This window comes from Centrocercus urophasianus, unplaced genomic scaffold (genome assembly GCF_019232065.1).
Source record: "Centrocercus urophasianus isolate 14NV4802_14NV808 unplaced genomic scaffold, USGS_Curo_1.0 seq_12, whole genome shotgun sequence".
NCBI lineage: Eukaryota > Metazoa > Chordata > Aves > Galliformes > Phasianidae > Centrocercus > Centrocercus urophasianus.
The window spans coordinates 64,350,539-64,494,717 of record NW_024884364.1 but is presented as its reverse complement, the minus strand read 5'-3'; the positions used below and the strand labels follow the sequence as shown (position 1 = coordinate 64,494,717).

Here is a 144,179-nt window from a genome sequence, read left to right as displayed (position 1 = left end):
GCATATACTGAATAATTTTTTCTTTCTCAGCAGATTATATAGTGTTTTTAAGTATAAATTAGCAATAGGACTGGGACTTTCTTTCCAAAATCTATGTGTTCTAAAGGCCTTGTAAGAATAGAATAAATTACATATATCTCTTCATTGCCATAGAGATATCTCAGATAGCAAACTTAATCTAGATACCTACCTTTATGCACATCAGGTGGATGAGATGAACACTGAGTGCTCTTTGTTCATTTTTAGGGTTTTCCAGAAAGTCAGCAAAGTTTATCTAATTGCTTGGGACTTACGGAGAATAGATTTTCTTATAAAGCCTGTATTATGTGGCATTTTTTGTAAAGAAGTCAAAGCTTCAACTTGATTAAATAATGATGTGAAAGTACAAACTTTTTGTGCGCAACATAGAATTATGGAATCATAAAATAGTAAAGGTTGGAAAAGACCTCTAAGAACCTCTAAAGGATGTGAAACGTAACTTGAAGGATTTCTGCAGATGCACTGGTCAGAAGAGACAGCAAAAGAGTGTGTATCCCCTTTGATAAATGAGAAGGGAGAGACAGCAACACTGGATATAAAAAAGGTTGAGGTATTCTATGAGTTCTGTGAATTGTGGAAGGAAGGGATGCCATTCAGAGGAACCTTAACAGATTTGAAAGGTAGGCCCTGGTGAACCTAATGAAGTTCAACACAGCAAAGTGCAACATTTTGCACTCAGGCTGGAGGAATCCCAGGCATTTATACAGACTGGAAGGAGCAGTCCTTGAGAGTAGCCCTGCAGAGAAGGACCTGGGGGTCTTGATGGATGAAAAGCTTAACACGAGCCAGCAGTGTGCTCCTGCAGCTTGGAAAGCAAATGATATCCTGGGCTCCATCAGAAGAAGGGTGGCCAGTAGGGACAGGGAGATGATTGTCCCTCTCTACTCTGCTCCTGTGAGACCCCATCTGGAGTACTGTGTCCTCGTCTGGAGCATCCAAAACAAGACAGAGAGATATTGGAGAAGGTCCAGAGGAGAGCCACAAAGATGATCAGGGGGCTGGAGCACTTCCCTTACGAAGACAGGCTGAGGGAGCTGGGCTTGTTCAGCCTGGAGAAGAGAAGGCTGCGGGGTGACCTCATTGCAGCCTTTCAGTACCTAAAGAGAGCCTATAAACAGGAGGGGAGTAAACTCTTTGAAAGGGTAGATAACAGCAGGACAAGGGAAAATGGTTTTAAGTTGAAGGAGGGAAGATTTAGGTTGCATGTCAGGGGAAAGTTCTTTACAGAGAGAGTGGTGAGGTGCTGGAACAGGCTGCCCAGAGAGGTTGTGGATGCCCCGTCCCTGGAGGTGTGCAAGGACAGGTTGGAAGGGGACTTGGGCAGCCTGGTCTAGTATTAAATGGGGAGGTTGGCAGCTCTGTCTGTGGCAGGGGGGCTAGAGATACATGATCCTTGAGGTTCCTTCCAACCCGGGGCCATTCTGTGATTCTGTGAGTTCCTTATCTTGGACTTCATTGACAATCAGGTTTCTCATACCTCTTGTGTTCTGGAACTTCTAGGTCGGGCCAGGGGAGCAAACTCCTTCCCACTGTAAGAGCAGAGCAAGTACAAGTCTGCCTCATGAGGCTTAGTGTACACAAGTCTATGGAGCCAGATGAAGTGCATCCCATGGTTCTAAAGGAACAGGATGATGAGATTACCAAGCTACTCTCCATCATATTTGAAAAGTAATGGCTGTCAGGGGTCTGGAAAAAAAGTTGACATCATTCCAATTTTTAAGAAAGGAAGACAGGAAAACCCAGAGAACTGAAAGCCAGAGAGCTTCATGTCTCTGCTTTGGAAGATCATGAAGCAGATACTTGTGGAAGTGTTAAGCACATGCAAAATGAGAAGGTAATCCAAGAGGACCAGCATGACTTCACCAGAAGCCTTTCATGCCTGACTAATCTGGTGGCCTTCTATGATGGGAGTAACAGTATTGGTTGACAAAGGAAAGTAAATTGATGTTATTTACCTGGACACATGCAAGGTCTTTGCCACTGTCCTGAACCACAACCTTATCTCCAAATTGGAGAGATATGAATTTGAAGACTGAATGACTACATGGGTTAAGAGTAGGTTGGGTGGTCACAGCCTGAGAATAGATGTTTCCTAATATATAAACTGAACCTCCTTTAGTGCAACTTGAGATCATTCCCTCTAGTCCTACTCCCTCTAGCTCCTGGCCAATCCCCACCTTGCCACAACCTCCTTTCAAGCAGTTGTAGAGAGTGATAAGGCCTCCCTGAGCCTCCTCTTCTCCAGACTAAACAATCCCAGATCCCTCAGCCACTCCTCATAAGACTCGTGCTCCAGATCCTTCACCAGTTTCCTTGTACTCCTTTGGATATGCTCCAGCATCTGAAGGTCTTTCATGTAGTGAGGGGCCAAAAACTGAACACAGTACTCAAAGTGCAGCCTCACCAGTGCCGAGCACAGGGAGAAGATCAATTCCCTAGTCCTATACTATTTCTGATGCAAGCTGGGATACCACTGGCCATCTTGGCCATGTGGCACACTGCTGGCTCATGTACAACAATGTTATCTAGTACGACCTGATACTTTTCCTCCATGCATCTTTCCAGCCACTCTGCCCCAAGCCTGTAACAAAGTGTGGGGTTGCTCAAAGTGCAGGACATGGCACTTAGTCTTGTTGAAGCTTGTACAGCTGGCCTCAGCCCATCAATCCAGTTGGTTCAGATCCCTCTGTAGAGCCTTTCTACCCTCAACACTTCTTCCCAATTTGGTATCGTCTGAAAACTTACTAAGAGTGTACTCAATTGTCCAGATCATCAGTAAGGATATTAAATAGGGCTGTCTCCAATACTGACACTTGAGGAACACCATTGGTGACTGGCCACCGCCTGGATTTAACTACATTCACCCCTACTCTCTGGACACAGATATCCATCCAGTTTTTCAACCAGAAAAGAGCATACCCGTCTAAACTATAAGCTGCTACCTCCTCCTGGAGAATGCTGTGGGAGATCACTTAAAGAAAATAGATTACTTGAAAAAAAAGTCTCTGTGGCAAAATACATCACTATATGTCATATTCTTTGTTAAATGGATGTAAGTATAGGTTTCACAGGACTGTTCAAAGCTAACTTAGAAAGTAAGACTGTAAATTAATTAAATTACTTAATTTAAAATAATTATTTAGAAAGAAATGTTATTCACTGCTGTGTCTTTAAGAGACAGAAATGTATTCTTTATCAGGAACATTAATCAAGGAGCAACGAAGAAAAATGCTGTGAAGACAGTGCCTATTCTACTTTTTTTTTGAAATGTTGTTCTATCTTGTATATATATTGTATCAGTTATAACTGATACTGTGAAGTAAGCAGGAAATTAGGTCACCCTTACTATTTGTAAAATTTATTTCTACCACTAATTAATTCAATTGTACTGCATTTAAGCATCTGGAACTTGATTGTTCATTGTCTTGCCCTTGAGTATAGGTATTGTTTTGAATTCAGTTTGAACAGTGTAATGAAAATGCAAGAAACGAGAGTGTAAAATGTACAGTTACTGCATCCTAAAGCCTGGAATCTGAAACAGTGTCTCTGTAAGCAAACTTCTTACACAAAAATGCAGGACATAAATATTATTAAACAGGCATTGGATTGAAGAATGACTTACAGGTAGAAATTGTACTGCTGGTACTTGTCTGAGGAAAGTTAAAAAAAAAAAAAAGTTGACAGAATTTATCAATTGATGCTAGTTACATCGTTGAGCTGCAGATTATATCTATCTTTACAAATAAAACAGTTATAAAGTTTGTTGGGATCCAAGGAATCATTAACATCCCGGGACCCTTGTTCTGTGAAGAAACACTTCTTATTGCACTTGTCTGGAAAAAGATTCTGCAGAGAAACATCTACACAGTACAGCATTGTAGGCTGCAGATCCTCTGAAAAGGCATGGTGAACTGAATATTAACACCATTTCACACATTCCCAAGATGTATGCAATTACCTCAGGGAGAAGAGCTGGGAATGTGAGGTCTCAAGGGCTTAGATAATGACATAAAATAAATTGCAACGATTACTCGTATATTTTTCCAAGAGACATATTATTTAAAACCTGTCTAGGCTTTTGAGAATGAAAGACAGAGGAATGTCCACTTTATGAAATTGCTATTAATGTGTGACCTAGAGTTGAAGACAAGGTTAATTATGGGTTTTTAACAGAAGTATCATTCTGGTTTAATATCAGTACCCAGGCCTTAAATATTGAAGTAAGTCACATTTTTCAGGGACAATTGCCTTTGAATGAAGAATGGCGGGGCTCTGATCTCTGCTGACCCTTACGGCTCCCACTGTGCAAGCCATAGCAACAGTGTTGCTACAGCAACTGGGGAACACAACGTAAAATAGAATAAAACCATGAAATCTGATGTCATACTTTCATGAGATACAAAATTGCAAATAACTTCCTAAAGTAGATTTATTATGTGTTTAATATATTGTATAAAAATTATATGGGATCAATCTGAATTGAAAAGGGATGGTGTTGCTGTAACACTACCGACAGAACTAGGAGGTAAGCCAATCTTCCAGGATGCATAAATGTCCTTGTCAAATGTTTGGTGCTTAAGGCTCTCAAATCACACATATCTTTTCTCAGTGCTTTCATCCTGTGGAGCTTTTAACCTTAAATACAAAAAGAAAAAAATAAAATACACCATTACACACCTGTGTGATGAACTACCATCAGTTTTTAAATGACTATGTCTTTATCAAATGCACAACAAAACAATATCAGAACAAGTCCTATTTATTGGAAAACATTCTTACTACTCAACACAACATTTGATAATTAATATAGCTTTGCAGTAAGCTTAAGTATGGTCACTGAATGGATGATGGATTCTGCTGTGCATATTATAATAGGCTCAGTAAACTACACAGCACAGTGCAAGAACATTTTTTAGAAGGATCAGAAGGACTTATACTGATTAATTTCATGCAGGTTTTTTTGTTTTGTTTTATTGTTTGTTTGCTTGTTTTTTTGTTTTTTTTCTGTGTATCACAATAATGAAAGCTGGATACTTTAAAAATTAAAAAAAAAAAATAAAATAAAATAAAAAAAAACCTGCAAAAGTAATATTTTATCCAGACATAGATTTCTACCAGAAATCTTTCTTTTTTACCAGACAGGTAAATTTCTGCCAGAACACATATGGTGATCTGCTGAAAATTTCATCTTGTGATGCTATGCTCTATCACACATATTGCGCTGAAGATATTTTGCCTTATTAGAAGACTTCACAAGCAGAGTGGTCCAAAATTTCACTTTGCAAATATCTTCTCTAAAAATTATCTTTAAAAAAAGAAATGCAGGAAGTTTAATGCAGAAAGTTTCAAAAGGAACTTGCACAAATCACAGGTTTGATTAGATTGATTAGATCCTGTTTTACAAGGTCATAAGGGGATCAAAGTAAGGGTTTGTGTATGTTCCTGGAAAGCTGATATATATGATCACTGCAAACCAAGAATGTTATATTTCAATTAGTTTTTGAATATTTTAAGGTTCTTACACGACAAAATGTTATTTTCACAAAAATTAGTCACTTTTTCACCAAATGATCACTCGTTTCTAGAAGAAACTTTGTACAGGTTACTGACAACGAAACCATATGGCATATTTTTTTCAATTAAAAGCTAAAACAATAAATAATAAGTCTCTTAAAAACAATAACAAAAAATCATTTCCACTCAACCAGCTCTAACATTCCTAAAGCTATCTGCAACAAATTCACTGAAAACACAAGCTTATATTTGCAGCCTAATTGAAATGTCAGTAAAGAATTTGATTTTATGGCTGAAATTCTAATTCTGACATCACATTTAAACTGTGAAATCCAACTGCAAACTCAAGGGCACAGCGTTGAATATATATATCTGTGAAAAGAAAAAAGTTAAGAGCTTTGCCCTCCTTTCTGAACTATGCTATTACGTCCAGTTGGTAATACAGGAAAATCTGTAAATTTGTTTAAAGAAAAAAATGAATTTTTCATGTCCATTAGCTGTAATTTTAGTAGGGTCAGTTTTGGAGTTAAAACAGAATCTTCCTGAACAACCTCTTCACTTCAGCTCTATTATTTCTATGAGATCTGGAGTTCTCTTAGGTCAAGTATTGTATTAAACTGGAATTAGGACATTGTTGGAAATACAGGAAGATTCCTCTAGGATTGAGTTGGGTGGGTGTTCTGTTTGTTTTCAACAGAGCTTCACTTTCTGACTTTGCAGCAGAAAGGACAGTGAGTTAGTGCCACAAGTCACTTGTGAAGGACACAGCTGAGTAAAGTGTTTATGTGCATAGCACTCAGTGATGGCTGTTCTAGATCATTTATTGAACAGACTTCCATTTCAAGAAAGCATTTAACTTTCTCGTTTCCTGAACAGAGGTGAGATGTAACAACCCCAAACAACTTTCATTTCCCTGTACAGCATGCAAGTTTGGGATTTCACTTTTCCAGCTCAGCTATCTGCCATTTATTTTATCTGTTTCCCCATACTTCAGATTTTCCTTCCTTTTTGATGAGAACTACTCATCTGTTCCACTTTTTCATATCTCTGGATACACACACATGCACTCATGTAGGAGGTCAAGTGCTGCCCCTCATACTCAGGATCCACAAGCAGCACGAACATCTAAGTAAAGATGCAAGTCCCATCTCCACTCCTTGCAAATACGGGACAAAATCTGAAGATGTACCACTACATGTACTTTCTGTAATCAGTAACTCATAAACTTCATTCTCTTTAACTGAAACAAAATCAGTCACATGTCCCTTAAGGATAAAAATATTTTCAGTGATACAGTTTATTTTGTGGATGACATTTTTGTCTTCACCATTTTTTCCATTCTCACAGAGGTCCCCTTCCCTGTTGTGAGTGTTATGCTGTGTGAAAAGTGAGCAAACCTAATTGTTTCATTCACGTTTCCTGTGCCACTGGATCAGGAGGAACTTTGACATTAAGCTCAGAGATTGTTGGATCCAGCCCTAAACAGGCTCAGGTACTGTAATAACATCGTTTCCTCTTGTTTTCAACAATATAGCTTGTTCTTTCTATTAATGTCCATCCAACACATCAAAGAATGAGCAAGTCAAGGCAGGTTAAATCTAAAAAGAACGTAATCCCCATCAACAATGTTTAAGGCTAAAGCTATGACCTATTTTGACTAATAAACAAAATGGGCTTCACAGGTGTCAGAATTTCACTGCAACCAATAATCTTTGTTTTGCAAGAGTGAAATAAAAACAAAAGGTATTTATCTGTAAAATAACAAGTTGACTCTTTCCAGGTTCATGCTAAAACAGGAGATTTCTGAAGGTATTTTCAAACGTATTTTTAATCATGAACTTTTAATTCTTCACATATGTGATGTAGGGAGGGAATATTGGTATTATTTGATTTTTTAAAATCTACTTTCCAGGCTTCATTATTTAATCATCTGAAAAGATGGAAAATATACTTTTGACTAAATAGCTTTATGTGTATTGTTCATTTTATTTTTTAGCTAGTCTCCATGATACCATTGCAATTCTGATAATATTGATAGAGCAGGAAAGAGCTGGAAACTTTTACATTAAGTTACCTAATAATACTATTCATTGAAAGATATTGTCATATATAAAAACCAATTGACAATAAGCTGGCATAATAAACATATTTCATAATGCACAGTTCTAATATATCCTAATCTTTCTATTTATCTGTTCTAACTTTTCATAGTTTTGCATAGTTTCAAGCATTGAGTAGAACAAATCTTAATAAAATCTGATTTATATTAAACTGTCAGCTCTCTAGAGCAAATATTATTGTTTTTATCTGTGTGGAAAGATGTATGGGAACACTTGTGTTGGCACCAGGAATAAATAAAGACCATCTTCATTTTCTTTGTATTTTACTATTTTGTAACTTGTTATCAAATAGACTTACAAAATAAGAGAGAGCCTTTACCTTGCATGTTCCATAGGTAAGTTTGATTTTTTGCAAGCAATTTTTGTGGCAATTAAATTTTGATGGTCTGTCAGACATCTGCAGTGAGTAACATAATTGGCTCTAATTTAAAAAAATAATATTTCTTTTCTGTACAAGTAGCCAAAGAAAACAAAGAAAGGGGACAAAGGGTTAAAATCTCAGCCAACTGCCTTTCCTCAGGAAAAGCCTGTCGTTGAGACAAGGGGAAATCATATATGAGAATCATTTTCCCACTCTACATATAAATAAAGAGAAACTTTACTGTGAAAATATTAGCCATGATGTTATTTCTGACAGATGTGCTTACATCTTGACTCCATCACAGCCCAATGTAATGTTTTTGAACTCTACCTCAATTCAATACATATTTACTCAGAGAGAGTGGAGAAAGACAAGAAAATATAATATTCAGAGTACAGGATATGCAGATAGCCATCATCCAAATCATTATCCAATAGGGCCAGGCAGGTAACACTCACAACATTTACTATGTGCACAAATGGTTTCCATTAAAATTTGTTAGACTGTATAGTACCTCCCACTCAAAGGAGAAGGAAGGGAAAGGGTAATAAAAAGATGTGGAGTGAACTGTAAACTATTATGCCTGTATTTGCTCCTGATTGCTCCTGCATATTTGCAGAAATTCAGCCCTTCTTCAGTAGCCTGCTCTGTCTTATGACAGCGTGTAGTAGAAGAGATGGTCACCAATACCACATGAAGCAGCTAGATTTTTGTTCATCCCCATTTCTTTGTTGCAGTGCATATGGTCTTCTTTATTCCTTATTTTAGTGCATCCCTTATACGCTGGTTTCAAGTGGATAAACGCTGACTGATAAGGTTTATTCACTCCAGCTGGAGTTTTCCCTGAAAATGATGTGTATCAATTAACACACATCTCCATGACTTGAGCAGCATTTTATCACACGCCTCAAAAAATCATGAATTCTTCATATTTGCCCCTCAACTGGGGCACTCAGAGCCAGAGTTGCTGTTCTGCATCTCCTGCAACTGAAACATCTCACTGTTCAGGCAACCATCGCTGGCAATCCTTAACAGGAGCCGATGCTGTTGACCTTTCTTGTCCTCTCCATCAGTGCAACACCTTACAATGGAGATTTGGCTGTTACTACAGTTACTGCAAAAAGAGGGTTTTTGACATTTCCAATTGAGCTCTTACCTTCACCAGGAAGAAATCTCTTCTCCACACTGCAGAGGGACTTTTGAATCCTCGGGATCCATGGAGATGATGGTTGTGTTCCCCATATCTGTGGTTTATTAATTGCAGGATACCCTTAAATACATGCTTTTTCTGAATAGATCTTCTCTGTAATTGTTCAGTTGTTGTTCTTTTTTTTTTCTTCTTTTTAAAATGAAGATAAAAATACGATCATAAATGTGACATTCAAGAATATATATATAATATATAAATCTTAAATCTTGTCATGTGAAAAAACAGGGGAAAAAAGGATCAGAAAATCTACTATTGTTTGTTTGTTTCAGAAGAATCTCATGGAAAGGACCAACTTCACCTAGCAATTGCAAAGTCAGGTTAATAATTTTAAAAAAAGGAAAAGAAAAATCAATCTGTTTCATAGTCAGCTCTGTATGTTTATGAAAATCCTCACTCACCAGAAACTTGTTTAATATCTGTGAAACAGAACTTAAGGAAACACCATTGTTTAACATGATACAGGCTGATGCAACAATCTTCATTTCCTTTAAGTGTAATAAGATCATTATTTCAGATATTCAGTAAGGGTCTGGAGGAAAGAAAATGAAGAGGCGCTGAAGATCTAGATTTATATCTCCAGAGATTCCCTGGACACCCTGTTAGGCTTTCTGAGATGTGAAGAACTTTCTTCAGCCCTTCAAAATACAATAACCAGAAAGGTTGACCAGAAGGTCAGGATGAAGTTACTATTGAGGTTTGGTTACCCAAAGGGATTTGCAAAACATCCAAGAAAATAGAAATATCTCTGTCAGCCTCATAATGAAGAAAGTCAGAAAGGCCCCTGCAAAACAGGAGGTAATGTAATTTCAAACATGCCCTTTAGAACACTTATACTTCCACTACATTCAACAGAGTGTGAGATTTTTATTGTTCTATCTTTGAACAGCCATGCTCGGTTAAGAAGTTTTTTAGAGGACAGATCTTAGGCATTCAAAAGCACTAAGTCAAAAACCTGTTTTCTGAAACATACAGCAGTACCTTGAAGAAAATGAAGTTCTGCCATCAGTTATCTTAGACTGCTTCCTAATTATCTCTCTTCCTAGGATATGGCTGCTCAGAATTGAGTTCCCTAAAGCACAAAGCTATCTGAACTAACTTAACCTAGTTAGCTCAGACATCATTACTACTCCAGTGGCAGCAGTCTGAGCTAATTTCGCCTCCTCATCAGAGCAAATTGCTCTATCTTCAGCAGCAGTAGGCTTGGAATAAGAAATTGCCAGTTTATATAGACATGGTGTACAACCTCTTCTTAAAGTTAGCTTTTCATGTGGGCACAGTAAATCATCATTAGCATTTGTACAATGCACCAGAGATTTTTGAGGTGGTGACAGATTTTCAGCTACACAGTAAAACTTTTTTTTTTTTTTTGCCCATGAAGGGATGAAATACTGAAGCAAAACTGAACATTTACAAATGTTATCATTCATGGTACTGAAAGATCAAGTAGCAGAACTAAAGAGACAAGCAGATGCACTCAGAAAAAATCAATGCATATATTTTTTTTATGACACATGCCTGGTTTTAAACTCCAAAGAGGTGACAGGGGAAGGAGATCAGCTGCAGGGATGGAAAAGATGAGTGAAATAGAGATAAGGCACAAGAGAAACAGGATAATACGGAAGATAACGACTGAGTAATTGTGAAGAAAGATATTAAGAGAGGAAGGAAGCGTGACAAAAGCAGTGAATGAAGTAACAGTGTCTAGCATATCAAGTATTGGATTTCATAGATGCTGAATCAGGAGTTCAAATATAATACTGGAAATACATCAGAAATGAGGTGACAAAACAATGTAATCTGCATGACTATATTTCTTACTAGTGGCAAAATCAAAGCAGGGAAGGTAAGTAATAGTGGGAAAGGGGGCGTTTTGACCTTCACTTCTTCGCAAAAGGAAAAATATGGAAGAAAAACACTGAATTTTTTTCTTTAATTGAAAATCTTCTTTCTTCTTTTGTCTAAATCATCACTAGTTGCTGATTATTACTAAATTTTACTTTCACTGCTGCATTGCTTTCTCGTTGTTGTTTTTGTAAAGCTGTGCCCAGTTAATAGATGCTTTTGTTTCACAGAGTGTTGCTAGGAAGCATTTCGTAAAAGCTACCTTTGTTAGCAGGTGCTGCTGGTACCAAATCTACCCTTCAGATACTGGCCTCCTGTGGGTATGCAGGACTCCACACCCTCAGCCAGGGACAAGTCTGACCACGTAAACACTGCTCTATGTGACACACAATTCCTAATGAGGCACCAAGACACAGAACACTTGCATGATGGATTTGTGCCCCAAAAGTGACAGGAGAGGTATTCAAGAGCATTACATATAAGCCACACCAGGTAGGAGGGCCTGTTTCACAAAGCTGTAGCCAGGAAATAAGTCTTCTAGAGGGAATCCTTTTCTCACAGAGCCTGATGAGAAGATACCCTCCATCTGTATTTGCACCCAACACCTCTAAACTTCATTGTCTTCAGGGCCACAGCACAACTCCTCTGATATCATTGAACTAGCTACAGATTGAAGTTACTGAACAGATTGCTCAAAACTGAGAGCTGAAAGGTGCACCAAGATTTTTTTTTCCATTATTCTTCTTAGTGTAATGTCTTACAGATTCTTAGTCCAAGAATAAAAAACCATTAAGATCAATATGGATGTGATCAGCCTTGCACTATGGGGAAGGAGGGTTTCTTATAAGTTCTGCTTAATGTCTAATACAAGTCCTGGTTTGTCACAGGTAATGATGTCATTATGCAAAAAGCTGTAATTAAAATAGATCAGAAATCATGACTTGCAACATAGAATTAAATAAAAAATATCATATTGCCCATTACTGAATCTTAGCAAATTTCAAATTGAAATACAGAGCAGAAAATATCAAAATTTGAGAATTTTTTTTTTTTCAGCTAAGAATTTAATTATTTGAAAGTAATACAAAAGACAAGTAGAAAAAAAGAAAGTTTGAGTGATGGGGGCTTTTTTTCTTTTTCCTTTCTTTCTTATGTGTGTGTGTGTGTGTGTGTATATATATATATATATAAAACAATATTTTACAGTTGTAATCCAAAATAGATCTACTATTGAGTTCTTCATATATGAAGATGGGAAAGCAAGCAGTGAAATTAACTCATTATTTTTCATATCTTTATTATAAAAACTTTTTTACTATCTCCTTTCCACCATTAATTCAGCTGTATACCATATAAAAATGCAAAAGTCAAATCAATGTTTCTGAAAGTTCTAAAATATTTCAGCGTACAGCAAATACTGAAATTACTGGATATTTTGGTCCCCCACACCATTCTGAAGCTCTGTAAGCTACTGGTTTGTCTTCCATACAAATAAAGCTGAAGCATCATATTACCATGGGATTCACTCATTGTTACTTGCATTTATAGGAAAGGAAACAGAAAGCTTAAATTGCTTGAAACAACAACCAAAGCTGCAAGTTTTCCAGCTAAAGGGAACTTTATCTTAATAGCTGAAACTCACACCTATTCAGAGGACCATACCAGGCCCTTAAAATGAATTTAATTCCTTATAATATTGCCATAAATTTAAGCAATAAGTTAACACATGAGTCTTGCTCTAGTCTGAAGAGTGAATTTCACCTGTGGTGAGGGTTGTGTGAAAGGAAAAAAAGATGCACAAGAAAGACTCGCAGGACTAAGTAAACTGATAAGTTAAGTAAGAAGACTGGCAAAAAGCTTGCTATGAATTGCTCATATTGGATAAACAAAGTGAGAAAAGTAGTCTGAGATATTTTAAAAGCCATCCTAAACCTTTACGTAGAAACAGAAGAGAGATGGACTATGCTTTCTTTGTGTTAGCCAAGAATAAGGGGTGAAGATATATTTGTTCCATTCATGCCTTTGCTGAGGCTCTAAATTTTCAAACACACTGAATTAAAGCCAGAGGAAAATCTGAGCTTTAGAGATACAAAATAAACTTTTGATGAAGAAAAAGACTGTATCAGGATAACTATTAAATGCTATTTTCCACCAATTAATATCATAACAGGTACAGCTCTAACAGGATTAGAAAATGTAGTTTGATGTGGCGTCTCTGGAATAGAATACAGAAAAAAGGGCTGTGCTGAAGAAAAGCAAATTGCTGGGTTTCATGACCCAGCCAAATAGATTAATATGTATAAAACCTACAGATATTTTAATTCAGGCAGGGATTTATCTACTTGCATAACACAACTTCTTATGTCTTTATGCCCCAACCACACAAACTATGTGTCCAAATGGAGGTTGAATATCCATCTTCAAGCTTTTAGTAAAGGTCAAGTGAATTATCATATTTATCTGTGAACTGCAGGTGCAAGTTAGCACTGTGCTTATAGAAGTGCATATTTCAAAGTAAAAGATTAAGGGTTTCCTATGTAAGGAAATCAATGAATTCATTTGTCAAGTCTGATTATATAGATATTTTCACCTTAAAAGTCAAGATATAGGTAGCACACTTGTTAAGTCCTCTGGGAAACTCTGGAATGTTGAAGGCTTTCACTGAAACTTCTTTTTTTTGTGTGTGTGAGAGATAAGTAATTTAAATTAATAAGGCAATGCATATACTTTCGAATGACCTCCCTTTCATTTTACAGTGACAACAGATATTCTGATATAAGACCAGAGCCAAATAGAATAGAAAAAAGATAGGAAATCTTGGTAGAATGGCAGCTGACTTTGGAACATAGATTCATATTTGCAGGCACTTAAACATGGATTTTACTTCAGGAAAAACAGTATGTAATTACAATACAACTGTCTAAATATTACTCCCGCATGGCAACCATATTTCAGTCTCCTATTATGTACGATTTCTGAGATAAGTTGTGTTCCCGAAATGACTTAATTCCAAGTCACTTTATGTTGGATATTACTGAATATAATAAGAACCAGTTACTGATGAATATGAAATGGCTGTTTTTCATGTATCTGTTGTGATAGTAACAAGCTTGGGGTTAACCAAATTAAAACTTAGTGTGTGATGTAAAAAACAACAACAACAAAAAAAAACCCTTTAACAAATTAATTATTTAAACTTATATACCTTCTGTAGTGTTAACAAAATGCCTTTCCTCACATCTATAGGGATCTATAGGGATCAATCCTATTGCTTAGATTAAAAGCATTTTGAGGATACAATTATAATAGTGTTCTATAGGCAGAATCGGAATTGTCCTTCATCCTCCTGTACCTGAGCAAAGCTTGTAAAAATGAGCTCTAACTAGAAAAAGCGTTGCAACCCGTCACAGAATAAATGTACAGACCTTCTGCTGGTGTGAATGCATAACATGAAAAAAAATTATAAGCTACCTGATTTTACTTGTTTCTGAAATATTCTGCATACTCTTTAATCTGCATACTCCATAAATTGCTATTGTTCTGAAAAGGAGCAGTTACAAAAAAATTGTCCTCCTCTTTTCCTAGATATTAATTTAATGAGTTTTAATTAAAAATGAGCATTTCAAGATTACACAAGTGTGGACATGGGAGCACGTACTGTGCCACATACATGTGTACACATCATTTGTAAGTGAGTTTCACTACCCCTCCACATCAATGATAATGCCTAATTTGAGAGTTCTAATTTTCATCTAATGTGACGCTAAAACAATAAGTGAACATAATTTGAGGTAAAATTAAATGCATCTTTCCTGGATTAAGCTGTCCTTTCCTCCCCAACAAATCATAATGATCCACAGGAACAACAATAGTTAACTCTTTCAGCTGTGTGCAATGGATAAAAATGGTTGAATTAATATTTCTTAATGTTAGTGTTTAATTTGATTGCAAAATATACCAGAGGAGCTTACTGGATTTAATTATCACTTTATCCTAGAATAATTTAAGGTTTAAAATTTTCAGAGCAAAACTTTCCAGAGCTTTCCTAAGGGGATCCCATTTTCATTATTATTGTTTTTTGACAAGCCACTGTTGAAGACTTAGCATTTCATTACTTCAGGACATTAAACTGCTCAGCAGACTGAGCTCATTCCCTCTCAGTACCTTGAGTCATCCAGCTTCTATGCAGGGTTTGCAAAATTCCTTTATCTCAGCTAACCTCTGTGACCCACTCCAGTGACTGATTGGCACCTTCCCTGTGTGGGGTTAGGATACCTTCAGGCTCTTTGAGGAGTTTTTCTAAATTGTTCTTTTAGAAGATTAACAAGGCCTTCACAGTTATGAAGTAATCCAGGAACCTCTTCTACCTTTATAAATTGTTGCACAAGAGCCTGGCGTCAATGAACCCATGTGCCTAAATGAGCTCGATGACAAAAAGAGATAAAGATTACAGTTGTAGTGTTTAAACTGACCTGTGATTAGCTAAATTGAATCTGACATGGATTTACTCCATGCTAAAAGATGCAGTGACCACTGTCAGATTACTAAACTCTGGCAGCTCAACAAATATTTTCATTTTAATCATATAAGAATGATGATCCTGTTCAAATCTTCCCATTTTTATCATCTGAGTTGGAAACATTGGTTGAGAATGCTGTCAGTCAAATAAGCTGTCCTAGCATTAAAACTGATAGCCCCAGGCTACGATGGCTTCTTTCATTTAGCATTTTACGTTGCACAGTTGCCCATGCATAAACTGACACTCAATGAGCTAAATTAGATGAGACTGAACAGCCGAATATGTGAGAAAAGATTGTATTCATCCTAACCAATGTGCAAAAACAAACGGAAACAAACTGTATTCTGTGGATTAGGAACTGGGTGCCCTAATGGACAACAGCTTGTCTGTCAGCCAGCAGTGTGCCCTGGAGGCCAAGAAGGCCAATGGTATCTTGGGGTCCATTAAAAAGATCACAGACAGTAGGCTGAGGGCGTGATTCTCCCCTTCAGCTCAACTCTGCTCTGCTAAAGCCATATCTGGAGCACTGTGTTCAGTTCTGGGCTTCTCAGTTCAAGAAAGACAGGGAACTACTGGAGAGAGTCCAGTGAAGAACCACAAAGATGAATAGGCGCCTGGAGCATTTCTCATAAGAGGAAAGGGTGAGAAACCTGGGACTGTTCAGTCTGGAGAAGAGAAGGCTGAGAGGGGATCTTACCAATGCTTACAAATATCTAATGGATGGGAATCAAGTGGGTGGGGTCAGGTTCTTTTTGGTGGTGCCCAGTGACCAGACAAGGGGCAATGGACACAGGCTGGAGCACAGGAAGTTCCATTAGAACTCCATCAGGAGTCTCCTTCTCTGGAGGTATTCAAAATCCACCTGAACGCTTTCCTGTGTGATCTGTTCCAGGGAACCCGCTTTCAGTAGAGAGTTGGACTCAATTATCTCCAGAGACCTCTTCCAATCCTTCCAGTTCTGTGATTCTGTGAAATGGTAGGATTTTTTTATTATTATTATTTTTTATTTTTTTAAATAAACAGCAGTATAACAATTTGCATAATTGTTCTGCCTCAGGGAGTGGATACATGTAAAAAGGTGGGGACTTGATTAGTTTGGACTTGAATTTTTTTTTTAAATAAGTGCTCAAATACAAGTCTAAGGAGGGAAAAATAATATATAATCATCTAATTTTTGGCTGTGCATGAAAGATACAAGTTTAAAGTGTGAGACATACATGTAATTACTTATTTTCAATCTATTCTTTCATTTAAATCTTTTTGAAGTTGCACAATATTTTAGAGTGTAAGCACACCTAAAAAATAAAAAGAAAGGGAAGTTAGTGGTTAACAGCCTGTCCACATTAGTTGCATATTGCCTTAAGAAAAATAGCAGATACTGCACAAACTTAACAAAAAACAGCAGTCGTAATTCTCCTGTAAGAGGAAAGTAATGTAAGCCTACAGTGACAAAGCACTGAAGGACTTTTAGATTACACAATTATCCTTGTGGTAGCATGCATATGTTTCCTTGATACAAGACAACACTAATAGAAACTACTCTGACATTTGCAGTGCCAGAAAAATAAAATATCTTCAGAAAATACAATGCAAAAGATGTAATTAAGCAACAAAAAAGAAACAAAACATTAATCTGTTCTATATCTTACTCATATGGCATTACAAAATAAATATGGTATCAAATATAGCCAATAGACTAAGATTACCTTCTGCCTTCCCAGCACCCCTGTTAGTGGCCCAAGGACTCAGATATTTCTGATTAGCAAAAAACCAGTTTCTAGTATCTCCATGCCACACCCTGCAAACAGTCCTGACAATTTCAAATTGCCTGTGCAAAGGAATAAGTAGATAAGTGGACAAAAAGTGGATTTCTACAGAATCTTGTTCCCTGCTTACCTGTATTTCCCTCTGCATTTGGTCTTAATAATGGTGCCTTCACTTACCAAATCCTGCATGACAGCCGGAATTCCTCCTGAAGTGCAGAGTACCTCTGCATTCCCAGCTCTTCAAATTCCTGATTAAACTGTTATCTGCTAGAGCACTGCACTATGATAACTGATGAAATAGATGCCAGGACTGACAGTTTTTCTGGATTCTGTTTCCTCTCCTGAGGCAAGTATTAGATTCAAAATTGAGGTGATTATCAAGACATTTCTTATAGTCTAAAAATATTTTTTTCAGGGGTGAAATTAATCAAAATATATATTTTACACATAATTTCATTGTGAAAGAGGTTGGTTTTCTTGTTTTGTTTCTTTGTTTGCTTTGCTGTTGTTGTTTTTCAAGTGGCCAGCAAAGGTGCAATTTGAACATTAACATCTTTTGCTGTTCAAGAGCCTTTTGGGATGGTATTTCCAAGATACATGTATACTTAAAATGGTTTTTCATTATAAAATCATAGAATCACCAACGTCAGAAAAGACCTCCAAGATCATCCAGACTAACCAACCATGCACCACCAATATTTCTCACTAAACCATGTTCCTCAGTACAACTAAACATTTCTTGAGCCCCTCCAGGGATGGTGACTTCAGTACCTACCTGGAAGATATTGCAGCACCCGACCATTTTCAAAGAAGTCTTTCTTAATGTCCAACCTGAATCTCCCCTGGCACAACTTGAGGCCATTCCTTCTACTCCTATTGCTAGTTACATGGGAAAAGAAGTTGACTTCCAGCTCACCACAACTTCCCTTCAGGCAGTTGCAGAAAGTGATACAGCCTCTCCTGAGTATCCTCTTCTGCAGACTAAACAATCCCAGTTTTCCTCAGACAGTCCCTATAAGACTTGTGCTCTAGACCGCTCATCATCATCATTGCCCTTCTCTGAACACACTCCAATGTCTTTCTTGCAGCGAGAGGGCCAAAACTGAACACCATACTCAAGGTGTGGCCTCACCAGTGCTGAGTGCAAAGGGATGAGCACTTCCCTGCTCCTGCTGACAATACTATTTTCAATACAATCCTGGATGTCGTTGATCTTCTTAGCCACCTGAGCACACTGCTTGCTCACATTCAGCCAAATACCAACCCCAGGTCCATTTCCTGTACACAGTCTTTGCAACGCTCTGTCCCAAGCCTGTAACACTGCCTTTGGTTGTTGTGGTCAAAGCGCAGGACCTTGCACGTAGTCTTGTTGAACTTCATCCCTTTGGCCTTGGCCCAGCGATATTATTTTTCATTCATCTTGATACTCCTGGCATTTTCCTCATGAACATTCTTTTCTTAATGTTTGCTCTAAGGTAGCCAAGTATGCAAGCTCCCTTTTATTTCTTTATTCCAAAAAGGAATATGGAAAGTGCCTGCTCTGCTTTTCTATTAATGCATACCTTACAGTGGAGATAATCCACATGATCCAAGGAGCAAAACCACCCACTTCATGCAGGTGTGTGGGCATCGCTGAGTTTCATTCTGATGCCAGAAATCTAACACAAGCCTTGAGATGTATACTCACTGGATAAATTTGCAGTCCTTTAAATGATTTTGCATCCAATACATCACTAATAATTTATAAAAATAAATAAGCAAGCAAAAAGCTAGCACTTGCAATCCTTCCTTTTCCTTTTTTTTTTTTTTTAAATTGTTATTTTTTTTAGCCCAGTGTCAAAAAGAATTCTTCACAGACTTTCACACAAATCTCTAAGAAGCTATCTAGAATTTGCAGGAGTTTTCTATCAGGGTTCCTCTTCCTTCTGCTTGTGATTCTATTTGTATCTGCTCTTATGCATTAATATGAAGAACCATTATAGAACAAATAGAAATTTAATTGAAAGCATATGAATTTGCTGATGTGATGGTATATCAAACACACTGGCTGCTAGTGAAGGCTTTAAAGAAAACCCACAACATTCTGTAATAACTCAAAGCCATGCTGGAAGACATACATGTCTCATTGCATCTCAGAAAGAAAATAATTTCCTAATATAACAAGAGAATTAAAATGAAATATATTCACACAAAACTTGAGTAATAACTGCTTCTATCCTGACCTGACCTCGTTCCTGGCCAGTATTGCCTCTTTAGTAGCTCCTAGGCCCCTGTCATGTTATTTGCTCAGGTGCAGTATGTGAGCACAGGGAGCCAGCACAAGCCACAGGATACTGTAGCTTTCTTTCACCTGGACCAGCATCCTGCCTAGTAAGACCCCTTATAACTAGAACTGTCAGAGCAAGTGAGTATTAACTTTGGGTAAAGGTTGTTCAAACTGAGCTCTTGGTATTCACATCACTTGGTACATGATCTGAAAAGCATGGCCAGGTCAATGTTGCTCCTGTGGAGTCATGCATCACGGTTGTACTCATAGTTGACTGTATGAAATCAAAGTTTCTTTTCACTAGAATTGACCCTGTGTGTGAGTGGTACATGGGAGGAAGGAGAAAATGGTGATTGTCAGCAGTTTGTATAGTTAATGGAGACCTTATCTCCTTTATCTCTGGATCCACAAAGCAATGTGGTAGTCTTTTGACACTGCTCTCTCATCTTCAAATGAAAGTGTTGGACAGACAACTTTTACTTATTCATTCTAATACATTTTAATTTTATACAGTAGTTTGCTACACTTATCTAAATTCCCTCTACAAGTGCTCCTACTGATATTATTAAAATGTCAGTACGCACTGATCAGGCTACTTTGAGTATCTTTCCTGAAAAAAAAAAAAAAAAAAAAAAAAGTGAAGAACTTCACCTGTATAAATGTTATCAACTCATACAGATAAAAAAGCCTCTCCAAACAAATGCCCAGTAGAACACGTATCATAAGAAATTATGTGGAAAAATTATTCTGTTAACTTTTTATTGTTACATTCTCCCACTTCTAAACCTTCACATATTAAGACAGACAAATGTTTTTCTCCCCTAAACAAACATCAGATAATCTTCACATTTATAAAGTTCTAAAGTAATGATTCTCACAATACAATAAGAGCTGCAAACAATGCTTAGAACAGAGAGCTTTTGCTTTCAATAGAAGTGAGTATCCAAACATCACAAGGAAAGCCTGCAAAATAAAAGGCCTCAGTAGGACATAGAGTGATGTTTGGGGGCATGTAAAATCACAGGGAAAAGGTTTTTATATTTAACATCTGTGAATTGTACATAAGTGCATGATGTTTTAGGAAATTCTTCCATCTTCTATTCCATTCCTCCATTGCTATATCACATTTCTCATCGGATGCAATACTTCTGAGAGAGGGCTTACATCTAGCTGAGCCACCCCTAAGGCACCTAAGATGCTATGGAAGCACATATTTCTAATCCTTACTTCTCCCTACTCATTCTCATCTCTGTTTATTAACTGCCACTCTTTAGAAATCCTAGTCTTAAAGATTTGCCACTTCCCTATTTCTCTGTTGCTATATGCTGCTTTCAATTTCAGCAACTAAATTAAGTCAATGGCACCCAGCTTCTTCTCTCTCCAGGCTTTCACCTGCTGCTTCAAGGCAGGAAAAAAAAAAAAAAAAAAAAGAAAAAAAAAAAGAGCAGTTCTCCCCAGTCTGCAGCTGTAGGCTAATTATCTCTCCCGTCTGTCAGCAGAAAATTTAAAGAAACACACACTTTTACTCTTTTTTCTTTTCTCTCAAGTAACCCACAGGCCAAGTATTTTCCATTTAATTTTTGATTTAACTCCTCTGACTTCAGAGCCTGCTTATAACAGCAGAATTTAGTTGGGCAGATTATCACTCACTCATTTCTCCCCAGGCACTAGATGGGGAATTCAGGCACCATATTTGTATTCTGCCACAAAAGACAGACACCTAAAATGTAGGTTTGAGCATTGCCATACCTACAACTCTCTGCACGTGGGACACCCCGACCTACATCAGCTGTGCCTAAGGCTGCTTTTCCCTCCCACATCCCTTCAGCTGTGGTTAACTGGCCTGCATTCACAAATAAATGGTGAAGGATATTAAAGATGCAGAATCTCTGTTTTAGATTATAAGTGTTAAAGCTGGAGTCTGTGTTTTAGGGGTGGAAAAAGAAAGTCAGTTTTTTGGGGGTTTTTTTTGGTTGGTTTTTTTTTTGTTGTTGTTTTTTTTTTTTTTTTATAGGAGGCATAGGGATTTTTCTGAAAGTAGGAGTTAGGTAAGATCTTTAGATATTCAGATTGGATATTAGGAAGAATTGCTTTTCAGAAGGAGTGGTGAGACATTTGAATGTGCTGCTCAGGGAAGTGGTGAAATCACAGTCCCTGGGAGAGTTTAAGGCAAAAGTAGATGGTTTTGTGGGACAACAGGGATTTAGGGATATGGTTTAGTGGGTAATATTGGAAGTAGGTGGGTGGCAAACTATATGATCTTAGAAGCCTTTTCTAACCTAAATGATTCTATCATTCTATATGTTAGCAATTTTCAAGCTTATTATTTCTCTTTACATTATCAGGAAGAAATTAAAACAGAAAAATAGTTCAGTAGGTGATAGCTTCCTTTAATGTCCTAGTTAAATATGAAAAAAAAAAAAATGTGACCTGAAGTTTACACCAATTCTGTGTGTTTTGTCTGAACAGAACTCAAGACAGCATATAAAACAATTCTGAATTCTGTCCTCAGCTAACAGTAATTTTATTCATGTTGCCATGGGAAATGCATTCTCATTAATTAGTTTAAGCATCCTTAATATTTTTTGCAATAGCTTGTAAACAGGCTTTTTAAAGTAAAATCAATCATATGTCAAGGATCTGATGGGTTGGCCATGTCCTTGTTGGAGAAAATGGTCAACACTTGATTGAGGAAACTAAAAATTATCATCTCTGTTAATGGAAGAGAGAGAGGAATATGTGTAAATCTTCTGGAATTAATTCTAAAAAAACAAGGCACACCAGAGAGGCTTTCATACGTTTATTTTCCACCTCATAGCGGAGAACCAAAAGTGGTTATAGACACCTAAGCAACCGAAGCTGATGGGAAAGACATATGGCATTGGATACATCATGTGTTTGCCTGAATGCAAAATACTGAAGACATCTGAAAATGTCATCTGTGAGTCTTGAATATTGGTGGGAACATCTCTCACCCAGAGATAATCTTTTTGAAGTGCGAGGCCTCAGCTGTTTCCTCAGCACTTCCTGCTGACATCGTCTTTGATGCCAGCTCTGGCACTGCTGCTTTTAGCATAAAGTGTCTTTAACATGAGGCTAGATTTTATTCATTGAACCTTAAACAACATTTTTCTCTTGTTCTGTTTTTCTAACCATATGTAGATGTCATTTGCTTTAATGCAATTCAGGCTGTGACTATTAGAATATCAAGTCCCCAAAATGCTAAAATGGGATAATATTTTTTCTAGTTATCGTATACTCTGCTTATCTGCATAATTGTCCCTTCTTCCAAACCATTAATTACAAGCCAGCAAGTTTTGGCTCTTAGTGGTTGAAAACATACAAGAAAATAGAATTCATAAGATAAATTTACAGAAGTCTTCCTTTCTGACTTTCTTCTCGTTGAGAAAATGAAGGCTATTGGTTTCCTATTATGTATTTTCTGCTGTTCATAGTTTAAGATGTTCATAGTTACAAACTCAGAGGATCTAAAACTGCAGTGCTGAAAGAGTTAAGCAGACTTTTAAGCAAAGAAAATGTGTGTCCAGACTTACTGAAGCGTTCAAAACGCCATCTAAAAATCAGTGTATAGGAGTCAGTACAGGCTCAGCCGCAGCACAGAATGTAGTACTTTGAGAAGAGCTCTTTGTGTTCAAGTACTTTAAAAGTGTATTTTTAAACATCTGGAGATGTGAAAACTGTACGACTGAGACTGTTTGTTACGGGAAGAGGCAAGGGATGGCAAGCAGCTGTGAGATCAACATTGTAACACCTGGTTTCTGTCCTGGAGTGACTAAGAAACTGAAGATCTCATCATTGGCAGCCGCAGCCTTGCAACATGATCTATCCTCTGATATATTTGTCTAATGCTCTTTTTTAGGCCTCCTGTAGGCTGTAGCTGCAGAAAACAATCCCTCTGAGTTCTTTTTTTTCTTCTTTTTTTTTTTTTTTTTTTTTTTTTTTTTTTTTTTTTTTAGAAATTGACAAAGAGATAAGAAACAAAGTAGGAAAGATAGCAAATGGATCTTGGGGGAGGGTGATGTAGGGGGAGCCCTTCTCCACATTTAAAGAAAAGCCTGTTCCTACAATACAGAAATTCAAGTTCTGACTTTCAAATCTCCAGGCATCTCCTAGACCTCATGGATTTCCTAATTTTTTTTCTGTTTCTACTTTTAGCATTCACACTTCCTGTTGCAAGGGACTAACTGCATCAAAATGTTTTTAATCTGCCAGAAGGTTAACTTATAAGTGCTGTAGATTCATTTCAGTCCTACGCACATCTGTACGTTTTTTGGTGCAGACGTGTACAAAGTTAGTGGGAAATATGCCTGTGTATGCCACAGCTGAATATGGCCCTAGATTTACTGTGTCATCAAGCATTTGCAACACAATAGCATTTGTCAAAATGCCTGCGTGAAATGCAAGTGGGTTTCAAACAGCTGTAGTACTGACATATGCTGCCCTTTGGTTAAGCCACGACCTAAAGTTCAGCTTTCCATTTAGAACAAAAATTGACAGATTCCTCTTTTCCAGATCTTCAGAAGCAGTCAGGCTCTCAGCTGTGCCTTTACTCATCTAAATCATTCAGATGGGCACTACCAACACCCCCTACTCCTATTGAAACAAGTAGGTACCTTGATTGCTGAAAAAAAACTCCTGATAGAGCTCACTCTCCAACGTCAGTGATGTGTTTGGGATCTCAGCTCAAGCCAAAAGCTCAGAGACCTTGCAAATATGTGCACTTCCAATAAGATATATACTGCCACTTATATACTGAATTGGTATAATGGAATATATATAATGGATTATTTGCAGTCTCTGCTGTGATGTGAGCTTTGTCTTCTATATAGAAAGGTATTTCCCTAAATGTCAGGTTTTGAGTTGTTTTCTCTTACCAAAGAGCAACAGGACGATGCCACTACCTATAAATCATGAGGCTGGATGAGCAGGTAAGGATCTCACTCCCTAGATCACTGCTTAATAAACTGCTGTTAGAGACTTTGTGCCCTCCCTGGCTGTTCAGCTATCAAAAGTGTTGATAATCCAACAGAAAAGAGAGAGAAACTCAAAAGACTTGATACGGCACTTACGTGAAATCCTATACTTATATCTCTGCTCTGAATCATACTGGCCATGTAAGTAAATGCAGGACTCCTGCATCCCTGTTGGATAAACTAAAATGGAAGGCAAACGAGTGTTTTTAGAGGCATAGGAGATGGTAGCATTGTGGCAGTGACACATAGTACCTATGAAAGTATCCAGCCTTTGCTTCAAGCATGATCTGTCTGCAAAAGATGGATTGAGGAGTAAGACAAATTGTTGATGTGTGGATGATTCACTTGGTTTGTGAGGAAGGAAACGGATTAAAGCGGATATTTGAAAAAGGAGTTTTATGCATCAAGTTGAACTATACAATGACAGAGTATAGAGAGAAACATTTCCAACCAATGTATTGTGAAAGAAATCCTGATTTTGTTATAGAGAAACGCAGGTAGAAAACCTTTAAATCTTTTTTTGACTGCAGTCAAAAATATAATCCTCTCTGGATAAGATGCATAAGAGGTGCTGAGTAGTTTCAAATCCGGCTACTATTAAGGCAAGCTGAAAGTGCTTATCGCCAAGCAAGATACAGATGTTTTACAGGAACAGTCTGCCACAGTGCTGTGGACAAAATAATTGGTTATGATGGCACCCAAACTGTTTCATATGCAGTTCTTACTCAGCCAGTCTAAGATTGCTCTATCAGAAAAAGCCATGTAATCTCAAGTAGGAAACTATATATTCTTGGTGTCTTTGCTTTGTACGGATATGGCAGAAAGTAAGATTTCAAAGTACAGAGTGAAAAATAGTTTAGGGCATGCAAAAATCCATAAATGCAAGTAGATTGAGAAAAAAAAAAGAGTAGTATCAGAATGAGAATGAGATGAATGAACTGTCAAAAAAAAAAAAAAAGTCTAGATATGCTAAGAAGTGATAGAATTTAGGAGTTTTCCCTGTCTCAGAAGACGCTAATAGAGTTTAAGTACATTAAAGGCGGAATGCTAAAAACTGATAAAAAAAATGTTCTTCTGCATGATGAGTGACTGAACGAGAAAACTCAGCTCCACAGAAAGCCACTAGGCATAGGATTTAGTAAGATTTAAAAAATCCGAATTCAAACACTGATTAAGAACACTCAAGAGTCCTGACTTTCACTGTTTTTGGAGAAAAGAACTTCCTACACTCACATTCACCTTAAAATAGAGGGTGACAGAAGTTTTACAAGAGTCGTATTTGTAAGAAAACAAGGGCCTGAACCATTCATGCTACTGAAATCCGTCAATGGCATGGGTGAGAAATTCTGCTTCACATTCAAGAAATCCCTTTGGCTCCAACACTGTTCCAGGAGCCAGCAGCGCATGGAGTTTGTTCATGCTGAGTACCAGTCCTCCCTGCATCACCCAGCAGCATGCTGTCCTGAGAAGCCGGTGCCCACCCCCAGGTCTGTGAAGGCCTCGCTGTGACATTGACATCTGCTCCTTCCTGCCTCGGTGGTTTGCACCACGCAGGCTGGTTCTGAGCTGTTAGTCAAGCCAGTTCCTCCTCGTTTATTATTTCTGGCAAAATAAAGCTTGGAAAGAGGTACAGAGGGAGAAGTCAGATGAACTACGCATGCTGAAAGCCCTCCATCAGCCCCCACCTGCACTCCTTAGATGATCAGTCACTCTGAGGGATCTTTTGATTTCCAAGTGGTCCCTTTGTCACTGTCATCTGCAGGAAGCTGAACTGCTTGTCACCACTGCTCGGCCTCGCACTTATCTCTGCTCAGTGCAACCACCAGTGCTGTCTGTGCAACACAGAGCAGCTCTTTGCTTTGAGAAAGAGCCATCAAAGCGCTCAGCACTGAGGCCTCCCTACCTCCTATCTGCCTCCATACAATAGCCCAGGCAACCCAGTGCAGTCCCTTATTGAGAAAATAAGATCAGTCCTTACAATGCCTGCAGGCCTAGACAAGGCCCTTCGGCACCAAGCTGTATTTGTGCTTCAATCTGTCAGTGATGTGGCACAAGTGTAATGTGGCAGTCATGTGACAGTAAGAGATTTCCCAAAGCCTTGATATAAAATTAGCACAAAAATACGTTATCTTGAGTCTCATTTACATATTCGTAAGCTCTGCTCTATTAACAGTGACTTCACTGAAGGGATGCTGTGAAAACATTGCAATCATCAGTCAGCTACAGAGAAAAACAAAAGTGTTATATAACTTGATGAATATAGTCCTACCTTTAAAGTATTGAGGCTGGGGGAAAAATCTGTTTGCTGCTTTAAAACGCATTAGGAAAGGACGGACGGAGGGGAACGGCAAAAGAGATTTATGTTTCTCCTGCAGAAACAGTGTATTTGTATAAATCTCTTGTATTGTGTGTAATCACATAGGTTACACCTACTGGTGGCCAAAGCATCCAGACTTTAATTTCACCACTGCTCATCATAAGAGACTTAAAAGCTACATAAATAAGCCCCAAGGTGGATGCCACCAAGCTGTTGAACAGACAGTAAAACCAGCAGTGCTTTCTGCTTTCCTGTATGCTCAGAAATAAAATAAAGCAAAATACTGTCTATTGGCAAAAGTCATTACATCTTTGTAACATCTTCACTCGTTTCTGAGCAGCACATCAATCACCATTTCTTAATTCTGCTCAAATAATTTCCATAGCAAACTGCTTACACTTTTCTGGGGAAAAAAAAAAAAAAAAGATTTTTAAAAACTTAACATTTTATTTAAAATCATTTAGAAGAAATATAGGAAAATATAACCTGAAATATTGTATCATAATATATCAATGAATGGAAATGTAAAACCAACCAGACTGAAATGCACTATATTTGAATTGCATTTAGGAATTTCGCTGTACGCTATTTTCCTTAAGATGCAATTGAATAAATACAAAAGGAAGATACAAAGCCACATAAAAATTCAAACCAAAGCTGATTGGAAAATAAGGGGCTTAGCAGAAAACACACTCTTTGTACAAGAACTGTTTTCCATCAGAATGTTTTCTTTACAAAAATGTTACCAGCCGAAGTCCAGACCCGGTTACATAAAGGAAGAAAAGTCTAGGGTAACATTTGAAAAGAATCTTTCATAGTGAGCAACAAAAGCTTTGTCCAGAAGTGAAACCTTATCTTGGAAGATAAAGGGCTTTGAAACTGACAGGGCTGGTATACTGAGCAGGTGATCAGGGCATGGCATCAGGGTGCGTGATACAAGCTTAAAGGCTAAAGGAATGCAGCTACCATTTTCTGTCTTGGAAAGTCAGTAGAAGACCTCCAGAGTTCGCAGTATGAATTTTACCACCTGAAGCCAGTTTTGCAATCTGGAAAACTCACATCACAAGAAGGATATGTAGCACATAATGCAGAGAATGTGAAACAAAGACAGCCCATATAATTTTTTTTTTTTTTTTCATTTGTGTTGTCATCATTTGGATTTCTTCAAACTTTTGAGATTTTTTTCAGACTGACACACAGGGAGACATTTTGCATCATATTCTGACTTCTGACCCTTCTGGCCTCACAGAGGATCATAGAATCATTTGAGTTCTAAGGGACCCTTATGGGTTGTCTAGGCCCTGCCATGAACAGGGACATATACAACTCAGTCAGATTGCTCAGAGCCTTGTCCAGCCTGACCTTGAATGCCTCCAGGGATGGGGCATCCATCACCTCTCTGGGCAAACTGTTCCACATCCTTTAGTGTTCTTCACTGTGACAAAGGCTGAAATGCTATTTCTTCTGAATAATTACTGAATTGTTCACGTCTTTCAACATGTCAAATTCCAACAGTCAAATTTAAAGAAAACCAACTTTCAGTATTTGCAGCTAATTGTGAGACTTGGAAATACTGGGACAATGGTGTGTGCAGATGAATAGAAAACCTAAAAACAGCAGACAGCTGACCTGCCATTTATGTTTATGGAATAGGACTGAATGCAGGAGTAGGAAGGAATGAGTTTAAAAATTGCAAGGGAGGACAAAAAGGCACATTAAAATGTGAACTGTTTTTTATTACGTATTTGATAGTAATCCAACCTATTTTTAATGAACAGATACAACAAAATTGCTGATGATGTTCAATACTGTACAAATTACAATAGCTATAGAAGTATCTTAGAAAAGCATGTCATTGTTGATATGTTTTTTAGAACAGCCTTTATAATATTCAAGATGACACTCTTGTAAAGCACTTTCTCATAGTGTAAGAGGTATAATAAAATCTGTATGAGTATTGCTTATGCATGTGCACTTCTGAACTATGATAAGTAGGATCAGATACCAAACTGAACGATGCTAATTTATATCCACGGAAGGCCTGATCTAGAAGCAATCAGTTTTCCTACCCTCAATGGATTCTTCATATTATTAAATTTATGACTCCTCTTTAATGACTCCTCAACGTACTTATGAAAATACTGATTTTTTTCCACAGGTTTCAAGAGCTATGCACAATGTTCTCTGCTGTTCAGACTTTTTTTTTTTTTTTTTGCAGACCTTTGATCCCCTTTCTCAGGATCCCAGCTTGCAAACAACATCGAGTTCTGGTGTAGCATCTTTGTCCTTCAGTGTGTAGCAGAGCAACCTGGTCTGGTCTCCTCACATTTTCATAACAACAGCCAACACAAGAAATTACTGTGTTTATTTGCCTTTCCTCTAATATTTTTCTTCTACTTGCTGTTACCTGTTCTCCACTGAACCCTCTATCAGAGCTGTGAAGACATTGTCTCTCTTCCTCCTTCCACAGCTGAGCTTGTCTTCTTGATCTGATTTTTGCCCAGGGATTTGTAATTACAGATGTCCCCAGACCTCTTCCCTGGGCAGCTGCTGCTAGCTCACTGGCCTTCTCTCTCCTCTCCTACTTTCTCTGCTCTGCATGAAGCCTTTCTCCAGGAAGAGCCACCTGCAGCTTCTCCCCATCCTCACCAAGTGTTGGCAGGCTCTTGCCCATAAGTTGTAAAACTTGCCAGTCCCCATTTAGAATCACAGATTCCTTAAAGTTGGAAGGAGCATTTAAAGGCCATCTAGTCTGACTCCTCTGAAATGAACAAAGACATCCACAGCTAGATCAGGCTGCCCAGGGCCTGATCCATCCTCACTTTAAAGTCTCCAGGGATGAGGCATCCACCACATCTCTGGGCAACATGTTCTAGTGCCTCACCACCTCACTGTGAAAGACTTTTTCCTTGTATCTAACCACAATCTAACCTCTTGAAGCTTGAAACCATTTCCCCTTTTTCTATCACAGCAGACACTGCTAACGTCCACCCTCTTCTTTCTTGTAGCTCCCCTTTAGATTCTGAGAGGTGGCTGTCAGGTCACCTCAGAGTCTTCTCTTCAACAAGCATTTGCCACAACCTCATCTCTTATTGCAAGATCCAAGCACAGGCAAGGATCTCATCTGTACACTACACTTCCAATGGTAACTCTAGTTCCCCCATGAGTCCTGCAGTTTTATGTGTTGCATTATGCTTTAATTAAGCATCAAAGTATGTCTGTGAGTCATGTGAAAAACAGATATTATTTTATTTCATAGATTATAGCTCAGTCAGCTGAATCTGGCACCATACGAATTATGAATGGCACAACTATGAATACACTGTGGTATATTCTTCAACCTTCTTCTTTTTCCAAAACAAATATTACTTGATTTTTGATCTGATGCTTCATGTAATGACATGCCAACTACATAATGAGTACATTTGGTGTTTTTAAAAGCCTGGGCTTTTTCTCACTACAATTTTTATTTTGGCTACAAAGGTGAAGAATGTCTCTGAGAAAAAATGAGTTTTTGTCTTATTTTGCTAACCACTACACAATTTTAAACTTTTCTGCAAAAAGGAAATTTACAGTGCACACAGAACAGAATGAGCATGCTGCTGACTGAGCAAGCATTTGATCAATGCATCACAGCACAGCTAAAGAAAGAGGTACAACATTTTAAACACAGGTAGTAACTCTGTTATGCTTACATTGTAAAGCAATTTTTTATGTAATAGAATCTTATTCCACTCTAGATGGATAACAACTGTGAATTATAATTTTATTTTCCACTTAGCAAAGCCTATTGACGTGGACTAGTTCTTGCCAGGGAGCCAGTTTCATAATAAAGGCAGTAAATTCTGATTTTGTGCTTGTTTGATAATTAATAGTGCAGTGTCAGCAGCAGTGCAAAATGCAACCATGATGTTCTTCTTCCTCTGCAAGTTATTAAAGACAGGTTATAAGTTAATAGCTTTATGCTATTTACTAAATAGCATTGACTATCATTAACTACGATGAGTTTAACGGAGTCAGTGGGGGCTCAGTTTTATGTGTGAATGTGTGTGCAAGGCCCTTCCATTAACACAGCATCCTTTTCCCCAAGTGTATCTATACAGTTGCACCACCAAGCATTCATTCCCCATTTACAACAAAACTCCTTTGCCTTATTGCTAAAACAGTGACAAAAATAGGTGTGTGGGGGTGTCAGTATACATGCTAGCTAAAAATATTATAATTATATAATAATGTTTATCATGCATGGAGAAAAGAGGCACAGAAATGAAAATGACGTGTAAGCTTGACTCAATCAAATTAATTTTATCACTTTTCTCTGGGTGTTTACCAAGGCCTAAAATAAAAGCACTCAATCTAAACCTTAAATAAGCTAGGTAGTTGCTGTTCTAACAGACAAGCTGTATTAGAAAAGCTTTTAGTGTGGATCACAGCATTAATGAGAGCCACACAGCCACTATTGACATGGCAACTCTTACCACAAGCCACCAAGATGAGCAAGTGAAATTCCCCATGTGCAGGCACAAAGCAGGGAGTCTTGATCCATCTAAGTATTTCTATACCTCTGATTACACAGGAATATTTCCTTTGAGGTAACCCATGGCCATAAATGCAGCATTAGGCCCAAGCGAATTACATTAGAAATCAGCAGATGCTCACACGTTCCACCAGGGCACAGCTTTCTGCTGGACAAAGGAATTCCCCCAGCGTCATATACAGCAGAGGCAGGAGGGGAACCTGAATGTGAATTGCCCTCCAAGATCAACGTCCAGCACTGATTCTGTGAGCTAGGTTGATAAAACGAGCTCCACCAGCAAGAGGCCATGCTAGCCCAACTATTAGTAGTCTCTAGGGCTTGCATAAACCTGCTTTGAGAACACTTGTGCTACTGCAACACATACAATGCCTCAAAGTTTACCTTTGCAGTCAGTCACTTTTTCCCTGACTAGTCATAAAAAAAATAATTTGACAAATGGGAATTGCAGGAGCGATACCATAATAACTTGCTGCCTTTCTTCAATGAAAAATGTGCATCAGTTGTTACAGTGATGAATGCATCTTTCCCCTCTGCTGATCTTTCCCACCTGTTAGTCCGTGAATGATCCTGCCGTTTATGCACTGCTAGCATGCTAAAGACGGTTCCTTCACTTTCAAGGTGATTGGACTTTCCCAGAAATTAATGTATTTGTTAAATGCAAGGACTGATTAACCAAGTGAAAATTAGAGCAACGCAACCGTAAAATTTGTGTTAGGGATTGTGTCACCCGTGTATGTTGGCACCAAACTTCTTTAGCTTGGCTTTGACAACGGGTGACTTCAGAGTGCCCTATTCACAACAGTGAAGCAGGGACAGGACATTGCATGGCCCCACTGGAAGACACATGCTCAGATGTTTTGACATCATGCTCTTTTTAATTCTTCACCATTCCTCCCAGCTTATTCCATCTCCTTCTCCTTCTTACTCAGCCCCAATGTCCCTCCTCTTCATGAGCAGCAGCAACAGCACCCAGAAGTGTCCACGTCTGGTTTTCTTTTCTTTTCCTCTGGCTCTTTCCACAATATAAATCCTCCCCATAATTTCTAGGAATTATTTGTGTGTGTTTATAATCTCACCTCCCATATGATCCAGGCAAGCTGTTTACTGTACCTGCTACAAACTCACTGACTTCTGTGTGTTTTAAATCCATTGATATGTGTAAGCAAAAGTCTGGAAAATAAGGAGGTTAACAGAAGTCAGTATGCTATAAGGAGCTTGTTTGTTTATGAACCAGGTGAAACCAGGATAGAGAGATGGGGGAGGAGAGACAGGAAAGGAAGGAGGGGCCAGCAGAGGTATGCTTGATGGCTTTCTTACTTAAATATACGACAAAAATAAAAGGAAGAACATACTTAGAAGGCAAGGTTTCCATAGGAAAAAAATATTTTATTTTTTTAAGAACAAATTCAGTTTGAAACAGACGTGGAATGTGATTTTTCATAATTTTCATTTTCTGGGAGCTAACTGCAGTGTGGAACTAAAGCAGATTTCAAACTTATTACCGGCTATTTTAAAAACAGAACAACAACAACAAAAACAAAAAAAAAAACAAAACAAACAAACAAACAGCAACAACAAAAAAAAGAAAAACGAAACAAAAAAAGAGAAGAAATTATTTATAACTCAAGCATAATACTGTGTTACTTACAAACTGGACAAAGAAATTCTTAAATAAATATTCATGGTACACAATTTCAGCACAAATATGCGGCAATTTGGCAATCTTTTATACCATTTTTTTCCTCAATACAGTGCAAAGGGGAATGACACTGCCTTTAAACAAGCTGTAGCTAAATACATTGCAAAATTCAAATTTTATACAAAACATCTTGCTCAGACTTTATAAAAAACCAACATTGCTTTATATACACAATCTGGTTAAGAAAAGCCATTTTTTCTTGTTTTCACGTGTTTTTTTTTTTTTTTTTTTTTTAATTGAGATTTATTTAAAAAGGCGAATAAGGCTACTGTAACACCCCAAATCCATATACAGTAAATCTGAACCTATTTACAGCATCTTCACTTAGACATGATGGTGCAAATTTCAGGTCGGGTGACTAGGGATGATCATACAAGCAAGGCATTTACAGTAATTTTCAAAGCTGAACCAACGTCAGATAAAGGAACAGTTGGTAGATTGTCATAATTCTGCACCAGACACAAAGCAGACACACAGTACACTTTTTTTTTTTCAATTGGTTGCAGGTTGCTCTTCAGCAATTCATCCGATTTATTTTTTTTCACAGTTTAGTACATAACTAGAATGTAGCCAGCTGATAAAGCATAGGTTCAATCTGATAAAAATCAGGATCAGCAAACCCACCCCTTCCTCCCCCTCCCCCAAAATAAAATCTTAATGACTTACAAGAGAACCTTGTATGGATGGATTCACAGAAAGGAAGGGTTGTTGAAAAGAATTACATATGTAGTGTAGTTAGTCACCATGGTAACCTTCCACAGATCCATGGGTTGGGATTTTTTGTTTTGTTTCTCTCATTTGGACCAACATCTCAACGTCATTTTCAGGTCCAAGAAACAGAGAGTGATAATTTCTATGACAGATTTTTTTTTTCTTTTCTTGCAGGTGCTCAACGGAGATCTAAGAACCCCAAAATGCTGTTGCTACATTTTCTTTCCAAATCAGAAAGCAAAGTGTTACCATAGTAACATGACTATGTTAGAAATGTCTATTTGCATAGCACATATAAAAGTAGAGTTTTCTTATTTCCTCCCCAGGGTGGGAGACATAGGGGAACAGACATGCTAAAGAGAAAACTTTAACCTGAACCCCTCCCCGCCTACAAATCTCAATGAAATCTACAGAACACTTCAGTCCATAAGGCAAGAGAAAACACAACACAGAATATATATATGCCGGCACACTTTGTTGTTGTTACCTATGTGTCTTCACAACTATTTCCCAATTTTCTCTAACATGATGCCATTAAAGGACTTTGGATTTATTTTTTTTTTAATACGTTCTGATTACCATTTTTTTGGGATAGTGGTCATTTTCCCCAGAATTGGTTTCTTCTTTATAATGTATGTGTATACATGCATACATAAATATATATATGTACATGTATACACACACATACGTAAGTAGAATGATGACAAGTTAAGACTATGTAATTGCCGCACATGAAATTCACATCTTCTGGTGTAGATTCTGTGCAATCTCAAAACACGTATTAGTAAAAACAAAACAAAACAAAAAAGTAAGAAAGAAAGAAAAACTCTCACTTTGTATCCCTTGTGTTCTATACACCTATTATAAATAAGACATATCTTCCTTCTCCATCTCAGTGTCATAATTTATTTTATTCTTATGGACTGCAGGAGGTTTGCCATATGTGCTTTAACTTTGCCACAGAGCACCAACTAACTGCTGTGCCCATTACAGTACCTACAGGCACTGTGCAGGCACAGCACTAGGATAAACCAAAGTGTCAAAAGGCTCAGTCAGAAAAATATTCTGTTTTACTCTTAGAGATGAGAAAGGTTTGGTTTGTTTTTTTCCCCAAAACTTTACCAGTGATAGCATTACAGCTCATTTGACCCGTTGGCTTATAATCACCTTGGTTAGATTTGGCTCTCTGCTATTTTCTTAAATGCTTTCCCTGTGTTTAGTATAATGTGACAGTATAGCAGCTGAGTCTGCTTAAAAGTCTTCCAAAGCAGACTACGTTTTTGCTACAGCTTCGAAGCTGTATAATTTATTGCCAGTACCGCAACAGCCCTGCCCTAATATATCCTTGCTCTTGTCTTGTCCCCTCCAAGCTTGTTCACTTCCTAACAATACCCCTTTGTTCTACTGTATTGAAGGTACTATTTTTTTTCTGCACACTGGTATTTGATAACCGTGAATTCCTTCAAACACAGCTCTAAGTCACTGCAACGTATTATTGTGTCTCCTACTTGCCTCTTAAAACGTAGCATACCAAAGTGCTGTGCTACCTAAATGATTTTTTTCTTCCCAGCTTCTATTTTTAGGCAGCAGCATTCAATCACAACCACAGTCAGTCCTTCCCTCCACCACCCAGTCCTACTCTTGACTTGTTGACAGCCTAACTTTTTGGCTGGAAGGCTCCTTGCTATCAGACACAATTTCTAAAAATGCATTGCCCATTCAAGTGAGGCTGCTGTAGCAGATGGATGGAGCACGCATCTCTAAACATTAATGTTCCATTAGTGATTCAGGAGGTGGAGTGAAAGCAAATCTTATGTGAAGGATGGCAGAGCCCTGAATAACAAAAATAAATGGAACAGAGACGGACTAAAGCAAGAGAACTTTAGCAAGTGTTACTTAGACACCAAGGTTTGTGTGACAAATCTAGTATGCACTGAGAGAGACACACAAAAGTCAGAAGATTGTATTTCAAGCTTGATATCCTACAGCACCTTCCCAGGATGCCTAGAGCTATTAACATCCACAGATCACTCCATCTTCCCTTGGCTTTTGTACATGCCTGAAGGCCTGCAGCACATGGCTTTGAGGATGATGAATGTAACAAGAGTACAGCAATCAGAATGGGCATCTTCTACATAAAAGTCTTCCAGCTTTTAGTGAATATCAATTCACTGAGATAGGAATTCTACAGACTAGGTTAGCTGTCCAGCTCGGGTTGGCTCTCATAGAAATAGCTGTTGCCTTCTTCCCTCTGTGCTTGAGTCAATGCTAGCGCACAAGGCGTCATCACAAACCCCAACAGAAAGCGTTTGACCAGTGAGTGTCCTCTAGGCCTCAACTGTACCACAGAATCAGTGGAGTGTTTTTCAGACCTTGTAGTAAATGTTTGCTGGACTCTGAGGAGGCATCTCTTGAACTATGTACACTGGATGTCCATAGTCGCCGCTGACCTTTTCATAGTGGGGGCAAAAAACACTGTCTGCAGTCCTTAGAGGAATGATAATGTCACTGGGCTCAGAACCATTGTTGTTGCCACTGCGTTTTGGGGTGGCTAATGTACTAAGTGAGAGAGTCGTGGTGTGCTGTGGGGAATGCTTCCTGTGTCTTCTGCGGTACTTCAATAATAGAACCACCAAAGTGATGATGATGACGATGAAAATGATGCACCCTGATGCAATTCCTGCAAATAAGGCCACTTCTGAACCCAGTATACTGGAATGCCCAGCCTTACTGCCATCTGTGCTAGATCCTGGAAAGAATGGAAATACAACAGACAAAAGTTATTGCCATCCTGTGACCTGTTTACGCTGCTTAAAAATGTGTAGAGTAAGCAAAGCTAGAAGAATTAACTGACAGCTATACTTTGACAAACCAATTACCCTGTTAGATAGCTAAATGCAAACAGCCGAAGTCAGCAATCAATATTAAACAAGACTTTGTGTCTGTTGGTCTCACTTTTGTGCTGTTCCCAAGCCACCCTGTTTCATACATCATCATCCATCAGCAGTGAGGACTGGCACTGACAAGGCAGCCTTTGATGCACACAGCATCTTTTAACAGATGCTGGCCAGCTCATGGCAGCAGAAAGGGGTGGGATAGGACTGCAAGGGAAAATTAACGCAGTGAAACAGTAATTCTCAAAACAACTGGTACTGTTTAGTGTCACACAATTCTGCTATTTTATTCTTCTGATATTGATTTAACTGTCCTTAGTGTCTCTTTATGTGGACTCCTCATGCTTACAAATGAAACAAAAGAGCTTGAGACAGTGTGAAAGATGGGCAAAATGGTTATGGACTATATTTGTTTATATTATGTATCTTACATTTATTTAAAAGAAAATAACAGCACATATTAGGTAGTCAGGAAAGGCTCAATTGCTGAATAGCGAGTTGAATATTGTCACATTATTTGTCACAGAAATTAAATCAACATTTACTTGAGACCTTCCCACTTGAAAATCTGAACTGACTTCCCTCTCTTGATGCTGTCTTACATGTAGAACAATGCTGCAGATACTATGTCCTCATAACATCTGGAACCTCAGCAGGAAATGTCTGAAACCTGCCCAGGAACTGTCATATCAATGATATCAAGTGATGGAGCTAGCAAGGAAAATATGTAGCCATTTTTGGGAACCCCAAAATCAACTATCAGCAAATTTTGCTTTGTAACATTTCCAGTTCACCGAACTTTCTTCCAGAGAACTTGTGTTTTTAAAGTTATTCAATTTCTTGCCTATAATACGTGAAATGCATCCTCAAGATTTTTGTTTTGAACCACCCCATCTGTTTATCTTGGATTTTTTTTTTGTTTGTTTGCTTATTTGTTTTTTAATCTTTAAATTTAGTGAAAGACCGGTCAATCATATGTAGACTTTATATGGTCAATTAAAAGATCAGGATATGAATTATAGATGTCTTGAAATAAACTTTATAAATGGCTGTCGAGAACCACTTGATAATGTATTATACGGGAAGAGAAAGACAGAAAGACTCGTTCATCTGCCAGAGTACTAAATGTAAGGCAGCATTTACCATCGTAAAGCTTCTTAGAGAATGCCCTATCCAAAAACTTTCCTGTAAATGAGTGATACTCTTACAAGATGTAATTAACTTCTACTGCAGAAAGAGGGGAAAGAGCAGCTGTTGCAAAAAAACAGAAGCTCCAAAGTTCTACCCACCAGAGCATCAGAACTGGCTTTTGTGTCATCTCAGTGTGAAAACATTTGCTTTTCCAACATTTTAATGCTTAAAAAACCCCATATTTGGGAACAAAGGTGAATATGCTAGAGCCTTTCTGTTCCAACGGAAAACCTCATAGTACCTACCTGAGTGGTCCTTCACAAAGGGACTCGTGGTGGAGCTCTTCCCATTTGTACCAGCTTCCTGTTCAGGGCGCTTGGTTGGGTCTGTGCTCCGAGGTAACCCTGCAGAATTGGGATCTGTGGGAGAGAAAAACGACTCACTGCAGCTTAGGCGCCCGAAGATATTAAGTTTTATAAGCCGGCTATAGGTATCTTGTGAGACACGAATAGCTTTGAACAGAAGAATCTTTATGCAAAGGACTAGGAGAAACAAGAATGTAATTTTCCTTTTAAAGCAAAATGGTTATATTAGTTATTTCAGAGGTTTAAATTGTGAGGCCATCTGCAGAAACTATAGGGACTCCTGTAATTGGCAAGAAAAGCTTTGCAGATGACATTTCATTTTAACTGAGGAAGTTGATTGACTACTAAACCAACTTCTGCTTAGAAGAATAATTCTTTCTTTCTGCACAATAGGTTATCTATATATGAAAAGAGACAATGAACAAAAACCTCTCTGTAATCAGAATTCATAACAAGCAAACTATAGAAATATTAGCTTCTCTCCTTTCATGTATTTTAAATAATTTTGAACAGCGCAGTTGTGGCTTTTGTTTTTAAAATGAAAATAAAAATGACTGAAACACGTAATTCCCAGGTGACCTTTCCTCCTAGGGAGCTCTCCAGTGAAGAGATCTTATTACACCAACCCTCCTCCTGCAGAAATCTGTCAGTAGCTGAGGAGCAGAAAATAGGCTTTGCTTTCAGACTGTAAGGGAGGAACAACCATGCTAGACTCAGCTGGCTCACTGCTCTACGCTTGCAAAAGAAGCCTGAAAACTAAAAGGACACTGAGACTGATCAAAGTGGTTTCATGAAACAGCAGATGGTCTTTACCTTGTCCAACTTTCATGAGGATCTTCATGGTTTTTGTCTGGCACACCCCTCCCTCCTGGTTATTCAGGCCCTCCAAAGACCCATTTGATGTTGCTGATTAAAAAAAAATAAAATAAATAAAATAAAAATAAAATCAGGAAATCAACAGGCAAAGTAATGTGAACATGAGTGTCTGAAAGCAGAAATCTTTCAGTCTACCAAGATCTGTCCTTCTTGCTCAGGCTGACCTATGGAAAGTTGTGAAATGTTGAAAGCCAAAGGAATGAATACATTGGTAAGCTGTACAATACATACAAATGGAGGAATGTGTTATCAAGGTTTCAAATTTACCCAGCAAGTTTTTTTCTGCACACAATTGACTGGCTGACTTGGACGAAAACACAGCACCTGCTAAAAGGTAATGCAGTCAGCTGAAAGGGAAGCCCTGGCAGTCTCAAAGGAGCAAAGCATTGGAAATTCACCCTGTTGGTGTTTTTTTGTTTTTTTTTCCAACAATATCTTTATAATCACCACGTTACACCTGCTTCCTCTATTACAAATCTCCTGCTGGAAGAAGCGAAGGCGTACAAAAGACCCAGGTGAAAGCTGAGATTCTGAACTGATTGGAAAACCATTTAATATTTGAAAGTACAATCTCACTTTTCTCAGCATTGAGGAGCCTTCCTTGTTGGGGCAGGCTGGTGTGGGGACACACATTCCCTTCTCACAAAAACCTTCCGTCTCATGCAAACAAGCGGGTGCTTTCCCCTGTATTTATATTGTTCTCTCTTATCTCCACACTTGCTGGGACTGCACACCCCCACGTAATCCTGTCACTACAAGCTGACGTGTGTGCAAAACACAGCTTCCGGGGAGAGTCCAACGGTTTGAGTCACCACCACCACCACAATGAGGACTGCACATCTTGTCAGCTGCCAGAAAACCCTTTGGCAGCTCCTGGACACTGGGCACCACTGCCACCACAACCCATGCCAAGGCCCAGATGCCACCAGCGTGTGCTGATGCCCAGCCATGATGCTGGCACAGCAAGCCTCAGTGGGGTGGCTCCAGAGAGACTGGGCCAGGCTCACACAATGGGGACACCTCATATGAGCCAGGCAGGGAAACAGCCCCTCAGTGACCCCCACCAACAGATCCCAAAACCATGTGTTCTCCTGCACTCTTGTCATTTCTTGGACCTATGTATGCAAGGCCCCAAATGCGCAAGCAAGCAGACACATGCTCACGCACTGATACCAGGCCACCAACTGGAGAAAACAAATGGAAAATGAGAGAGCAGAGCTTGCTGTGGTTCTGGCAAACAGCTTAAGCAGCACTTTTCTATGTGTGCCTCCCTCTTTTCAGCTAGGGATCTGATTCAACAAGGGCTTCAAACTGCTCAGATCTTTGTTTTTAATTCTCACTCCTTCTCTTTCTGCTTCCTTGGGGATTTTCTTTCAACGTATATTTCCTTATTCCTTCACAATGTCTTCCTAGCCCCATGGCAGTATTTTTCTTGCTCTTAATCTTCTCTCTAGCTGTAAAGATATAAACCCCATACTGCTGAACCCTGCTTCCTAGCCTTTGATCTACTTCTTGGTTTTGTTCCACTCCTGCCTCTTTTGTCACTAACTCAAATTACAGCCACCATACAAACTTCCCAAACCATGCTTTCTTCTCCTAAAATTCCTGTTTCCCTGTATACAGGCCTTCCCAGTTCCTCTTATTTCCCCCCCCCCCCCCTCTCCCCTTGCCCTCAAATCATGGCAAGGGAAGTAAGTTAAACTACTGATTTTTTCAGACTTGGGAAGACTTCTAAAATATAAAATAGCACAATGAGTAATTTAAGATAAAAACAGATCTGAAATGTGCCACTGTATTGCCAGGCTCAAAAAATAATGGAGACATATAGTTTTGTTTTCTTTTGTTTTTTTCCAGAGGGAAAAAAAAAATCAATACTAAGAACCAGTTCTGGACATAAATCAAATGTGTCTTTGCTGAAAGTGTTTTTTATGACCTATTTGCCAGTGTACCAGAGCACAAGGACAAGGGAAAAAAGCAGTAAATAGAAATACCAAAGCTGAGCGTCAACTGAAAGTACAACTAATAAACACTGACTTTGTCTTCCTTTTTTGTAATTCTTCATTTGCTTTTTAATCTAGGCTATGGGGGTTCACAGCTCTTTAACCACCTTTTTCTTGATTTTAATTGAATAGAGTGCTGCTTCTTCTGAACATCAATGTCTTTTTATTCTTTAAAGGCCCATCCATTTAACCTACAGAGCAGGAGATCTCAATAAGATGCAGAGGATGCAGTCTGACCTCAGTACAAAAATAAGAAAGTAAGACAGCAAAAAGAATGCAAAATTACTTCAAATACAGTCTCCAAATGAGAGAGACCAAACATACAATGAGTCTGGTTGTGTGCTTGTGAGAGTTCAATCTGCCTCACTTGCTTGCTAAAAGAATGCTTTCATAGCTTTGATGTCAGATGAATGAATTTGCAGAAGTATTCGCTTTTTCCACAGTTCTTCAAGGGGTTTTCTGAAAGCCTATGTTATAGCTCAGAGTAGAGAGCGCTACATCCTGAGGAACAGAGAATTTTCAAAGAGGAGTATTTCAGTGACAAAGCAAAGTTTCCATCTCAGCTTTTCCCTGTAATTAAACTGACAATTACCCAAGGCCACTGGAGGAAATTATTTTTCAAAATTCATTAAGACTATCGAAACATAACCTCACATATCCCTAGCGTACCAGGAAGAATGTGGGTAGTTTTAAACACATACTTCTAAGCTTTGAAAAATTACACAGAGAGGGAGAAGTAATCTGGGACATCAGAGAAAACAGTTTCACACTGCTAATACCCCTTGACAGTATAGTGCGCAAAAGTCAAACAAGGGAACAAGTACAAAATATTCCTCAAATGCTTGCCACTGTCCTTTTATATTGATCTTCAAGTGAAAATTATACTTGCTACCATCCAAACGCCTCCATTACACTCACAGTTCTGCAGAAAAGTAATGCTGTACCTGGATCTCTGCTTGTACTGATGTGGTATTAAAAAAAGAGAAAGAAAAGTGTCTGTGATACAGATTTGGGTATGAACACAGAAACATAACACAAGATCCTTATGTTATGTTAAGAGGGAAAGGCTACTCTCCAATTGTTTACACGATCAAATTTTAGAACCCCCTTGCAGTTTATTTTTACATACATGTGTATAAATAAAAGAGCATTTTTTAAACTTTTAGGTCCAAATACGGATATATTTAGAGAAATTTACTCACATTCACATGACCTTGTGCTAAGACTAGATACTACTTAAATGTTAACATTAATAAGAATAATTAATAATTACTATGAAGTTTCTCATGAGTATTAAATTTTCTCAGGATCCCACACTTTATTTTACATTAATACAGAAACTAAAAGAAAATTAATACATATGAAACTAAAACTAAGTATTAGTAACAAAATATTTTTAATCTTTTGATGGATAGCTACCTCCAATTTTCTGAGACCTGTTCTGTTCCATTGGTGTCAACTGCAAAACTAATCACTATCAAAAGCACAATACATTACTCTTATTTACAGTCTAACCACACCTACAAATAAATCCATGTAATTGCCCTACAATTTTTGACAAAATCATAATTTTTAGTTGATATTTTTTCATTAGTAAGTAAAAAATGATGCTTGAGATCTACATGAACCCCATGTATCTGCGTTCCTTGAATACAACTTCAACTGTCATTTTGTAAGGAATACAAGCATAGGCTTTCAACTATAAGAGAAAATGAATTCATATGAAATTATGGCTAAGAGTCTGTCGACGCAGTCTCTTACTTTAGAGAAGAAACTGTACATTTTCTGTTTCACGAAGCTCTTTCTTAATATATAATCTCATTTAACACAAGCAGAAATAAATTCATTTGGACCAAAGAATTTCATACCAGCTCGGCTTTCCCTTCTTTGAAATACCTATATTATATATATATATATATATGTGTGTGTGTGTGTGTGTGTGTTTGTGTGTGTGTTTGTGTGTCATAATATATATATATACACATTTGTTGTTAAGAAAGGAACTCATGTAAATCAATGACTGATGCTTTACATTCATTTGCTTTTAAAACTTCACAAGCTCTGATTGTTGTATGAAATGCATTAGTCATAAATGCAGGGGCAGAGAAACAGTGAGCAAAACAGAATCAGCTGACAAGAATAGTTCCTGGCTATGATTCTTATACAGTCCCCGTGGAGAGGAAGTAATATTACATTTTAATATGTCTTCATTTGATTGTTATTACACTGCCTCCCAGGAGGCTAAGCCACTGCACAGATCTTGGCTGTTTTCGACCTATCGGGTTGGTAACATTGCTCTAATCAGATGGAGAATTAAGCTGCTGGATTTGTGCCTGTATAGCTTTTCATTCACAAAGAGATTAGAAATGAAGGCACAGTAACAAAAATTCATCCTCCCTCACTCTTAAAAATACAGATTACAAAATTAAAAAACACCATCACAATTACTTAACAGGAAACACCAGTAAACTAAAACCTCAACCACTTAATTCTGTCACAATTATATGTACTTCTACGCTTTAGGACAGTGAAAAACATTACCCACTTGCCAAATTAAATGTCACATCCTTTAAACCAACAACTTCATAACACATGTATTTCTGCACCATGGATATGAAATGAACTACATGCCTGAGGAGGGAAATTTGGACCATCATAAATAATTTGTGAAAATTAAACAAACCTTAAGCCACAGACTATAGGAAAGAATAAGTGATCTCAGCTTGTGGGCTAGGGCAAAACTGGTTTAATGTGTGTGGACAACATAAGCCATTCAGCAGCGCATCAAAATAAGAAATAATTGTTGCTGGTGTGGATCTGTTAAGAGGGAAGGAGAGAATCACAGGTTTCTTTGGGTTAGATCAGTACTGTTTTAATAGTAGTGACTGTCAACATCCTTTATCTTAGATTCTCCTTAAAGCCAGCATCAGAAAATAGGTTTCTCAAAAGCAGAGCTAAGTAAAACATAAAAACTCTATCCATCTACACTCATTCTCAGCTGTGCTGTTTCCGTGCTTAGAATGGAAAAGCCTACACGTTGCAGGAACAAAAAGTCACAGAAGCTATAGATCCAACAGTAGTAGGAAGTTATTCTTAATACAAAGCTACACTTGATCTAATGTACAGTCACAGGATTTTTAAGAACATGTAAAGCTTTTGAGGTTTTGTTTTGTTTTTTTTTTTTTTTTTATTGTATTAAGTAATAGTACACTATTTTGGCCAGGCATCATGTATTCATGCTCTGACTGCTTTCATCTGCTTTCAGTTCTTTTAATGACTTTCTTAGTAAAGCACAGAATAAATAATTCTTCTTTCCCATAAATTATCTAAATTTATGGGACAGGTTTAAGAACACAAGAAATCACACACTGAGAAACCACAAATCACAGATCACAACACAGAGGTTGTTTCTAGACTAGCCAGGGATGAAGAACAAGGCATCTGAGGTAATAGAGTGTTTTAATTAAATGAAATTATTTTTTTTTTTCTTTCTCTCTCTTTTCACTTAGTAGCAATGCCAGATTTGCACAGAGATCTGAGACAGCCATACAAAAAATTGTTCAGGCCACTCACCAAAGAACAGGTAGTTTGGCAAATACATGGTGTTGGATGAGCTGCATAAAGTTTAAAGAGAAAAAACAGATAAGTACGCAAATTTAAACCACTAGTAACTAACGGTCTACCCTTGTTTCTAGTTACAAAAGTTCACACTGACAATGAAACTTTCATTTCTTGCTTTAGAATGAAAATGTCTCCCAGTATGTAACTACGAGCGGTCTGAAACATGGACAATGTTACCGTAAGCGGTAACACTTCAATGCATTAGGAGCACTTGCACAGACTACTGTGAGCATGTTGCCTACCTTTCTATCTGCAGGCTGGAGACTTCTTCTGTTTAACTCCTTGTGCTTGAACAACACAATTGCGTCCTACTTTTACTACTGATCTTACAGCAACAAAGAGAAGATCTTTAAATAAATTGAAACAAGCAAACGAACAAACAAAAAAACTAAAACAAAACAAAAAAAACCAACCTAGCTGGATTTGCTCAATTAATATTTCCTACTATAGGATACCAAAACAATCATTAAACATCTATAATCAAAATACACTTTACCAGTCATCTTTCATTATATTTTTAACACCTCTGTTTTTCGTTCGTCCTCCTTGCAAAGTCAAAGTGGCAGCAGAATTTCATGAGGACTTTCTCAACCTAAAGACCATCCAGAAACTCCCACTGGTTCAATTTTATTCTATATATTTTTTTTTTCAAATTAACATACAATTTCTCTTAAACTAAATATTATGGAGTGTTCTAAATACTCTTGCAGCCAGCCTTTTTTCCCGCTCTCCACATGAGGCAAAACTGCTACATGAATGAAGGACAAGAAGAATTTTCCCTTCTTTTTCATATCTCATCATTTCTTAAATTATGTCCTACGTTGCATCTGTCCAAATTGCTATCTAAAATGGATCCACAAACTGTACTCTGCACAGCAAGTAAGCAGCAATGCCCATCTCATTCAAATAAAGCCAGACAAAATGAAGTAAAATAAAAAACAGGCCTCTTCTTGCCTGGAAGAAGGCAAAGGCTCCACAGTGGAATTCGGTGATTCACTTCCCTAACTACTACTCTGAAATGTATCTTGTCCAAATGCAAATGGTGTGACTGGTTGTAATTTGAACGGACTTGTGGATAATAGGGTTCTCTATAAAATTTTCCCTAAAATTCTCCACTTATATTCATATGACAAGAGCGGGGTAGATTTTTTTACTGTTCAATTCTCTGAGGGTGAAGTGTAGGGGACACAACTAAGACAGAGCCAACCGGTTTGTACTGTACAACGTACTTTAAAATGCCTTTTTATTTACCTTGTAAATGACAACTGTTTAATTAAAGGAACATCTCTGGAAATCTGTAGATTCTCCTTACTGAGTCTCACATTGCCTGACTGAAAAAAAGAACTCCCAAATATCAAAGAATTAAGCACAAAATAAGGAGAGAGTACTTGCACAGTTTCCCTCCTTTCCTATACTCAGAATGACTCTACTAATTCCATGTGGACATGGCATCACACAGCAAGAGTACAGGTACAGGAAGAATACAATCATTTCATTTCATTTCATTTTTTAAACAAAGTCTTTCCATTAAGGGAAAAAGAGACAATGAGCAACTTGCACCAAAGAAGCTGTGAGCTCTAACTGGTTTCTGCTGCCTATCATTTTAAAAACAGCACCACATTATCTCTTGGTTAAGGAACACCACAACTTAAGAGTACTAAACTGTACACTATATGCTGCATTATTATCCAATACAGAAGGTCACAGCATCCACCCATCCACAGCAAAAGCCTACTTGTTTCACTGCTGTCGTGTCCCTTTTCTTTCAGAAAGATTTACAGATGATGAAAAAAAAATAAAAGCATCTCAACATTGTACCACTATGAATGACAATTTGTCTTTGATTACAGCTAAGCATTTCTGAAAGTATTTCAGTTGTACATTCACATACTCTGAGAAATGTTTTCAGATAATGATCTACTGTACACATGGTTGATTCTAGTTTACATAAACAAATTATATATTTGTGAGCACTGAAGAAACTGTGGCAGATGTAAGCCCACTAATTATGATATATTCAGTGTATATCAGAATGCATACATCTAAAGCAGATTACTAGCTAGTTAATTTCACAAGCCATGAGCAGTGTTTTTTATACAGTTTATTCTTTCTCCCAGCACACTGCTGGCAAAAGGCTCCCATGGATGAGAATGCCTTCTCACTACCACAGTGAGCTCTGCTTCAGCTGAACAGAACCAACACAATTAGCTACCATTCAAGTTACACTGATTGTCACTAATGACGAGCGGCCTTGCACGAAACAAAATCAGAGGGTTTAATATTAAATGAGGATCTATATTCTATATCATATGAACTCTACCCATTACTCTTCGAAGATGCTCATCTGCCTTGCAAATCTCACGTTTCGGTCTGCAGTACTTGGATAAGAAAGGGTTATAGTGAAAGTTCATATTAAATAAATAAGAAACCTCTTGCTCGTTCTACTGTCACTAATTGCATGCAATGATATTAATGACCCAGTAATTGCTATACGAGTAGCACTGAAGTGGAAAACATCATTCTGAGGCAGAGTTCATCTCTAGGTGGTAGGACTTCACCACTGACTGAGTTAATGCCAAGTGACAGTTCAGAATATAACACTATGGATGAGAAAATGCATCGGTCTCATGGTTATAACAGTTTAGATGGACATGACGTTATTTGCTTTGACCACACAGAGTCCAGCAGTAACCTCAATAAAATGCCACAGTCAGAGTTTGCCCTATAGATGAACCTCATTCCTTTCAGGGGAGATGCTCTGTACTATAACAATCTAGAGCAATTTTCCACATGTTTGCTCCAATAAAAGAATACCTTCATCTCCCACTTTTACATCAAGCACAACAAAAGTGTGCTTTATTGCAAAACACAAAAAGCTATTTACATCATCTAACTATCCTTCAGCAACACAGAGTTTGGCACCTCAGTACTGAGATCAATTATGATACTATTGGATGACTGCACTCTTGGCAAAGATGATCAGAAGTTAAGCAATGTTTTGATTGCTGCATGATTGTTTGTGCACAGAACTTTTAAAAAACTTCTGAATAACTTAATGAGGGAACATTGCTGAAAAAAGCAATATGAATTTTCAAGGTGCTACAGGATATTTAGCTCTTTTCTTTAACAACACTAATGTCTTGATTCTTCTACTATTTCTGCTATGGCAGACTCTGGAATACAGGTGGAATCATAGAGCTGCAGCACAAGCTGAGGTAACCACCTGGGAAGAAGCTCTCCAGAAAAGGCCTTGGGGGTTCTGGTGGACGCCAAATCAATCACAAGCCAGCAATGCACCCTTGCAGCAAAGATGGCCAACAACCCCGTAAGGCTGCACTAGGCAGAGTGCTGTTATTAGGTCTAGGGAGGTGATCCCTTGCAAGTATTCAATCCTGTTGAGACATATGGAGAGCTGCAGCTGGGCCTGGGCTTCCCACTGTGGAAAGGATAGAAAGTTGCAGAGAAAATCCAGCAAGTGACTGTAGAGATGATGAAGGGACTGAAGAAGAGGGTGAGGACCCAGGATTATTCAGCCTGGAGAAGGAGAGGCTCAAGGGGATATTATACATGTGTGTACCTGCTGTGGAGAGTAAGAAATAAAGGTTGAAGCTGCTTTCAGTACCATCAGGATAAGAGGCAATGCGCACCAACTGAAATACTGGGAATGCTATTTGAACTTAAGAAAACATTTTTAGCTGTGAGCCTCAAACAGGTTGTCCCGGCAGGCTCCAGAGTCTCCATCATTGGACATGATCCTGAACAGCCTGCTGTAGCTGATCCTACTTGGGGAGATGCCATTCAAATCCAACCATTCTGTGATTCTGTGAACAACTGCACCATAGCAGTCTAATGCATTTACTTGCTAACACGGAATATTTGAAAAACAATTCCTTCTCAGTTTCCCTGTCAGGATTCAGTTTCAAAGTTGTTTCTCTTACAGAACATCAGTGAGCATAAAGACAAGTCTGCTGCTGCAGTTTAGTTATTTTTTCTGTCGTCTAATCAACTAATTCTGCTAACAAAGGCCTGAACATGCTTTTAAAACCAGGCTTATCAGCTTAGTAGAAACTGTTCTCCAAGTACTACTAAGACAACCTGAAGCTTAATCCTGGTTTTACTCACAAAAAAATATTTGCAAGATTTCTTTGAGACTGAAAAAAAGCAACTGGAAGACTGCCCTTTAGGGCTCAGTTTTATAGTTGGACTTATCAGAAATTAATCCTGAAATACTCTTCCTCCAAAGTTTTCAGGACTGGGTAAAATCAGGAAAGAAAATATAAACTGACATTTAACCCTTTTTTCAGCCATTTCAATCCTGTGCTTTGGCTAATTCAATGCTCAGACAAAAATACATTTCCCATCAGTTCAACTATGTAAAGACTTCAAAGAGAAAAATGATCTCAAATATTTAAAACAGTTTCATTAAAGCCTTAATAAATGCTTACATTTTCCTGGTCTTTTATTTCAGGCATTAAAATACTGTAACAAAGATATGTTGTAAGCAACAGCATACAAGAAAGACTGATCACTCTTTGACACATGCATGCTCATCACATAACTTAAGTGAAAGTTAAATGAGTTTCAGTATGCTGGTGTATTTCTCAGTTTCAGATCACAGTACTTTCCTCATAGCATTGCGTATTTCTTCACAGTACATCCCCACTATTTAAACAGTTACTTATAGTCTGAATAGAAAGCATATAAACCACATGTTCATCCCTACCATCTCCTGCTGCAGATAGTCCTAACAAAGATATATATGTAAATGTAAGAATATATACAACTGTTGAGGACCAGGGCTTAAATTGTTGGTTTTTTTTTTTTGCAAAGTATTGTAATACTGTACTGTGTGTACTATGCATACATATAAAGACTTCTAAATGAGAATATTGTGCTTTTCTTTGTTAATGTACTGTATTTTCAGTATGTATAAATTGTTTATAGGAAACCAATAAAATCAGCAAAGTGACTAAAAATATTAAACAGCTTCCTATGAAATTTTAAATCCTGTTTAATTCTTGAGTACTTCCTGAATAATTCTTCCTCACAAATAATTATTCTTCATTTTCATCTGATTCAGAATACCTGGGGGATGTGGAGGAAGAATAAATGTATTTTTTCATAACATACCATCAATTAACACACTGAGCATTCCTATCTTTCATTTCCCTCCCTAAGGAATAAAGAAATAACAGATTTTCTGCTCAACTATCTCTGTCTACTTTAAAGGAGATAAACGGTCGGTATTGCCTAGGTAATGGCACTAAATATGAACAAAGTCCATCAATCTAAAATTGCCTTATTCTCTTACAAGAAGATCTGTGTGGTCTGGGACAAAACCCCAGAGGGCCATGATTCCATTAATCCTGTAGGTCTTAGACACTGTTAGAAATCTGAAGCTGCACAGACACTGATTTTCTTCTCCAATAATATTATTTGTATGAGCTGTATTTATATTTAATTCAACAAGAGCTAAGTGGCATTGCTGATATATCCCTTAAAAGACTCTCAGCAAAGTCAGCGACTGACCTCTGGATATCATTTTACACTAAGGAATCATTTATCTAATTTGCTGAAGGAGGAGGAAGAGAAAGGAAAGAAAAAAATGGATCTTTGTGCAACTGAAATCAGGGTGGCTATTATCACACAGGCTTTCCTTAATACTATAAGCCCCACCAAAAAATAAATAACATTTGACTGCTGAGCTATACTGTCTGTTTTTAAAAAAGCATCTGTAATGTCTGTACTGCAAAAGAAATAAAATTGAAACTTTAACTGTTTTTGTCCCAGTTTTAGCTAGTTGAGAATTAACCTCAAAACAAAGGAAAATTTACTGTTTTCTTTAGGGTACCTCTTGCTGGGTGTTTGCAGCAATGGAAATGAAGAGTGAATCCTATCTCAAAGAGGTGTCAGAATGTCCAGCCAGGCAGATTAGCTGGTGTTTGGTCAGAATACTAAAATAGCATTTTAATGTAAATCTATTTGGCCAATGCAAAGACATTTATTCTTCCCAACTGGGCTGTATTTCAGGGTGCAATCTATATTGTCCTTTAATGTGTTCTTCCTCAGACAGTTATTGCCCTTTAATTGTAACAGAATGACAAAGTGAAAACATAAAAGCTTTGTGAATTTTTAAACCCAGCTAATGCTAAAGTTTTAGAACAACTGTTTCCATTTTAAAAACCACCACGCTATTAAAAGAATTTATCCAAAACAAAGCACTGCTAGGCAGTATAGCCCTTTAAATCAGTCAGAAGTTGAATACATATATTTTTTAATTTAAGCCAGAGGCCATTTATGTATGTGGGTCATTTGAAAAAAAAAAAAATGACAAAAAAACGTTTAAGGAAAGCTGTATATTGCATTTTGCCAGTGTCAAAGCCAATGAACATCACTAGCTCAGAAAGCTTGGCTAATGAAGTTGCAGGCAGAGCAAGCACTTTAGAGAAACCTTTTGCAGGACCATTCTGCAGCCCTTCCCTGAATCCCAAATATTCTTCACTGACCAAAAAAATCCACAATTTCAGTGAACAAATTTTGAGCAGGTAAAATTTCATTTCATTTTAAGCAATGTATGATTTTTTTTTACACTGACGGTGCTGGCATATAACCCTCATTTTATATAGAAGAGATGAAGTGAGAAGAGGACGGGCTTGCTTGGTCAAAGTAGTCTGAAGGCAAGAGGCAGCACAGCACTCCTTTCCCTCAGGCTGTGCGGTTTCTTGCAGGGTTCCCTGAGGCACCCCATCATTGCAAACTCAGCGTACTGCAGCTCTCCCCATACCCTGTGACTAGGGCCAAGTTTGTCAGGAAGAGATCAGGACAATTCCTATGCACCATAACAAAATATCTTTGGCACAGTGCATATGCCTGTACTGCTCTACCACATCTTCTACCCATAGAAGAAATGCTGCAGCTGAGTGGCACAGAAGCAATTACACAATAACCCAAACTTACAGAGCCATCTCCTACAATCGAGGAAGTCCCCATTCATTCTGAGCAATCTACACAGCAGAAAACTATAATTCATTCCTAAAGCACGCAAAGACATAAAAGGATTTTTTGATGCAAACATTAGAATTTCAAATCTACATACCCTTGTTCCGCTTAACTTTGCCCTTTGCACAGGTATTTATGTTGTTTGGCATGGTGTATCTTCATGCATTTGATTAAGGATTTCCTTAGAGACTTATGATATGTTGGCTAAATGGTTGAATATTTTAAGATAATCTAACATTAATATATCCATGATCTCAAGGGCATTTGACCTTCTGCTGAAAAGAGATCATGTAGCTATTGGAAAATGAATCTATTAGTTTCCCAGGAACCAAAAACTGATGATGGTAAAGAAGTGAAAAGAAAGGACATTCTGTTACATCACTTATTCCCTTACACAATACTATTCAGTATCATCTTTCTAAGTACCACAATTCACAGAATTAACTCTTTGAATACTGGAACCTGTATACTGAGAAGTATATTGCCCTGCTGTTGTTGCAAGAAATTGATTAGATTTAGCTTATTTTGGGACTAAAATACCATTAAATATGAAAAGAAGTATCTGAAACTTACAATCATTTCTACTTTTTAAAAAAAAAAAAAAAAAAAAGTGAAATGGGGAATGAGAAAAGTTACATCTTTTATATGCTTAGACCCAGGGAAGAAGTGAGTAGAAAAGTTCTTCTACTATATCTGTCATGAATACATCTAAGTGATATATAAATTTATGGCTTGAAGAATTCATGTACAATCACATTTCCCTAAAGGCACACAGGGCTCAGGAAGCTTTTTATCCTGTGTTATAACTCCTCTGCTTTGTTACTTAAAGGCTCCCAAAATGACTAACACCTTAACGTAAATAGAGATTTTACTGTATAATACAGCTTCACAAACCACATATAATTAGATTAAAAAAAAAAGAAAAAACAACAACAACAAAAAACATACCATGGTTTCAAATAATGGCAAGATGATAAGGGTACATGACAATGCAGAGAACTTAAGGGCTGACAGCAGCATGCCTGCATAAGCAGCATAAGACATAGCCACAGCCAGTGCTGAACCAATGCTGGACTCAGTAAACTGGCATCTCAGGCTGTTTGATGCCCTTACTCAGGGGAATACAAGATCCAAGAGTACCTCAAAATCAAAAGCTGGCGTATAAAATGCACTGATGTATTCGCTTCAAAGCAATCCCCCTCACCTCCAAATACTCCAAACATCAACAATAAAACCAACAAAATTCCCAAACAAACAGAAAGGAAAGAGAAGAAAGGGGAGCAATGTTTGTGCTTCTGAGTCAGTGGGAGGGAGATGGGGTGCACTTCTCATTCGGGTCTGAGCACAGCTGGTGATTTACAGGTCTGGTAATAAGGACTTACACAAATGATTTATGGGCTAATTTGCATACATGATTAAGATGCATTGTATTACTTAAAAAAAGACAGTAAACAACCTGACTATCAGAACTTGTACCTGACAAGGCTGTATGTACTAGGTCATAAGCTTCTGAACACAAACTGTTAAAATGCTGTCTAGTCCTAGTGTCTCTGTAGTGTCCTAGCTGAGACACAGCCTAGTTTCCTGCCCCTCGTCATGTTTTTGAGGGCATTTTGATTACGTTGCTTTCTTCCATGAAAAACAAACAAACAAAAAAAAAGCCCAGAGAGTTTTAGTTTAAGGATGGTTGGATTACCATGGCTGTTTTTTTCAACCTATTGAAATGTAGGGGTATTCTGCTTCAGATGAGTTAGTAGGCTAGCAATACATGATAAATCAGTAATTTGTTTATGCCAAATTGGGCAAAGAAGGTAATATTCTAAGGCAGTCCAGTTTTATTGCAAGGCCAGTGTGACTTTTGAGGTATTAGACTGAAGTCTCAGCAAATTCTATCAACCAAACTCTCGCTTCAGAAAGCGCAACGTCTATTATGTCTTCTTGCTGTAATGAAATAATTATACAAAATTAATGAAAATGACTCGTACTTGATAATTCTGTGGGTAAATCCATGACATGGATAAGACAGAACTGACAGTGTGACAGAAAGCCCTGTTTGTGCCCACAGTTTTCAAGCAATAACTGTAACAGTGCAATTCACTCCATTATAGCTGGTTTGTTGTGAGTTTTCTAAAAACTAGAACTCAATAATGTATTTCACCATCAAAACCAATGATTTGAGAATGGCCATTTTTATGCTGCACACTCTCTGTGGCATTTCAGACAACTATCTCTCAGCATCTAATCTTACTCCAGTAAATCCAACTGGATTTCAGTGGGAACTTTGACAAAGCTAAATGCTATGTAAGCAGCATCAGGTTTTTATTTACTCCCTGACTAAACTGAGTTAAGTGATCGCTTTGTCAAACCTTAAAAAGCAAGCAGTGTTTTATATCTCCCATGTTTGTTATTTAGTAAAATATGTTATTTCTATATATATTAAATACCATGAATTCTTACTTTGTTTCTATGACACACAACTTATATTCCACATAATGACACAGCATGTTCCATTATGACTGCAACTAGAATTAATTTATATTTAAAGCATTTCCATTCCCATTTTTGAAGTACTTACTTAGTGCACTGGTAAAATTACCAATAATTTAAACTAAGAAAAGAAGAAATATATAATGTTGCAGACATTACATGAAATAGTTATCAGCCTATTTGAACAATCCAATTTCAAGAAAATGGGAGAAATAAGACATACTAGTAGGTGACTTCATTGTAAATGCAAATCAGCCAATGCATAGTATCACAGAAAGGCTTAGCTTGGAAAAGACCTCAGAAACCAACCAGTTCCAACCTCCCTGTCATGGGCAGGGTTGCCTTTCACCAGATCAGAATATCCAGGTTCCCATTCAACCTGGCCTTGAACACCTCCAGGGATGGGGAATCTACAGTTTCTGAGGGCAAACTGTTCCAGTGCCTCACCACCCTCTGAATAAAGAATTTCTACCTAACATATAACTAAATCTCCCCTCTTCTGGCTTTAAAACATTCCACCTTGTACTGTCACTATAAGACCATATAAAAAGTCTCTCTCCAGCTTTAAAAGCTGCGCACAACTTTCCAGTGTGAATACAGGACATGATATTGTGCGCAAAAGGAGCAGCTCTTTGCAGGCACAGAAGTACAGTCTGATTTGATTTGCACAAATCAAGGAAAAAAAAGACAGAGGCCCTATGAAACTTAGCAGTAATATCAAAACATGTTGCCAAGAAAATATTTTCAGGTAAAAAAATACAAACCCATTTGGAGTCTTCTTGGTTTGCTTATAGCAAATGAGACAAAATACAAAGGAACAAACAATGATAATATAAAGAATGAATGACTGTTATTTTGAACTTACATATGACGTAATAATCTTTGTTCTTCTGAAATTCCAGGCCCCAGAGATTAGGGCTGAATTCTTGAAATTTGATGGTAAACTTAACATCTTGATCTGGCTTGGCACAGTTGAGTAGAGGTGTATTGTCCTTTCTAATAGCACAGCTATCTGCTTGGTCTTTATCAACCATGTAGACCTTATAATATTCATACTGGCCAACAGTTTTAGAGTCCACCTTTGGGCATATAATATCCAGTTTGTCTCCTATCTGTGGATATAGTACCAATCCTTGTCCGGGAAGGAATCTAAAAAGAGAAAAAGAAAAAAAGAGAAAGAAAAAAAGGAAAATGTGAAACACTTGACAAATTCACATTCAGAAAACTAGCAATTAAAATGGACAGAAAGGAACAAATACACAGTTTCCAAAACCAAAATGACAGTGTAAACAAACTAGATCTTAATAGTCTGGGCCTGACTCAATATCAGCAAGATGTTTATTTAGATCTTTGAAATTACGGATGCATTGAGTTTTATAGCCAAAGTTCTCTGTTTTGGGAACTCTAGAAGGTTCTGTATCTGGGGCAGCACCACAGTTTCTTCCACATTTGGCCACTTGCAGCAGCCATTGCAGGCTACAATCCTGTCTTTCCACGTTGGTAACATTTCTAATATTCTTGCACATATTTTGCTAATTTTGGATATGGGAGAATGACAAGAATGATTGCTCATTTGGAGCAGCCACATGGGAAAGGAAGCAACTTAGACTTTCAGACTTAACATATTGAAACGTTGATTAATGTTACTGGTATAGCACAAAAGAACATCAGTCACTCATCAGGATGATTTTTACAGATCTAGGATGGACTGGAGATCTACTTGAGCCAAGGACAGCACATGCTTCCAATAAAACACTCTTTCAAGATGGTGTGATTGCTACACTACAGTGATTTCTCTGTAAACTCATCATTATCTTTTTTTTTTTTTTTTCCTTGTGCTATAAATGAAATACAGGCTTGCTTTTGCGTTTGTATACATGGAGACTTCTCACATAGACTGGCAGAAAGCTTTAGTGTTTGGGGTCAGACTTCATATGTTATCTTTTTCATCATTATTAGTTACCAGGCAAATCTCACTACTTCTTCACTAATGAAAAATATAAATAATTACATATAGTACTGTTTTATCCACAAGTCAAGAAGCCTCCTTCTCACAAGTACAAAAGCCACAGCAGGTTCGTTTGTTCATTTCTTTTCTCCTTAAGATATATTTGCTCAATTAATGCCAGGAAGCATAGTTTTAGAACTACAGCCAATGATACAATGTCCTCTAATGCACAGACCTAAAAGTCTGACTCTCTTTTCTCTTTCTCCTGTCTGCCAGCCTTTTCCAAAGAGCTTCCTTAATGGGGAATCAGCCTGAAAAACTGACTGAAACAATTGCTGCCTAATGAACACCCTTCTACAAGAGCTAGCGCTAAACAGCACACATAGTAAATCTAGCTTATTCACAGGCAGCCTTCCTGGAAACTTATTAGAATATTAAGGCTCAGGAACAAAACTGTAGGCGTAGATTACTCCCAGCCTTTTGCTTTGCTAAAGGAGCCCACCAGCAAGCAGCACTACTGGAAGAGAACCTACAAAATGAGGAAAAAAAGTAGGATGCAATGCCCCAAATTTCAAACACATCATTTGCAACTGCTTGCTCCCATACAATGAGAGTTTATGATCTGTGCTAATTGAGTGGGATTATTTTCACTCACAAAGCCTATGTAAGAATTATATTTGTTGTGAAGCAGCAAGTAGAAGGACAAAGACATGTAATTACAGATTTAGGGGAAAAGAACAATGAAATGTTGTGGCAAGAAGAGAGACTGTTGATGCATAAATCACTGTGCTCCTTTGTGTCGTGCAGTCTAATTTCCAGACTATAGAAACCAGGCTTGGCCACGACTGTGCGAATACACGTACACTGGAGACAGGACGAAGCTGCACCACCTCCTTCAGTTCCCAGACACAACATAAGAATGCAGTGACTACCACATCCCTCAAACTGAAATGGCACCAGAAATGCAAAGGTGGAAATACATCCTCCTTGGAGTCGCCAGCCCTGTGAGGAGCTACCAAGGGAGTGTCTGGCTCTGCAAGGGCACATCAGAAATGCGGAAAGAACTACCGCAGCAGGCAATGTTTCCAAGAGAGTAGCATGGATTCTGACTCAGCCCTTCCTGTGGGAACAATTCTGGCCAGGCAAAGGCAAAGCAACAACATTTCTGGGCTAACCCAGGTCACTGACAGCTGTTATCATCTTGTCTGACCACAACCCAAACTAATGCTGCAGGAGATGAACATTACCCTGTTTCCATCCACCTGCATGCCAGGACAAATGCAATCCTCCTGCTGTTAGTTCTTCATATCATGGAAACGTTTAAGGTTTTTTCAAGGAAGGCCCTTTGCTTTTTAACTGACTAATTTAGATTTGTGTTCTTAACAAATGCAAAATTCATAAGGTTAGAAACATGCACCTGTCTGTCAATATCAATTAAAATGACCTAAAAAACTGCTGTCAAAGAACAAAAAAAGCTAAAATCTAACCTTGGATTTCATATATAGATTTGTATGATCAACTAGCAGCAATGTATGTTCTCCGTGAAAATTCTGAGCACAATCAGGACAAGTTCAGGGATAGCAGGGAAGCAATTCTCAGAAACAGCCATCAGACGGAAAGCACACTCATGTACCCTGGTTAAGCAGCCAGGAATTGCCCCATAAAAAGCAAAGGACAAAACCACCCCCAGCAGACAGCTAAAGCACATTTTACAAGAGCTTTAACCCAGGAACTCGTTAGACTTTATGGCAGGGGAATACTCTCACTATGCGCCTGCAGTCTGTACAGTTTCAGCATTAAACTCAGTAAATCTGCTTCCACTTCAGTTTCTCAACTTTTAGGATCTAACGCTGATAGGATTAGGAAAGAAAAAAGGCTGAAATTGAAAGGATTAATCAGAGAACTTGATCATACTGCGTTTTTATTTTCGACAGCTTGTAGTTTTGACTGTGACCTTTACAAGAAAGATAATTTTGCTATCCTTAGTATAACTCAGTAAAACTAGTTTTACTTTCCTTACTTCCTTACAACAATAAAGCACAAATGTGGATGGAGAGAATAAAAAAGCTTCACCTCATGCATTTCAGTTTGACCACAACAACTCAGTGACCACTCCTAACCAGACGACACTGCTACCCCTCTCTGTTTGCACAGTACTTGAGCTACTGTATTTTCACAAAGACTTAAAGTAAATTATTTGCTGGGTAACAAGCATTTCCTGAAACTGCTTAATGACAAGGAACAAGATTAAGACAACTATTTTATGACACTACTCCAACAACTTTACATCCCAGAAAAATAAAAGGGGGTTGGGGGGGGCTTGTTAATATATACTTGGCCTTGGTAGAGGCCAATAAAAAATTCAGTGAGGCTGAATTCATCCTAAATCTTTATTTCTGCAAGTGTTGGTGTAGCCTTAAGTATTCTAGGATATAAACACACTTGTAGGGCTGCATCTGTAAAAAATAAAGTTGATTAATTGGGTTTATATTTGAAGTGGGCATGCGCCTTCAGTGACTAAAAAAATTTTTTTTTTATCCAAACAGAAATATATTAAGGATGGATCAAGAGGTTTCCAGAGTCCTGCAGATGACTCTCAGGGAGGCTGCATTACATCCATGGTTGCTTAGGATACTTACATGGCTCTTTGAGCAGTCAGGAGCAGTGACAGCGCCAGAGCCATTGCTTTCTGTAAAAAGCTAACTTCCTAACTTTCTGCTTCTCAAATATAAATTCTCACTACTGGGAAAGTTACATACCAATGCAGGTTCCTGTACCCCAACAGAAACGTAAAAAAAAAAACAAAAACTCAGCTAGTTTCCTGACTCATTTGTTCTAGTAGCCAGATAAAATGACAGGGGCATTTGAACAATCTTATCCACAATTAGTAATAGCATTTTCTGTGAGAAAGCACAGGAAAGTAAAAGAAGTACAGTAAAAATGCTGTATGATGAAATTAATCCACTTTCTGTCTGGGAGTTTTGGATACAGAGGACATTTTTGCTGGCAGCCCCAAATTGGTGTATTGTGGGTGACACATGACATCTGTGCAAAGCCCATGGATGTGAAACCCTCCCACACACATCCAGCTAGTCATGCAGCTTAGTGAAAAACAGCAAAATACAGAGTTCTCAAAGCTTTTTAAAAATAAGTTATGCTTAGCTCAAAAAATCACATGCTGCAGTAAGTGGGAAAAAAATAACAGAAAAAAAGGAGCACTCTCTTCCTCACTCCCATCAGTGCTATAGTAATTTTCAGCACTTTACTTTTTTTAAGGTCCTACAGTTCCTGGGCATTAATGTGTCCTAAGTGGTTCAAGTCCTAGAAAAGTTAAATTTGATTTTTTTTATTTAATTAAAAAATACAGTTTCAAACAGCTTTCTTAAGGACAGCACTTTCGTTGGATTCACAGCACATTCTCACAGGCTAAATATTAATGGAACTTTCCTTAATGATAACCATTCAAACCTGCCTAATTACATAATAGCAAATTCTTAATAAAATTAGAACTCTATCTGCCAAAAGATTTTTTTCACTGAGAATATTTGACTGTTCCTCACTAGACAACCATTTCCGAAGCTGCAAAAGTGTCAACAGATTTTTTTTTCAAAGAAATAAATTTTAGAAAGATTTTTTAAATAAACAGTGATGTAAAAAATATGTTGGCATACTCTTCATAACTTGTAAAATTTTATATATATATATATACACACACACACATGCAAGACACTTATCTTTAACTATGCCCTAGTAATTATTAAATAAATGCAGTTTTAGAGAGCATGTTACTACTTGTTGAGAGTCTCTTATATTTAACTGGGGAAACAGTGCCAAAATTCTGTTCTTGAATACCTTACCTGAACTAATCAGTGTAGGCGGTTAGTTTTAAATTAATATAACAAAAACAACCCTAGAAATGTGAACAATCAAGAGGCTTCTTAAAATACAGCCTGAAACCTTCTGTTGGGGAATCCTACCCACTTAGCTTTATGAAGTTTAAATACCAGTCTGACTTTAAAATTATTCATTGAAAAGTTTTATTCAGGAAATGTCATGAACACTAATAGCACAGTGTTAGTCCGTTAGTCCGTTACTTGTGCAAGTGCAAATGGAATACAGAATAGCATGTCACACACTGGTCTTTATTGTTTAAAAAGAATGGTTATTAATAGTTTGTGTATTCATCATCTGGCTTTTGAGAAAAAAAAAAATAAATTAGATCTTGAACATCATTTTGTCTACAGGAAAAGAATTAAGCAAAGCAAAGCTCCTAACAGAGCTTCATGCAAAGCACATAAAAAGTTCTAGGAAAGGGTCCTAGTAATTTTAGTGATGTAGCAGTGCCTAACCATAGCCTGCTGAATGAGCTGAAAATGTGTACTGATTCCTAAAGATTTGAACTGAAAAAAAATCCAAAAACACAGACCAAAGTCCTCTATAAAATGAGTCTTTTGCTTCTTGCAGAGCTTTCATATTAGTTTCTGTCATATCCAGTATTACACATAAAGACACACCATGTGGATATAAGATATACACCCAGTTATAAACCCCAAATGCTTTTTTTCCAGATTCAAGTGATTGTATAGGACTGATCTCATGCCAGTTTAAATGGATTAAGCGAACAAGAATTCAATGAAAACAGGATCAGTAACTGCTATGGAACAGACAGAAAAACAGGCTTCATCAAAAAAGATTAATGTGGAGTCTTTGTCTCAAAACGAGTAAGGAACTCAGTTAAAAAGAAAGGCACAACTCTTACATGAACTCTGCAAGAAAAATTACCATAGACTTAACACAGTAAAATGATAGATCTGGCTTTATACAGAGACTAACAAATGAAACTTTGAAAACACAAGAGGAGACACATCTAATACTATTAACATTCTTTTAAGTGAGTTTTGGAAGCTGCTTTTCTTTGCTAGTGCATATTATTAAATTATTTTAATACTATAAAAAGGCTTTTACAGAATATATTAAATAGGTATGTTGTTGAATTTCAATAAAATTTAAGAAGTTTGATCTGCTAAACTTTGTTTATATGCAACATTTTTCCAGGCAGTTAATGAAACTAAACCAATGGTTACTTGCATAAAAAGGAATTGAAGAATGGTAAACAAATATATTCACATCCTTTAGAATCTTTAATGTTAAGCACCACATTACACAAAGCCAAATTATGAAATACAGTAGCACAGGTTTCTGAAGCTCCGGCTCTTGTGTTTCTCATTTCCATTGGAATGGAAGAGTCTCTACAGGGGGCTCAGCAGCTTCTGTAGTTAACCCCTGCAGAAAGCCCATAAATACACTGAAACAGTTCACTGAAACTGTAACTCGGCTCTATTCTGGGTTTTGCCATACACCATTTTGCCCTTCCCCTTTTTTCACCTCCTCATGGCCCATCTTTTTTTACCTCCCCAGTAGCCCATCTTCTTTCAGGCCTCCTGAGAGAAAGCCTTGCAGTGCACTGAAAGAGGGAACACTCACGGATTTATTTTCTTTTAAACACCACCCTGGAGACAAAATGGTGGAAAAAAAAAAAAAAAAAAAAAAAAAAAAGTGCCACCATTTTGTCTCTCAAGTAGCCACACAAATTGATGCCGCTCTCTGTGCCTTTTCCTGAACCCTCATTGAAGTCAGTTGCAAAACATCCACTGACTCCACTAGGGCATGCTCATGTAACACACTCACAAATGAATGCTTAGCTTCCTGTACAAAAAGGAGTATTTAATGTGTTTACTCAAAATTCTAAACAGACAGAGAACAAAGCATGCATGAAATTTTAGTTGTTTCATTTAGCAATTCGTTATTCAACCCTTTGTAAAATACCACAGGAAAGCATTCAAAATACAGCAAATAATTTTTTATAGGCATAAGAATTTGCTGAGAGTGCATACACTTTTCTCCAAATAAGACTTTTTTTTTGCATGGATCTGCAAGATTTGACAGTCAAATTGTACCATCACATCACAGTCCTTAAGGCGCAGAGCTTGCAGTGTATAGTGGAACACCCACAGACACAATGACTCTTCAAACACATTGGGAAATGCCTCCTTGAACGATGTGTCATGATAACCAAATAACTCCTGTGACTATTGCTGCTGCAGACATATATATGCTCACTTCTACTTTCCATTCAGTGTAAGAGTCACAAATCTAAAGCAGCCTTGCACTTGACAGAGCCCAATACCTGCAACAGTGGCAAGTCTGGTAATAACCATACCTACTTCTTCATTTCCCTATAGATGGAAGGTCACCTGGAGCCTGACACAAGATACATCGTTTTGGAGACTCTTCCATGCCTAGGGCCTTGCTGTACAGCTGAATTCCTGCTGTTCCTGCTGCCAGAAATGGGCTAGCTTTGCTGGAAAAACACCCTTTTCCTTGCCGCTTGGTTCTCACACACAAAGCAAAGCAAAAAAATAAAAATAAAAACCACCTAGTTATATAAATAAAATCTTCAGATCATCTTGAGCTTTGCCTATCCCTTGACATAAACCCAGGCTGTAAAATTAATGTGCAGTTTTCCTCCTGTAAAAGGAAAGCACATTTTCCTCAGCCTTAAAAACTTCTCTGAGAGCAAACATCTATCTAGGCTTTTTTTGTTTGTTTCTAGATTCTTTGGTTTTTTGTTTGTTTATTTTGTTGTTGTTGTTGCCTGTGGAACAGTCAGTCTATATCAAAGGGAAACAAGATCTGGATTTTTTTCACAAAGCAGTGCATACGTTAAGGCTTGTAACACTGAAAATTTATGCAATTTGATATTTTATCAATGATGGTGAAGGATTTTTTATTAGGTTTTATATTTAACTTTTCTACTTGATCTTCACATAAAGCACTATTATTACCAATTAACTTTTTGTATTACTGTGCATAAAGCAGTTACTGCTTTGCTAGAAGCACATACAGTACTACAGAATTGTGATCTACTTACTAAATCAATGCTGGTTATCATCAAAGAACCCTAATGTGCTTCAGAACAGGCTGCTAATTAAGAGGAGAAAAAAAAAGAAGAAAAAAAAAAAAAAAGATGGATAAGACCAACATTTAACTTGTAAGTGTATTAAGTGTGTTGTAATATAATTTCATCAGCATTTACAAAAATATGAACCATCACAACAGTGCTGGACTTATTTAACTTCAACAAAGAGGGAATTACTCCTCAAATTGTTGCCTGCTATCTCTCACGTACAAGCATGCAGACACACAAACACACTCTCTCTTTTACTGCAGCTCAGCAGAAACATGCTTTCTACGGGAGTTTAAAAACTGCAAGTGGCTGCACTGGAGAGCAGAAGCCACTCTGTATAAATGGCTTATTCTGAGGAATTTCTGAAAGAGAAAACACTCAGTAGGTGCATTGTAATTAGTTGCTCTTTCTAGTTACCTCTTGACAAATGATGCATGTGGGTCTGGATGGGAGCCCAACTCTTGACCCATGCCACCACTACACACTTCAGTACTTCAAGCAGAAACCTCTAGCCTCAGCACTCTTTTCATTTTGTTTTTCCAGAAAGGCAGCATTGGTAGTGCACAAAATGAGAACTAGACATGATTAGCAATGTTGGAATTCTTTCAGAAATGCTTCATATAGCTATGCCCTAAATATATCTGAGGGCAGCCTTCCGCCTTCAATTCCTTCCAAATATGTAGCATGTTTCAGGATTAGGTTAAAGGACAGAACATGGACACATAAACTCCGAGCACTGTTCCCACAATGCTTACAGACACACTTTTGCTATATTTGCGAGCTTTTCAAACAGAAGATATTCATATGATCATTATTCTAGATATAGAAGATTATAAGCCCGTTGAGAAATACAACTTTTAGCACAAAAAAAAGCACCTTTTAAAAAATAAACATTTTTTGGATAGCACTTTACTGCCCCCTTTTGCACTTTAACATTAGAACAGGTTTCAACATATGCATGCTTTTATGAAACACTGTTAAGAAATAGGTTAAGACAACGGCACAGTGTTTATACAGTAAGAGATTATCAGGCACTGCTCTGGGGACATTGTCTACTTACCTGAACTGTAAACAAGTGAAACATCTAGCTTTCATTGTCCCTAATTTTCCATAGAAGACATCGGTAAAGGGTGGTTTAAATGACCATTTTCCATTTCAATCTGCATGTACATAGGAAACGGAGAAAGAACTAGTGTTCATTAACACTAGTTGTCCTTCTGTCACAATTTTCTAAAGCACAGATCATCTGCAACTTGAATTTGGTTTTATTCAACAGGAAGAAAAGAATGACAAAGGGCTTTCTAGTCCGAGGCCATTCATGTGTTAGCAATCTCTTAACTGAAAGGATGGGTGTATCCTTCAGAAGAAAACTTCACAAACTGGCAGGCAAGGATATTTTCATGAAAGGTGAAGACAAGAAGCCTAGACATTCAAATACCCTGCAAGCCTACAGGCATAAACCCGTTCTGCAACTCCACACTGCAATTACAGTCAGTGCAGAATTCATGTGTGTCTGTGTGTGTCCACATATATCTACAAAAGATAATAAATCTATAGTCTAGTGGCCAGTTATTTACAAAATACTAATTCATTATGACAGAGCCAGAGGGGGACTCGTCCTACCCTCACCCTCAGCTTCCACTTGACAAAGTCCATGTGCTGCTGCGTACGCTTGTATTTAAACTTAATCCATTTTCCTCTGTCATCCTACAATTACAATACAAGTCACAATAATATTAAATTTCACTGCCTACAGCATTGCACAATTGAACCATTACTGTAATGAAAACTGACTCCCTTTGATATTAACACTGGTGTTTTCTCTCATTTGCTAGCCATGAAATACAGGAAGAGACCAATGTTGTTTTAATTAAAGAATTGTTGTTCAAAATACGCTACTGGGAATATTAAAGTAGTTCTTTACTCTCTCAGCAAAGATAATCAGGTATTTATATGGTTTGGGTTTTTGAAAAAAATAAAAGAAGTCTGTGCCATGGATTCAGCGTAACACAAAACCACTGCTCTACTTGTGCTCACAGAAGCAGGGCATGCCAAACCTAAGAATCATGGCGCTTTGTTGAAAAGATGCAGAGCGGTAGTTAGCATGGAACACAAAGTCAAACCAAACCATGTGTGCTTCTTACAGAAGTCACTGAAGTCTTTGCTGTTAGAAATCTAACAGAGACCAGCTGGCATTTGCCAAAAAAACACTTTTCAAGAAGAGCACTGTAAATCACAGGCTATGGATGGGAGAAATAAACAATGAAAACAGATTGTTCTATTGCTGCGCTGTTCTGCACTCTTCTCCACCATTTTTATTACAGAAACAAATCTTATGTCAGCCACAACACAGGGAAACAAACCAAGGTTTTTGGTCTTCCTCCTCTTGACTACAATTTGTTCACACCTGTACAGTCTTGTCCCAAGACATGCTTCAAGCAAAGTCTATAAAAGAGGGCAGGGACTGTCTTGTTTCTTGATGAGACATTAATTATCAGTGATGATATCTCAAATTCAAAGAAAAAAAAATTCAGCTGCTTTGCAGTTGTTAGAAAAGATATTACTGCATACCATTTGCCTGCATAAGGAAACAGTGGAAGCGGAACAAGTTGTTAAGCCGCAACATTCAGGAAAAGCTAGGCCAAATCAACTACACCATCATAAGACAAAACAAATGCATTTTGGCAAACCTTTGCTTCGCAAAGATTTTCACAATTTAGCTACAACTCTCTTTATCTCCTATATTGCATTCTTTTCCTATTTATTAAAAAAATACAGGTCTGGATGGGAAAAAATGACCTTGAGCAAAAAAAAAAAAAAACAACAAATGAAACACCTGTACCTCACATTAAGCCAGTGTAGGGATCCTATGTTAAATACCAACTTTTTTGAAGTTTGATTTGCAGAAGCAGAACAAAATATATTTGCTGCTGCCACTTCCAAGACAGCAGTAACATCTGAACTACTAAAAATCAGCTTTTGGATTGCAGTGGTGAGCCTCTCAAATTAAGATAAACTGACTGTAGAATGGTTTATACACTCCTGCAAAGGTCCAGAGGTGTACTCATCACTAGACTGGAAATCCCTACCCAGCTGGAAAAGGGGTTCACCAAGCAGCTGGAGACTGCAGGAGCCTCAGCCACTCCATTTGACTCCACTCACTGCTCTGCATTTGGCAAAGTTTTGTCTCAGCCTCTAGCACAGGCAGGTTCAGAATAGCCATTTAGGAACCAATGGGTTACCTTTCAGGGGGTACACCTATACTGGTTTGGGGATCAGCAGATTTGTTCACAGCAAACAGTTGTCTGTAAAATGCATTAGCATCACACTGAATTGCAAGCAAAAAGGACATAAAACTTGGTACTGGCAGAGCTACTGGTGCAGATACAGACCTGCTCAAGCTGTCCCAGAGAGCAAGAAGGATCACCACCGGCACGGCTGCCCTGACAGCTGGCAAGCTACATGGAAATTAAGAGTCATTCCAAGTGCAGACAGAGCTGTAGCTTCTGACATCACTTTCTGATAGAAAGAAATGTAATGAAGCTTCAGAGAGATGTGTATTTGTTCAACCCCAAAAAACCTTTTCACACTGGCTTTGGTTCAAGACAGCTCATGCTTAAATTCGTCCCGCTTCAGCAAAAATATTCAGCATTCAGCACATGCTCAACATGAGCTCTTCTGAATGAGGACAGTTTTGTGAGTCAAGCTCTAGGAGCACAGCTCAATCTTATTCACCTTGCTGTCATGCACTGAGAAGATTACAGTGAGCAATAAATTTGTAAGATCTTTTGTTTCTCTCCAAAAACAATGCGAAAACTGTCTGATAAAATAAAAACAAAAGGATCGATGACTACCACCAAAAATCACATATTTTAGAATATTTATCATGCAGACCAGGAATCTTGTCTTCCAACATGACCTGTTCAGCTAACCCATACATCTTAGAAACACAGAGGTAAAAAAAAAAAAAAAAAAAAGAATTGAAAAAGCTAACAGCCAAGTGTTGTGCGGTGATTAAACTAAACTGCTTCTGAACTAAATTGAAATTAATTAAAAAAAACAACTTAATACGGACAGTGAATGCTATGAGACTGCAAAACCTCCAAAGAAGTCAAGATGTGCCTCACTTCAAATCTACACTTTCATCCCACCAGGTATAGAAACCAACCACTGTTCAGGCAGCAGGAAAGCAGATGGAAACGACCAGCAAAAACGAAAATGCAAAACGATGCACCTCTTGAAGAGTATGAACTGTAGTTATGTGTGCTTTCACCAGCACTTGGTGCATAGGTTCCTTAAACAAACTGCTTCAAACTTGCAGAACATCAAAAGCCAGATGGGCCTTCCTGAATGAATCCACAGGCAAGGAGCCAGGATTCCCGTCTACTGCAGAAATAGGCCTGGACTTGATTTGAGTCTTCTCAGTTCTGACAGCCTGTGTCTGGCAGATCTCCCAGTTCAAAATAAAATAGCTTTCAATTGCAACTAGGCTTTAACTAATAATAATAATAAATTTTAAATCCCTCTTATTAGCTTTAACATGCACTTCCCTTTACAGAGCATTGTTCACTTTTCCCACCACTGTTTTTGGTATGGGTACCTAAGTAAATACACTGTTCAAATGAAAGCTAACAAAATAGTGAGAAGTAATTTACAGCACCACAGATTTTTCAGGCTAACATATCATTCCAGTATCTAAACTATCCTCCTGTGCAAGGTAAACCATATAATTTCTTGTTTTCATTGATGCGCAAAACTTGTTTATTCTTCGAAGAGTACACAGTTCCAAATGCTACTACAGAGAGTTTTGGAAATTCTATTTTAGCCAATAATTGAGACATTTTTTAAAAAAAAAACTACAGGCAAAAAAGAAACTTATGCATATGCTCTACATCAGGAATGATTCACCTAGCAACATAATCCTCTATCAGCCTTTATCTTTTTTGGCTTGGGACCCGTGTTTAATACCAGAAGAAAGCACAGACTATTACATCAAAGTTTAAATCAGCTGCATTATAATTATCATGCTGATACCGCAATAAACAGTGGGTGTTGGCTGGCCAGGATTGCCAAAAAAGATAGAGGTCCTGCCCTTATTCGCTGTATTTGACAATGTATATAATCACATCAAAGGAAAGTTCTCTGCATCAGAGCTGGCAGAAAAAAAGGAACCTGGATGTTCTCTTCTTCAAGCAAAACGATAGATTTTGCTTGTTGCATGAGAATTCAAAATTTTGCCTATAATAATAATAGTAATTTTAAAAACCCAAACAATTATACTGTAGAGCCCTTGAAGGCAAATGTAATTCCGAAGTCACTGGAAATATTTTCATGGAGTTGAACAGGAGCTAGACAGAAGCCTTAAACATGCTTATCAGCTTAAAAGTGAAAATACAAAATCCTTAAAGACATATTCAAATATGGAATTTAAAATTATTGATTGTTATCCTGTATTTAAGACTGCTTGAAGATTTTTGAGTATCTGGCTAGCCCTGAACATGTATTTATAACAAAAATAACAAAACCATCAACTAATTCAGGCTGAGACTGCAGACATTATTATTTTAAGGAATTTCTATGTGTGCTTTCGCAGTTCAGTTTTGAAGACCTAGTTTACTTGATGGCAAAGGAGCAGTGGCAAAACTGTTTTTTGTTCTGCTTCTTGATTTTCATACTTGGCGTTCAGAAATAGACTGAATGCAAATATGCTTGTTTTTTTACTGCCTCAATGCTTTTTTTACCCCCTCAATTAGGGAAACGAAGTGCAAGTTGCAAAACCTCCGTGTTTTAAGTGCATCTCTGAATTGACGTACAATAGAATAGTGAAAACTGGTTCAGGAAAGTGAAACCTGCAGATTGTTTAGGACACAGCTCAGGCACCCCCAGCACAGGAGGCCCTCCACAAAGGATTACCTACTTCTTTCTGCGCCTTGCCGAACGGACTGAGTCTTATCTTGCACATTTCTGAAATGTGACATGACAGGCAGGTTCGAAAGCTAAATGTTGGATAATGGTTGGCAAACAAAGGACATCGGTTTTTGCATTATTTCTTTAATTACTTTAACCCTTGTTCTAACAGAAAGCATAAGGCCAGAGTAATTCAGCTTCTCTCTTTGTCATTTGCCTGCCATAAATATGCACCAGTCTGCATTTGAAAAGCTGAAGGAGGCCGCAAGCTTGCTGGACATTTATCATGCTCTGTTCCCTGTTAACAAGCAAATACTTTAGCTGAATGGCCCATTAGCAATCATTGTCAAATGCAGAATGCAAGGTGCTTGGATGTGACCGGCCTGTAAATTAGATGAGGGTGCCCCTGCGCTTTGGATAATTTCAGCAAATGAATTGGATCTTTTGATACAGATTTCTGAAGGTTAAGCTGCAAAAGAGGAAACATATCTGAGTACTTCAGACTTACGCCAATCTGTTCGGCTCCCTATATGCACTTGTTTATTTTTCGTTTGCTAAATCACATCGACATCAGCAGCTTGACAGTTTGGATTCTGGAGTTCCCTTTCCAGGCAGAATTGTGAAGCATTTCAGCTTACTATAGGGTAGGATAAGAATGATAAATTCATGCATGTAATTAACATCTTCATTTAAAAAAAAAAAAAACAACAAAAACCAAAAAACAAAAAAACCTGAAAAAGTATCCAAGCCACTGCCAAACAAACAGCATGAATCCCATTTTGCCTAGCTCATCCGAGGCTCATTCTCACTAAAGAAAGACACAACTGTTATTGTAGGCTTGGTGCTTTTTTTCCCTTATGTCTAGACTGCCTAACAAATGCAGAGTACTTTCTTTTTCCCCTCAGTAGACAAATGAGCAGGCAATAAAGTAAATATTTCTCTTTCGAATGGTAACCCCGATTTGCAATGTAATGCTGACTTGAAGTTCTGGGCGTTTATGGTTGCTATTTGGGTAGAAAAGCAAGCCTTAACTACTTGGAAGGCACTTTATGAGAAAAGGCAAGAAAAAAAAACACACAAGCAGCTGCATGGGAGAGGTATTTTACTACCTTTGCAGCTGCAGATCGCTTAAAATAAATGACAAAGCAATGGCTATATTCTGCAGGCTGAACCAAGAAGCTGACAGCAAACTCATCCCAATGACTGGGGATGGGGGGGGGGGGGGTGGAGATGCTTATCTCTGTTCATTTCTAGATTTCAGGCAGCCTTTCAGGAGTAAACACCACCTAGAGACTAAGCCAATCAATTCGGTTATCTGCAAGCTTTCCTGATAAATAGGAAAGAATGCTGTTTTTGGCTTTGGCTTCTATTTTTCCTACTACTTTTTTATTTTTGCACAAGAAATGCCTTCATATTACCCGGCTGAGGCAAGGACAACGCAGAGTGTTTGTGCTGCTCTCACGGAGTTTGGGATTGACAGCAAGGCCCAAAACACATCCGAAATCACAAGGTCTCTGTTTTTACGGGCAGATAACCCTAGCCCCACCTGTCCATGTGCAAGTGAACGAAGGCAGGCACATGGCTGCTGCCAGGCCAGGCCTCAAGGAACAAGGCTTTCCAAGCCTCATCACCGCAGCCTGCCGCTTCAGCCAGCCCCTTCTCCAGATGGAGCAGCAAAATGAAATCTATCTTTACCATATTATACACCACCAATGAGCAAGAACTGAGCAGCTTTTCTTCGCTGCTTTACCCAGCCCGAGCCACAAGTAGGGCTTTCATACCTCCTAATCCCGCTCCCAAGTTCTGTGCGGCTCTCACATAATGCCCCGCAGCCCCGAGCAAGGCCCTTAGTCTCCAGCACCCCTTTCAGAGACGTGTCATTTCTAACATCAAGCTAATCTATATGTTGCCATGGCATCACCCTTTATCTGCCTTTGCATCTTATGAACTGCATGGATTTACCACATTATTTTTATCTGAAAGACAGAAAATGGTGGTTTTATTGCCATACAATCAGATTACTGCTGCTAGTTTCTCTATGCCTTTTTACCATACTTCAATCAAAAGGGATCAGTTTCTTTATACTCTGCCCTTGATTTACATTACATCTGTAAAGACCTAGTCTGGGTTGTAATCCCCTTATTAACTATGACCAGGGTTGATTTGCCTAAAAATAAAAGCAAATTGTGTCAGACCTTTTCACTTTGTTTTTGATTCGGAACTACAAAATGGATTACACTAAAGAAATCTTCAGAGTTCACACGGCCGGTATAGTGCTGAATTTAAAATGGGAATTAAACAAGTTAAACATGGGAGCTGTGTCAACGGTTTACATTTTCCATCATGGGAGAAAGGCTGAGCTGCGTTTGTCTTTGTGTTCCCCAGCTTTAAGGAGACAATGAAGCCACAGGAGTTTTTCCAAGCTCTTCTGACACCGTGGTCCCTTTGCCATCCTCCCTTCCTCTGCTTTCCAGGCAGCTCCCTCCCAAACTCCGCTCCCCCGCCACTCCCTTCCCCCCTCCGCCCCCAGAACCGTGCTCTGCTTGAAAGTTTATAGTTTCATGGCACTGCATATTTTAATCAAAATATTTCAAGCAGTGTAACATTCCTATTTAAGTTTCCACAATGCCTCACAAAGAATGAGCTCATAAGCAAATCCATGTAGATTGTATGATAAATGACCTGAAAAACAGGTTCCTTTATGTCAGCAGTCAAGGCAGGCAGACATTAGGCTCACATGAATAACATTTTAATCACTACTTTTTTTTTTTTTTCCTCCTCAGAAGAACACTTTCTTCTCATTTGCAATACGCAATTTCAAGTACTGCAGGTTGTGCGACAGAGGCAGACCAGATCCTTGAAGAAGCTGCTGTGCAGGCCTGCAAGGCCAGTATCTGTGCCAGAACATCACCACCATCACTTCAGGCCCTCCACCACCTTCCCACTGCAGGAATCTCGGATGAATCTGAGACCATCCTAAGTATCACACCTCAAGCAATGAAATCAGGAAGGAGGAAGGGAAGAAAAAAAAAAGAGGGAAGGAGGTGTTCTTGTGTGTGGGAAGACAGAACTTTGTGATTCTAGCTTGACTTTTAGTCACTGACTTTCTAAAGGCAATTACTTCATTAAACAAAGTGAAACAATACAGCACAGCTTACAGATAACATACTTTACAATAATTGCTATAAGTCATATAGCAATTATACTGCACATATGAAAGGCTGGAGAAAATAACCAAGTGAAAAAATTCGGCTGCCAGCTCATTCTAAATTCATTTTGCTAACTCACTTGTCTTAATACCTGGCTACAAACACCAGAGATATCAAATGGACTGGAGGCCACCACTCACTGCTTGTATTAGCGTGCCAAGTGTCAACAGCTATGTTTTGGGTACAATTTAGAAGCATGTGTTTAAATCGTTTTAGCCTTCCACTCCTGTTTCTTCAGCTTGAAGCTGCAATTGTTGAGGTTAGAAAGTGCACTCCCATGACATTCGACTCCCAAATAAATTCTTGTCTAGCAAGAGACTACCAAACATGTTGTGAGATATCGTTTTAGCAAGCTCTTTGTGCTTCGCCGGGCTCACTTGTCCTGTGGAACAAGGACTGTCCATTACCTACAGTTTATCATCCTGACAAAATGTGAGGAATGTGGATGTGAAAGCACTAACAATTCCACCCCTGGTGCTTTCTCCTTTTTTCTCTCTATATTAAAACCGACAAGATTAACCCAAATGCAGACTGCAGAGCATAGTTCAAGGGGCTATTCAATCGGTAGTGAATGTGCATTTGTTTACCTACAAAAATAAGAATTTCAGATACAATGAGAAGCAGACTAGTCTATATGCCGCTGAACAGACCATTTAACAGGGTCATCAATTGTAGTTTATTTTATTGGTTTCTGACATCTGAGCATACATTCAGAGATGGACTGTGAAATATCCCATATATAATTGGTTATCAGAGATAGAGAAAAATAGCTATGTAATCTAACTTAATCAGTGTCAAATGCAGCAGTTCTGAGGATAAGTACCACATGTTACCAAGGAGAACTGCTTCGCTCACCAACCTACGGCACGAAAGGCATAGCAACACTGAGACAGAAACAATGGGTTCTGAATGAGATTTCTCTGAGGTTTGAGTGAAATGCACTCCACAGTGCTATGCTCCATCATACATTTCAGAGGCAGCACTCAGCGCCTGGGAGGTGTAACGGAGGAAATCTATACACATTGTTTATCTTGGCAGAAACGGCAAAGGCAGAAAGTCCCCAATTAAAAACTACCAACAGGAATTAAATGTACAGAATGTTTTTTCACTGTTCTTTCAATATCATGAAATCTACTGTTGTTCAAATGAGAAGTCTGTAACACCTACAAACGCATCTGTAACAATGACACTTAGCCTCCCAAGCTACCCAAGTCACAGGTATAATTATCTTGTGTGTGTCACTTAAATACACCTCCTGTGATTGGGCTGAGGCAGTGAAAGCAGAGCTCTGGGAAGGGAGAAAAGCAGGAGAGCAGGGCAGGGAAGTCTGTGTTCAAACAGCTACCGCATGCTCTCAATCCCTGCCACCTGCTAGAAATTACAACCTCTAAACTTCAGTGCAAAACCAATTCAGTTTGTATGTTCACCTTAACCTAAAATTTATTATTTCTTACTTTATATTAACCTGACTAATAACTTCTCCCAGCATTTAATTGCCTACCTGTTCGGCAGATTTATGCACTGAGGCTTTCAATGGAGTTAAATGCATAGCTTCTCTGAATAAATTAACCAGCACTAAAGATAGTTATTATTTTGAGCCTGGAAAGGAGCTTTATTATGCTATGCTGAGATCCATTCAGCAGCTTACTTCTCAAGCAGCTTGAATTCCCAGTGAAGACAACCTGTCTAAGGAGAAATTATTCAGTATCCTTCAGGCAAACAATTGTGACAAGAATTAGTAAGAAATCCTGCTCCAAGAAGTGGAGCTGTCTCACCGGCAGCAATATCGGTAATGCATTTGTAAGCTTCCTCAAAGTAGAGGCCTCCGAGTGGCCTATAAATCACTAGCCCCAGCAATTGAAAAGACTAATTTTAATAGTGTACTTCTTCACTGTGGTGATTAAGCCTCAATGAATCACTCAAGAAAACTCAATTACATCAACAGCAGAACCTATTTTTAAGCATGCGTTTAAGTTGAAAAAGTAATTAGATATTATCATTAGATCTACCGTTAACAACATTCAAGCCTTTAAAAAAAAATAAATAAATCAAACATCTTAGAATCCTCCAAATGGAAACACAACTCATATGTGATAAAGGAAACGTATCCCCTGGCTCTGTAAGGCGGGTTGAGTTCAGCTGGTTTGGATATTTTCATTTCACTGGTGGCCGATAAAAGCTACCACGGTAAGTTGGAAGGAGAAAATAAAAAAAAAAAAAAAAAAAAAAAAAAAAAAAAAAGAAAGCAGGTTGGAAACGGAACAGCTGCAAAGGCCGGAGCTGCGGCTGTTCTGTATTGGAAGAGTGACCTCTGTAGGAAAACACCGCGTACAGGGTTGAGGAAGCACAGCCTCCCCCTTCCTGCCGGGCTGCGCCCTGAGCACAGCAGGCCCACTCGTGCAGCGCAGCCCGGCCCACAGCAGCCACCATAGCGAGCTCAAAGTGCATGGTAAAGCCCGCCGCAAGCCGGGCGGTTGGCTTTATTCTCAGGTGCCCTGCCATATCTTTCCTCAAGCCAAATAAATGCTTTGGCTGCACGCAGCATGGAAGTGCAGAGTCAGAGACCAGAGCTAAACTTTGTTATCTTAACAGGCTTCCCACCTGGTGTATATGTGATGTGGTCATTTGTCACACAGTACTGGGAGTAAGAATGTAGCTGTGGGTAGTCTGCAGTGTTCCTGTCAGTCTCCCTTTTTTTTTTTTTTTTTTTTTAAAAAAAAAAAAAAAAAAAAAGGAAAGATCAGAAAACTTATCTGGAAAGAAGTCTCAGCAAATATTTTACTTACTGCTGATCTCTGCCAGTGTTTTTCAATGATTTTTTTTCCTCCAATAGTGATGGGGAATGATGACAGCAAAGTGAGCCTACTTGGTCAACATAGGCTGCCACTTTGAGCCCAAACTTGGAAACCTTCCCCAAGTTTTCAGAGTCTGCCACCCACGCAGGATTAAACCCCAAATCCAGGAAATTCTCCTTTCTTTTCATTTCTGCACAACATTTCCTCAAAAAAAGTCCCTCGGGAATACAGACGTGTACTCACTGGATTTAATGGGAAATTTAAAATTCAATTAATTCAGTGCATACGGTTTGCTTTTAAATACATATATCATTAAAGATGCAGTATGAGTTAGATGAAATTACTCCAACTCACTTCTGGTGAGAAGCTTCCTATTTCATTACAGACTTTCTCCCTAGCATGGAAAAACGTTGCTAAGGTGCTGCTCATCACCCAAGTTCAAAGGGATTCACCGCTGGAGAAAGCCAACTTTTACTTTGCATACGTCAAAAATGAAAGGGACAAAAGTTCTCTCATCCTGTAGACTCCTCCTCAGAAGAACGGCCCACTTTCCAAAAAGTTCCTGTTCCTCAAAGCATTCATTATTTCTTATGCTTAAGCTCTTGAAGGACATGCTCCTATTTTAAGGGTGTGCTTTGATAGCAAAGCTCTGGGAGCGCATGTATTTTTTTGCCTGGGTTTGTTAATGAAGAATGACACTAAATGGTTGTGTGATGGGTAATGCTTAGTTCATTACTCACTGCCATGTGCCTTGATACCATCAACTCCACAACCAAATTTAGCCCTGCTATAAGCAGATGGAGCTTCGCTGGGCTCAGCGGGCTGAGCGTGCATCTGCAGACGGAGAAGTTGAAGAGGATCACCCCGCAAGAAGAGGTTCCCTCCCACACCCCGGACAGGGGGGGACGGCCCCGCACGGTTCGGCTCAGGGCCACCGCCCCTCCCAGGTTCCCTCAGCCCCTCCTGGCAGAGCCAGACGACGGGGGTACCCCTCAACCCCGCTCCCTCCCGGCAGGGCCGAGCCCCCGTACCCCGTCCCCGGGCTGCGGAGGAGGGCTGCTACTTACTTGGGGTTGGAGGAATTCCAATAGATGGGGTCTAAAACGATGGACTTGGCCAGCGCAGTTCTCCATAAAACCATGAGGGCTCCCCAGCAGTACTTGCAGGCGGAGGCGTCGCGCCGCCGCGCTGCCATGGTGCCGACGGGCGGCCCCGAGTCCCCCGCCCGGCTCCCCCGCACCTGGCGGCGGGGGCTGCCGCTGTCCCCGGCCGCCGGGACGGGGCGAAAAGGCGAAAAGGACGCGCTGCGGCGGTTTGTCGGAGGCTGGGCGAGAATCGGCACCGATCTACTGAGTCATGTATGCCAGGCGCGTGTGGGCACTCCTTCCGCGGGGTAAAGATCCAGGCCACCTCCGGAGCGACGACGGCAGGAACGAGCAGCACCTCAGTCCTTCCTCCTGCTCGGGATTCCCCGACTGCCTCGGAAGATGCCACTCACACTGCCAACTCCCATTTGGATCCAGTGCGCGGTACACATTCACAGTGTCTAAGGCTCGCGTGAAACGGAGTAGAAATAATAATAATAATAATAAAAACAGTAATAAAAAGGCGGTGGGAGAAATCAAGAGGTTAGAGCACTGCCACGACTGAGGCTCCTCCCGCGGATCTCTCTCAGCACTCCCCGCAGCGTGAGGTCCACACGGGTACCGGCCCGCGCTGCTCCGGGCGGCTCGGACGCAGCCGCGAGTCCATAAATCCACTCCTGGAGACGGCACCCGTGCTGCCGGGCAGGCGTATCCGCAACGCTCCGACCCCCGGGGGCTCCGCTGCTGTCCTTGGCGCCAGCACGGACCCCAGAGCAGGGCAAAGGACGATAGCAATAATTAAAAAACAACAAAAAATAATTAGAAGAAGAGGGGGTCGCGGCGTCAAAACCTCCTTTGCTCTCTCCCTTCCCAAGATCCGCAGTGCGCGCCGCGGCGGCGAGAGGAGAGCCGTACGCGTAGCTCAGCGCGGAGAAGGCGGAAAAGAAGAAGCTGCGCCCGCCGCCGCCGTTACCACCACGGCGCCTTCAGCCGCGCCGCCGCCGCTGCGAGCGCTCCACTGCCACCGCGGCTAAGTCCCCGGCGCAGGAGCGCGGCCGGCGGCACAGCGCCGCCGTAGCCATATAAGCGCGGCCCCGCCGCCCCGTCGCCGCCGCTCATAGGGCCGCCGCCGGGCCGCCGCGCTGGTTGGGCGCCGCGCGTGTCACTTAGCGGCGGGGCTGCGGCGGGCGGGGCCGCGACGGGCCGGGCTCAGCGGGCAGGTAACACCCCCCCGGCCCAGCGGGCGGCCGACGGGGAAGGGGAGCCGCCGAGAAGCGAAAAAAAGAGCTTAAAAAAAAAAAAAAAAAAAAAAAAAAAAAAAGCACTAAAACTCATTGCTAAAATTGAGCTCTTTGGAAACACGCGTCTGTCTGGAGCCGGGGATGGGACAGGGGCTCTCCTTGTCCGCTGCCGGCCGCCCGCTCCCACACGTGGGCTTCCCAAGTCTCTCCGGTTGCGCGGCGACCCGGCGGCCCGGCGGCCCGGCACTCAGTGGGAATGGGGCCGGAACCGGAGGAACCGGCGGTGACATTCAGAGCTCCGCGCCGGGTTCATGCCCCCGCTGTTTCATGCCCGCCGCTTTCTGCCCTTCCACACTGACAGGGACTGCATTTTCGGATCCGACTTTTTTTCAGCCTCTCGCACATCCCACTAGGTCCTGTTATCTCATGTCACCATTCACTTTACTGATTTTTAAGCCCGGACAGCGCTGGATGCACTCGCCCGGTGGCGGCGGGGGACCTAGGGAGGGACACCGCCGCTGCCCTGGCTGCGTCCCTGCCTCTCTCGACCCGGCGCCGCTTGCACGGCCCCACAGCTCCCACTAGCGGCAATAGGCGGCCCCTCGGCTGCGCCCCTCGGCCGTGCCCTGGCCGCGAGCCCACGCGGTTCCCCCTGAAAGGAGCCGCGAACTGCGGGTGGCGGTCTCCCATCTAAGCTGAAACCGAACGGACTGCGTTCAGAGCCGTGCGGCGGTGAATAGCCGCTAAGTAGAAGGCCAGAGGGGTTGCAGAATTTCTTCCGGCAGGGATTTCATGCCAAAACAGTATCTACAGAAAGGCTTAAAAGTTAAATCCCAGAAAATAACGGCGCCGCTCCCTCAGTCGTTTCCCTACCGTTTAGTTCAAGTGAGCAAAGAGTGCGCAACAAAGGACTGCAAATAAAGAACCAAATTCGTGTAGTTTTATTCTCAGAGGAAAATCGGCATTCATTTAAAAATCGGCGGGCGAACGTCGCGCAGACGGGCAGGGAGAACGGCTGCAGTTTGCTTTTCGTACCAAACATCGAACGCGTTCTAAGTAAACTGCTTAATTCAATTTGAATTCGCAGGCGGGACGGAATTGCAGAGCCGGAGACGCGCTTTGGTGGGAAAAAGATCCGCTCCCCAGGGCTTAGCGCCCGAGTGGGAGGCACAGATTGCGCGTCGGGGGCCGCCGCGGAGCGAAGCGCTTCGTTATCCGACTGTGAGCAAACGCGCGGCGCGGAGCCCGGCGGGAACCAAGGTAAACACGGAGCCCGATAGTCGCTCCCAACACCACCGAGGTGTAAAGTGGGTTTGCTTCGATTTTGTCACGCTGCCGCTTCTGTTTGTTTGGAAGCAAAAGGTGATGGGCGGTGTTTGGTGAAAGCTGCGAGTAAACGGTGACCTCTAACTCGCCGTATCCTTCCCGTAAGTAAACCGGAGGAAATGAAGAGCGCTGGTATTGTCTGAAAATATCCTCCTGCGGCTAAATATATCACTTGACTCCTATTGTCCAGCGGCTAATCATTCTGCGTAAATACAGCTGTTTTCGTCCTCACCGTGCTCACTATAACCCACAATAACAAAACCATCTTGACTTGGGAACCCGGCGAAAAATGGGAACTTATTTCTGGGATATCCTAAGCAGAAACGGTTAAAAAACCCAAAGCGACGCGGCTTCGGGTCCTGCCAGCGGGGCCGAGCTGCGGGTCGGAGAAGGGGAGTGGGAAGCGGGCGGTGCTCGGCTGCCGAGGGCCCGGCGCTCTGCTCCCCGCGGCCCCGCTGCTTCCAAGGGCATAGCCTCGGACAAGGAGACGTGGGAATATGAGACGGGAAGGGGATAAAATAATAACTGAAAAATAAATTATAAGGAGGCTTTTTTTTTTTTTTTTTAACGCGGGAGGTGATTTCAGAAGTCGAGGAGAAGCGCATTTTGGGATTCGTGGGGAACGTGGTTTCCTGACAGACTAACTAGAAAGGGACAGGCTTTTGGGGGAGGAAATCCTGTCGGTGCCTTGGGGAGCGATGCCCCACATCCCCTCTAAACCCCGACTGCCCATGCCGGTCGGTAGGACGCCACGGGCAAGGACCGATAGGCGAGCAAGTGAGAGCCGCCGAGTGTGGGTGACCTTCAGGGAAAAAGTAACGATAAAAATCAGGGCTCTGTTGTTTGCACTGCTTAAACCTCTATTTCCTTTAGTTCAGCCAGCCTCACGGAAAAGTCGGGTTTATCCCGGAATAATTTGTTTTGGCTTCTTTTTGGCACTGAGGAGGGCGATGCATAAATATTTGCCTTAATCCTAAGAAATCTGTGACAAAATTTGCAGCTAATTTGAACCGGAGCAAGATTGGGCCCGTACCCTGCATTCGCTTTTTTAAGCACATATCAGAAATAACAGCTCATCATTTCCCTGCCCGTGGCAGGGGGATTGAAACTAGATGATCATTACAGTCCTTTTCAACCCAGGCCATTCTGTGATTCTATGAAATAAGAATACAGGGGGCAAGAAATTTTTAATGGAAATTTTGAAATTTTGCTTTTCCACAAAAGCCCACCCTCATTTGTAATTACTCAAAAAAATTACCAAAAGAAAAGTGGAAAAGATCTAACAAGTATTGCCACATTTAATAGAGATAAATGATTGGGCCATTGCTGCTTCTTCAAAGCTATTTAAACACAGCGTTTATTGGTTGTACAAAAGGCCAAGCGTGCTAGATACTTGAAGAAGCTCCTAAAATACCATTAACACCATAACAATGTATCTTCTGTATTTATGGTAGAGTTAATGTACATCCAGATGTTTCAGTACTTCTCCATGCCTGTTTTATAACTGCAATTTTGGTTAACCATAGCTTTTTAGAAAATGAGCTTGGCTCTTCCTAAATATAGCCATAGAATTGACGCAGCCTTGTAATAAAAATCGGAAAAGAACGTGGTACGTTCTAACCATGTGCTTCAGTTCTCTGATTTATTTTTATATGGACCCTCACTGCCATTTAGTGAAAGTAAGAATTCTTATTTATTTGTGGTCCATAGAGAGACAGGGTGGGAAAGAAACAGGGACTAAACCTTTACTACGCTACTCCTCTTTTTGTAAGGGTTTATGTTTCCCTTTCCACAGCTGACCACTGAGCCAACACAGCCTAAATGTCAGTGCAGGAAAGATGATAGGAAACATTAGCTTGTTTAGTATGGAAATGTCAGGAGAGATGCAGTACTCCCCAGCTGGCTAACGAAGCGATGGGATGGCAAGAGAGAGAATACCCCTGACATGCATGCATTTGGTGGCACTAGCATGAAAATGAAACAGAGATGTGTGAAAAAATCGTGATTCAGCTCCACTCAGTTCACTCACGGTCCAAAACTATTCGAGCCTGGGCACTGCTACCATATATGTATCGGAGTCTTTGGCAATAAAAAAATCACCTGTGCAGTGCAAACTGAACAGTATTTATCAAACCTGAATTTGACTTGAACTTGCACTTAAGACTCTACAAGAGCACAGCTAATCATTTCACTGCCGCTTGCCAAAGTACACAGCCCCAAATACTCTGAGAACACTTAACAAGACGTTTTGTGCAGTTGGAAGCGAATCACAAACAACTCTGAGAGCGGATCTCTCCGCATTTGGGGTACACTTAAAGAGCAGCAGAGAAATACTCAGAGAGCACATTAACAGCATCAGAAAGACGGGTGTACGATCCTCCAGACAGCAAAGATGTACACTTCTGTTTTAAAACAAGAGAACGGGTGAAATATTGATACTTTAAGCTAGTACTGGCATATTTTCCTATACGCAGTATGCAGTCGGCAGCTTAAGAGGTATGAGCAACTGAAGTCTCTGACTTGTGAAGCTTCTAGGACTCCAGCTCTCCAGTACACCTCACAGCACTCAGCCTTCCACGTTTTTACAAAAATAATAATAAATGAACACAGGAAGCCCAATGGGCAGTTTAACCTCCAAAGCAACTTCTTTCCGCTATGAAATAGAGCATGGACTATGATACCTTCTGCTGTTTCCTGCATCTGCCAGAAGGATACATTGCCTGATATTAAAATAATTCTCCAGGACCTTTATGATGGTAGGTGAAAAAAAAGTAAAATCTCCTCTAGAATCAAGTATGGAAAATGAATACTGTTCAAGGCAGCAACTACTGAAAATGGCTTACTTGCCTCCCTGGAGATGAGAAGGAAAAAAAAAAAAAAAAAAACACAAAAAAAACACAACAAAGCTGCTCTAGTAGCCAAAAAATGGAAGTTTTAACTCCAAACTGTAATATAACAAATAATCACCTGATACAATTTCTAGCAGCAACTTCAGCAAGTTTTCCAGGTAAGTTAATATCTTAATGGAGACTGACACCCACTCAGGTTAATCATTAGCTAAATATGAGTCTGCATATTAACGGACTTTATATCAGATGTGTATCAAAGGAAAACAAATATATCTGAAGTTCTTATCAAATGTCAATTAACCATCCCCAAACTGCACCCCTCATATTTCCCTAGAAATCAAAAGCAGCCCTGAAGTCCTACAGTAACTAAAAAACAAAAACGAACACCCTCACCAGAACAATGCAAATATGTAGCTTATCTGTGCCACGTCTACAGGACACTAACACCTAGAACATTTCCCACCACCTGTACTTCTGTCCACCCCCCAAAACTATCTGTTTGTACCTTTTTTTTTTGTTTGTTTGGTTGTTTGTTTTTAGTTGAGTACAAAGAAACACAGGTAGGAAGTTGTGGAATGGATTAGTTCTAACTAAAACATTTTGTCCACACAGTAGTCCTAGAAGTGTGAACAGAAATAACCTTTCAAAGTTTATGTCTACATGATTTTAAGCAAAAAGAACAAATACTACTTTTTAATGGAAAACCATAGACTTAAAACAAAAATTCCTAACAGCACAGCTGCATGTATAACAATGTAGCTTCTTGCTTTTAGAAGAGGAAACAAAAATGCATAGGTCTGTTTGAGTATCCACTTTTAATAGCTTGTTTCTCTTAAGGGAACAGGGGTTGTTTTGTTTTAGAAATACAGGTATCAGTTGAGCTTTAAATACAGCCTGCTCCTGCCAACAGGTCACGTACATGATTTATTTGGTTTCAGCCTTTGTTTTTATGCATTAAGAAACCTTCAACCTCCTTTTGTAATACAATATATAGAGACAAATTTAAGTACAGTTAAAGTGTAGATATTTTACTGTCTTTGCATTTTTCTTGACATAATGGACAAAGCAATACACATCCATCTGCCCCCAAGCCCAGGTTTCATACAAAGCATGTTGAATGCTGCTGTCAGTGACACACTCAACTTGCTTTACATTTCATTTGGCAAGTCTACAGAAACAGATCCGTAGAGAATATCAGGAATTATTTCCACCTTTATCCAGCAATGCTCAAATGCAGGCAACTACTGATTTCTTTCATTTTATGTATACTACAGATATTGCATACTGGTAGGAGAGAAGTTTCAGAGGTGGACAAGCTATAGTAATTCAGGTTCTGGTAGAAGACTTGTATACAAAAAGGGGATTTTTTAATATAATTTTCAATCTACTGTTTCATTTTTCAAAATACTGGATAACATTCAAGATCTTGTATATGAGCTTGCATTTGCAGTCTGCTAAAACAATTTATTTAAACAGAATCTTAGTTTCTGCTTTCCTTTTGGGGAAAAAAAAACCCTTCAATTTCTAAATCCTTTAGGATCTGATTCATTATACGGTAATGATATTAACTTATAGCAGTATACTATATTATGAGGTAAACTGAAGGGGATTCAATATTTAGGTATTGGTGTAGGTGCAGTAAGCCATACAGCTGTTTAAACATGATAATACAGCTGAAATAAGTATCTGTCAGAAGGAAGAAACACAACAAAACCAACGTTCATGAAAACAGCAGCAGCCATCAAAAACATTCACAACTGCAGGGATTTTTTTACTGTGTGTAATTTTGCACTGTAAGTAGGAGAAGCCACAATAGTTTAAAGCAAAATTAAAAATATATCACTATAGTCTTGCATTTAATAACGTGAATTGTCATTCTTATAGCTGTTTATAGAAGTGTACTAAAAAAATTTACTTAAACATATGAATTTAAGACTTTCACTTTATTCAGCAAATTGGTTTATTTACACAATGGGAACGCTGGTTGAATGCTGTCAATGTAATAAAAACAAATCTAACAGAGACAATACTGAACTCTCCCTATGTATTCATAGCAGAAATGACAAACTATTTCCTTACCTGTATCAGGAACATCAAGCGCAACAATGGGACAGTATCATAGGACACTGATTTAACAATAAGCCACAGAGGTCAAGTAATACCATGGCAATTTACTCATGTATTCACTGACTTTTAAAAAAAATAATTAAGAGTCAGCAATACCCAGTATAAAGTCCAGTCAATTATCAGAGTCAAACTCTGATCAGTAGGTCCGTAAAACCTTACCAGATCATTCGCAATTCACAGTGACCTGATGTGCTTCAGACCACTAATACAGAAACAAACATGAGAACAGTTCTCTAAAAGGCAACAATGATCTGATAAGGGTTTACCTTAATGGAGTTTTTAAAAAAAATTAAGAATTGCAGAGCACAGCCCCTATTAGAACAAGCTAACTTTCCAGATTTCAAAAAAAAAAAAAAAAGACAAAAAAAATTGAGAGAAAAAAAACAAACACTTCAACATGAAGCTACCATACAAAGTTTTTTTTGTTGGTGGTGTTTTTTTGTTGTTGTTTTGTTTGTTTAAATGTTTTTTTTTTCTTCTTGTAAGAGTTCAGAGTAGCATTTTAATCTTGGCTCTTTAGTGAGAAGGACAGTTTTGGCCTAGACTTTCCTTTGCCCAAGATAATTTTTTGCTCTTCCTTTTGCTGACGTTGCCTCTCTTGTTCTAGTTTCATCCTCTCCTCATGAATCTTTCTTTGTTCTTCAACAATTTTCAATTGTTCTTCAGCCTATGTATGAAAATGGCAGAATTTAGGCCAACATATTTAGCAGTCATAAAAGCAATTTAAAAGCCTGCAACCAATTCCACATATTGGTGCAAGCATCTACCTGAGCTAGATGCCAGTCAGTTTCAACGAACTATTTAAAAAATGATGACATTAAACAAATGCAGAAGAGCCAAAATCTTTTTTTTTTTTAAAACAGATTTACAGCTAGCATAACAGAATCTTAAATGCTTACTCAAAATATTTTTCAGCACTGTTTTGCAAACAACGTATTACATGTTAATTAAGGAAGTCAGTGTATAGAGAAATTTGCTTGACACGTCACATCAGATAAAGTATATAATGAAATGTTGAGACCTTCAACAAAGATCTCTCACCTCCAAGGCCCTCCTAATTCAAAGCAATTTCTACTTGATTTTTAACAGACTTTTAACAAGTCTGTCCTTACACTGACTTACAATCCTTACAACTCTTCCTATGGTCTCCTAAGAGGTGCTTATTTTGTTCGTTGCACCATTTAACAACTTAAATTTTATCATGAGGTGATTAGAAACAGCTAAGCTACTCTGAACATTATCACGAGGCAAGAACTCATTTAAAATCAGTTTGCATATCAACATAATTGACTTTTATAACTTTCAATTCTTAAACTTCTACTCAAAGTCCCGCTCAACAACTGTGCATCAATATTATAAAAGTCTCAAATCCAGTTTACACCTGTCCCGCTCAGTGAGAAAAACTAAGTCATTTCTTTTGTAAGTGGAATGTCTTTGCTAACTTACTTCATCTTTTCCTGTGAGATACAAAAACATATTTAATTCTAAAGGAAGCAATTCTGCTCTAAATTAACAAAGCACGAGAACAATTTTTTCAGACTCCTGCTACTGCTAAAAATCTGGTTAGTTATGCTTGAGGGAAGGAGAGCAACGGTACTGCTGACATAACCAGCAACAGGCAAGCTAAATTCTAAAAAGCATTGATTTGCTTATTTTAATACTGTTGCAAATCAGGCAGAAGGACCTGTATTCCCCTACAAAACTGTTAACTACATCTTTACATACCAGTTTAGCTTGTGCTTCCGCAATTTTTCGATTATTCTCTTCTAGTATTCGCTCTAGTTCCTCACGCTTTGCACGCTCTTCTTCCTAAAGGGGAGGACAGGGTAAGATGTTAGTAAAGTAAAACATTCATCTCTGCACTTTCACTAATCTTTCTCAGAATTCTTTTGTGAACTGACTTAAAGTGGTAGCTTTACAGCCACCTATTTTGTCTCACAACGGTAAATTGTGCAGCCACTAAAAATCGGTCTCATCTCTAATACTAAATTTATATCATCCCGCCCAGTCCAAACAGCAACCAACTAAACCCTCCCTAATCACAGAATCCTGACAATTTATTACTACAACTTTAATATCACACAAATCAACAAGGACAACTACAAAAACTGGAAAGTATTTACCAAATTAAAAGTAATATATAAAATATAAATAAAGTGAATAGTTTGTCTCACCAATTAAGTATACCTACGTATTCTTTACCTATACTCCTTTAATCAGCATTAAAAGTTGAATATTTACTGTCTTGTCCAGTGTCCTGCAGAGTGTGCTCCTCGGCTGCCATACGCGCCAGCTTCCTCTTTAAAATGATTTGTACTGTTAGCTTGGCAATACCTGCATCAGCAGCTCAACCATTTATAAAGAAACAACATACAAGGAAGGCTGAGCTGAGGAATGCAGATGTTTATGATAGGAAGGAACAAAAATATGTAAATCATTCCTAAGGCAAACAATTAATAAGAAAAATACATTTACTGTTAGTGGAAAATACAAATGGTAATCCAATACTTCGTGGAGCTATGGGCTTCCTTCATAGGGAGAATGGACTTTACATTCAGTATTTTGACAATTTTAAGACAGTTGAAACTGTCATTAGCAGTCTGAACTTGGAATTCTGGAATCCAGGGAAGGCAAGATCAGGAAATAAAGCCTTGTAACTGTTGTTTTCTTGGTGAATTTTATGGAACTCTGTTATGCAACCCATAAATATGAAGACTGCGTGAAAGATTTTGAGGTGTTTCAGTTCACATAATATATATTCAAATTATTTTAATATTTGGAAGACTTAAAGTAAGCCAGAGGTTTGTGTCTGTGTAAGAAAAAAAAGTTAATATGAACAAAGCAAGCATACGAAGAGAAAACTTCTTACTATGACTAGTAACCAGCTACTAGCTAGCACACTCCACTCCAGGCATAGACGTTTATTCTGCACTGCAAAGAACTGACGGGGCTTCTCTGCATCACGTTGAATGTAACAAAAATACTTTTTTAAAAAGTCATAAATACGATTAAATAAAAACCTATACAAAGCATTTGCTGAGCATACACATCTAAATTCAACTTCAATTCCTTTATAGGTAAGGTCTGGATTCACAGAACAAGTATAATTTAATATCCCTAGTACTTGTTATAACTCAGACATTTTTTAAATTTTAAAGATGCTTGTGACAGACAAGTCATATTTAGTATGAAGGTAAAACTTCAACACCACTGCATTTCCTTTTTTAAGCCAATCAAAGTATTAATTTAAGATAAACAGTAAAGAAGGTGCAAAGGGAAAAAAGATTTGATACTCATGACTGCTTAGCGCAAATTTTCTTCAAAATTTAAAATTTGTCCTAACATTTCTGGATCCTGGAATGATTGGTGCAGGCAGGCAAAGCCCTTAGTAGCAAATTACTGTCTCACAGAAAGACATTTTCAGCTTCTGCTCCAGCTGCTGATTCAAAAAAAAAACAACAAAAAAAAAACAAAAAAAAAAAAAAAAAACCCACCAAAAAAAAAAAAAAAACCCAAGTCACATGTTCAGCTTGACTTGACTTCAGACAAGGGCAATCTGCTCTTTCATTAACTTCTAGGGAAAAAAGGAATTGTTAGTAGTTATTAAAAGTGGATATAATGATTTGGACATAGATCCTTCATGAAGACGTGGATGGGCTTATGCTCCAAGTCCCAGCATTAGTCCAATGTACGCTCAAAGAAAATGTCTCAAAAGAAGAGTAAGAAACCTATTTGTTAAAGACAGGTACTGCAGCTCAGTGCTGGACCCTGCTCTTTGCCTGACTGAAGGCAAAAGCCTCTTACAGTCTAGGTAAACAAAATGAAACAAATGAAGGATACACAATTACAGATTTTTTAATACCCTTCCCCAGAAAAGAAAGGACCGTTGATAAATCCTGCAGCCATGGCAAAAGTTTCAAACAATACTGAAATATGTAGGTCAGTTCCATTAAAAATCAAGTATCCTTGTTCAGGTTTTAGGAGAATAACTGTTTAAGTATCAGTGAGCTCCTCTGAATAGGCTAAAAATTAAGTTTCACAGCAATGCAAGTTTATACGAGAAGGGAATTAGATTTGTTGTATTCCATCTCTTTCTGAACCGAACAGGAGGCACAAACCGACACTGAAAGTTTTGCCATGGACTGTCTCTACTTTCCAAACGACCGAGCGTTACCTCTCTGGCTTTTTGTGCTGCAAGTTCAGCTTGTCGCTGTCGCTCGAGTTCTTCGAGCAACTGTTTTTCCATGATGCGCTTAGCCTCCTCCACCCTGCGGAGAACCTCCCGCTCAATCTCATCCTTCCGTTTCTCCAACTCTTCTTCCACTCTTTTAGCCACAAGCTCTTCCACTCTTCGAGCAGTTTCTTCCTCTATGAGTTTCTCTTCTATTTCTTGTTGACGACTAGAAAATGCAAATGTGAAGATAAACTTTAAAATCAATAAAAATGGTTGCACCAATTCATACACACAAAGCACCAACCACACTACTGAATCAACTTTTAATAGTTTTATGCTACACACACAGCTACGTGTATAGGCCAGATATTTCAGTAATTTCAACCTACACTGAAAGGCGCACTGAAATGAACATTCAGACAACCATAAGGACTGGCAAGACCACATCGTAGTTAGCATCTCTTTGTATCTCAAGACATTAAGCTTCTCTCAGCTTAATCAAGTACTTCTGAACGCGAAAAAGCATCATTTCACACACACACACACACACACACACACACACACACAAAAAGTCACCTCTCATCAAAGCTTGGTCAATCCTTCACCCTTAGTTTTATACAAAGTAAGGCAATCTGACCCTGGGAAGACTTGTCTCCAAACCACTATCAAACAAAACAGACTAGTTTGGCAACAAACTAAACAGAAGCAATACAAGTTATAAATCTAATATTTTAGTAAGAATTTATGGTGTTCAACACCAATTTAACATCAAATTCAACACCAGTAACATCAACATTTAACATCAAATTTCAAATTCTTTAGCTCTCCTTTGCTTCCCACCATAACTATCAAAAACACTGTATGCCAAATACGGCCCCATCTGAGGTACTGCATCCAAGCCTGAGCCCGCAGCACAAGAAAGACACGGAGCTTGTTGAACAGGGCCAGAGGAGGACCGCTAAGATGATCAGAGGGCTGGAGCACCTCTCCTATGGGGAAACATTGAGGGAACTGGGCTTGTTTAGCTTGGAGAAGAGAAGACTCCAGGGAGACATCATTGTGGCCTTCCAGTACTTGAAAGAAACATATAAACAGGAGTGGAACAGCAGTTTACAAGGGTGGATAGAGACAGGACAAGGGGGAATAGTCTTAAACTGAGGCATGAGAGGTTTAGGTTAGATATTAGGAGGAAGTTGTTCACCCAGAGAGTGGTGGGTGACGCACTGGAACATGTTGTCCAAGGAGGTTGTGGATGCTCCATCCCTGGAGGCATTCAAGGCCAGGCTGGATGTGGCTCTGGGCAGCCTGGTCTGGAGGTTGGTGACCCTGCACAGAGCAGGGGGTTGAAACTAGATTGATCATTGTGATCCTTTTCAACTCAGGTAATTCTATGAGATAAATTCTTATAGCTGTTACAGATTTTTGGAAGTATTTTCAAATGTCACCTTTTACTTCTGTTTGGAGGCAGCATTATTACTTAGCTTGAACAGTATTTAAGTTTTCATTAAAAAAAGTTTAAAAAACAAAAACAAAACAAAAAAAAAAACATCAAAATGATTAAGTCAATTCCCAGGTTTATTACCAAATGATGATAGAAAACCTTCTAGGTAGTAACCAATTGCGTATGATAATTAGATACCCAAGAGTTAACTACACTATTTTTTTTTGTTCTAATACAAAGTGAATATTGTCTAGCCATACTTTATACAGTGTTATTTCTTTAGGATTCTTACAGTCTTTAAGAAAAGGCTAGTTTTGTTTTGTTTTTTTTTTTTTTTTTTTTTACCTTGAAACTGAACTTCCATTTTAAGTACTCCATGTAAAAAAACACACAAACTTATCTTCTGGTCTGACAGCACCAGAAAGCCATCGTTCAGAATAACATCAAATTGTTTTAACATTGTAATACCCTCTAATTTTTGTAATGCTAACATTTTCCTACCTTATTTATTCACGGAATATCTAGAGTTGGAAGGGACTCATAAGGACCATGAGGCCCAACTCCTATCTTCACACAGGATCACCCAAAACCTGACACACACAAAATTGTAATCTAGATACTCATCTAAAATATCAAGTTCAAAAGCAACCAGATTCCCCTGGCTCACGTATCCTCTTAACAGAAGTATTCTGAATGAAGTATATTAAAAAGTTCAGGAAACTACAACTTAGACATTCAGACCCAGAATACAAGATTTCTTCTTCCTTTTTTCCAGTGACAAATCAGGTCAGCATTAGCTTTTTCAAAAGCAGTACAAAATTTCACGAGGTGATTTATTTTAAAAAGTAAATAAATAAATGAGGAAAAAAAAAAAATAAAAACTCTGCATAAATATACAGAAAAATGCACCAACACCATTTTGTTAATACTTCTACTCCAACTTACAGTCCCTTTTTCTTGGATAAAAGTTGGAGAAAGGCTCAAAAGTTTCACTTTTTTTTTTTTTTTTTAATACTCTTTATATACTAAATAATGCTTTATTTTTTCAATCTTTCATTCCCTCTTTGGACTATTTTTTCTATAATGAATCTTATAACGACACACAAGAGGCTCTATTCTACAGAAATTCATTTTTCAGAAAGCTCACATTCAAGTGCTTTATTCAACTATTTTAGCTTTACTTTTAACGTTAGGGAAATCTACAACGAAAGTTACCTAACTGAATAAAGACAGTATACAGCTATAGGAAAACCCCCCGATTCATGCCTGAAACAAGTTTTCAAATGTCCTCAGAAACTGATGATGTACACAAACACCATACACACATTTTATCCTTATCGCCTCCATGGATCCCATTTGTATTCCATTAAGCTAAGCTTAAATACATCTTCTAACATAGGCATCTTTCCATGAGCACAGGCAATAATAGGGTTATACATTTATAATAATTGTTCTGTATACGTGACCAGATTTCTTCAAACTCTGGAAGCAGAAAGAAGTAAAGCAGAATAAAGTCAAAATTTATTCCCATCATTTGTTTAGTAGGAGACTGCCTTGTGCCTACTGATAATTATATCCAATCATTGATTGGATATCTCAGGGAAGGCGAATTAAAAACACGGATGTAAACCTCAATCTAGTTGACATTAACTATTTTTTTTTTTTTTTTTTAAATCACAAGTGCTTATAGTATTTTACATACAAATGTCACTCTGAGCAATAACTCCACATAAACAGAAAAGTCATTCAAGTGAAAATAATTTTAGTATCTTCCATTTATTTCCTGAAGACCAGTTCTAGCAAATATGCAAAATATGCTTAGCAATAGACAGACTTCTAAGGGTGGGGGGAGAGGCAGAGGGACAACCCACCAATTATACATGGCTGCCATTTTTTTTATTAAATAGAAAACTGGAATGATATTAAAAGCAAAAGTCATGGTACGTATTAAGATTTGAATAGACACAAAAAGTCATTTTCCACATATGATCTAGACACCAAAAGTCATTTTCCACATATGATCTTTCCACTAGTTAATTCGGTCAGCAAGTATTTTTTCTTCCCAAACATGACTATGTAAAATACAGATTAGGGATGTCTTACACAAATAACATAGGTTTATGCCACGTTGACATTTACTGCTTGATCTTTTTGAAACATGAAGTGTGTTCTGGAAGCATCAACCGTCTAATATTTTCCAACACTTCTTCTTGCTCACAAGTTTATTATTCTGTTGTCTGTACCAACCAAACATCACATTCTTCCTACATGGAGTTCAGGAATATCTTCAAATTACAAAGTTTCCTAACTCGCACAGATAATTTAGTGCAGAAAAAAAAAAAAGACTTGACATGCATGTTGCTACATCAAATTTTACTCAATGAGCTACAGATTGGGCTGCTTTCAGTGAGTGCGATCCACACAAAAGTCAAATATTTTAAATATGTTTTTAAAAATATTATTAATACTTCATTTTCAACTACTTGAACTGATTCTCTCTTTCACCTTCTGAATTCTGGACACTGATTGACAGTAAACTTAATAACCAAGACTAACACTGTTTAATATTTTAAGTTAGACAGCATTTATTTTGTCATTTATTTAGTAGTCTTTGAAACTATTTAAATAATATTTTTAAAGCAATTTATTTAAAAGAACACATATGAAATAAGATATGTCCATGAAATAAGGCGCATCTAAAGGAATACCAAGATATATTATTCACTGTATTCCCAAATAATGACGTGCATGCCAATTCTTCATTCCAGAGGTGCAGAAAATGCCTGTTATTAACTTAGGTACCAAAGAAAATTCTGAACTGCAAAGGTAGGGTCAACAACTCAAAGAGCCCTTAACATTTCTACACGCCTGCATGACACCATTGCCAAATTCTGAAGTAAACGAAGATGAAAAATGAAATTGAAGGTGACAACTCTGACCTTCTGAATTACAAAATAAGTTTCATCAGAACAACACAGTTGAACAGAAACTTAAAGCTTCACCTAAGAATTATCAGAACTTGCTGGCCTCACACGTACAAACAAATGCTACCTCAGTTGAGCCCTTTGACTAGTGAGGGTAGCATCCAAAGCTGAATAACTTCAGCATAACTGCTACATCCCCTTGCTGAAGAAAGGCCTCTTTTCTAACTTAAGAAGGTTGCTAGACATCTTAAGATAATACAACGTTACTAAAATGAATCCTCTTTCTATCTGCAGACTCTACCCACACCTGCATTTCCCACAACAAAAACTTTAAAAGGAAGACCTTCATTTGAAGCAACTCTCCAGATTTCGCGCTCTCCCTTGTTGATACACAGTACAACAAAATCCAAAGTTACCATAGTGACTGCTCAGCATTTCTTCAGACCCAGAGATAGGCCACCCCGAATGCTTCCTCTCGACGCACAACAAGCGCCACGCCGAGGGGAGGGGCACAGAGCGTGGCAGCGCAGCACAAAGCCTCCGGGCGCTGAGGCCTCACCGTAGGACGAAGTTTAAGAGCAGCGCAGCAGCACGACAGACAACATGCGTTGCTGGGTGACCGGGAGGCTGCGTACAGCAGGCCCTGCTCGGAGCGGGAGGCCTCAACGCACCCGAGAGAACAAACCTTTCGGGAAGGATGGCGGGAAACAGGCAGCAGCAGGCCTCAGCAAGGCCTCAGCGCCTTCTTGCCAAGAACAGACGGCTCCAGCTTAGGGGAGGAAGGCACTGCAGCACGGACCATCCCCTTCCTTCCCTCACTCCCCCCCCCCACCTCACACCCCGCAGCCCCCAGCCCAGGCCCGGCACTCACATTTTCCGTTGCCGCTCGAACTCTGCTTTTTTCTCCTCCTCCTCCCGCTTCTGCTTCTCGTCCAAGCTGCTGCGCTTGCTCACCGTGCGCCCGAAGATATCGATGCGGTCCGGCGGGGACGAGGCGCGCTCGCGTTCGCGCTCCCGATCGCGGCGGGAGGAGGGGGCCGTGTTGGAGCGGGAGCGGGACCGGGACTCACGGCGCCGGTTGCGTTTGCTCTCCCGTGACTTGGAGCGCTTCCGCGCCCGCTCTTTCTCCCGAGAACGGGACCGCGAGCGGCTCCGATTCTTCTTGTTGTGCTTTGAGCTCTTGGTGTGCTTGGAACGGGACGAGCTCCGGCTGCGGGACCGACCCATCCCGGCCGAGAGGAAAGGCCGCGCCGGAGACCGCCCGGCTACTCCCGCCCCTTCTACTAGCGGCGCCCGAGGGAAGAGCGAGGAGACCCCGCACGCATCAGCACCGCCCGGCCTTACGCCGCGTCCTCACTCTCTCTACCGCTTCACGCGACGAGGAGAACGAGCAGGCCCCGAGAACAGCAGCAGGTCCGGACGCAGACAAGATGGCGGCCCTAACGGAGCGGTGACTCTCTGCTTCCGCCCCACAATGCACCGCGCTGCGCTCCAGCCGTTTGCTCTCCCTCCCCTTCGCCCCCTTCTTCGGCTTTTTTTCCGGAGGTGTACGAAGCCGCTCGGGAATGCTCGGTAGCCAATGGCAGGCGTTGCTAGGAGGAGGAAACGCTGTCAAGTGGCGCTTTTTCTTGCGCAAGCGCACAGCCGCAGGGCTAGTTGTGAAGTCGCCGCGGAGGGTAGGGCTGGCTTTCGTTTCTGGTAGCGTTGCTAGCTGCTTTACACATTCCTTTTATGAGGCTGGCAGCCCTGAGACGAGTCGTCGAGCTGCACCGCTGTAGGGGATGGGGGGCGGCTGCCGCGGGTACCGGCTGCAAAACGCGGAGTGTGCTGAGCCGTGCCTGCGTGTACGGAGCGTTCTGCAGGTGTTGCCCCTGTGTCTCCCGCATGCCTGTAATGCTGCGTGCAGGCGGGTTTCCTTTCTGTGGCCTTCCTGGGAGCTGGGACATGCCTTGACAGCCCCTGCATCCATGGTGAGCTGCTCTGTGGCTGAGGAGTGGCTGTTTCCTTGTTAACCCAGGGTTTCGTCGATCCTTGATTTATAATTATTTATTACTTGTATTATTCCAAAGTAGGAGTCGGATGTCATGTGTCACTACATGTTGTGGAAGTTGTAAAAGCCATTTAAATATCTCTTCCCCCTCAATAAAATTGTGAAAACTAGTCTTTCTGAGTCCTTGCTTGAATTGCATAGTTACTAGGAATCTATTTCATTGTAGCTAAGCTCTACTATGTTACCAGTGAATGTCTGTTTTGACATAAGTTCTCAATACTTCACCTGTAGACATTGTTGTCTTTCATTAACTGTGGGTATGTTGGTAAAAGTAGGTTCAAGTCAGATGGAAAATATGAACTGGTGACTCAGGTAGCATGGGTGTGTAAGGTTCCTTATCCTTGGTCTGCCAGGTAATTGTTAGTTTTTCCACCATAATAAAAGTTGCAACTGATGCTGTCCTTGGTTTCTGGTGAGCTGCAGGTAGATCAACCTCTTAACTTCTGGAGGAAGCCAGCTGCTCTGCATCTTTCAGAATTAAGGCTTTTTCCTAGTAGACCTGTTTTTATTTGGTAATTTCAAAAGTGTACTTTGCAGAACATTATTCATTGAGTAGAGTCAAAAGAGTCTTTTCTTCTACTTCTCTTGTCTGACTAGCTTATTTTTGTCTTTTCCTTGAAGGAAGAGATTTGGGGATCTTAGTCAACAGCAAGTTGAACATGAGTTAGCAGCTTGCCCACGCAGCCAGGAAAACCAACAGTATCCTGGGCTGCCTCAAGTGTGTCATTGCTAGCCAATTGAGAGGAAGGATTCTTCCACTCTGCTGTGCTAGTGCAGCTTCACCTTGAGTACTGCATGCAGTTCTGGGTTCCACTTGGTGGCTACCAAGATGGTGAGGGGTCTAGAGGTGTGAGGAGTGGTTGGGTGTTCCTTGGTTTATTCAGCCCAGAGTGGAGGAGCTGAGGGGAGGCCTCATGGCAGCCTACAGTTCTTCACAAATGGGGGGCAGAGGGGCAGTGCTAATCTCTGTTCTCTGGTGGCAGTGATAGAACCCGAGGGAATGGCATGGAGCTGTCAGGGAGAAAATCGGGTTGGGTGTTAGCAAAAAGTTCTACACCAGAGGGTGATGGGCATGGAACAGGCTGCCCAGGACTGTGGGCACAGCCCCAAGCTGCTGGAGCGCTAGGGATGCTTGAACAGTGCTTTCAGTCACATGGACTGTGGGGTTTGGTTTTTTTGTTTGTTTATTCGTTTGTTTGTTTTGAGTGTTTCTACATGGAGTCAGGAGTTGGAATCAACGATCCTTACGGATCCAACTCAGGATATTCTATGGTTATGCGATTCTAATTTTGGAATTCAGGCTTTCTGCAGTTAGTACAGAAAATAAATAAAATTGAAACATCTTTCTGTCATGCCAGTGGGCAAGTAGCAACAGAGTAACAGATGGATACTGTGAAAGCTGAATGGCAAGGCAGGGATTTGTAGAGCCATAGACCTTGGGAGCATTTGCACATCTCTAGCCCTGGCATAGTTCATGCAGCAGGTTACTAAGGAACTTGACAATTGGATGTTTTAAATCAGGACCAGGCTTGTGAGTTTTCAACTAGTATAATTGCTATAACAACTTTGCTGTGTTCAAGTATTGGAACTTTTAAATTGATGTGAAGCAATAGATTTTGGTTGGAAGTTCTGTTATAATTTTATTAATACTACACTGAGCACTGGATGTACTAGACCATACTTGGAATACTGAAAAAATTGAAAAGCCACTAATTGTTTTACCATTAGTTATGAGTTAAATACAAATTATTGTAAAGGTAATTGCCAAGAGCTTAGGTTTTTTTTTTTCCTTGGTATGGCTCTACTAGTAGCTTCTTTGCTTGGCTTCTTAGTTATTTGAAGAAATACAGATTTGAACTCCAGAATTCTATTCCTATTTAATAGCACTGATTATTTTTTTTTTCTTTTTCATAAGTATGAAATAAATACAATATCTTATCTGAACAGTTCATGATATGTTTGCTTGGAGTTCAGAAATATATAATATGATATAATAAAATAATTTCCCCAAATCACTGTTATATTTTTCCATCTTAGTTTTCATTTAAACTCCTGAGTTAGTAAGAACACAAGTATTTAAATACCTATACTAGAATAGTGTAGCTGGTGCATTTACTTTCATATTTATAAAAACTAGCACTTCTGGAAAAAAAAAAAAAAAAAATCCAAGAACTATGCAGTGCTGTCAAGTTGGAAGACTATTTCTATCTGTGATTTCTGTTTTACTTTGAAGTTTGGTAGTTTTTTATCCTGTAATTTTCCATAGCTTAATAATAATAAAATATTACTACTTCTTGTTTTTTTCCCAGGTGTAGCTACAGTGGATATGAAATTACAGTACATTGGAACATTTTTTTATGAATTCTAAACTTAAGAGTTTTTTTTAATCAAGTATTTTCATTTGTTGTATTAAGTTAACTTAGGAGTAAGATGATTATTTCCTTAGTCAATTCCCTTTCAAACCTTGCAATTTTTTTTAGTAAAATCTTGAAGTTTTATTCTGAATTAAATTGTTAGAATTCTTGAGGGCCTTTTTTTTTTTTTTTTTTTTTCACTTGTAAACAGCAGTATTATTAATTGTTTTCAAGCCATGCTTGATTCCTATGAACCCTTGTGTTTTATCATTTTTCTGCATTTTAATATATTCAGTAGATTAAAGCACGCAATTTGCTTCTTAAAACAGTTGCCTTAGAGTTGGAAAGCACCTTATTTGGTATCCAAATGTTGGCATAATTAAAGCACCTCACCCTTCAGTAACGTGGCTACTATCATCACATGAAATCTCTCAACCTGTAGGCATTTGGCAGTAGCCCTGTGGAGAGAATCTGTATTATGATAATCTGCAGATCATATCTGCTCTCAAGCCACCACTTCTGTAGTAGCTGGGTCAAAGGGAATCTTGGGAGATTGAAGGTGGATTAGTTTGGCTTGTGTTGAGAGTGTAGTACAGCTGGATATAAGATCTTTGTAATAGGTCAGAAGTGGAAGGATTCTGGAGGGTAAGTAGAGATAGAAAGCGGCAGAGCAGGATATAGTAGGATAAAGCATTTGGTGTATAATTTACTATGACCTGGCATAGCCTTGCTTCAGTAAGAGGACAGAATAAGCACAGAGGAGCTAAGGTTTTGTTTTTGGGGGGTGAACAACTGTTGAAATGTCATATCTTTCAAAGTAGTTATTTCAGCTTGGGTTTGTTACAAGGTCAGAACCTGTATTTGCAGGGTTTGTTTTTTAAGTGTGAGTCAGCACTGAGGTTCCTGCCACACTGTGGATTAGAAAAATTATGCAGATGTAGAGGTTGTATTGCTTAATTGCTTTTTTCACACCTGACGCCAAAGTGGCTTATTTTACTGAAGCATTTTCTGTCAGCAGCTTTGTTTCTTTTTAGTAACACTATGGAATTTGGAGCTGCTAAACTACAGAGGTGGGGAGATGAAGCATCTGGGAGGCTCGCAAAACATGAAGAGAGCATTGCAGGAGCATGGAACAGTTGGCAGAAAGGGAAGTAATCTTTTCTAAGGCTTGAGGGAACAAAATTAAAACTGTGGTTGCAAAGGGCTCCTTTGAAAAGGGAAAAGTCTTTAACTGAAAGAAAGAGGAAGTGTTTTACAATGGGAAATTAAATAAATAGAAAGGGCTTTACATTGTATCTATACAAAAAGGCTGTGTAGATAATTAATATAAATATAGCTATTATCTGAATATTCAGAAAAGAGATATTTTAAATGATGATTGTATATTTGGAAAATGAGAGATGTGCAGGATACTTGAAAGTTTTTTGTAATTTGGACGTGGAAAAATGGCACAGCTGGAATAATCAGGACTAATATGTAGATTTATGACAATCAAATTAACACAAAATTGTATCTATCTTAATTTCCAACTAGATTAAATTTTAGAAAATAAATGAAATTACCAAATCGTGATTGACATGGTAATTTTACTGTTAATGTCCAATGACAGTCCACTTAGCACTCTTATAATATTTGAGCTATCTCTCCATGGAAGAAAGGAAGAAGAATATTCACTTACTTGCTTTGCTCACATTGCCTAGTACATTTACCTACTAAATAAAAGTTCTTGAACACTATTAGAGGTGGTGAATGTAAGCTTTGATCACAACTCGAGGCACTGATCAGCAGAGCAAGTATCCATATTCAGTTTTTCTCACAGTGAATATTTCTTAAAATCAATGTTACATAGAATATGCAGATTTAATATCACATATAAGTATTTATATTTGAACCTAAGGCATGGTTCACTGAAGACTGGCAGTAGTAAAAATCCAACCAGCCTTGTTCAGCAGCTGCATAACTGTGGAGATATTTCAGCTCCGTAGGCATATTCTGACTTATCTGGAAGATTTCATAGCATTTGCAGCATTTGGCATGTGTAAGTAGAAACATATGCCAACCAGAAAAGAGTCAAGGTGTCGTCCAAGTTTCATGAGGGACTGATCCAATAGGAATATGTGGATATATATATATATTTTTTTAAGTTAGATTAGCAACAGACACTGTTACTCAAAAATGGGTTGCTTATGACTGGGAGGCTAGTATAGTGGTTAGACTAGTTGAGCAAGTGTGAAAACTGGATTCAGGTGTGTCCTTATTCATATCTACATCATTCCCCTTCCCCCTCTCACCCTTGCCCCATGGCAGTACGTTAATCACCAGGTCACTGTCTTGGCTGGAGGAAAGTGAGAAGAGGGTTAGGAATAAAGTCCTCCCTGCTTAGCTAAAGATAAGTGAATTTCACAAAATATACAGATTCAATGGCAGGAGGTAGCATGGCTACAGCCTAATGATGGTGGTACTCTGGAAGGGGGAAGTAAGTCACCCTGGATTTTGATCCCTATTCACAAGGCTGAATTTTATTAAATAGGCATTGGGAGAGGGAGAGGGATGGGGGGGGGGGGGGGGGGCGGTGGAGAAAAATAGACAATCTTGGAAACTGGAACATAAAACCATAAAACTTGACAGGTCCTGTAACCATTCAGATATTACATAACTACTTCCACGGCAGCTGTGTTTTAAAGTGGGTGAGCCCTGCTCAGTTCTTCAAAGGCTATTGTAGGCACTCCCTCAGGAGAGGGCTCCCAGGTTTTGGCTTCTGAATAGATGAAGGTGCCACCCTTGTGGTGCTGACTCATACACCTTAAAACAGACAGCCACGCCTCTGCATAGAGCATTTCCGCTCGGCTTTGTGACTCCTTATTAGCATGCATATTTCATGAGTAACTACTTCTTGTTTAATTTTGAAAAACTGTTTGGTTGAAGTCTTGGCAATGGAAATCTTGTTTGTAACAAGTTTTTTTTTTTTTCCTGTTTCTTCCCCTCATTTTATTAAGACGCTAATCTGTCTGGCAGCACTGCTTTTCTGTATGAATATGAAAATTCCTGGAACTGATTACCTTCTTGGGGGAATGTAGTCAAGAAGCAGCATGCATATCACAAAAATAGGGAAAAAGCATCCTGTCTGCACTTAAAAATAAAGTGAAGGCTACAGTAATTAACAGGATTTGACCTGGAAGCATATTTGAATGTTCAGCTCTCAGCCATGCTCTTAAAATTTTATCCAAAAAGGTTAGATAAAGCCTTTTTCTTTTATTTTCTTACCATCATGCAAACTGATGAATTTTAAAATGGCAGAAAATTCTAAAGTACTAACTACTACTTTACTAATATGTTCTTAGATGAAATATAAGAAAAACATGATGCATTATATGGGCAAGCCAGTTTAGCAGGAAGTCCTTTGAGTGACAGATTCTGCCTCCTCTATATTCAGAGAAGTAATACTTCATTTTGCAAGTTGAATAATTAATTTATTTGTCTGGCTAAGTAAGCTAAATTTTGAACGAATAAAGCGTTGGAGCAGGACGCAAATATATTTTACGGTGTAGATTTAACAGATTTTCATTTTTTTGCTTTGTGCAAATCTCATTAAAATAGCAAGATTGAGAGACCGTACTTGGAGAGGTCTTTCTGAATGATCTGAAGAGAAACAAAGCGCTAGAAAGAAAAGAGGCATCTTGAGGTCTGCCTTCTTGGAGTTTTCAGTAGTATGTCTCTTCTTTCCACTCTTTTAGGAAGACATCAAGAGTGGTACGTCACATTGTCTGGTTCCATTGTTGTTTGTGTGTGTCCTTTATTCTGAAATACTATCAGTAGTACTTGTCTGCAGATTGTTTGATAATTTTTAAGTCACAATGTTAGTGACTGTGCAGGTCAAACCAAATTGTATTTTGGTGAGGGATCTGACTTTGATGTTGTCTCAGCTGACAATCTGCCATGGAGCCATAATCATGGCTCTTCAGCAATACTGGACAGGGTTGTCTTGAGTGCTCACAAAGCTCAGAGCATTGGGCATCCTCCTCACGCATAGCATCTAGCTCACTGCTTATGTAGTGTTGAGTCACACTATTCTCACCTATGTACTCTGTAGAATTTGTGAACTTGCCATCAGACTGTGAACCGATTTCAAAATGCATTTGGGGCCTGTTTCTTTTGGATCTGCGTCTAAGATGGCAATGTTAGAGCTGGGCAAGCTTCCAAGTGTATGGAGTATCTTAATGCTTATGTGTACCTCTCTAAACGTTGTAGCTGACATCAGTGTGTATATGGTTACTGTTCATTGATAGTGTTTTGTTTTGGTTGGCACGCAAGTTTTGATAAAGTTATTTTCAGATTACTATCACAGATGCTAATTACAGCTGTGTGAATTCTTGGGATATAATCTCAGTAGTGTTGGAAGCAACGTGAATGTGGAAAGGAGTCCCTTTATTTGCATTATTGAAAAGTTTTGGATGAGTGAAGCATATTTTTCTATAGCTTAAAGAGTTGCAACGCAGTGTGGTGGTATATATTTTTTAGACATAACTCTTACTAATTTGTGTTGTGTTTTTGAGATGAGGAAAGTGCCTATAGCATGTTAAGGCTTTTAAAGGAATAATATATTGAATACTACTTTAAAGTCAGAAACTGCTGATAGTGATAGAACATGGATGTAGTAAAACCACCAAACTATGGGTCAACACTAGCATTTTAACTAGGATAAAGAGTTGTATTTTTGCTGTTGAAACAGATCTCTTTACTCCACAATACAGATTGATGTTCATCTTGGAGCAGGTGAACTGAATTCTTTTTGGATAAAATAAAAACTGAAGCACAGGAAGTTTTGAGCATGAAGAAATGCTTCTTTATTCTCAGAGTGATTGAATATTGGTACAAGTTGTCCAGAGAGCTTGTGGACTCTCCATCCTTGGAGATATTCAAAAGCCATCTGGATGTCCTGGGCAACTCTTTCTAGGTGATTGTTCTTGAACCGAGGTGATTGAACCAGGTGACATCTAGAGGTCACTTACAGCCTTCATTATTCTTTGATTCTATGAAATACCTGTCCAGGTTTCAGTTTGCAGGAATAATCTAGAGCTAAAGTAAAGCCAAAGTAAAGCACTTTCCAAAAGTATGTTGCTTGGGCATTTGATTCCCAGCAGTAACTATCTTAGTTCACAGACTTTCAATTGCAAAGTACAACTTGCTGATGCAGACATAGCCTCTAACATCACAGAAAGCTGAGTTAGCAAGTGCTTTCCTTTTGGCTTCTTTGCTCAGAAGCATATAGATATTGCAAAAAAGTCTAGGCCAGAATTGCTTTGGTGTTGGATATATACTGGAATAGCTCCTCAAGTCATTTTTTTGCAGGCTAGAAGGCTGTGTTATTTGACTGCCAGCATCTGATAGATAGGCACCAGGCCAATGTGAGTGTATACAGCATTGGTATATCTAGCCAATCTGAATTTGTAGACTTTCCTGCTAGTCAGTTGATGAGTTAGCACACCCTAGACTCTCTTCATTTAAGCCCTCGTTGGGCAATTACATATGCTTCCTTGCCGAAGGTAAGTAGGAGAAATGAGTGGAGGAAGGTAATACTGAGGATGAATGGAAAAGAAGGCTTGGGAAGAGATGAATGAATTGCACTGTGTGGCAGGGGAGGATATATGTAGCTTAGGGTTGGTACGTTGAAAGTTCCTCTGCAAACTTAAGTCTAAAGCTCCTGCTGTATATATTAGGTAATGAAGTACTGCACTGACATGCTCTGACTGCTCAGAACAAGACTGCCAGGGCAAGATGCCATCCATACTAACTCACCCTGCTGAATAGCATTGTATGCAGTTTTTCTGAAGCTGTTTCTACAGGTATTCAGTCTTGATGGTGCAGAGGGACTTGGAATTGTCTAAAAGAAGATGTACTTCAGGAAGAGGTGACTTTGGTGCATCTGTATAAAGGTGTTGCTGCAAAAAGCAAATAGAAAAAGAAGTCTGGAGCTTCCCTGAGGCTTGAAGCCAAGATTTATTTGATTGTGAGACATCTGTCATCGGTAGGAGTTGCCAGCAGTGAAGCTGGGGGCTACAAATGAGATTGACAGAAGTACATGATGACCTAGTGAAAGAAAAAGAATTTTTAGGATGCAGGGTAGCACAGTGGTTCATGATTAGAAGACAAAATAAGCTGTGTATCTGAAAGAGGAGGGTCGTGTGTGGTGGGAGGATGGGTAGCTCAAAGACTAAAACCACACCAAGGAATAGGATAGAGGACAGTAAAATGCATGTGCCGGCGTGAAAGTATTCAGCATTGTAAGAAAACATGAAGGAAGCGAAGAACAAAAACAGTATAGAAATGAAGAACATGAAACCTCAGAAAATAGTCACTGTATTAAAGAAAGGGAAAAAAAAAGAATGTATTCTTCAATACTGTATTGTATGGTCTGTTGCTAATGTTGCAAGAATGAATGTTAAACACTTTAAATGGACTTGTGTCTGAGATGAATTCTCTTGAGCTGTCTCCTAGGCAAGTTCGTGAGAACTGCTGATCTGTTCATCTTATTCAGATCACATGAATGTGAACACAGGGGAGATTTGATTTGGTGTCCACATCTACAAATACAGAGGGAGAAAAAAATGGAAAGAAAAAGCCTCCCCTGAGAAGAAAGGGAGTGATCCCATTATAAATGAGAGTCATACATCCTTTCTGGAGGCGTGTTGAAATTTCCCATGGGAGGAAGAAGAATAAACAAAGGTTGGTATTACCAATAAAAGAAAAATAGTTGGCAACCAAGGAAACAATAATTATTTGATTGCAGGGTCTGAAAAGCTAGCAACAGAAACAATAGCATTTAAAAACAACAGGCCAAACGCATCTCACTTGCAGCTCTACCTGTCATTACACCAAGAGTGTGTTTGACTTACTGCTCTGAGAGTAGTATTCTGCCAGCAGAATAAATATGCCCTGACTTTCTGCCTTTGCTGCTTCACTCTTCTTATGACCACAATGTTCCTGAGGGTTTATTGTGTTTAACTTCACAACACTATTGTGAAGCAAGGCGTTCCTCCCAACTGAGGAACAGAGCCTGAAGCAGAGCTTTGCTTACAGCCATACAGACTGCTTATGGCAGGCAAGGGAGTTTCCGAATCATAGACTAGTAACTATTTCTTGCTTACTTTCTGAGTGGCAGAAACAGTAATGAACTACTAATACCGGGGAAAAAAAGAAAAAAAGAAAAAAAAAAATCTTGAGCACCGGCTTCTACCTATCATGAGGTAGTTGAACAAAGTTCTTTATTGAGGGGAAAAAAAAAAAAAAAAAATACAAGAAAGCTGCAACCATGGCTTCAAGAATTTCCACAGTTTTGTGACAAAGACATTTGGTCATATAGCAACAGGGCTATTTAAAATTGGCTGCATTTCACTGTAAGTGCAAACTGACAAAGCCTGCCAAGGCCAGGTTATAGTAGGCATTATTATTCCTTAAAGGAAAGGTGTGGGGTGATCTGGCAGTGCTCTTGTCGTGCTTCCAGTCAGTGTGACAATGCACTCACTGCTAGAGTCCTAACTCTGTGCTTCCTCATTGAATGGCACCATCTAGCTTAGCTTTGTCACAGTGCAAACAGCTGTTCTGCCTTTCCAATGATGTTATCTTCACTAACAGTGTACAGCTGAGCTGGGGGAAGATTTGCTCCTAGTTTACTGTGAGTTACTTTTTTCATTTATCTGGGTATATATGCAGAAGGGAATGGATACTCAACAAGCCGGGGTTTGCTGTGAAGGTTTGGACAGCTGTGCTTCCCTCCTTTCACTATGTCTTGTTTGCAATTTGTGTTTCTCCAATAGAGTGCTGCAGCTTTTTTTTCCAGCAGTTCAAATCTATGTGCTAGCTTTGGACAGCAGACAGAAGACCGCGTTATGGCAAACATGACTTTCTCAAGCCTCAAACTCTGCTGAAAGTGACTGAGAAGCAGTGCTCTGGTAAGAATCCAACTGAACTTGGTTCAGAAGAGCTATAATGTGTAAACTATGTCCTCCTTTGGCTAGAGAAGGGAATTGGATATTCCCTCCAAGGTGCCAATTATCACTCACCTATACCAGCTCCATCACATGGTTTTTCACCTACAGGAAGACAATGACATTTGACTAGATCTTTCCTGGTAAATATTATTCTTTCTTTGTTTCAGTGATGACTGTTTCTTACAGTATCTGTTAACTTTAGAGCAGACCTTCAAGATCTTAGAAGTCTCTTGGTGTTCTCAATTTCCATCTCCTTTGCTTTATTTTTACTGCATTTACTGCATTATCTTTGCATTTTTCTTTATCTCCTTTCCATCTACATTTAGCATCACTACCCATTAAATGAGATTGTAATCTCCTTGTTACTTCCTGTTAGTTACTTTGGAGAAGAGAAAGAAAAACATCACTTTGAGTTCTCAAATTTTGTTGTTTATCCTCTTCTCCCCTGGAAACAGATTGTAAAACCAAATACTGGTTATTAAAAAGAGCTATCTTTTAGAACTTAGTTGCAGCATAGGAGCAAAGAATACTGACAGTATAGGTAGTAATTTTTATAGCCTCTATATCTTTCTAGGTATTTTAATATTAAATAATATATTTTCCTTATTGAAAGAAAGAAAACAAAACTTGAAACTAAGTTTATCAACTTAATTCAATAGATGATCATCTTATCTGAAGATTGATAGAGATTGTGTGGGGGCTCTTTCATGTGGCTGTGTATGAAACTGTGTGCTTCATTTTGTAGCAAAGCCCCTGTTAATTTAAGACAGGAATTTATGCTATAAATGAAATCAAGTGCTCTTTTTCTGACATAGCTCTGAGAAGTCAGATAGCATCAGCAGTATTTTTCAATGAGGTTAGAAATATTTATTTCCTTATGCATTTGCATGCAGCTATTTAAAAATGTCAGCCTCTTGAATTAGTATAGAAGCAAGCAGTTCACATATGCTATCTGTTTTAAACAGCGATCTGAAAAATGGCCTGTAAAAGTGAGAATTTCTGAAATATTGTCTTTCCCTTTTCAATGTCTGCCTCATTTGTAAGAAAAATAAAATAAAATAAAGCCACATTTCAGCTTCCTCTTCTGATTTCCTTCTGTGGAAAATGGAGATAACAGTACTTCTCAGACTCTTTACAATTCTTTGAGATATGTAGATGGAAAATGCAATAAAAAGATCCAAATATTTTGTAATAGTGTTATACACAGTTTGTTTTCCTTTGTCCATAAAGTATATTTGAAAATCTATTTTCTTTCCTCTTTCAAGATGGAATAAAGAGTTTTCCCTATGAGTAAGTACTGTGCTGAGCATATTTGAATTGCAAAGACCATTTTCAGAACTCTAAATAGACTCACGGTGGCTGGCAAAAGGATTTGCAGTCATGCTTGTGGATACTGGATGGTGGTCTGCGTGCATTAAAGATGAATGCCAACATGACTGTGTAAATATTACATTAGCATGCCCTACTAAAGACAGTCTGCAAGACACCCTTGGATTGCCCTACTCTAGAATTCAAAAGTGAGTATGACTAAAAAAGGAATAGCTTACATAAGTATGTATTTACATGTCTGCTCAGACTTCTCATTGAAATACTTGGTACACAAAATGCGTGAGCAGTCAGTTAATAGTTAAGGTGCCAGTAGGTGGCATTTGAGAATACATTCCCCAGTTCTATAGGTCTAGTTTTGTAGGATTCAAAATCATGGTGTGGTTGTTTCCACCGACTTCTACCCAAAATTTTTTGCATGGTGTTCTTACTGAAAGTTAAGCCTGTTCTATACGCATAGCTAAAGCAAAGGATAAGGTGCTTGCATTTGGAAACTGTTCCACTATAAAAGTGAATTGCATGGCTTTTTTTCAACTGAAGGTTACCAGCTTTGTTCCTGTTCTCAGCACTTGTTTTACTTGTACAATTTTGATAAAACAAAGGTGATTTAAAATGAATGTCTTCATTTGAATGTATAAAAACCTGAGATGAGAAGAATTGGAATGGTACAATTAGAGGAACCCTGCTTCCCATTCGGAACAAAAGAAGTGTAGACAAAATCTACAGGAGCAGGTCAACCTTTGTTGAACAACATTCAATTTCCTGTTTTATGGGCACCACACTAAATGCAGTCCATTGCCTTTGACATAAATAAATGAACTGTTTGTCAATCCCAGTGGAAGCAGAATTCTTGAATGAGCCTAGATTTTCTTTTTATATGAAAGCAAATAAGCAAGAAAAGTCCTTAGTGACTAGTCTGATGCCCATTATTGCTGGTTTATCAAAATCTCCACCCATTGCATGTGGATAATGGACTTGCTCTGTCCTTAGCATAATTATTCGTCTAGACTGGAGACATGTCAGGCTAATATTTCCACAAAGGGTTTTTCCCTTTTAAAACCGGATGGTGGCTTGAATCATGGCATTAAATCTGGAAAGTGCTCCTAATAAGACCATGACCTTGTCTCACTCTCAAAGATTGTACTGGGAACCACTCCCAGAAAAGTTAAAAACATGAACTAGAAGTAAGCCAGTCAATTCTCTGTGGAAAGCATCCAGTGGAAAAAGTCGTAAGAGTAGAATAAACTAAAAGTATTTTACAGTAGCCATGAATTTCTTGTCATAGTTGGCTTTGTCCTACTCTATAGACATTACTATAGCCAGATATATTATTCATTTCTGGCAATGTCAGATAGCACTTTTTAGTAAACTCTAATGAAAACCGTGTATGATTTGATTAGGTTACTATTTCTCAAACTTGTGTCAGATAGATAATGTGAAACAAATGGCTTCCTTCAGTTTGCCCTGAAAGGAGAAAATAACTTTACAACTTACAAAATAACTTCACATATGTTGGGCATGGAGACCTCTTCAAAGAATGATCTCTTAACAAAAAAAATAAAAAAATAAAAATCTAACCAACCGAAAAACCAACAAGTCACCAAACTAAAAAGTGCGATTTATGCCTTGTTAGCAATTTTTATAAACACCTTCACTCATCACTCTGAAGCAGGACTAATTCCTGCTTCAAAGCTATCCTGGAAAGTCATGAAATTTGCAAGACAGTGATTTCTTTACTTACGTCTGTATTGTACTGCAAAACTGGGAAAGGCTGTCATTCATTTTTTATATACTGAAGCAGAGTTTATCAAAGAAAACTTTAGATTTTTACTGGGTCTGTGAGCATTTGTGTGTCTAGCTAGCACTACTGAAGTTAAAAGTCCATTAGCATTTCCATTATGAACAGCATTTTCAGTGTTTTGTAATAATAACAGTCCCTAAAATTTCTTTCCAAGTGAAAACTTGGCATGTAAATTCTCAGTCCAATTATTTCTGTATAAATGTTGAGACAAATCAGTTTGTTCATTCTTACATTTTATGGGAGATCATAAATTTTTATGGTTCAGACATTTTATTACATTCTTGTAACAGTATAAGAATTCATTAAATAGAATTTCATTGAAAAGGGAGTTTGCAATAATGCATACAGTTAAAACTGAACTGACTATATTTTTTCTTTTTTCTTTTTCTTTTTTTTTTTTTTTTTAATTAGAAAGTAGCTACTGCATACATTATTTAGAATATAATATTATTCCCAGAAACACCTATTGGTAGTGAGGTGCTTGGTAGTCTCACATCAAACGTCTGTTACAAAAAGCTATATTAATTGTTAAGTGTCTGAGAAAGGTCTTCAATTATGCCTGCACTAGAACATGTATTTAAAGATTGGCCTAGCTTAGATCACCATTGCAATATTGTCTATTACAGACCCTTTGGTTATCTAAAATCCATGACTTATTTTTCCTCTTGATTTAGCTAACTGGCATTCACCTGAAGTTTCTGTTACGATTAAACTTGCATAGGTAAGCTAAGTTAAAGAGTATTAACTTGCATCTTAATGCAGGAAAAATTGATGTTAGCTTCTATGAGGTCAGAACAAGTGCTGAGTTATTATTTTTACTTTAGATAAACTCTTCTTTGTAACACAAAGTGATAGCATGTAACAAGTTGCTTTCTTTTCTCTAAACCTCTTGAACTCCCAATTGGTTGTTATGCTTTTAAGGGTATTTCCTGTCAGTCAACACTCATGCCCTATCAAATGCTCGTAAGTAGAAAATACCATACTTGCATATACTTGAACATGTCTGCATTGTACTTGATGACGCTTGGATACCAGACATTTTGAATCATTAGTGAGGTGAAAAGACCTAGAAACTTCTATTCCATGCCTAGAAATTAACAAGTAAAATGGAATATTGTCCTACTTGCTGGCTAAGGTTCTTTGTATAATAAAACCACTTTTAAGTAATAACTCCTCAGCATAAATGCTGGAACAGAACCACCCGGAAGTTAACAATTCACAGAAATAAGCACCCTTCCCTTTATTGTCTGCACATTTGAATTCTCTGACAATCATATTAACTTCCTTGATGGAGAAAAACTTCATCGTTAGGATAATGTCATTTTTATTTATAGAAGCAAATGTATCTAAAATGGCAGATAAGTCTGTAGATATAAAAATGTGTTTAAAGTCAGTCAACTTTTTTCCTGATCAGAATGTGTTCTTTGCCCATCTGATTTCTGTACCTCATTTTATTATGAAGAAGTGATAATGGTAGCAATAATGGCAATGAAAGCAATAATGGATTGCAATGAAAATACAAGGTTTTTATTCACAAAAACATTTGAAATCAAATACATTCAGCAATTGATGCATTCTGTTACTTTATTTCATGATTTGTTTTTTAAATATGCCCCAATTCTCATGTAGTTGACAGGATTCAACACAATAAGAATCCCAGCAAAATAGGTATGATGATTGGCTGATTACCTGATTTTAATAGTTGCCATGGATACAAAGACCATAGGTCTCACAGAGAGCAGTATTTTGAGCGCCCCACTGGGCCGATTCTTACAGAGACCAAAGTTTACCAACTATCTGGTGTGATTCTTCTCTCATCTGATGTTGCAGAAACACTTTAGTAAATTTAATGTCAGCTCTGGCATTACTCCATAAGCTGTTGGGTTGAATGTTCCTGTAGAAATGTAAATGTGTTTTTACTGTTGCCATCATCATCATTATGGAGACTTCAAAATAGGGCCTCAGACTGGGTAATCCTGTACAGTCCAGAGGTGTTGCCAGTGAATGTCTCCTCAGCACCTCCCATCACCCCATTTTCCTTATATATTCAATTAGGTTAGGCTGCCATAGTGTGAAGGATGCCATCTGATTATTTTGCGTCTAGAAAATGCTAAGGCTGTTTTTACTAATTCAGACCAGAATTTTGGGTCTGAATTTTGTATAGTATTTTGTATAGTATTAGATGGATGCACTTGTCCTAGAGATCCAGCACTTCTTTGATCTCTTGTTAAGCTTAGTAAGATTTTCTTTACATAAAATGTTTGTTTTTGTAGTTCTCAGTAGCATCATTATAACATCATCTTAGACATAAATGAGCATCTGTTCTGGACCTCTTCCAGCCCCATGATAAATATATTCTTGAAACCACTCATGACCATTGCATCCTTGCTGCAAATGAAAGGATGAGAGGCTTCATTGTGATTGACATTACGAAGGGATAATCTCCTTGGGGTAGTGCCTGTGGGTGACTCACTGTTAGCCTTCCCTGCTGGACTGTAAATATCTATAATAATAGAGCTCTATCAGGGAAGAGACCTTCTTGTAAAGTGTTACTTGTGTCAAGCCACAGGGGTTTCAGATTTTCTTATGTAACCTTATAGTAGTGTATCTGAACTGGCAAACACTGGTGGAAACAGAATTATTCCAGTGAAAAAAATTGCCTCAGCAGTAAAAAATAAATAAAATGCTGTAGGCATACAGAGTGGCTGGAGAGATTCTGTATTTTATGTAATGATTTCCTTTAATAGCATTTGTAATGTGAAATATGTAACTTAAAAAAAATCTGTGTTAGAATTGTTGTGATGTAATCTGAAGTTGGTTAGGAATAGGAGCACATGAAACATCACAGAGTCACTACACAGAACTTTGTTCTTCGTCATCTATTTTAAGGGAGCTGTTGTTTCAGAAGATGCCATTTTAGAGGTGTTTACTGCAATATAATAGCCCGCACAAGAAATTCAACCTTTCTTTGCCTTGTCTCTGTAGCTGCTATTGCAGTACTGGTGGTAGGGAGATGATGATGAATTATTTTTCTTGAAATCATTTTGATTTTGTAATAATATAAAATTTTAATGATTTCACAATCCTGCCTTAAAATTGAAGATTAATTACTGTTGTTTTTCAATTGAGATATATCTTTATGTGTATACCTCATATGAATAGTTCATGATACTCTAAGTCTTCTTTAAAGAATTTATGCACACAAGAAATTTTTTTTTTCATTTGATAGTTGATTTGTTTTTAATTCTTAATTTAAAATTTGGACTAGAAGGTTTCTTATGTAACTTTAGCGGTCTGTGGGAAGATGGGGACCCGAAAATATTGTATCTTATGGAAATGTATGGTAGTGTAAGAAGTAACCACTGTTCCTGGCAGCTGTCTTTCTTTTGGGTGGTGTGGGATGTCTACACCATTGCCTTGGGCAGGATCCTAAATTGAGAGATGAGTCTCTCTTCAAAATTACAGAAATCAGGAGACTGCTTTAAAAAATAAGACATAAGATTGCCCATGCTGGTAGGTAGGGATTACTTTTGGAGTGATCACTTGACTGATATATTTTGTTCACATTGCGATCAATCATAGTTATTTTTGAGGTGTTTTTTACTGATTATTATTAATCAGTATTATTAACAACAGCAACAACAACAAAAATGAAACAAACAAACAAAAAAAAATGCAGTGAAAGATTACATCCACTGTTACCACCAGTGCTATGGGTCTAGGCTAGGTTAAATTCTACTCACAGGAAACAATCTGAAAAAAACAGATCTTTATTTCAGTGCCTTATCAATACGGCTTTTTATGGTTTCCTTTAGTCTTGTGCAAAGGTATGATAAAAACAGACAGTTTTGCATCTCATTTTATGACTGGATCTGTTAGGGGAGCCTACTGTCTTTTTCTGGATCTATACTACTTCAGGTGATATCAAAATAGTCATTTTCTCCCTGTGGTGGATGTTGTAAACCGAAGCCACAAATGGCCTGAATAGGAGTCCCATGCTGCACGATTTCATATAAGTTGTGCTTTAAGGAAGCCACCAGAGTTAGAACAGATGTGGCACTGCTCTCTGGGATTTTCTTCAGAGTTAAGTGTCTCTAGAGAGGCAACAGTTTGTGAGAGGATTTTCATAGGGGATGTATAATACATCTTATCCTGTAGGTTTTATAAGGGGAAAGAGTAATCCAAGTCCAAATATCCCCACCATTTCTATTTCCATAAATAATCCTAGTTATTGATGACATGGGCCATGAAAATATAGTTGGTAAGGAAAATAAAGTTAAACAGCATAATGGCTCCATAAAATACTACTACTACTACTACTAATAAAAGAGTCAAATAACTGTTATTTGCGTAGTTTTTCTATAAGTTTTGCAATCTGAAGAAAAGTTAGTTTTCAACAAAAACAAGAACAATTAGTGATGGGGAGAAGATAGAAGACCGAAAAGTTTTTTTGTTACTGTTTTATGTATTTCCATATGGAAGATGCAAAGGGCTCAAATAGTAGTGGTTGAGCTGTGTTATTTTTTGTTTATTTTGGGAGATGAAGACAAAACTTCCCTTTAAGATCTTTTTTTCTTATAAATTTACATTGGTAGATTATTATCTTTTTTTTTCCAGTGGGCATCTCTGCTTCCAGGGTCAAAATCATAGAATCACAGAATGGCCTGGGTTGAAAAGGACTACAATGATCACTTCATTTCAACCCCCCTGCCATGGGCAGGGTGAACAACCACTAGACCAGGCTGCCCAGAGCCACATCCAGCCTGGCCTTGAATGTCTCCAGGGATGGAGCATCCACAACCTCCTTGGACAACCTGTTCCATTATGTCATCCACCACTCTCTGGGTGAAAAATTTCCACCTAATATCTAACCTAAACCTCCCCTGCCTCAGTTTAAGACTATTCCCCCCTGTCCTATCACTATCCACCCTTGTATATAGTCACTCCCCTTCCTGTTTATATGCTCCCTTCAAGTACTGGAAGGCCACAACTGGAAGAGTTCTTCCAGTTCTCCCAACTTCTCTTCTCCAAGCTAAACAAGCTCAGTTCCCTCAATGTTTCCCCATAGGAGAGGTGCTCCAGCCCTCTGATCATCTTAGTGGCCCTCCTCTGGATTTATTCCAAGAGCACCATGTCTTTCTTGTGCTGGGGGTTCCAGGCCTGGATGCAGTACTCCAGATGGGGCCTCACAAGAGCTGAGTAGAGGGGGACTTTCACCATCCTCTCCCTGCTGACCACCTTTATTTTAATGCAGCCCAGAACACAGTTGGCCTTCTGGGCTGCAAATGCACACTACTGGCTCATGTCCAGCTTCTCGTCTACGAGGACCCTCAGGTCCTCAGGGCTGCTCTCAAGGAGATCTTCCCCCTGGAGGATCTCACCTGGGATGGTCCCTACCCAAGTGCAGGACCTTGCACTTGGTCTTATTGAACCTCATTAGGTTATCATGGGCCCATTTCTCCAGCCTGTCCAGGTCTGTCCCTCTGATGGCTTCCCTTCCCTCCAATGTATTGTTGTAAGGACCATCAGAGATCATTCAGCTTCAACACCCTGCTGTCAGAAAGGCTGCCACCCTGTAGATCACCCTGCCCAATCCAACCTAGCCTTGAATACCTGCACAGTTAATCTGTGCAACTTGTTCCAACACCTCACCACCTTCTGAGTAAAGAATTTCTTTATAATATCTAAATTAAATCTCCTCTCCTTTAGTTTAAACACATTCCTTCTTGTACTCTCACCATCAGACTGTGTAAAAAGTTGGTCTTTCTCCTGTTTATAAACTTCATTTACGTATTGGAAAGTTGCAATGAGGTTTCCCTGGAGCCTTCTTTTCTACAGGCTGAACAAGCCCAACTCCCTCTGCGCTTCACTGTAGGAGAGGTGCTCCAAACCTTTGATCACCTTTGCAGCTCTCCTCTGGACCTGTTCCAGAAGCTCCACATCTTATTCTGGGAAGATGTTTAGTCTCAACCATTTTGAGTACTGTGATAGCTTCATTTGTCCTGCTTGACTGTTACTTGATTGTATGGAGTTGTGTAAGATGGAAGTGATGGAAGTGAATGCCTTTTGGGAGGCATTCATCATTTCACCAAGCTTGGGTGAAAGCTACACTGGGGATAATGCAGTGGAGGACTGCACTCTTTTGTGTTTTTTGTTTTAGTTGTAGTTGGTTTTTTTTGTTGTGTATGCGAATAGGCTATGTGAGAGTCACAAATACCTAGAAAGTCACTCTGAAAACACAGACCTGTGTTACCATGGGACAGTCTATTGGGCTGGGCAATTCTGAATCAGAAAGTTGAGTGCTACTAACACTTCCCCTTTTCTATGGCATAGAAATTAAATAAAATATATGTATTTATTTGTATTTATCCTCTGTTTGTGTCCAATATGTACTATTCTCCTAGCTGCAGCTTGATACTACCAGATCTCTGATATTTAGGAAAAGCCTTCTTTGGATCACTATCTGTGTATTTCTCTTAGGCAGAAGCTTCTTTCCTCTTTATTTTTTATTTTTTTCCTAAGTAATATATTTTCACTATGCATTTCAAACAGTGGTGAACAATAGCTCTGATTGCTCCACACAGAGTGTGTCCCTCAGAATTTATTATCTCAACGGGGACTCATAGTGAAAAGAAAGCTATTTCCTTGCTTTCTAGCAATAAGTCAATGGTCTCTTAAGAGGACAAGCTTTGCTATAGATGCAATTCTTAGGCTATGAACAAGCAGAAGATAAAAGAGATCAAAAGCTTCAGATTCTGAAGGGGGTGGTGAGGCGGGAAGCTGCTGTTAGCAAGGGGCCAAAAGCTATAGCAACACAACTATTCTCTAAGAAGTGAAAACTTAAAAGGAACTTCTAAAATGTGTATCAAACAAAATCTAATGTATGTTCTTTGTGGACAAAGGAGCATATGCAGGCTCCCTACTTTCTATCTCTCAGTGAAAGGTAAACAAAAATCTTGTTTGATTGGTCTCTTTTGTATTCACTTAGTTACAGAGAAGACAGTGGGGGAAGGAGCAGCTTAGAAGCTCCACAAAACTGTTTTTATTGTTCAGGGTGCTGAGTTTTAACTGCTACCTTGAATTAGTACATAAAATACAACTTTGCAACAACTTATGTTTTATTAGAGGACTATATTCTGTTTGTTCACAGTTCTGTTTTTAAGGACTTACAACTTTAGCTGACCTAAACAGCAACTGAAGCAGAGGGAGACCACTAAATTGTCTCGGGTACTAAAGAGGCATTCAGGCTGTCATTTGAAGTGTCTCATATTTTTTCTTGCTGTACATATAAGCATTTAGTGCAGAGGACTTTGAGGTTTGTTACACTAACAAACAATTTAAGTTTTGAAGATGAAATCCATCTTCCTAAAAACATAAACGTAATTATGTAATTCATTTACATTTAGATATGCAATCATACATAATTTGTGAGTCCTTATAGACTTCTGTGCCTTTTGTACAAAAGCAGGTTGTCATTACATATACCCAGGGGATGCAGTTCTCATCAGTGGAATATATGCTGGAATTCAGAGATACCACTTCTCATACCGTTCTTGTTGATAGCATTAAGAATAAAACCTTTTCACTGCAGTGACATTTTTTTTCTTCCAGATTTTAGTTTAAGCGTCATTTTCTCTGGTCGCAATATGGCAAGGTCATTTTCCATTATAGGCAAAGAAACTGTGGAAACTGCTGTGCCTCTGATGTCCTAAATTTGGAGGAAAAATTCTAACTAATTAACTGCTTTTTCTCATTAAGGGAAAATGCTTTTCTGATCATTGCAGAGCCTAGGCAATGGTAGCTGCTTGTGGAAAGAGATAGTCTCCAAGGCAGATATTTGAGAATGTTACCAGAGGTTTCACAAAGACTCCTTCATGTTGTACACAGAGTTTGAGAGAGAGTAAGCTATAAAATATTGATTAGGACTCCAAAGCCATTATGCTGCTTTTATTTTTTCTTTTCTCCATTTGAACTAGGTTAGGTAATGCTGCAAATCTTTACACCTTCTTTCTCTTGAGAACAGAAAAGATTTTACAGCTATCTATCTTCTGAAAGACCTGTAAAGCCTGTTGCCTGTACTAATGCACCACAAGTCTAAGTAGGAAAATATATGCAAGATGTGTTCATCTTAATGAAATGGCACTATTTGATGAGAATCGAGTAAGATCACAATACATTTTGCTGGTGAGTTTCAGCATTAAATGAATGAAAAAGACTAATCCTTTTTCTTTTCTTTTCTTTTTTTTTTTCTCTTTAAGCCTTCATAAACAGCCTTTTATAAATCCATAGCAAAGACTCTCACATCATCAGCAGGGAAAATGATCTTTTCCTCCTGTTCTGATATCTGTATGTTATCTGTGGCAATAATCTCTTCATTTAATAAAGATAAAAACACAATAGCTAGGTTAAGTAATATAGAACAAATAACAACAGCTCTGGTTTAGCCTTCTGTTGAGCCTTATTGAGCTAATTAAAGATTCATTATCCACATGAGTGAACTGGTCTTCTATACAGTATATCGATTTAAATTTTTTTGCAGATCTGCATTCCTTTAAAACTTTTGCGGAAAAAAAATAATGTTTATGAGTCAAATATGTCACAGGCATTCATGGTCCAGAAAATCTTAAGTTCATTAATTACCTTGGCTGAATATCCTGCTTGGAGCAATTTCATTACGGTGATAAGCAAACATTGCCTTTTATTAAAACCTGCTTTAGCCAACTGAACTAACTTGGGAACTGAAGCCTTAGACTTCGCAACCTATACCTTAGAAAAGACTTTAGAGAATGCAATATGCAACACTGAAGTGGATTTACAGTGTCCTGTTTGACATAATCTGTATAAATATTGTTTGTGGAGCTTTACTTACTTAACAGTACAAGAGAAGATCTGTTTTATTTTAGATGTAAATGGCCTAAGATTTATTTCAGTCTCTTTGCACTCCCCAGCTATTAATAACTAACAGTTTGATTACAAAACTGCATTTATTAATATCTCTGAAAGTATCTTAATAGTAATATTGTGAGGCTTGGTTATTCATTTAATTTTTCTCCATTTTCTGTTGATTCAAAAGGGAGAACATATCCTGTGGTTTTAATCAGGATATCATATCATTTTATGGCATGAAGCAGTGGGCAGCACTTACTTTTGAGTCTCCTTTGTACCTTCCAATTGCCCATTGTCAAATTGCCTTTACAATATGAATTCTTCTTTAGCATGTCATTTTGAATGGGACAAAAACCTACTCTTTAAAGAACTTACTAATGTTTTGGCATACTTTTCTTAACATTCTGTCCCTATTTTGCTTTTCTAAGCAATCATGGGAGTAAGATATCTCTGAGTAGCACTACATGTGTTTTTGGGGTACGGTACTGTAGCAGTCAAAAACAAAGGCAGGAACTGAAATAACAGTTAAGCAATACAGATGATCAGGTCTAACGCCTGGAAGCTCCCCAGTTTTCCTTTATTTGGTGCTGTATCTTTAACCTCCGAAGTGTTTACAGTATGATAGAGGTCTTTCTAGAAGATCTGTCAAGACAGAAGATATGAATTTGCTGAAAAGATACTAGTGGAGAAATTGTAAAATAATTCATGCATTAAATCAGTCTAAATCAATGCTGTAAATAAAATGTTTTGAAGTGTTCCACATAGCTATAACATCGGGGTTTTTTTTTCTGTAGAATATTATAGAGTTGTGTATCATTATCCTGTGTTTCTTCATGTTTTTCTGCTGGTATGTATCACCTCTAGATTAATTCAATTTTAACTGCCTCAGAAGTATAGACTAAGCTAAAGAAACGGGGGTATTTGTTCTGTTTCCTCTAGTAGTTTGGTATTGCAGATGTTCTTCCTTTTCACACTTTTTATTCAAGTCTTCAATTCACCACTGTTTTCATCAGCTGTGTAGTTTGTTAGCCTATTCTATGTCTTATCTTTAAAGTTCAAGGCATTGTTTAACATTTAATACAGTTCCTGTCTTGTTACAATGCTACTGTTTGTCTTTTCCAGGCTGCAGAGTTTCGTATCTGTGGTTTAAATCATATAATGATTTATACATGCCTTTTATACAGTGGAAATTCTTGTGATTTCAGTGGGAACAGTCACAGAGTATTAATTTTATGGTATGACAAAATGTTGGCAAAAGCTTACCAATAAGCAATAGTTTGGGAAATTAGAAAATGTTTTTCTGGATAGCTGTAGCTTCAAATGCTAGAGCCAACTTCCCTCCGTTTTTTTTGGGTTTTTTTCTTTTCTTTTTTTTTCCTCTGAAACTGTATATATTCAGTCAGATACACTAGTACTCATTTGTGTTGCTCTTGTTTGTCAACCGGTGTAATGGGTCTCTGATGAGATAGCCAAATAGTAAGCCTGTCTAGATGGAGGACTATAATTTTGCCACTGATTTCAAAAGGGCCAAGAATTGATCCCCAGATCTTAAGTGACTCAATGAAATGCTGCTGCCTCCTCCAGCCCTTTGCTTTTCATGAACCGTACATTCTGCGAAGTATTTACAGTCCACGGCTGTGAACCAAGTGAGTACCAAGGGTGTGGTTTAGCAGTCAAACTCATTGTTGCTGTGAAAACTGGCAATCCCAATCCTTTCTCCTTACAAATTTATAACCCTGCACCTATTTCTAGCCATATGGTTCCACCTCTTCCCTTGTGCCAGCTTTTGCAGTATGACAATTCGTTTTACTAGTCTGGCAGGAAGCTAGTCAGGTTTTCTTCTGCCAGATAAGTAAAATAAATTGGCTTGCCAGGGGATCTGATGACAGCTTACTTTTCATACTGACAACAGTCTGAGAAAAGAGCTCTGAAGGCAAACTGTGCACCATCTCTGAAGCAAACTTCACAACTCAACTTCTCCCAAAACCCTGTGAGCTTAACTTTGGGGAACACACGCTGGGTCTAAATAGAAGTCAACCTCTGGACTTCAAGGTCCTTTGTTTGAGAGTGTTACACTGAAATTTCCTTTGAGGAATGAAATCACTTAGAACAGTTGCAAAATTAGAAAAAGAGACAATAGTATTGATTTGAAGGTCAGCTCCTAGAAGACCTTATTGTATCTTTTTTAGTGCAGTTCTGTGCTGGTTACAGCCAAGGACTGCAGGTCTATCACACCATTAACTTGGGGAATATTTTTGGAGGATTCTTTATGGAAGAGGCTTTTTGTGATGCTGCCAGTCTTTCCTGCAACCTGCTATAGTGCAAAGCAACTTAGGCCTGACTGTAAGTGGGCCTAGTTTTAGACTGGAAGAGAGAGCATCCTGTCTACTGCTACTGTATGATTTCAAGTTGACTAAGGACAATGAGGATATGAACACCTTTTCTTTGGTGGTGACAAGAGATAAATTTTCCATTAAAAAAACCCAAACCCAATAAAACTCAAGAAAAAAAGAACAGAAACCCCAGTAGTAGTTGTTTATAGGGAAATAACAGACTTCATATTATGTTTGTCTTCCAACAGAAGATCCCAGAGAACTGAGGTTCTCTGTCATTAACTCGATTTTCTGTTCCCAAAATATATACATGCAATGCTATCCCTTATTCACTTTGGAGTAAAGAGGTCTGTATCAGTACGCTGCTGTAACCTATTCTTACTGATCCTGTGGAGAATCTGGCTAGGAATGGGGCATTTGGGACTTATGGCAGAGAATATTGGAGAAGACAAACTGCATAGGACCATCTCCTCCAGGCAACCAGTGTTTTAGCAAGCTCTGTTTGCTAGTGGGAGCAGACCAAGCTTGTAGGTTTCTCCTTGCTGTCTGCTCCTGTGTTGGCAGATAAGTAGTTAGGCCTTATGAATACAGAGTCCAGACCAGGCCAAAGTTTCCTGCTTTTGTTAGGAAATGCTAGCAACTACTGATATGAGTCATACAGTGTATTTTGTGTAGATCATAGGCATGCCAGATTGCTGGCACAGGGTGGAGGCATGGGGAAAGGACCAGCCTAGTCTTGCTGGAATAATTATTGTTCCTCGGGGTGTACCAGCCTGAGTCCTCTCTGCTCATAGAGGTCTGAAGTCACTCCAAGATCCTAAATAGGGAGTAATCTGCTCCTCTCTGATGCCATAATTTAATTTTTTTTTCTCAGGAATAAATTCACAGTAAAAACAGCCAAAGAGAACTAAAAGGACAACTCTGTTCAGTGGGGGAATTTCAGGCAACTAAACTCTATCATTTCAGAATATTTTTCCTGCCTGATCACCAAGATGACAGCATCAGTTTAATTTCTGGAAATTGAGTTTTTTAACAGAAACACTTACTTTGCCTTTTCTGGGAGGAAGAGACTTTCCTAAAGGCTGATGGTATTCTGGTTTCCTAGTCATGGTAAAATCAGACCCTTACCTGTAGAATAATTACACTGTGTGGGAAGCAGTAAACTTTTTATTTATCTTATGAACAGTTCTGGCTATATATCTTTGATTGTTTCTTTCCCATTGCTCGATTGAGATTGGCATAAACTGTGTGCTTACTGGCACCATGTAATGCCTAGAAACAGAATCCTAGATCTATGTTTTTAGTTGATTTCACAGAAGTTATGAGTTCCATTGCTATGTTTTTAAATCTGGATAGGCCATGTTATTTTTACATACAAACCTAAGAAGTTGGAACTTTACACTTGATCGTAAAATTGAGTGCGTTCTTTTTCTTGCCTAAAATCTTTCATAAAGGAGAGATGTTAGCATTTTAATCTGGTGGGAAAGTATTGTGCGAGATATAGCAAAGAGATACTTGCTTAATTCTCATAAAATGTAGCAATTGCTATGTCAAAGATAGCAAGTTAATCATTCTAAATGAAAGCTGTAAGAAATAATTATTTTGCATCAATTAAAAATTTTCATTGCAGAAAAGTGTTTTTGGTTAACATCCAACTATTTTGGGGGATATATATATGCATTTTGTGTCAAACATGTAAGGCATTGTTTCAGATTAACGCTGGTTTTGAACATCTGTTATAAACAAAAAATCAGAAGGGTTTTCAGCCTAGTCGAAAAATTGTTTGGCAACAAGAAAATAAGAGGAGAACAGTTATTTGTGTGAAAGGCAACCTTGAAGAATGTAATGGACCTTGCAGTACTTCTCAGTATGGTTATTCAAACTTGATCTATGAATGTCTACGTGACTTTGCAGAGGGATTCCACAGCCAGCAATTAGAAATACTGAATACAATGTTTGATCTAAAATCCTTTCTCTTCTATTTCCTGTTTCTGGGTTGTAGCTAGCTGCCGCTGCCAACTTGAGATCTAGAGTTCAGAAGATACTGCTAAGAAACGTCCTCCTCTCGCTGCTGAAACAGTAGAAAAGAATTAAACTAATATTTTCTTATATTTGTAGGCTTTTAATGACTTTTTATGTTGTAGCCAATGGCTAAAGGGTTCTCTGTAGATGCCCTGATGTACTGGCTCTCTCACCTAGCTACTTTCATTATAAGGCATAGAGCAATGTTTGTTAGCTCTCTTTCTGATACTCTTTTATTTTTTTCCCTAAAAAATAGGCTACACTTCCGTAAAGAAGCTGAGAGTGCTCTTTCTTGCCCAGATAAATTTAACTGTCTTGAAGTTGCTATTATGTACAGGCCTTCTAATGGCATACATTTTGCTTCAGATGTCAGTATCCTTGACTCAATCTCAGTCTTATGTTTGTCTACAAAGTGCAATAAATTAGCCTACTAAAAACTAAAAGTGGTTTCTCAGAAAGATAAGTTAGTCTGGCTGGAGCATCTCCATAACATAACTCAGTTAATTTGGATATTTTATTTACCGTTAGCTGGCTTTAGATGGATTTGAGCCATAAAGTGTAGAAGTATTGTATTATTTCCAGAATTTTTGAGACTGAAAGCTACTGTAGTTCTACTAGGGCAACTAGAAAAATGCCAAAATCACTATTATGATGTAAGTTCAAAGTTTACTTGCAAAGTAGTTATTAGTTTAGTTCATAAAGTGCCTGCCAAAATGGAAGTTGCTGTTATTCTTTCTGTTCCAACAATGGATAATAATCAAATACACTGAATTTAAGGTTATAATAATGTATTGGATTGAATATTTAATTTAAAATATTTAAGTGAAAAGCACTTCTGTGTCTTATAAAAGTGGCAATCATGAACATTGAAGTTACACAAACCATTGTTTTTAACTCAGCTCCAACTTTTTCCATCAGCGTTACTTATGCATTTATGTACCCACTGGTAGTGCATTTGGTGAAAATTGTCATGCGTTGCTTAAAAGGAATAATAATAGACATGGAAATATTTAAATTCTTATAATAAACATTTTACTAGAAGAAAAGTTTTGTATTGACAAAAAATATTTTCTGTGTTAGACGTGGATCTTTCAGTTTTACTTTTAGAAGGTGATATTAGAAGACTCATATACTGTAATTTATAATCTGTTAATATTTTTCCATGCATTACTTCTAAAATTGCCAGAATCAGACTTTCTTCTTCCAGTTAGGTTATCATTGTTAGTAATTTTTTAAATTTCTAATGGCAGGTAGAACAGGTATACTCTCCTCATCTATTTATTTATATATATATAGTTATTTATTTATTTTAAATACAATTGTATTACGGAAATAATAACTGAAAATAATGATTGATAAATATTACAATCTTCATACAACTTCTGCTTAAGTCCTATAGGAATTTATTTGAAAATCCATACTTGTACTCCATACATGTACTCCACAAAATGGATCTGATTAAAGATCTGAACGTTTTAGTGTTTGTATAAAGAAAACTCACACCTGTAGTAAATTTCCCACATTGATTGTAAGAAAGAGTTTAGCTGAAGGAAACAAGTTCACTACATGCAGTAAATGAGGCACTTTTCAGTTATCTTTCTTGTTAAATGCCTAAGTAGGGCTTAATTAATGCATGTTAGCTTGAAAATGTTAATGTAATATCTCTTCTTTCAACATTATAAGACTTCTGTAGTCTTCAGTATTACTCTGTCTCATCTGTAGTGGTGAATTTAGCATCTTCCAACACTAACTAGAGTGAGCATAGGGGGAAATAATGTGGCTGGTGCTTGGTCTTTGTGAGGAAACCAAAAGTGAGGGGGAACTGAAAGAAGAGATGTATACAACACTAGATTGAATGTGGATGCCTCAACCCTGGAGGTGTTTAGGCCAGGTTGGATGGGGCCTCGGGCAATCTGATCTAGGATCTAGCAGCTGGCAGCCCTGTCTGTGGCAGGGGGGGTTAGAACTTGATGACATTTCAGGTCTCTTTCAAAAAAAGTGTAAATCTGCTGAAAGATTTAATGTACACAATATGAAGGCAATCTTTTTTTTCCTCCTTGCTTCTTTTGGCTGGTTATAACAGAATGGTAAAAAAAAAAAAAAATTACTGGAGCCACCTTGCATTTCCATGTCAGTTGCTATTTTGTTTTATTTTGTTTTTGTTTGGTACATAGAAAGCTGTTTTCCAAATAAAAGGGGATCAGATTAGAAGATCATCTCAGAACAGAAGAAAGGAGCTCAGTAAAAGTCTCTTGCTGAAGTGTGGTATTGTTAATTGCCTCTCCCACTATAAAATTCTGCTGTCTGAGAAAAGCTGAAAGAGCTACAAGTAGTGCTTTAATCTGTCTTCAAGCAGTGGGTGCCAACAAGGATAGAAGACAGCCAGCAGTCTGTTTTTTGTTTTTAGACTTTCTTTTTTTTTTTTTTTTTTGACACCAGCTGGCACTGAAGTACTTGATATGTTGAACAGGCAGGAAGGATAGCTATGAAATGGTTTAAAATAAGTTTGAGGAGTACTGAGATCTGTGTTAAAACTAAACATATGAAAGATGTTTCTAAATTTGATAGGAAATGTAGATGAAAAGCAGAGCATTTGTAAGTGTTTAGAGGTTGAACATCCTCAATTTTGAGAGGCTGAATCTCTGGTGATAGGCCAGATTTGACTGCAATATGCAACAAAATTTTCTAGAAAATGTACTGCTGAGATTTCCAGAATTAACCCTTGCAAAGCAAGTACGGTTCTATTCCTCATTGGTTTGGAGTCAGTGTTCTGACCACTAGCTAAGATTTGCTGGGTTTTTTTTAATCCTCACTTTCTGTCATTATACAAATATGAAGTTTATTAATTCCTTTTGTGGGCAAGATTTCCTTGCTCTATTTTTGATATCTCGAATAATTGTGGAGATTCTATATAAATTTACACATCAAGAAGGACTGTTTGGTTTGGACAAAATGTCCCAAAAGTTTTTTGGAGTCAAATACTTTGCAGTTATTTTGCTGCTGCTCTGCATTTCTATTTTGGAAAAAGTGTGAGATGGTAGGTCTATAAAATAAATTTGTCTCAAATGGATAGTACATCTTGGGTATGTTCTAATTTAGCTTTTATATTTCATCTGATGTTGAGATTATTTAGGTCTTTAACATAGTTATCTGCAAACCAACCTGCGTGCATACGCTTGTCCTCTCAGCAACTGAAGTGAGGGATGATTCAAATTTTCATTAGAGTAATTTTTGTATGTATATTTACATTTGTCTGGAGGTATGCAGAAGATTTATAAGCTAGAGCTTGAAGGTTGTTTGGCAGTGCCGTGTAGCGTACATATAAACTGTAAACATTTGTGCCAAAATCTGAAGATATGCCCATGGTTCATGTTAAGAATAGGTCCAAATTTCCATCTGAACCAACAGATTCAGCTCAGATTTTTCTAAACGGCTCCTCATCACATGTAGAACTGTTTGTCTCTCTACTTTTTCACTGATAATCTTGTTTTTTCAAATACAAAACGCAATAAACATTTATACAGTCTGTGGACATACTAAAGAGAGTCATATAAATGTTGTCAATCTTGAAATGTGTGGAGATTTCATGATGGGCTCTTCTGAGAAAGACTTTCAATCTATTTTGTGCAACACTGGCAGTGTAGCTGAAGAGATGAAAGTGTAACAGATTTTTTTGGTTTGAAGTACTCTGCAGTACTTCAACGTGCTAATTCTGCAGTATGTATGAAAGCATATCAACAGGTGCACAGTATACTGTGTTTTACTGTATATGGAGGAAAAGTTATTTAGTAGTGATGGATAATTCTGTATTGTCAGTTCATTAGCAAGACATTTGAAATATCATTCCTCTTCATATTTTTTCACAAAACTCAATATTAGCATTCAAAAACTAAGGAGCAGTTTACAGTTTTGTAGAATAAACTTTTAAAAAGCTAACAAGAGCAATTAAGGTAATCAGTTGTCAGAATTTATGAGCATTAGATTTCAAAAGGAAAAATAATGGGGTATAGTAGTAACAAATGCATTTTTCAAGTGTTTCTGCTGGTACTCACTTGAATGCTTTCTTTTCTGAGTCCTTTTCTGAGTGTGATCTTGTTCAAGTTGCAGAAAAGGAATTTAGACAAAAGACCTTTGAAGATTAAGTTGTTTTTACCCATTAATATCTGTTATTAAGTAGCAGTAACATTTGCAACAAATAAGTGACAAAAATAAGCTGTACCCACGGAGCTGTGGGTATCACTGATTTATTTATAACCAAATGATAAATAATAGAGTCAGAGGCATTTTGTTGTTGTTTGTTTGCTTGCTTGTTTGTTTGCAGGCATTTTAAAGTAATTTTGGTTTTGAAGGCTTCTCTTTTTTCATATTAAGAATTCTCCTGGTGGAACTGCAGAATAGCTTGCAGTGTGTGAGAGGCTGATGTTTCAGCCTTTCTACCTAATCTTTTATTTCTTATTTGTAGTGTTTACTAGTGTACACTACTGTACTGGTCCAAATCCTCTTTGCTGGCAGCACTATGGCATCCCATAAAGATACGACGCTGGTTTAGAGAGAAGCATGTTGAAGAAAGGAATGTTGAAACAGTATGCTGGGGAAAGCAAGAGGATAAAAGCATGAGAGCAGGAAAGTTGAGAAATGACTTCAGTCTTCTGTACTAGGCTTTAAGTAATGGCGTTTGGCGTTGTAGTTTTCAGAACTTCAGAGGAAACACAAAAAGAGAAAATTATCATATTTTGTCAAGGAGGGGAATTTAGACTTTGAATTAACAGTGAGCTAAAGGCGGATAATAGGTGTGAATTGAAACTAATTGGTGTTTCAGATCATTGAGTTACTTGAAAATAACATGTGCGGTGAGAATTTTGAAAGTTAAGTCTCTCCCTTAAGTGCCTAATTAAGCACAGCTTTGCTAGGCATGGGAGAAGAAAAGTGTTATATCTCTGCTTTGTACTTGACTGACATTTAAATGGATGGTCAGTCAAAAGATTTAGGTTCTGTGTGGTAAAGTTCTCTTTCTGATTAATCTGGTCTACTGGTCCAGGAAGGGGTGATGCTCTGAGGCATACAGGTGGACACAGGTATAATCAAAGTTGTTCAGAAAATATTGTATAAATCAGAAACAAGCAGGTAGTTGGCACAATGGATGAACATTTACAAGTGAATGATTAACCTTCATGCGGAATTCCTACAGCTGAGTCTCTAAATCTGCTCACATCCTGTGGTCGGAATTAAAGCACTCACACATGAGTTAGGTTATGACAAGGACAACAAAAACGAGTTTTCCAGTGGAGAAGTATCTATTAAAAAGCATGGAAAAAAATCACTTCTACTCCCTCAAAAAAGGACCAACAATTGGTTAAACTTGTGTAAAATAAATCGGACAATTTGACATAAAAGATCATTTGCTCTCCAACAAACTATTGGGCTTGCTGGCTACAGTTCAGTGGGAAAAAAAAGAACAAACAATAAAATGTGAAGGATAAACACTGTCTATAACAGGTGGAGGTAATGCCTTACTGTATACAAATACTTTCTGTGTTGTGTAACCTGGGGACAATTTAGCATACAATTTTGTACTTAGAAAAATCATGGTTTATACAGAAAAGGAGAACCAAGGATAATGAATTGTCTACATCTGAAAATACCACAGTAGATCTGAAACACATGTCCTACCACACTGTCTTATGAATTCAAAAGCAGAGGAAGGAAGAGAGATTATTAAATTTAATTTCACTCCCTCATATCACTTTAAAACAGATGTTTAAAAACAAAAACTTATCCCATCTTTCCAGTATTTATTCTTAAGTATTTTAGTATAAATATTTTGTCACTCGAGACATGAAAACAGTGGCTCTTATGATTATAACAAGAAAGAAAGGACAATTTTAATTATGTGTATGCAAACCTCTGTTTATCTGTAGAAAGAAAAAAAAAAAAATAAAAAAATAAAACAAAAAAATGAGAAGTCTGCTGTGAGAAGTATGGTTTATATGTCTGCGTGTGTATGTGCACATGTGTGGTTGGTTGGTTCCAGGGGAAATTGATCCCCAAGGCTTCCCTTCCTCACCAGTTTTTTTTCCTCTCAATCTCACGCAATCAAGTGCTGATATTTTCGTGGGAATATAGCTTAGATGAATTGTGACTTACACATTTAGGAAATAGGGAGTCGTATGATGCATTTTCTCAAGACTAAAGCATACAAATTAATTTCTGACAAATTTAGGTGTCTGTAAGTAAGAGGGAAACTTGTTAAAGCTGACATGTTATGAAAATAAGTCATTTTCTTCACATTCCTACTAAATGTGAAAGGCAAAATTATGCAACTATTCAGGTAGTGCTTTGCAGTCCAATAGACTTGTCTGGAGTACTAGACTCTGCATTGCAGTAGCAACTGCAGTTCTGTGTTTCCAGCTTTGAGATGTAAAAGAAGAGGGCCAAGAAATAATCAGTTTCTTCAGCAGCATGTTTTGCAGAGTTCATCTAATTTCATAATTAACAGCAATAGCACTTTTTCTTCCATCTGATTAATAAATACCACCTAGTTTATCCTCACAATTGTCACCTGGATTTTATTTTCTTGAACTAAAAAATATTATTTTAGACAAGAAACAGAGTCATAAATGTTAATCAGAGTCCAATTCCTCTGTGAAGTCAATTTTAAAGTAGGATTAGATTCGATCTGGGCTGTCCCTATTTCCGGTCTACATCTAGTCTCCAGGCTCCTGTTCACTTGTTCAGTATCTGTGAAACTGGTTTCTCTGAACCCTGTTGCCAGAGGATAGGAAATAGGAAAAAATGAAGAAGCTTTTCTTCTTTTGAGCTGGTTTTGTATTTTCACTTCAGCTTTGTTCCCATCCCTTTAGGTTATTGTTTGCTTTGTACTTATTCTTGGTAAATATATTTAAAGAAAATTAAAGTTTATGGTTATGTTCTGAAGTGTAGCACATGGAAGTGTTATCCAGAACTTTCCATTCAGGCAAGTGCAAAATAGGTTTGTCTTTTTGTTTGTTTATTTGTTTGTTTGTGCAGTAGTATGGAAAAGAAAGATGAAGAGAATGAATGAGATGATGGAGACATACTCAGCCCAAGCCACTGATGTTAATCATAAGATCTGGCAAAGATGTTCAGGGTTATGTTTTCACTTCTCTGAGGAACTTATATGCAATTGCCCTTTCCTGTGAGAGCATGACTGTACCACCACCTGGTTCAGTTTAGCTATCAAAGTTTAGCCTGCTGATCTGAGTCATGGAGAAGACTATCTTTGTAAGCATGGTTGATGACAGTGGACACAGAGTGAGGTCACATTCCTCAAAGATTTTACCCCTTGGCAGCAAATCAACCTAACCCTACTTGAATGGTAAAATGTCATGGAAATATGATGCAATGTATGATGACGATACTGAAACTCAGAGCAGTTTTGCTTGGGATGCTTTTCTGACATCCTGTGGAGAAGTTGTTTCTTTTTCCCCTGCCCTCTGTGTGTTGTGAATTAACTCTGTGAATCAAGTTTTAAACAAAAATAAGCATTTAAAAACTTTTTTCTTTGCAAATATTTTGCAAAATTTGATACTGCCTAGTTGCTTATCCACATGAACGTGATGGAATATTTAACAATCCAATTTCTATTTCTCTTTAATGCTCCTTTAATCATCACAAGAACTTCACCTTTTAAACATTTGACATTTTGCTTAAATTCAAATATTAAATATTAGTGAGATTTTAATCTGAAACAAAGCATAAGTAGTTCCACTTCAATTTTGTTCCAACCTTGTGTTCACCTTGCAACTATCACAGAGAAGCCTGAAACATTATTACCTATAATTTTGACAAGCTTATCTCTGAAGAACATTACATGAAGTTCAAAAATCTGACTTCCTATTGTCCACAGGACAAAGAGTTATACCCATTCACCATGGCAAGAGATGGGCATGGCTATTAAATAGCAATGTTTCAAGGTTTTATAAAGCTGCTGTAAAAGATTCAAAGCAACTAAAAAATTTAATGTTTATGGAATTTGTTCAGGATGTTAAAATGAAAGGTGCAATTTAATCGATGGCACGCTATTAAGAATTAGCTGTTTTCAACCTTTCTTCATGAAAAATGAGATATTCTTTAATAATTGACTGAATACTCCAGCACCCGCCACCTCTGAGACATTGGAGGTTATTTTCAAAAGATGACCAGAATACAGAAACACTAAATATTTCATCTTAATGATAATGTATGCTGCAAAAGATTTGAACTTTATATTGAGCTTTCAATAGACTTTTGATAAAAGACATTCTGGAATTTCTTTCTCTCCCTACCCCTCGCCCCCCCATTAACTTTGTGCATGGAGCAGAGGTCAGAACTAGCATTTAAATTCAGAATTTTTGCTTGTGAAATGGGTGTGTTGTTGGTTTAATTTATTCTTACTGCTGTGATTTTTAAAATTTGTTTGGATCAATCAAGGGCTCAAGCAGGTGGACCTCACAAGTTTCAATAAATCCAAGTCCAAGGTTTTGCTCCTGGATCATGGTAACCCTCTCTATCAACACAATCTAGGAGAATGTAAGGGTGGAGCACAGCCCTGCTGAAAAGGACTTGGGGATAGTGGTGGGTGGTAATCCGAATATGAGCCAGTAATGTGCCCTTGCAGCCCAGAAAGCCAACTGTATCCTGGGATACATCAAAAGAAGTGTGGTCAGCAGATAGAGTGAGGTGATCCTGCCCCTCTTCTCTGTGCTGTTGAGACCTCACCTGGAACACTGCTTTTGGGTGTGGAGTGTTCAACACAGAAGAGGTGTAGACCTGTTGAATGCACATGTAGATGGGCTATAAAAATGGTCCATGGGGATGGAATACCTCCCCTACGTGGACAAGCTGAGAGAGCTGGGGCTGTTAAGCCTGAGGAAGAGAAGGCTCTGGGGAACCTGAGAGCGACTTTTCAATATCTAAAGGGAGGCTGTAAGAAAGAATGAGATAGACTCTTTAGCACGATCTATTTTGACAGAACAAGGGGAAATGGTTTCAATTAAAAGAAAGGAGATTTAGATTTGACATGATGGAAAAGGTTTTTGCATAGTGAGAGTGGTGAAGAACTGGAGCAGGTTGCCCTGAGATACATTGGATGCCCCATCCCTGGAGACATTCAAGACCGGCTGGATCAGGCTGTCAGCAACTGATCTAGCTGAAGGTGTCCCTGCTTATTGCAGAGAAGTTGTACTAGATGACCTTTAGGTGTCTTTTCCTATTTAAATGACTGTATGACTCCATGGCTTAAGGATACACAGTGTTGAGAATATATATATATTTCAGCATACAAAAATAAAAAGAGAAAAAGGCTCCTAATTTGTCCTGCAGTGTAGCAATAATAGCTTACCACTCACATAGTTCTCTCTTTTGGAAGAATTTCAAAAAAAAACCCAAAAACATTATCTCTACTGTTTCCAAATATGAGATATGTGATCAATGGTTCTGTGTTAGGATGGAAGCCGGTCACAAGCGGTGTCCCTCAGGGGCCGGTCCTGGGACCAGTGCTCTTCAACATCTTCATCAATGACACAGATGATGGCACTGAGGGCACTCTCAGCAAGTTTGTGGATGGCACCAAGCTGAGTGTTGCAGTAAATACAATGGAGGGAAGGAAAGCCATAGAGAAGGACAGACCTGGACAGGCTGGAGAAATGGTCCCAGGAGCCCAGAAGGCCAACTGTGTTCTGGGCTGCATTAAAAAAGAGGTGGTCAGCAGGGAGAGGATGGTGATTGTCCCCCTCTACTCAGCTCTTGTGAGGCCCCATCTGGAGTACTGTATCCAGGCCTGGAACCCCCAGCACAAGAAAGACATGGAGCTCTTGAAGTGAGTCCAGAGGAGGGCCACTAAGATGATCAGAGGGCTCGAGCACCTCTCCTATGGGGAAACATTGAGGGAACTGGGCTTGTTTAGCTTGGAGAAGAGAAGGCTCTTCCAGTTGTGGCCTTCCAATACTTGAAGGGAGCATAAAAACAGGAAGGGGAATGACTATTTACGAGGGTGGACAGTGGTAGGACAAGGGGGAATGGTCTTAAACTGAGGCAGGGGAGATTTAGGTTAGATATTAGGAGGAAGTTTTAACCCAGAGAGTGGTGGATGACATAATGGAACAGGTTGTCCAAGGAGGTTGTGGATGCTCCATCCCTGGAGACATTCAAGGCCAGGCTGGATGTGGCTCTGGGCAGCCTGGTCCAGTGGTTGGTGACCGTGTCCATGGCAGGGGGACTGAAACTACATGATCATTGTGGTCCTTTTCAACCCAGGCCATTCTATGATTCTACGAGTATCTGTATTAGGCCTTGTATTTTCCCTAAATGAAACACTTAATTATTAGTATTCTGAAAAAAAAGTCTTCAGGCATTTATACAGTGACTACCCAGTCACTTAGAAGAATTTAAAAACTACAGTCTTTTGTTATATCTGAGTGTCAATAATGCAATCTAACTTTCGATGATTTTTTCCTTCCTGAACTGACCCTCTGAGATTACCTCTTAAGAACAGCCTTGTTCAGAAAAGAGAAATGAATTTATAGTTTGGAAATAGGAGCAGTCAAACCATTTGTATGCTCCATTTCATATCAGCTTCTTTTCTGAAAACAAAGAATTCTTTCTTCTGTTACTGTTATTGTCTTCGTAGAATCACAGAATCATAGAAAGGCTTCATTTGGAAGGGACCTTAAAGACCATCTAGTTCCAACCCCATTGCAATGGACAGGGTTACTAAGCACAAAATCCAATTGCCCAGTATCTCATCCAGCCTGCCCTCGAATGCTTCCAGAAATGGAACTTCCATAGCTGCTCTGGGCAGCATGTGCCAGTGCCTCACCGCACTGAGTAAAAAATCTTTTCCTAACATCTAGACCAAATCTGCCCTCTTTAAGTTTTAAGTCATTCCCTCTTGTATTATCAGTATCAGACTGTAAAAAATTGATACCTTTCCTGCTTGTAAGCCCCCCTTTTTTTCTTTTTTTCTTTTTTCTTTTTTAAGCTACAAAGAGTGAGATGGTTCAGGCACATTTTATACTTTAACTACTGAGTTGTAGGCTGTGGTGTCATCATTTGCACTCTAAGACTCTGAAAAGTCTGTTGACAAAGAGTATCAATGAGAGGCAAATGCATTCAACAACTCCTTGTCTTGAGCCTTGTGAAACAAATAAAACTTGGGATTTACTCCCACCATCAAGAAAGTTGGTGCCAAAGTTCTTGCTGTCTGGACAGGTATAAGCTGGTGCAGAAAATGAAGTTTGGGACTGAAGGATGATGCCAAGGTTTATGGAAGACAAAAAGGAAGTCTCAGTCATAGTAGGAGAAGATAAATTGGAAAAAAAAATGCAGAAAACACAAAATGTTGCTTGCTTTGCATTATTTAGCTGGATGAAGCTTAGAACCTACAAATTCACTTCATCAAGGCAGAAGAAAGAAAGAACAGAGAGGACATCAAAACACGTATATTGTGGCAGATCAGTGACCATGCAGCTTCTGCAGCCAAGCTCTTTGAAGGGCACGTGCTAAGCTGTAGAAGTTTGAAGTCAAAAAGTTTATTTCATTCAGTTATTCATGGTGCTGGTTATGAAATAGCATTGTGCTATTTGTGCAAACAAGCACATTTTCTCTTTTGGTCCCAAACACTGACATGAGTGTGAGGTGGCGAATTCCTGCATTGCCTGGGGTTTGTGAGAATGGGTAATGACAGTCCTGACTGATCTCTGAGCAATGGAAGTAGAGCATTTCTTCCTGCCATCAGCTCAGTAGGGGCTCAGTTCTTTCCCATAAGCCTTAAGAGAAGTAATTTCTTAGTGCTTCTTTCTGTCTGTATTATACACGATTGCAGAGAAAAGTACGGTGCTGCAAAAATATTCACCACAGTGTAGTAGTTGGGGTATGTGCATGTTACGTTCTAATTACCTTAATAACTTTGATTAAGTCTAATTATTATAAAGCATTCGAGAATGCACTGATGTCTTACTGTACAGTTTTTTTCACGTGTAAGCTTAGAAAGGAGACTGAGGAGGAAAGCACCACTGAACTTAAATTGAAAGCTTCACTAAATGAACAACTCATCTCCCAAATATTCCTCAGATATTCTACTATAACTGTTGACAGTAGTTCCTTTGCTTTTCTTGAGTTCATTTTTGTATTTGAAAGTACAGCAATGGCGCATAAAGTATTGGGATGAAAAATAGAAAAAGAAAATACAGTGACCTCTTTCAGCTACCTCACAAATACACATTTGCAGTTGGATATACATGCACAAAAGTCTCTCATGAGAACTCTGTGCAAGGAAATGCACCATGTCTGTCACTAAAAGAAAAAAGGAAACGTCATCACTCCAAGTGGTGTTGATTAAAACAAAAAGGATTTCCTGGTGCCAGCAGTTGAAACAACTGTGTGGAAAGTAGCAAAGAGGTATTACTGTATTGTTGCCGCTTTCTTAGGAAAATTCCAAATAAACTGAAGGATTCTTGTCAATATTTGTACAAGAAAACATGCTGCTGCCTGTTTCTGAGGCACTTAGAATACGTGTGCACACGCACTCTTGTCCCCATGTGCAAAATTCTTGAGAAACTTTATTACAACCAGACAAAAAAGACGCACTTGGAGTTTGGTGCACTCTTTCTCATGCTAATATTTACAACATTGATCTGTTATTGTTGGTATTTGATCTACATTTCTTCCAGCTTGAGTCAATGGAAGGCACAGCTGCTGGAACCGTGTATTGTGTGGGCAGCATGCCTTTGTCTTCTGCAGCTGAGGAGTTCTCATGGCCACAATGGCAAGTCTGAGCACACTAAATTAGGAAAGATTATTGTTTCATTTATTGACTACACAAGTTTAAAACAGCAAGTATATCATTTGTTTCGTGTTGTATTTGTTAGGGTCATATTCACCAAAAGCTGGACACATGGTCACAAATATAGGGCAGCTGTACTTCCAGCAACCCCAATAGGGAGAAAATTGCAAACATTATTGAAATGGAATTGGATGGTTGGTTGCTTTCATGAGACACAGCCTCCCACCTGCCTTCCCCCATCCATCCATTTGTGAAGACTTGCTGCAAGCTTCCCTTCATCTTTTTGCATCCCAGCTCCTTCCCAGTAAAGTGTTTATCCTACTGTACAATTTGTTTTAAGCAAATCTGGTTTGATAGTGGAAGACAAGCAAGTTCAATTTTTGAGCTCAGTTCTCCAAATGTTTCTTTCATATAATGGTCTACAGAAAAAGGAAGGCAGTAATTTTAGCTGGAAAGAAATATCACATTGGAGTAACAAAAAAGGAGGGGAGAAAAGAGAGAAAAATCTATTTAACACTTTAGGATATAATGATATTTGAATAATATATTTTTCTGCCATTTATTCAGTTGCGAAGGAACTCAGTGAGTAATAATAGCTGCTGTCAAAGATATTTATATTTAAGAAGGTCTTTATGTAAAATCATTTTTTTTTTATCAGGAGTGATTTTTCTCCAGGAGAATTCTGCCATCTCCTAGCAACCGATATGGCTATCTTTTTTAACAGATGCTGCAGTAACAATGGGTGCCTAACCTTTATATGGAAGCATTTGCACATGTACAATCAGGTCACTTATGAATTCAAACCCAGTTTTTAGGGTGCTCTGAGGGAGACGCTGGCTACCACTTGATCTACTGCGCATTTCATCTACCAAAGATTTTTTAGTGGCAACCATTTTAATTGTAGCTGAATATTTCCCAGTGAACTTCCAACTAGATCTGCAAAGGGACCCACAGCTGCCTTCTACCTGTGTTCCCTCCCATGAAATGAATAGAATAATTTATCAGCTAAGGTTTTATTTCCTTCTTCTCCTTTCTGACTGTGTCACTCTACTTGCAAAGCAGTAGTATCCCTTAAATTTGCTAGCTCAGGGCTTCTTTAGATATATAAGTATAAAAAAACTGCACGAAGACCATATCTGCAAGTGGATAATTACAGCTTTGAGATCCATAACTAAATTAAGTACCTATCACTAATGGTAAGTTCTTTCACTTTCTCCACTTGGTCATTTAGGTACTGTGAACCATGCAGATTTAGAAGACTTCCCTGAGGGAAAAATCTGACTAACTGGAGCATGCTCAGGCCCATTTTGTTGATTCAAACTTACATGCCTGAAGACCTGCTGAGGATCATGAGCGCACATACCACCAGGAGTGAACTCTGTGAAATAAAAAGAGAATAACCATGAAAAAAAAACAAACAAAAAAAAACCCAACAACCCTCAAGTGTGGTACCCCAGGAGCTGTGTGCTACGTAGCTTCCAGAAGCTCAGCTCCACAGGATGTCTGTGCTATAGCCCAAAGGCTATTCTGAAACAAGTTTCAGTAAGAGACCCTCCACATTTCTGCTTTATAAGTAACTTAATAGATGTATTTATTTATCTATAACTTTTGGATCACATTGTAGACGTCTCCCTATAACTTTATATGTTCGTGTTTTTACAGATAGCTTTCATCAAGTAGGTTGGATGCTTTGAGGCTGTAACACTACAGAGTGGTTTTGGACCCAGAAGTTCTTTTAAATTACATTTTTACTTATGCTACTTTTTTTACAAAAATTTTTAATTTGTGTAAATCATAATTGAAATATTTGATATGTGAGGGACAAAAAGAGAAAACTGCAAAATCTTGGTGTGGGTGAGATTGATAGCAAATGTTCTCTGAGAGTCTGATGTGTGTCATTAGAGTACTAAACCACAAATCTTTAAATTTGTTCTACTAAGAGAATTCATTAATATTAGATGAATTCTATTCACTACACAAGTGCAAAATTTGAGAAATTTAGCCTCTTTTTCTGTTTGTAGAATATCAGTGATGATAAGCCTCTGTTTCGTATGGGCATAGATTCGAACGGGTGTTCTGGGTCATGTGGAGCAGCTAGGACCTCCTGGGTACCACTCTCTTCTATTCTTGTCAACCACATTGCATTCAGAGATGTACCAAGTTCTATCTTAAAAATAATTAAGCTTCTATCTTACTTCTCTGGCAATTGAAAACCCTCTTCAAATTTTCCAGTGCAATCCTACACAGGATTTTTTTTTTTTTTTTTAATCAGTGTTGGATGAACTTTTATTTTTCAGCTTTACTAGCTTTTCTTCTTCTCTAGTGTATTCTCTTTTCTCAGCATCTGGTTTGCTAAATTAAGCAAGCATCATCTAAATATTCTTTCTATTCCTTGGACCATTCTTCTTTTTTATGTTTTTATTTTTGGGTATCTGTACAGATTTCTTACTTCTATTATTGTTTGACTTAATGCAGTTATTTCTTACTAATTTCATGATTAGTGTGTAAGCATTAAATAGCCAATATTTATTTAGTTTTGATTGGTCTCAAGCATTTTGTTACTCATAGTCTTTCTTTACATCTTTTTTTTTCAGCTTACCTAGCATCTATTGATATTACAGTATTCAGTGGGCTGAATCAAACTCATAATAGGAGGATGGAAAATGTCACATTGTTTTCTCTTTTGAAGGTTACATTCAGAATTATTTGCAGTAATACCAGGCAAATAAAATTAGATCATTTTAGAACCATTTAAATATGTTTTTTCTGCATCACACATGCCTTGCCAAGGGTTATAACACAAGAAATCATCTCATTTTATTAGAAATTTATGAAGGTAGTGATTCAAAAATATTTACAGTCTCTCTTCTCATGTCTAGCCTGTTCTATGTCTATTAAACCTTCCTTTCAATCATTCTACATGGTCCTCTTGTTACCTGTAATGAAATTGCTAGATGGCAATGGCTGGATGAGTTATTACTGACTGATTTCAGTGATATTTCTTTTTTGCTTACAAAGTGAACTTCTTTCCCTTGTTACTTGTGTATATATCTAGACTCTAATTAGCTGTTTCCTATTTAGACATCCCAAATGTCTCTACTTGATTTCAACTTGAGTGAGTGAAGCACACTGCAATAAATGAGGAAAGAGCTGCAAAGAAGGAATGTGATTTCTAGGGGGGATCACTGGTAGATCACAAACTAAAGTATGTATCTGACATAATAGGTCACAGGGCAGGAGAAGGTTTTGGTTCTGAGCAGAAAACATGAAATAATTACCTAAGAGAGAAAGTGATAACAGCAGTTGCACAACACTTCTTGGATCTCTGACTTGTTACTTATGTTGTCCTTGATCTTTCTCTTGATGTTTGCTGTAGTTGCTTTCTGAATCAAGTTAGATTTTGTGTATTCTATCAAAAAAAGCAAAGATGAAAAGATTTTTAGGTCAGTTTTTCTTTTGTAACGCAACAAAAAACATACCACATATAACCAGAGATCAAGAAAGCTTTTGATTAAGGAAAGGTGTAATCTGAAGAAACATATTTTTGCCAGTAAATGCCAAAGGTTAGTCTCTGCAAGTAGGGAAATAGTTCCTTTTCCACTATGAAAGCAGAAGGGTGTGTGTGGGGGGGGGAGAGGGGGCTGATCCTTTTCCTTGCTTGGAAAACGCTGCACTGGAACTTGCTTTCGTTATTGCCAACGTACTGAGAGCTCCCCCTCCTGTTACATCTTCCTTTTAAGCGCGTGCAGATCTCATCTCAAAATCACAGATTTCTGTCATCCATTTTTTTCTGAAGTATGATGTATCAACACAGAGAACACTTTTCAGTGCTGATTATGGACATTTCCACGAGTTTAAGGCTAAATTAAGAGAATGGGGAGGAGGAGCTTCTTCCCAGGACTTTTGCATGCACATGCACTTTTCACATATTTAACTTTGGGAATATGGAATTCATCATTCTTCTTAGTTTTCTGCCTGTAAGAAGAGGCCAATAAGATTTCATCCTGTAGAAAATTAATGAAAATGTTGGGAATTTGATTTTTAAAATTCCACAAACAGATTCAAATTAGAAAAAAATAAAAAAAGAAGTAAAATTTTTTCTTGGACAGCCAGATCTAAGGAGTATCACCTGTTCAAATTCAAGGAGGGACACCATGGAAAACCAAGGAAAAAGTGATCAGAATGTCATATTAGTGGCTCATTACATGGGGGCAAGAAGAGCTGAAGACTCGTGAAGAAGGCCAACTTGTGACTTTGAGGGAGAAGTGTATCAAAAGGAGCTGGATCCACACTGTAGAAGGTTCTTAGCTGTTACCACATCCTTAGTATAGAAATTGAATGCAATATAGATGATGATATATAACAACAAATTTTAATGAGACTGCTATTGGTATATAGACTTCTAATTCAGAAAGCATAGAATCTTGGATGATGGTGTACATCCTTTGTAATGACTTCATTTCTCCAGGTTACTTGATAGCTAATGAACAACTGCAAGGACCATCAAAGGTTGGTAACAGAGTAACATTCCTAGCAATGAATTTTTTTTTTTCCCCCAAGGGAAAGAGGATAGAGAAATAGCTAGAAATAACTTGCTGGTAAAGTTAAATGGTCAAAGAAACAGATACTTGCTTTTGTGGAACACTGTTCACTTCTGTGCAAAATGTGGGTTGCATAGTTTGAATATCAATAGGTGGCAAATAAGGATTAAGTATCTGTCTGTAGTAGATATTTGTAAGATTCACATTACTTACCCAATGGAGAAGAATGTTGCTTATCTTTGTGACAGACATAAAGAAAAAGATCTCAAAATGAAAAGCAGCGACTACTGAGGTACCCAAGCTTATGACAGTTACATTTTATTTCTATAGACAGAATAGAGCTCCAACCCTGCGTTGGAAATTGTTCTTTAAAAAAAGTTAGGTTGTTGTCGAAAAATATTCTCTACCACTTGATATGACATTTCAACATTTATCTTTTCTTGCCTTTTGTATTTTACTGTCTTGTGTCCCTTTACTTCTTCCTTTTATTCAGAGAGCTACCTATTCTATCTGTTCTTCACTACTTTCCTCTACATCCTCCCTTCAGATTTGTCTTCTGAATCAAATACTTCTATTCTGTTTTCTCACAGTAAACACATTTATCCAAAGAAAATGGGTATATAAGACAGAGGCAGAAGGGAAGATTTGAAAGTCACAAAATCTCTTTGTGTAAGGCACTGAACAAAATGAATAAGAATAAATTTACAAGATATGTAGCAAGGGTTAATGATATTTTGGACTGTCTTATATAAGTTTTATTTTTCAAGGGTTCTTGCAATTCTTTTTCCACAGATGAAGTTCTTCTGGAAAACTACTCAATTAGTTTTTCATTTTTAGTTAAGAAGATAAGCTAGATTTCATAAGATCTTTTTTTTCTCAGTGTACTGAAGTGAAAGACAAGGAAGTTAGAAGAAATTTATTCCCTATGTTTGAGATTTTTAGTTGTATGTAGATACATTTTAAATAAACTTGTATGAACAAGAAGACATTCCATTTGAGGGGTGGCCTTCCCTAATCCTATTTGTCTTCATGAATTCATAGAGAACACAGAAGGACTCAATAATCTTTTTTTTTTTCTTTTTTTTTTCTCTCCCTTTCTTCTTGCTTTTCCTTTTTGTCTATTTATTTATTTATTTGTTTGTTTGTTTGTTTATTTATCTCTCTCTTTCTCTCTTTCTTTCTCTCTTTTTGTCTTTTTCCCTTTCTCTTTCTTTATCTCTACTTCTCCTGTTTAACCCTCCTTTACTGTCTTTTGTAGCCTTGCAAGAGATAGACACAAGTCTTGAAAAGTTCTGGGAACCAGTGGATGACGCATCTCTTGAAAAGTTCTGGGAACCAGTGGTTTGCAAAACATAGTTCTGGTGACATGAGAACTCAGCAAGTCACAGTTTGAAAGCTGAGACTGGATGCCTGGGAAAGAAACACTGATGTCTGAAAGGAAACAGGGCCTCAGGAAGGATACGGTGAGTCTGGGACTTGCAGAACTCATTGTCTCTAGAACTGCAGTTGCTGAGACATTTCAGTGCTTTAAAACAGTGCTTTTGTTTTGTCTGCAGAAAGGAAGATTGCACTTTTAGCTTAAGGTTTGAAACATCAGGCTTCATACTCCATGTAATTTACTGATTCCTTTATTTCTATGAAGCTAAAGAAGACCTGAAGATACCAGTGTATCCCAGGAGATGGAGATCTTAAAGATCCTGACTCTTAAAGGTGAATGTGTCTGTTTTAAAAAAACCTTACTTAAGAATGATTTCACAAGTGAATCGCATAAAAAAGGGTGTTCACATCTTTTGTATTGTCTTGGTTTTGGGTTTGTTTCCCAGAAGAAATGCTGCTATTCTCTTTCTGTTACATGGTTCACTTTTCTTACAACTCCAGCATACTGTCAAGCTTGGCAGACTCATATAGTTACAGGAGGGTTTCTGGATCCCACTGCTGTAAAACTGCTCAATAACCCATGCCATTTATTCTGCAGGGACAGGAAAAATGAGTCTACTTCGTTGCTGTTGTGTGTACCACATATTGAGGAGTTATGGATAAACAACAGCAGCAGCTAGTGAAGCATCTGTATTTGGCTGGCCACACTAATGGACAAAAAGGAGGATTTTCTTCCTAATTCTTCATTAACATTAGTGATTATGTGTTTATTTGCTGATTACAGATAACTCAGGGCAGAAAACCGTGACAAGAAGGTAAGAGATTGTGTGAAACAGATGGAGAAATGTACTGGGAGGGAGGAAAGGGAAAGAGTGAGGTCACTGCCCTGGAGATTAAAGCACAGTTCAAGACTTCTTCCTATCAGAGAGGAATATAGCAGAGGAATAGTTTTAGAGGTTGGTTTTCATCTGTGTTTGTTTATTTGTTTGATTTGAGTGCGTAACAGTACGGAGTATAGAATAGGAAGTGAGCAGTCAGAACACAGGTGATGTAACAGATTTTCACTTTTATGTTGTCGCTTTAAGGCAAATTACTAGAAATGTTTACCCTAAGAGTGCCGACCCTGATACATGGCTTATGACTGCTGGTTACTTGTACAAGTTTCATTATGGTGGACCAGCAGCAGCTGTGTTTCACAGGGTGTGGTAGCAGTACAAACTGGCATAGTAATTTATTTATTAGTAGTGTCACTTAGTTTGAAAAAATGTAATATCTGTAATACAGATTTGCATATATTTTACACAAGAAAGATTTTATTTTCCAAAAGTGCATTTAGTTATTTTAAAAATATTTCAGCATTTTCAGCAACCTCAAGCTTGTATGAGTTACCAGAACAATCTCTATGTATTACTCAGACTGAATCACTTTGTATTTTAGGGTAATGAATGGCAGTATTAAGGTAGTTCTGTTAACATCTGACTACTGTCTCTGTTGCTTTACCATAATTATTCTCCTTGTGACGTGTTGCTGTAAACCTGGGGAGATATGTATATTATAATAAAAATTTAAACACTTTAGAATCTCTAAATTAAGCAGATAAATAGAAAATGTTAAGCATTTATTGCGTATTTCATTTTCCGATCTCAGTGCATTTCCCAGTGAAACAAAAAATCCTGAACAGCTTTATTAATATATTTCATGGCATTCCTGTGTTATGGGAACAATATATTCTCAAGCGCTCCATGCATCTGAAATTTGTCTCGATGTGGCCCATTTATTTTAATTTCAGTCTGTCAGTAGAAAAAAAGAAGTAATTAAACTTGTGACTAGCATGGAGAAATGTTTTGCGTTCTAAACTGTAGCTTGATACTCAGTAGTTTCTTTATATTTCTTCCAGTTGTCAGATCAAAGTCTCTCAAGTACTATAACTCAGCCATGCTTTGATTAATTACTTCACACAGTGAATTTGCAAATTATATTTCTGAAGTGATTTATGTACTTTTTAACTCCAATCAACTCTCTCTCCTCCCTGCTTTTTTTTTCCTTCCTCTCTACTCCAATCTCTGTTCTGATGTTATTATATGCTTAACAAATCCGTATAAACAGAGAAAAGTCTTACCTGAACAGTGCAACTGAGCAGAACTATAGGGATCACTTAAACTGTCATCACCCACCAGCAGTCCTCATCAGGTCATGAGCCTCACTGCTTTGTGCAAGTACATGAAGTCCCTCCCTAAGAATTCTCAGCTGCAGTGGTTTTGTTCCAGATAGAGCTACTGGAATAGCTGAGCTGAGGCAACATTTAAGATGCATGTTCAAACCAAATATTTGATTACTGCAGTTAGACTTTGGTAAATGGTATTTGGAGAAGTAATAACTTGTTCGCAACAGAGATGTTGCTTGTCTGGGCAAAGTTTAGTATTTATATTTGTGGTTTCATTGGACAGTTTAACGTGACATACTGTTATTCATCTTTCACCCATTTGCATTGCACGGTGGTATCTAATCTCTCTTTGAATGTATTGTGTTCATAAATATCCATGCTGTCCATACAACTTGATCTGATATAACTCTGAAAGAGTGTTAAGATTTACTTCTCTCACTATCCCTAAGTCATCTTCTCCTTAGCTCTGAAACAATGCATACATTCACCACCTTTAGAAGTAATTTTGATCTAAGTGCTGCTTGGTTTTAATTAAGAGGTTAACTGGACAAGGAGATAGACTTGGAAATGATGATCTCCAGAGGTCCCTTTCAATCCCTGCAGTTCTGTGATGTGGCGTAGCAGTGAAGGACCTATACTGGGGTCCAGTTTACACATGTGACTGGAGTACTGTCCTAAATGCTCTCATTCCTTCTTACCACTTCAATTTAATTGTTTTGCCCATCCATATAGAAAACTACACAGAATACATGTTCAGTGCTAAATGAGCTGAGATCTTGAAGTAAGAATTCACTCCCTGACTTGCTTTTAAAGTATACTAACTGATCTCTGTGAGACAAAACCCAGCCATGGTTTTGGGGGACTGTTCATTCTGAAGGCCTCTCAAGACAGGAAAAATAAATTCTAGTAAAATTCAGTAAATTTGGCTCTTTAACACTTTTGCCAAGCTTTAAACAAACAAACACTTGTGCCATGTCCTAGGACACATAACTTTATTAGTGTATGATACATAACTTCTGTGATGGTGGACTGAAGCTTTGATCTCATGATGTTTTAAACACTCTAAACCAGGAGAAAGCCCACAAAAAATACACGGAAAACCACCAAAATGGGGCAGTGGGGATACCTGTGGCAAATGTCATGCAGATGAAGCCAGTCTGCTGTAGATGAGGACAGTCAAGGCACAGATATGAAGGCATTCTACAGCACCTGGCCCAGAAGTGAACAATCAGCCTCTGAGACAAAAACATTCAGCCATATATATACAACACCTTTGGATTATGCTGTCTGTCTCAAGTCACGTCTCCAATGACAGCTAGTAATGGAGGCTTGAGGTAATGAGTATACATTTTAATAAAATGTAGAGTGATACTTCTATATAGAATTATAGAATCCCAAGGACCTAGAAGATCATCTAATCCAACAATTCTCCAATTACGCTTGCTACCACACTAAACCATATCTTGTAGTTCCTCATCCAGACGCCTCTTGAACACTGCCAGGGACGGCGACTCCACCACCTCCTTGGGCAGCCATTCCAGTGCCTGACCACTCTCTGAGAGAAGAAAGTTTTCCTTATGTCTAATCTAAACCTCTGCTGGCACAACTTGTGGCCATTTCCTTGGGTCTTGTTTGTTTCCTGGGAGAAGAGGCCAAACCCCTTTTCATCACAATAAAATTTGTAGAGTGCAATAAGATCTTCTCTGAGCCTCCTCTTCTCCAGACTGAACAATCCCAGCTCCCTCAGCTGCTCCTCATAAGACTTGTGCTCCAGACCCCTCACCAGTTTTGTTGCCCTTCTAAGGACACATTCCAGGGCCTTGATGTCTTTCTTGTACTGAGGGGCCCAAAACTGAACGCAATGCTGGTTGTGCTTTCTATCTTCAATTTTAAAAAGCTTAATTAGTCCTGCACCTAATCCTGGACATTGGTAAATACACATCTATTTTGATTAGCCAGGAAACATTTCTCAGATAAATTTTCTTGGTCTCTCTGGAACTTTGTATTATCCCGACATTTTGGTAAGAGTTTCAGCAGACTGAAACCCTTTACGATTCCTGTGCAAAATAATTTCCTATCATGTTTACTCTTTTGCTACTGAACTGCTAATTTCACCTAAAAAGCAAACTTGGAATTATCTTAACTAATATGAACAATACTTGTATATGAATACACTTTACACAGTGCTTAATTTGGTCACTGGAGCCAGGGACACTATAAGTCTTGATATTGCCTGGTTTAATAGTTTTCATTGCACTTGTCAAATTTTATTGCAAT

General features: G+C 38.5%; 2 protein-coding genes across 3 annotated transcripts; both read right to left on the bottom strand.

Annotated features, from left to right (window-relative positions):
• Positions 1-32,850: 32,850 nt before the first annotated feature.
• Positions 32,851-76,289, bottom strand: EFNB2 (ephrin B2). The gene is made up of 5 exons (XM_042811036.1): positions 76,162-76,289; positions 55,134-55,417; positions 39,099-39,191; positions 38,226-38,339; positions 32,851-36,644 (listed from the first exon to the last, which is right to left on the bottom strand). The coding sequence occupies exons 1-5, from the start codon at positions 76,287-76,289 to the stop codon at positions 36,262-36,264; spliced, it is 1,002 nt and encodes a 333-aa protein (XP_042666970.1). The 3' UTR covers positions 32,851-36,261.
• Positions 76,290-84,130: 7,841 nt separating this feature from the next.
• On the bottom strand, positions 84,131-93,746 carry ARGLU1 (arginine and glutamate rich 1). Of its 2 annotated transcripts, XM_042810374.1 has the most exons (4): positions 93,133-93,741; positions 87,897-88,122; positions 85,448-85,531; positions 84,131-84,389 (listed from the first exon to the last, which is right to left on the bottom strand). In XM_042810374.1, exons 1-4 carry the CDS (start codon positions 93,486-93,488, stop codon positions 84,225-84,227), a joined length of 831 nt encoding a protein of 276 aa, XP_042666308.1. In that variant the 5' UTR covers positions 93,489-93,741; the 3' UTR covers positions 84,131-84,224. The 2 variants fall into 2 exon arrangements, 1 of the variants encoding a protein (XP_042666308.1); XR_006167348.1 differs by lacking the exon at positions 84,131-84,389 and having other exon boundaries at positions 85,477-85,531; positions 85,964-88,122; positions 93,133-93,746.
• Between the last annotated feature and the right edge of the window lie 50,433 nt (positions 93,747-144,179).

What these genes read in the sequence shown, in the direction of transcription:
- EFNB2 (XM_042811036.1), bottom strand. Translation starts at nt 76,289, where the DNA reads ATGGCAGCGCGGCGGCGCGACGCCTCCGCCTGCAAGTACTGCTGGGGA. An exon ending in TGGAATTCCTCCAACCCCAA is followed by an intron (nt 55,418 to 76,161) that starts GTAAGTAGCAGC and finishes TTCTCTTTTTAG; the next exon opens with ATTCCTTCCCGGACAAGGAT. An exon ending in CTTTGTGAAGGACCACTCAG is followed by an intron (nt 36,645 to 38,225) that starts GTAGGTACTATG and finishes CATTCTTTCCAG; the next exon opens with GATCTAGCACAGATGGCAGT.
- ARGLU1 (XM_042810374.1), bottom strand. Translation starts at nt 93,488, where the DNA reads ATGGGTCGGTCCCGCAGCCGGAGCTCGTCCCGTTCCAAGCACACCAAG. An exon ending in TTCGAGCGGCAACGGAAAAT is followed by an intron (nt 88,123 to 93,132) that starts GTGAGTGCCGGG and finishes TGCATTTTCTAG; the next exon opens with TCGTCAACAAGAAATAGAAG. An exon ending in CGGAAGCACAAGCTAAACTG is followed by an intron (nt 84,390 to 85,447) that starts GTATGTAAAGAT and finishes TTTCATACATAG; the next exon opens with GCTGAAGAACAATTGAAAAT.